The sequence below is a fragment of the Lissotriton vulgaris genome, chromosome 7 (assembly GCF_964263255.1).
Source record: "Lissotriton vulgaris chromosome 7, aLisVul1.2, whole genome shotgun sequence".
Lineage (NCBI taxonomy): Eukaryota > Metazoa > Chordata > Amphibia > Caudata > Salamandridae > Lissotriton > Lissotriton vulgaris.
The window spans coordinates 48,347,780-48,491,958 of NC_141695.1; the positions used below are offsets into that span (position 1 = coordinate 48,347,780).

At 45.7% G+C, this 144,179-nt stretch overlaps 1 pseudogene across 6 annotated transcripts; it reads right to left on the reverse strand.

Moving 5' to 3' along the window:
- Positions 1–12,292: 12,292 nt before the first annotated feature.
- LOC147700692 (epidermal differentiation-specific protein pseudogene) lies at positions 12,293–107,762 on the reverse strand (annotated as a pseudogene). 6 transcript variants are annotated; one of them, XR_015297402.1, is made up of 4 exons: positions 107,669–107,762; positions 19,168–19,581; positions 18,168–18,475; positions 12,293–15,918 (listed from the first exon to the last, which is right to left on the reverse strand). The product of XR_015297402.1 is annotated as an epidermal differentiation-specific protein pseudogene, transcript variant X3 (transcript). The 6 variants fall into 6 exon arrangements; XR_015297404.1 differs by lacking the exon at positions 18,168–18,475; XR_015297400.1 differs by lacking the exons at positions 18,168–18,475; positions 19,168–19,581.
- Between the last annotated feature and the right edge of the window lie 36,417 nt (positions 107,763–144,179).

The window sequence follows — 144,179 nt, forward strand, 5'->3', positions numbered from 1 at the left end:
CTGATCGAATTGGTAGTCTACAGTGTTTCTGGATGTTTCAGACTAAAGCTGGTGTCAGCATGAGAGCACCACCATCTCGTAGCTCCGTCGTGGCCATTCCACGAGCAATTATGGCAGCCGCTCCCCACCAGAAGCCTCCGGGAGTCGGGGGCGCCCAAGACTTTTGTAGAATCTTCAAGGCTGAGGGGACACTTTCAAGAATGGAGCCCAAGCCCTACCAGACAAGCGTCCGAGTTCCAAGGTGTCCCAGGGCATTTTTACTGGACCACGCCCAAATCTGAAGAGCCGGCCGCCATTTTGAGAGTCCTGTGGCAGTCGCCTATCGCTGCACCGCAAGAGTGGGAGCAACTCAACTACATGGTGAGCGAGACGCTGTAGCCGCAAGAGCGGGCGCAACTCAGCTGGTTGCGTAAAGCGCTGGGGTGTAGCTGAGAAACCTCCACCTTGGGAGGTGGGGGAGGCTCGTTCGCGCCGCCTCTCCCTTTCAGCGCACCCCACGCCGTTTCCTGGCGCAGGAATATGTGATGGATGGACTAGGGCACCGCAGGACGTGTCTTCAGGTCAAACGGATTGTGGGACAAGGTCCAGAATGGAAGAGTCACCAAAAGGCAAAAAGTTTCGCTTGACCCCGGGAGCCGGCCGCCTTTGTCGGGGGCGATCTCAGGCCACACCAGGGCAACAAGACTTGGGGAGGGGGCCGGAGCCAAGCGCCCCCTCCGAGTCCGCGCCATCACACCGCCCCTCGGGGGCCTCCGTCAAGCGGTTCAGGGAGGCACCGCATCACATTGTTTTCAAATGCAGTCAGGTCCAAAAACGGCCCCCACTTACTTTGAGAATAGTGAAGCTGCAGCAGGTGCAAATAAGCTTCAGACAGTGTTACAAGCGCTGCTCAAAACTCTGAACTATTGATGCTTGACTGAGGCCAAGGAGATCAGAGTGCATGAGTTTCATGCTCGATCGATTGAGCTAGCCGGATCGGGCAACAAAAAGTATAAAATAGTTATGTAAATAGTTATTTAATAAAATGTTTTACCCTGTTACTTTGCTGGTGTGTTGTATATTTTTATAATATTTGCATACAGTTTATCGTTATTTTGGGCGGGGTGGGTGGCGGAGCTTTGTTGTCTTGCAGCCATCATGGTGTGGAGCTCAGTTCATCTCACTAGTTTCGTATTTCTCATGAGGGGTTGTTTCTAATGTTTCTATTTTAGCGAGGTCAAAAAGAGATCCCATTTGTGGCCTACTGATTTTGCTCGATTTCTCTTGTTTTTTTAAACGATTTCTCACTATCTGCAAAGACTAAACAGAGTATTGCGACTCTGTGCTTGTTTGTAAATAGAGAATGAACCAAAGAGAACCAATTCTAAAACAGTAAATGCTTGGATAACAATCAATCAAATGGAGAGAGATGCAGGCACGATGGATTAGAGCGGGGGCAAAGGCCTGCGTTCCCTACCCTTCACTATCTGCAAAGAGAGAATACTCCTAAAAGAAAAGAATGGGGGGGGGGGGCCTTTCAAAGCACATCAGCGTGCATAAACACGAAAATGTTTTTACCTACCACGTACTTCACATTTTAAAGCTTTTAATTTTTGCTATTAAAAAACCATTGAAATTCACTGAAACAACCATAGGTTATAGACCATATATAGTTAGGAATTAGCATTTACAAAACCTTGAAAATTTACTGAAAAAACCATAGGTTATAGACCATATATAGTTAGGGATTAGCATTTACAAAACCTTATTTTACTCGCACAAAACCATTGAAATTCGCATATATAGTTAGTTGCGCTAACTATATATCGCGCACCCGCAATCCACTGCTGATGATGTCACATATTACATCATTCATGACATGGTCAGTGACATCACTGATGACATCACTGATGACAACTCAAATGATATCACTGACAACATCACTGATGACATCAATCATGTGATAATATGATTAACCTCTTCAGAGTCTAATATAACCTTAGATACACTCAGAGTAAACAGACACTCACAGACTGTCACTCATCCATGGAGTTACTCACACACCTAGTCAGTCATGCACTGAATCAATCACACCTCCATTTCCTCAACTATACAGTTATACACACCTTACTTATTCAAACATATTCTAACACATATTTACTCTCTTATACAATCACTGATACAAGTTTTCAATGATCCATGCAGCCACTCACACATTCACTGGCTCTCATACACATTAATTTACATATGTCAACTCTCACATGTACTGTGTTTTACATATGTACTTACTTTGACATGTCGCACTGACATATCCATTCACTCACCAATACACTCGTACACAGTCAACCACCCATACAGCTGTTTCCACATGCACTTTTGAACCCATAGATCTAGTGAATCAACTGTTCACACATGTATGCACAGAGTCACACACCTCCCAGCCACCCCCACACACACACTCACTCTCCCATACAAATACTTGGGCAACCAATCAATAACCCATATAGTTACTCATATAGCTACTGATCAACACATGCAGCAGTTTACAGAACAACAGACATAATGATGCACAAATTAAGACAATTTAGTCACTAACCCATGCACTCAGTGAGAGACATTTAATCACTCTCTCATACAGTCAGTCATGCACCTACTAAATCCTTCATCCAGACACTTATACATCCACTCATTCTTCATATTCCACATATTTTAACTTTACAGAAACATACAGTCACTGGATGATGTCATCAGTGATGTCATCAGTGATGTCACTGACCATGTCATGAATGATGTAATATGTGACATCATCAGCAGTGGATTGCGGGTGCGCGATATATAGTTAGCGCAACTAACTATATATGCGAATTTCAATGGTTTTGTGCGAGTAAAATAAGGTTTTGTAAATGCTAATCCCTAACTATATATGGTCTATAACCTATGGTTTTTTCAGTGAATATATATATATATACATATATATATATATATATCCACAAAAGAACGGCGTACCTTCGAGCACCCAGTTCGCGTACATAACACAGGGAGTCGGGTCCTTTAAGCCAAAATAGAGAGGTTTATTTCAGTCATAAACAGCCCCCGCTATCCTAGATTCTGTTCTACGCACTGGGTTCTTGAGCCTTAGGGTCACAGGCACTAACCAGCCATAATACGACCCATTTACCGTCCATACTTTAACATGATTATTATATAATCATGACTTCTCACTTGATTTAAGAAGGACATATGAATTCACGGTGACCGCCTACATGGGTATAATAACAAACGTGTAATTACTTATACCACAGTGATATTCGGGCTCAGAGAGTGTATAATAAACTACGAACCCCATAATGCACGTCTTAATGCTGAGCTTAAACTCTGCACAGACTTATACACAGGACAGTCCGATCTCGGAGGCAACCTAATTTATTATACAGGGACCTTGAGAAATGCTACATTGTATTGTACAGGTCAAGTAGTGACTTTTGAATGTAACTTGTACACATTGATTTTTACGAGCTGTTTGTACCATTATAAGATGGCGGAAAAACATAGTCCCCTTTCTATGAAGATGAACTGAAGGTTTTTTCTATGTTTCTTTATGAGCACGAACAAAAATATACAAACGTTGTGTGAACAAGCGCTCCGTGGAGCGCGAAACGCATCACAAGGTTTATGACTGAAATAAACCTCGCTATTTTGGCTTAAAGGACCCGACTCCCTGTGTTATTTACGCGAACTGAGTGCTCGAAGGTACGCTCTTCTTTTGTGGATATTTATTTCCGGCTGCTCCGCCGGTTACGAGCCACCCCTTGCAAGGCGAGGGATTTCCAGCAGGAGCAACGTTGTTGGGAAAAAAATAGAAAACAAACTATATATATATATATATATATATATATATATATATCCAGAATTCCGCGTCTCCACCCAGCGCGCAGAACCTCATAAAGGAAAGGACAGCACGGACACGGACCAAGTAAGTGCTGGAATTTTATTTGTGCAAATTCAGCCGCATGACGTTTCAGCTCCGAGGAGTCTTGCTCTCATGACAATATATATATATATCCACAACTCTCCTCCAAGAAGAAGAAGAAAAAGGCCTCTGCAGGGGAAACGTTAGGAAGCACTTTTATTTTGTTACAGATGGCAAACAAGTTCAAAACACCCTCTGTGACGAATGCATTTCGGCGTCTTTCACCTTCTTCAGCGCCGTGGGTGTGCCGATCAGGAAGCAGGTGTGTATCCCAGATTATATGTCCTGCCCCATCCTGCTTCATGAAGGACTGCTCCGCCCCCTAATGTGAGTACCAATCGCCTTTACCTCCTTACAGATGCCTCATGAACAGCGCATGCATCAATCAGTGCTAGTAGGTAATGGTGGATCAGTGCTGCAAAGAACCCCAATGTCCAGGAGTCCATGAAACAAAATACTTCCTCGATTCCCCAACTGCATCAACCACCATGCCGCAGGAATCCATTTAGCAGGGGCAAGGCTACAGTATTACCTCGCCCAGCGTGATGGCAATGACATCAACACCGCCCCATCTCCTCCAGGGCTTAGCGGTGGGCTTTGGTCATTCCTGTACCCAAGAATCGTAGAATACATATATATGTGTGTGTATTTATAACTTTTAGTATGTTTATAATATTTTATAATACAAAAATATTACTTATTAATATTAATAAGTTACAATATATGTAAAAACACTAAATATGCATGTTCAATTCATTTTATATAACATTTCTCATTTATCAGTTCTCAACATTTTTAAATAGTTCTAACAATGTTTTTATTAATTATATTAATTAATTAATTTATTTTAATATTATTTTTAAGACATTAAAAAAACAATATTTTAAACAACACTATTTTTGTTTTGATATTTTTGTACTTACTATTGAAGAGATAGGCTGTCGATATTTTGTCCATCGATATTGTAGACTTGATATTCCTGTAGCTCGATATTTTGTCCATCAATATTCTGTCAGTCATCCGTCTGAGCCGGCACATGTTACTTTAAACATGTGTTACCCCAGGTATCCCGATAAAAATGCTATCTCATTTGTGTGGGTGGGCCAAGTGTCCCTGACAAGGATGGGCTCAAATGGCATTGTGGAGACATCAAACTTATCTATTACAAAATTAACTGGTTTTGCAAGAGGAACATCTGTGTTTTTAGTCCCGGGCTTGGCCAGCATCTAAGAAAAACCCATCAAACCCAGACATTTCTGAAAGCTAGACCCCTGTGGGAGTCCAAGGTGGTGTGGCTTGCAAGGATCCCCCAACATTTTCTTACCCAGAATCTCACACAAATTTCAAATGTAGGGCTTCATTAGGATACCGGGAGCAGATGCTGCTGTAGGCAGCACCCACAGCAATACCAAAGAGGCAAGGTGTGCATTGCTGTGCACAACATGGCAGGCACCACGAGGTGCGTGCCACCTTGTGCATGGCAATGTAGGGGCTTACCATAGGTCCCCCCAGTGCAGCCCCTCACCCTTGCCCCCCGGGGCCAGCCACGGGCCCCCAAAGCAATTCCTGCCAGCCTTTCCATGTGGTCATCGCCGCCATGGAAAGGCCTTGCTCAAACCCAATCCTAATATGGATGGCGGTGCCTGCAAGGTACCACCACCATATTAGGGCCCAGTTCCACCCTGCCTGCAATTGGAAGGATTTTCAACCAGCGGAAAGGCGGCAGACCGACTTTCGGTCTGCTGCGGTACCCCCGCCATTGCAATATGACGGGGGTAAATTTAGTCGGTGTGGCGTGCGGATCGCCACCTTCGAGCTGGTGGTGGCGATCCGCCCACCGTCCTAATGACACCCCTTAGTGACCAGTCACATTTTTCTCACATTTCTTTGTGAGAAAGGTGTGGGATTATCAGGATAGTGGAAATTTGCTACAACCTAGCACTTCCCCAGGTCACCCGAAAAAATTGCTATCTCATATGTGTGTGTGGGCCAAGTGAACACGACAGAAAAAGACCTAGAACGTATGGTGGCTTTATCAAAATTATATAACACAAACAACCTGGTTTTGCAAGGGGTCTCCTTTGTTTTTGGTCCCGGGCCAGCGGAAACCGAGGGAAACCTACCAAACCCAGACAATTATGAAAACTAGACACCTGGAGGAGTCCAAGGAGGTATGGCTTTCATGGATCCCCAATGTTTTCTCACCCAGAATCCCCTGCAAAATTTCAATTGAGCTAAAAGGTCACATTTTCCTCACATTTCAGTGTGGTAAAGTTTTGGGATCACTGAGCCAGCGCATATTTTCTACCACCCAGTGTTCCGACCTGTCATGCAAAAAAATGCTACCTTACTTGTGTGTATGGCCCAAACAGGGAAGGGTCCAAAACATTCTCTGGTGGTAATAATAAGTATGGAAGGTCCACTTATGCATCCTGGGGTTGGTAACCATGTTGAGAACCTATCAAACCCAGATATTACTGAAAAGAAGACATCAAGTGTAGTTCAGGGAGGTGTTGCTTGTGTGGATCTCCCAGATACAGTGCAAAGTTGAAACTTCAAAAAAAATCAGTAATTTTCCTTGCATTTCTGTTACGGAAACAACAGGAATGTGCAGGGATCCTCAAACTGTCTACCTCCCTCTGTTCCTCCACCTGTCATGATAAAAACACTACCTCACTTGTGTGCCTGGATCTAGTGCCTGTGACAGGAATGGATCACATAAATGTCCCTGGTAGTCCTTGCATGTATTTGTAGGTGTGTACTTGTGTGTGCGTTCTTATATGTAAGCACACAAGGGCTTTTTGGAAGTGGGGGTTTGTGTATCTTTATCAAGAACGCCATGTTGTCTGAAAAGCAAGTTTGGTGGTATGCAGAAACTGGAAACTAAAGAGCATATTTACAATGAAATGGTGCGGCATTGCAACCAGTTTAGCTTTGCAGAGCTGCCTCACTTAAAAAACACAGGGATGCGCCGTATTCATTCACGATAATACAGCACACCCCTGTACTCTCTCCTGCGCCAAAAAAGCTGCCTAGCAGCAGTGCATGCTCTCTTGCACCATGGTGCAAAGGAGCCTGTGTTGCAGGAAAGATTGTGTTTGTGCAGAAAGGGACACATTCCTGCACAAAAACAAGCATTAATAACATTTTGCCCCGTCTATGTGTGTTGCAGAATAAAATTATTTCTCTTCATTGTGCACATTAATACCTCCTTTTGATAGGTGTTAGGATTTGACTCTGTCTACAATGTACAGCTCCTTGTAAATATAAGAAATGCCCACAGCAACATCCATTGCACTCCCCTTTGCTGCAAAAAACTGCATCAACAAGGTCCATATTTACAAGGGGGCATTAAGCCATGCCAAGTGGCTGAGCACCTACGTGTAACTATGGAAGAGGGCATGCACCACCAGAGCATCAGAAAAAGTGATGATATGATGGTGCAATGCCCTTGTAAGTATGCCCCTAAGTGTGGGATAAGTATTCTTGAAGACAGGGGCCTTTTACCTTCTCTTACACTCTATCTGTCTTCTGGAAGCCTCGGTCCCTGAAAGTCAGCAGGAGCCTGTGCTGCTCAAACCATCCTTGCCAACACATCAGAGCTGTGATATTGACAATTTAGGACTCCAAAGTGAATGAAAAGTGCATTACAAGACGAGGCCTGAGCTGCTTTCAATTCACTTTTATTAGTCATAACAAAAATAATCAGACGTAGAACCAAACCATGATCAATGAATCGCTAAAATGAATTTTTAATTACTACATGAGTTATCTTTCTTAACTTCATATTAATGGTAGGCCTATTACATATTTGTTACAGTCTTAAAATGAGAACATAGAACCCCTAAATACACTAGCTTAAAATGCATTATATAAAAGCCAACATTAAAAGAGAAAAAACGATAAGAACCTAAAATTCAGCACAAACAGCAGAGATGTCATAAATGTTTCTGAAAGAATGGATGCTGCAACTCATTGATGATGTAATTTAGGCCTGCAGCTTCTGTTCACTCATTACAACCTTGTGGTATAAATGCGTTTTATAGGGATTATCCAGTCTGCTTCATTTAGTGCATGTATTTACCTAAAACAACCAAAACCATATGAAACCAGCCAACCTATATTTATTTTTACTAATGTTCACTGTCTTGCCCCACACGTCAATACAACAAAATGTTAACAGCTTTGGTGTCTTAGCCATTGTATTTCAGGAAGGTGAACATCACTTTCAAGACTTTTTAACTGTTCCATCTGTTATGAAAGGCTAGTACATTTCATGAAAAATAAATCATAAAAAAAAAATATGAAATGTTCTGTCAGTTATGAAGAACTGGCACAATGCAGTAGGTCAGTCTTTGTCATAAACGTGTTTTGCGCCCACCATACATCTTTGTGTATTCACTAAATAAAAATGTATGGCGTTGCTCAGTCGTGCGTCATTGGCCCTACAGCTTCTGTACCAATTATTTCTACTGAATGTCTCCTATATGAGCATGTTATGGTATATTCTATGTGGGTGTTTAGAAGTAAAATCATAAAAAGAGCCAAGTTTGCTAACTACTCTAACAACACTTTGCCCGCTCTACCGCTACACTACCCGGGGCACCTTAACTTAGTTAGTCATTTGTGTATTTTTTATTGCATGATTGATTAGAACTCGATGATTGGGATATTGGAAGCACAAGTCATGTCTGTGTTGCTTACACTTTCTCCAACAGTGTAACATTTCTCCAGGAGTGAAACCTTTTGGTGTCCACAGGTGTTTGGTGCAGAGACTCTTGTTGGATTTTCATGATGTTACATTGTCTAATGCTTTGCATATACACATATTGCTGCAGCATTGACACCTTGTAGACAGAGTATGACATTGGCAGGTATCGGGCACAGCAATACACAGAAGCTGAGCAGCAGCAATCCTCAGGGTCACAAAGTTGAAGCATGGCCAGTATGTGACCTGTATCAGGAAGGACCGGAGGAGAGCAACAGGCAGAACCCTAGCCAATCACAGTACAGGTTTGGTGTAGGTTATGCAGGGTACATTAACACTTTGGAACTCTGTTACATCCGATTGTTAATCAGAGACTGGTACTGGTTTCCTGCTTTGAGGGGGTGGTATGTAATCAATCAAGCAATCAATCAAAGCATTTGTATAGCGCGCTACTCACCCAGAGGATCTCAAGGCACTTTGGGGGTGGGGGGGTCCTGTACTGTTCGAATAGCCAGGTCTTTACTTGCTTCCTGAAGGAGAGGTGGTCTTGGGTCAGGCGGAGGTGGATGGGGAGGGAGTTCCACGTCTTGGAAGCCAGACAGGAGAAGGATCTTCATCCCGTTTTGGCTCTTCGGATGTGGGGAACGACGGCGAGGGTGTGGCTGGTGGATCGTAGCTGGCGGGTGGGAGTGTAGAAGGTCAGGCGGTCGTTGAGGTATCTGGGGCCTTGGTTGTGGGGAGCTATGTGTGCGTGGGTGAGGAGTCAGAACGGGATTCTCTTGCTGACGGGGAGCCAGTGCAGGTCTATCAGGTGTTCGGTGATGTGGCTGTGTCGGGGGATGTCCATGATGTGCCGTGCTGAGGCGTTCTGAATGCGCTGGAGTCTTTTCTGGAGTTTGGTTGTGGTTCCGGCGTAGAGGGAGTTGCCGTTATCCAGTCGGCTGGTGACGAGGGCCTGGGTGACCGTCTTCCTGGTTGCGGTGGGGGTCCATGGGAAGATCTTGCGTAGCATGCGTAGGATGTTTAAGCATGACGAGGAGACGGCGTTGACTTGTCTGGTCATCGAGAGGGAGGAGTCCAGGATGAAGCCCAGGTTGCGTGTGCGGTCAGTTGGTTTGGGTGCGCTGCCCAGGGCAGTGGGCCACCAGGAGTCGTCCCAGGCAGAGTGTGATCATCCCAAGATGAGGACTTGCGTCTTATCTGAGTTCAGTTTCAGGCGGCTGTTCCTCATCCACTCGGCTACGTCTTTCATCCCTCCGTGTAGGTTGGTTCTGGCGGTTGCGGGGTCATTGGTGAGGGAGGGGATCAGCTGGGTGTCGTCGGCATAGGAGAGGATGTTGAGGTTGTGTTGGCGTGCGATGGCCGCGAGGGGGCTCATGTAGACGTTGAACAGCGTGGGGCTCAGTGATGAACCTTGCGATACACCGCAGATGACTTCGGTGGCCTCGGATCTGAACGGGGGGAGGCGGACTCTCTGTGTTTTTCCGGCGAGGAAGGAAATGATCCACTCCAGTGCTTTCTCCTGGTTTCCGATGTTGTTCAGGTGCTGCACTAGGGTGCTGTGGCAGACAGTGTTGAACGCTGCGGATAGGTCCAGGAGGATGAGGGCCGCTGTTTTCCCGTTGTCGAGCAGGGCTCGGAGGTCGTCGGTGGCTGCGATGAGGGTGGTCTCGGTGCTGTGGTTGGCCCGGAAACCGGATTGTGAGTGGTCGAGGGATCCATTTGTCTCGAGGAAGGCGGCCAGCTGTCTGTTGAAGGTCTTCTCGATGACTTTGGCAGGGAAAGAAAGGAGCAAGATGGGGCAGTAGTTTTTGAGGTCGGTGGGGTCTGCTGATGGTTTCTTCAGTAGGGCGCTGAGTTCGTCGGTGTGCTTCCAGCTCTCTGGGAAGGTGGTGGTGTCGAAGGAGGTGTTGATGATGTTCCGGAGATGGGGTGCGATGACGGAGTCGGCCTTGTTGAAGATGTGGTGAGGGCAGGGGTTGGTGATCCGGAGTGGATGGAGTTCATCGTGCGGATGGTGTCTTCAGTGTTGACCGGGGTCCAGGCGCGGAGGGTGGTGGTGGGTGGCGTTGGTACGGTCGTAGCGTGCGTCGGCTGTGTGCTGAAACTGTTGTGCATGTCAGCAATCTTGCTGTTGGAGAACGAGGCAAGTGGGATGCAGAGGTCTTGCGAGGGAGTGATGTCGTTGTTTCCGGCGCTGGGGTTCGAGAGCTCTTTGACGATGTTGAAGAGTTCCTTGCTGTTGCTGTTGTGGGCGTTGTTGTCCATTCGTTCCTTGAAAGCAGTTTTCTTGGTGGTGTGAATCGGCTGGTGGTGTTTTCGGGTGGCGTGCTTGAGGGTGGTCATGTTGTCTGAAGTCGGATCTCTGCGCCAGGCTTTCTCGAGGGCCCAGCAGTTCTTCTTGGAGCTCTTGAGTTCGTCGGTGAACCAGGATGCTTTCTTGCTGACGGGGGGGGGGTCTTCAGTGGAGCGAGGTCGTCTGTGCAGTTGGTGATCCATCTTGTGAGGTTGTCGGCGGCTTGGTTGGGGTTCTTTAAGCTGGCGGGAGGGTTCTGGCTCAGGGATGAGGTGAGTTGGTCGGTGGTGATCATGTTCCAGCTTCTGCGGGAACCTGTTGCGGGTGGTGGTGAGTGGTGGTCCTACTGAAGCTGAAGTGGACGCAGCTGTGGTCTGTCCAGTGGAGTCCGGTGGTGTGGCTGAAGGAGATGTCCTTGCTGGAGGAGAAGACGGGGTCAAGCGTGTGGCCGGCGTAGTGGGTGGGAGTGGTCACTCGTTGTTTGAGTCCGAGGTTGGCGAGGTTGTCCCGTAGGGTGGTGGTGTTGCGGTCGTTGTTGTTCTCCAGGCGGAAGTTGAGGTCTCCTAGGAGGATGTATTCAGCGGAGGGGAGGGCGTGCGGGCTGATGAAGTCAGCGATGTCTTCGCTGAATTGTGTGCGGGGTCCTGGGGGTCTGTAGATGAGGGTGCCTCTGAGAGTGGTCTTGGGGTCGGTGTGTATCTGGAAGTGAAGATGTTCGGCGGTTGTGAGGGTGTCGTCGGAGTTGGTCGTGATGCGGATGGTGTTCTTGTGGATGATGGCGATGCCTCCTCCGGTCTGGTTGACGCTGTCCCTCCGGATGATCTTTTTCCGTCCGGGATGGAGATGGGGATGTCGGGCGCTGGGGAGGCGTTCATCCATGTTTCCGTGAGGAAGGCGACGTCTGGAGATGTGAAGTCGAGGAGGTTCCATAGTTCGATGGTGTGTCTGTGGACGGAGCGGCTGTTGAGCAGGATGCACTTCAGGTGGTTGCTGCTGGTGCTCGGCTTGGCGGGTGTGGTGCAGGTCAGGGTGCAGGATAACTTGCACGATTGGCAGGTGAAGGGTCTGTCCTGGGGTGGCTTGGTGGCAGCCGGGGATCCGGCCGGTGTTGAGTGCGTTGAGGGTGGTGGCGTCGTAAGTCCGGCGGGTGGGCTGGCAGCTGTGGGGGACAGGGTTCCTGGTGCTGGGCGTGGTCCAGACGGGGACGGGCGCAGACGGGCTTGCCTTTGGCGCACCTTCGGCGCGCAATGAGCGCGCCCACGGCGCGTACGCATGCACACTGCCATAAATGGAGAGTTGGGGGGCGGGGTGAGGGAGGAGCAGCTGGGAGGCGGGAGAGTTGGGGGGGAGCGGTGCAGTGATGCTGGAGGGAGCGTGGGTGGGGCCCGGGGGAGCAGCGGCAGGGAGCGGGTGGGGCAGGGAACAAGCAGTGACAACGGGACAAAATAAAGTACAATGCAAAAAACGACGAAGGAAACAAAATACAAAATACAGTACATTAACGAGGCAGGCACAGAGGACGACGGAACCAATGTAAAATACAATGCCGGAAGGACGGCGATACAGTTACCAGAACACGAAGCAGGCACAGAGGGCAGGTAGGGTCAGGGTGCCAAACTAGCAGGGGCAGAACTCTCTAGGCAGCAGGAGGAGGCCGGGCACACTCTGGGTGGGCCATGCGGCGGGAGGAGCGACCACGTCTGACCAGGTCAGGTCAGGTCAGGTCACAGCTCCTCGCCCGTGAGCCTCGCCTAATGAACCCTTGTGGGAGGGAGGAGCAGCTGGGAGGCGGGAGCGGCGTGGCGAGTGGGAGGGAGCGGTGCGGTGATGCTGGAGGGAGCGTGGGTGGGGCCGTGGGGAGCAGCGGCAGGGAGCGGGGTGGGTCAGGGAACAAGCAGTGACAACAGGACAAAAATAAAGTACAATGCAAAAAAACAACGAAGGAAACAAAATACAAAATACAGTACAGTAAACGAGGCAGGCACAGAGGACGACAGAGCCAATGTAAAATACAATGCGGGAAGGACGGCGATACAGTTACCAGAAGACGAAACAGGCACAGAGGGCAGGCAGGGTCAGGGGGCCAAACCAGCAGGGGCAGAACTCTCTAGGCAGCAGGAGGAGGCCTGGCACACTCGGGTTGGGCCACGTGGCGGGAGGAGCGACCGGGTCTGACCAGGTCAGGTCAGGTCACAGCTCCTTGCCCGTGAGCCTCGCCTAATGAACCCTTGTGGGAGGGAGGAGCAGCTGGGAGGCGGGAGCGGGGTGGCGAGTGGGGGGGGAGCGGTGCGGTGATGCTGGAGGGAGCGTGGGTGGGGCCGCGGGAGAGCAGCGGCAGGGAGCGGGGTGGGGCAGGGAACAAGCAGTTACAACGGGACAAAAGAAAGTACAATGCAAAAAATGACAAAGGAAACAAAATACAAAATACAGTACAGTAAATGAGGCAGGCACAGAGGACGATGGAGCCAATGTGAAACACAATGCGGGACGGACGGCGATACAGTTACCAGAACACGAAGCAGGCACAGACGGCAGGCAGGGTCAGGGGGCCAAACCAGCAGGAGCAGAACTCTCTAGGCAGCAGGAGGAGGCCGGGCACACTCGGGGTGGGCCACGTGGCGGGAGGAGCGACCGGGTCTGACCAGGTCAGGTCAGGTCAGTCGGGCTTGTTTAGATAATGTTCAGCAATTATCTCTAAAAGAAATTGTGTGTAATCTTCTCAACACTTGAATAGAGCAAAAAATGTCGGGAAGCAGTCCTGTAATACCTGTTGAAATTTTTCTAACAGATAATAGTCTTTAGGTAATTGCCTCTGCGGCAGCAACTTAATTTGTGACTGAGGTTTTTTTCAAATCTATTCGTATAGGTTCTTAGCAATGCAGTAATAAGGTGTTAGCCTGATATTTAATGATTAAACTGATAAGTACCTTTTTTGCGCTGGTGTAATGGCAGTACCTGAGGGCGTTAGAACGTGCAGAGTACTATTGTGGATCATTAGTCGCAGAAAATCAGTTCCTTATACCCTTTCTATGTTTGGGGTAAGGTTAAGGTTTGTAGTTCAGAGGATGAGGATTTATTTACATTAGATATAGCGCAACGGTGCTCCTTTAATCCATTTTTATATTTAACAGTTTTACATATCACTCCTGCACAACAGATAATGTTGAGGCGATTTACATAGAATTACAGAACAGTACAGAATAAAAACGAAACAATCTGAGATGGTCATTAAAACAATAAAGTGGTGATTTTTTAAGGTTTTCGCAAGAGTGAGCCGAGTGGGTCAAGGTGTTATATCCCGTACACTAATTACCAACGACAACCAGACCCCAATTCAAATATTGCATTGTTGGATATTCTGGTAGGGAATTATAGCTTGTCAGTACTCTACAGAAGGAACACTTTTAACAGCTTTTAATAAGAGTTGGGTTAGCGGATAGTACATTCTGTTTCAGGCTGACGTCTGGGAAAATGGCATCTTTAAAGGAAAGGGTCATTCGCAGATTTCTCCATTTTGAGCAAAATCCTATCACAATCACCCAAAGAAAAGCAGATCAATGTTTACATGTGGCTACTAAGGAGAAAATGTGTGGCTCCCACTAAGATTAACGTATGGGAAGGGTCCAGGGGTGTAACGAAGGCCCCGCAAGACCCCAATGTGGGGTGGGCCCAGGGGTCCTTGTTATGGTGCTATGGGGGTCCCCTCACCTCCAAAAGCCATTCCATTGCATGCCTTGCAGAATGTGTGCAATGGCATAGACTGATACATAGAGGACAGTCACTATGCTTTCCAGAGCAGGCCACCCGCCCTTCAGTGAGATCCCATTGAGCCCAATACTAATGAACATATGTGCCATCTAGTGAGACGATGGGCCCCATTTTAAGGGGGGCTCCATCATTTTGTGTTACGCCACTGGCAGAGATTGCAAATCGATGCTGATTTCTGTGCCAGACTCACATCGATATGTGCCAGTTTCGATATAAGTTTTATTGGCCCGGATGATTTTCAGCTCCACCGGCACAGAGATTGTGACCTCCTTGTACATGAAATTCACAATCACTTTTGTGCGTGGCGGAGCCTTCACCGGCAAGCTCAACTCTGACTTCTTCCTGGTGGTGAATGACTCAGACTCTCCTTTCTTCACTGTGAAGGTGTGGGACACCCCAGCCTCCATAGTGACTATTCCAAACAAATTAAAGGAGACACCAGCCCTTATTGTGGTCTCATTGCTGAATTCAAAGCTGTGGGAGGCGTATTTTTCAAACTCTTTGGTAGAAGTGGCCGTGAGCTGCTGCTCAATATCTGAGCTGTTCTTGTATGAATACTGGTCTATCTGAATGTTTCTTTCACTCTCTACCTTTTTCTTGTCCCACAGAATTGTGGCTGTCACAGAGCATTGCCCAGGGCGCAGAGGATACACAGATGAGATTTTGTCATTGAAACCGATATCGCAGTAATCTGCCAAATATTCACCAGCCCTGGCTAGAATGCTCAGTCCACGTCTGTCTTCAAGATCGTACAGAAGCCATGCCCCACTCTGGACTCTGTGGGAGCTTATCTTTTTATCCATGCCCCCATACACCAGATTGGACTCTTGAGTCAGCACTAACGCCTTACCCCCCTCATTGATATGTTCATAGACTGTGATCTTGGGATTGCTCAAGTCGTCAGTGATCAGCTTCAGAGAAGATATCTGGTCCCACAATTCAGTCATGTTAATCATTGTGTGTTCTCCCTCCTCTAAGGCTCTGTACTGTCCCTGATAGTAGGGATGCTCGTACAGGACCCAGGGCTGCCCGACAATCTTCACAGACATGATGCAGTCATTGAAGCATTCATTCGTCAGATCTGGAACATCTGCTGTAAAAGTCTTATGGAGTCCATTGAACTCCCACCCTCGATAGACAGTGATTGAGTCCATGGTCATCAGCTGTGGAGGCGTCAATATGGTCCCTTATTTGACCCTGTAACAAAACAAAAGCCAGTCAGTGGAGGTAAAGCAGGGCTTTGTGCAAATTTGCAGCACTGCTATTCTCTTCTGTAAAGAAATATTTTAATGAATGCTAGATGCTGCTGTGTATTTTGAACAATGGTTTTCAAGAATACGAGCATCATTTCCCAATAATCGAGGGGCATCACAGACAAAGCATTTTGCAGCTGCATTTCCTCGGGGTTCATTAACAGTGAAGATGAGAAGAAGCCAGAAGGAACAGTGAGAGGAAGTCACTGGATGAACCAGAGTCCTTTTCTTTTTCACTCTAGCAACAGAGATGCTGCCCCTACTCATAACATCATCACAGTCGATTTCAATAGAAGTTTCGCCTGCAGTAAATGTAATCTTGCAAATTACATCAATCAGAATTAGTTCAAATAAACATAACATGTCTCTACTTTCTCCACTCTCACTCAGCACAGAAGTAAATGTGAAGTGACGCTGGAACACCAACATAGTAAATTGTACAAGTTAATAAAAGTATGTGAGAAAAACAAATGTTGCATTTTGAAAGTACAGTAACTCAACCTCAAGTTGACAACATGGAATACAACAGCAATGCAAAGAAAACAGTTAGCAGATCAAAAGCACATTCTGAGTAGAATCTAGTCAAAGCAGGGCCAACACCTGATTCGAGTATGTTAGTCAGATGGTACCTGGTTCAATCTGACCAAAGTTATTCTTTCAAAACTGGAGAGATGCCAAACATCATTGGCACCCATGCTTCCCATAAAATGTGTAGGGCCACCTGTGACTGGTGCAGTACCGATCTACCATCCTTTTGATCACACCTATGTTTTGTGAAATGGGGTTGTAGCAATGTGCACTCATTTAGTTAAGTATCTTGGGCCAGATGTAGATAAAAGTTATTTACCGATTTTGAAATACCGAATTTTACCGATTCGGTAATCAAAAATCGGTAAATGAGATGTAGGAAAAAAATCGGTAAAAAATACTGATTCGGAAAAATTCGGTATCGCACTTTCGGTATTTACCGAATCGGTCTTTACCGATTCTGCAATTACCGAATCGGTAATTGCCATACAGCCCTATGGGCCTAAAGGCCCATAGGAATGCATTGGAAATACCGAATCGGTAAATACCGAATCTGTAAATACCGAATCAGTAACTACGGAATCGGCAAGCAAGTAAAAGTGAAACTAATGAAAACAGCCAATCAGGTGGTATCACCCTCCCCCACCCTACCAGGGAGTGGCAACCCAGGCAGCTGCAACTCATTATAAGTTTCTGGAGAGGCAGTCAGAGCTGAGCAGAGAGGCAGAGCAGCAGGGAGAGTTTTTTGTGAAGTGGAAGACTGTGAAAATGGCAAGCAGCACAGAGAGCCAGAAGGCTGAAAGGAAACGAAAAATTAAGTTTAGCAGCATGGAGCTGCAAGTACTGGTGGAGGGAGTGGTGAGGGTCCACAGACAGCTCTTTGGGAGGCAGTCCCTCACAGTTCCAGAGTCTGCGAAAAGAAAACTGTGGACTGCCATATGAGAGAAGGTGAATGCTGTGGGTGTGACCCCCAGGAGCATAGAGGACCTAAAGAAAAGGTTCTACGACATCAGGAGCCTCACCAAAAAAAAAATGGCAGAGATCCACAAGCAGGGTGGTGTCACTGGCTGGAGGCAGGAACCCTGCGCCCCCCCCTGACTGACCTGGAGGAACTGGTGGCCTCAACCATCGAGACGGACAGTGTTGTGGGAGTAGGAGATGTGGACAGCTCAGCCAGAGCTACTACAAAAGGTAAGAGGCTTGCGCAGCATGACACACCCAAGCAAACAGCTCCCCTTTAGCCTTTGTGTACAGGCCAACCCCAGTCCAGTACTGCTAGCACCATACATGAGCAATGCATTAGGGGAAATGTAGTCAGCTAATGTAGGACCAGTTGTCAGTGCATATAAATCAGCAAGACTCTGAAAGCAAATTAGAGTAATGAAAGTAAAATGTGCAATGCTTTTATTCAAGTGACTGTAAGACATTTGCACTCAGTTTACACACGCTTCTTTATACCTAGGGGCAACATCAGGCAGTGGAGCAACAGCTTCACAAGGGACAGCACCAGCGAGGGAGGAGAGTGTGGTGGCAGGGCCAAGCAGCATAGATGCCTCACAGGAGGAGGAAGACATCACTGCCATGTTCCATGAGGACGACCCTGTTCATCCCCTCTTGTTTCCCCACTCCCCACAACTATCTCAATCCCCCCATTGGTGTTCTCACCTGAGAACTCCCCGTCACGGTCCCTGCCAGCACCTGCTACCTCACCAGCCAGGAGGAGAATTGTGGCCCCAATGAGAGTCATGGCGGGAGCTGAGGGTGAGGCACCAGCACCCACACCAGTCACTCCTGCTGCACAGCAGTCCACCCAGCAGCCCAGCACCACTCGCCGCCACCAACGCACTCCCAGCAGTTCAGGTCCAACTGGAGAGGGCACTGTGTTCCGTGGCCATGAGGGGAGCATGGTGCACATCCAGCGCATGCAGGGTAAATCGATTCAGGGATGCCACCACCAATTCCGGACCCTCAATCTGCAAATGGGAGAAATGGGCAAGGGCATATGTGAGTTGGAGGAAAGAAACAGGAAGGTAGCTAAAACCAACAGTGACATTGCATCTGGAATGGTACACATGACCACCGCCATCAACCAGCTGTGTGCAAAAATGGAAACCATCGAGCACACAAGGCGCAGGGATGCGCGTGTGCACAACAGGGCAATAAACCGGCTGGCCACGGCAACTTCCCAGCTATGCCGCAGAGGCATGAACATGCAGGAGAGCCTAACTCAAAACACCGCGGAGGTGACCAGGGGCATGGCCAGGATCACCAGTGCCCTGGAGGCCATGATCATCTCTAATACTGCTGTCAATTCTGCCCTGGACGTGGCTGAGGCAGAGGACAGCAGTAGCTGCAGCAGCCTGGCTAGCGCTGTTGTAGAGCCACACAGGAGCACCAGGCGCTCAGCAGAGCCTGCAGGCCATGCTGAAGGGAGTGAGCAGCATCCCAGTGGCACTGGGAAGCGCAGCCGAAAATGACATTGACAGTGTGGGTGAGGTAACCCGGGGCATTACCAGTCCCCTCCTTTAAATTAATGGGTTTTTTTTGTTGCACATCAGTGCATGAACGTTGTGGCAACATTAAATTTAGTTTTTCACATTCATAACCTGTCTGTGTATCTGTACTCACTCAGAAATAGTTGTCTATAATCTCCTCAAGTCTGTACCTGCCATCACTTTGTGTTGACACTCCAGAAGGTTGTGTTTCTGGCACAGCAATGTCGTCGTCATGGTCCTCGTAGTCTGACAACTCCACCTCAGTGCCCTTCTTCACCGCAAGGTTGTGCAACATGGCACAAGCAGCAATGATCTTACAGCAGGTGATGGGGGTATACTGCCTTGCACCTCCACTCTTGTGCAAGCATCTGAATCTGCTTTTCCATATGCCAAAGGTCCATTCTACTACATTCCTTGTGCTTTTATGGGCCCGGTTATACCTCCTCTGGCTGGGTGTTGAGGGGTTGAGGTAGGGGGTGAGTATGAATGAGCGGAGGGCATATGCACTGTCTCCTAGAAGGAAAAGGGGTAACATTACTCACATGCATACATGTACTTCACAGTGCTATTTTTATTATGGGGGTCTGACAATGTGTCTCACCTAGGAGGTATCCTTCACCAAATTCCCCTGCCGTCAGTCGTGCATAGATGCCGCTGTTTTGAAATATGTAGGAGTCGTGGGTACTCCCAGGGAATTTTGCCACCAGGTCAGTGATGGTGCACTTTGCATTGCAAATCACCAGCACATTGATGGTGTGCGTTGACTTCCAATTACGGTATATGTATTCTGTGTCAGCAGGGGGGTAAATGGGAATGTGCGTGCCATCAATGCAGCCAATGATATGGGGGAATCGTGCCATCTGGTAAAAGTCTGCTTTTGTTTGTACCAGTTCGAATGGGTTGCAGGGAAAGAAATGTATTGGTCCATCCTCTGTATCATGGCGTCAAGGAATTTGTGGAAAAACCTTGACAGGCTGCTCTGGGTCACCCCACCTACCGCAGAAACTACACTCTGATAGCTGCCAGACGCAAGCTGGTGTAGGCTGCATAGCACCTGCACGTGCGGTGGGATAGCGTGTGCCCTTGGGGTGGTGTGCTCCAAAAGTGGTTGGAGGTCCCTGATGAGGTCCAAAATGGTGTCTGAGTCCAGCCTGTACCTCTGGAGGATCTCTGCCTCTGTGAGCATGAACAGGGTGATCCTCTGTCTGTAGACCTGCTCCTCTCTCTGCCATTCCCTCTCTCCTTCCTGCTGTAGCCGTAGCCGTCTTGCAATGACATAAAATGCCGCCATACTGCAAGTTGAATTGCATTTTAGTTCCTTTTTTATGGGTTGCAGTTGGTTACCACCTGATTCCAATCCATGGTAAATACCGACTCTTAAATACCGATTTTGAGGCTAATTCGGTATTTCTGTGCTTCCCTACATCTCAATCAACGTTTTTGCCACTTCTTATTTTCCGAATCGGTATTTTACCGAATCGGTAACTCTTCCGAATCGGTAAATATACCGATTCGGTATATTTACCGATTCGGTATGTTAGCGAATCTTCTGTATTTTTTCCGATTCGGTATTTTACCGATTCGGTAACTTTACTGATTCAGTAAATTTACCGATTCGGATGGATTGCGGAATCCTACATCCAGATGGCTCGATACCGGTCGGTAATGGCCGAGAATCGGTATTTTCGGCCATTACCGACCGGTATTGGGCCACCTACATCTGGCCCCTTGTTCCCAGCAGAGTACTTATCTAGAGCTGGAGGTCTAACCTAAGTTGTTAACTTACAAGAGAGACTACCATCCTCCCTGCTGGCCCATGAAGAAAATGTAGCCTATGACACCTGACTGCTTTCATTGTGTTTTGGATTAATCCATGTAACTCTATGGGGAGGATGCACATTGGTTCTGCTAGGGGTATGTGAAGCCTGTCATTATGCAAATGTCTCACTTACCTCAAAGTGTTAGATGTATATGTTCAGCATGAATGTGTGAGATTTAGTTTACTGGATGCCACATACCAGGGTCCTCCATACACATGCATTGACCCAGGATGGAGGGTTCTCATTTGAGGTAGTTGGAGGCCGTGTCTACCTCATCACCTGCCTCTCCCCTGCATGTCTATCAACTGCTCGTTCTTTCACCATTTCCCTACACATTCCATTGTATCAGTTAACATGTTATCTGCTTTGAATCAACTAAGTATAAGAACAACAATGTCCCAACTGGTATTAGTTAAAGACAATTAGTAAAGATATGTAAATACATTATCTGAAAGGAAACAAGGAGACTCTATATTATTCTGACATGTGCTAAAAGCATGATTTTATGTATAAAGGATTTTTGAGAAAAGGAACAGAAATATAGTTAACAGTTATAGCAGCACTGCAGTATATAAATCACAGCAACTGAAAAAACAACCCACATTGTACGTGGTGCTCTAGGTGTGACAGTGAAAACCAATATAGCGAAGCAGGTGACAATGTGAAACAGCGTGAGTGGTGCAAGGTGACTGGTGAGTAAATATACAGTGTATTCCTTAATATACGGCGGTTCAAGATGGATTAGAAGTTCATTTTAAAAATATTCAAATGTTCAACCGCTTTGTATTTCATGCCAATATTTGCGCTGAAAGGTCGACGGCGATTCGATCCAGGTTACTAGAGGATCTTCAGCAGGACTGGGTCGTGGGCAGTGCTGCAAGGGGACAAAGAGAGGAGTGTTGGACAGAGGGAGGGTAACGCGGGTAAGGAAAGTAGGGGAAGGGGTCCATTGGTACTGGTGGAATGCCGTACTAGTGAGGGCAAAGCAGGATAGCTCAGTGAGGTGGAGAATGGGTGCCCATTAGAGGCAAAGAGCTGATGAACAGGCGCAAGTCAGGGGTGAACAAGCAGGGATCACAGGTGGGGGCAAGAATATGGACACTATGCCTGTGACCCAGTGTATTTGCAACTGGGCACATAACTAGTGCAGCTGCGCAAAGGAGAGCCAGGGAACACAATTAGCCTCAGGCAGGCATAGAGAAAAAAGAGAAATTGGCCCGGCGTTGGTTGGTTAAGGGGCGGTAGCGTTTACCTGGGGGCCGATTTAATGGCAATCAATCGCTGAAGGTCCACGGCTGCCGGGTTGTGTGTTGAGCTTCTGATTATGTAGATTGCAAGAGCTAAGTTTGGAGCTGTGTTTGGCTTAGTTCGCTTAGAGAACAAAAAGTGATGGGGAAGGGAGAAAGGGGGTTTGGGGGGGAACCACGGAGTGGGGGGGGGTGGGAAAAAGAAGGGAAAAAGGTAGGGGTAAGTCAAGAGTGGCCAGGTACGGTTCAGTGGTGGGTAAGGTGATCGCTAAGTAAGATGGTCTTACCCGGGTATGAGTAGTTGGGTCCCGTGGCAATCCCGGGTGCGGACGTGGCTGCAGTGTGACCAACCACATGCGATCTCAATTGGTTGTGAAGACCTGGAGGTGAAGGAGAGTCAGGTCAGTATTGTATTGGAACCGCAGAGCTACGGTATGCAATCGACTATTCCTGGAGTAAAAATAGGGATATAGAGGTGGCTGGTGGGCACACGCTACCGCAATCTTACCGAGGTCAAAAATGTGGGAGTCGCTCCCGATCGCGGAACAAGTCAGTTTCCAGGTCGCCGATCTCTAACGTGGTTGGCTTGTTGAGAGTCAATCTGGGGAGCAAGATAGACGGAGGAATCTGTAAATATACCGTTCTGTTTCATAAAAAGGTAATTGATTAGCTACATAGAGCACCCCGAGGGACCTGCCTCATCTAAAGACACCCTCACTGTCTGTCCGGGGGATCAAAAGTCTCTGTGTCGGGACGAGCCTGAGCCTCGTCTGATAGGTAGCGTCTGATAGGTAAGGGGGCATGGCTAACACGGACGGCGGCGGCTGTCTGTGTCAGAGAGCAAGAGGTGGGCCAGGTTGATTGAAGGTGGGAGGAACCCAGGAGGGTGGGTGTGAGGGCGAGGGAAGGGAGGTGAACTGAGGGGAATAAAGGCCCCGGGTTAAGGCGCAAGGTTTAAAGGTGTTAAAGGGGCTGTAGTATTGCACGACCAGGTCAGTGAACGAGGCGCAGGCAATTGGTATTAATACCGGCATGCATTTGTTAGTGTCCCAACAATGGTGCTGAAATACTGCCGTTACCTATGATACAGGAAACAATTGTATTCGGCACATGGACAGTATATACGCATTGTATTAATAGCGGCATGCATTTCTGAGTATTCCAACATTGGTGCTGAAATATTGCTGTTACCTATAACACAGGAAACAATTGTATTCTGCAATCACACAGTATACATAGACTGTATCATTACATGTGATGTCAAACATGTATTAGTGGTTACAAACATTTTAACTCAAATCAATTGATAACGAAAAGGGATATACCGCAACAGTTGGTCTGTATGTTTAAACCTCTACTCTAGAGTATAAGACTAGCCGTAACTACGGGTTTAGATAAGTCCTGTGTAGTTTCTAGGTATATTAATGGCCTTGACGGTAGTTGTTCAGGCAGGATGGATGTGAGAGGACTACCTGTCTAGCAACCTTATAGTAACAGTGTTGAAAGGGACAGCGATAGATCAAGACCAGGGGGAGGATCGAGGCAACGAGAGCAGTCAGATAGATATAGTGCATTTCCACTCGTCAATGGTGCTTAATCCATTATTGACCGTGTCACAAAAGGTCATCCATTTGCACTCACATTTATTGAGAAGAATTCTGATGTCTCCACCTCTCTGTGGTAGTGTGACTTGCTCAATGATCAACCACCTGATGTCATTGTCACGGTGGCCTTTTTCCAGAAAATGCGTGACCAAGGGTGCCGTAATAACCTTGCAATTGATCCTGCTTCTGTGTTGGATGATTCGGTTCTTGGCGATCTGTGTGGTTTGTCCGATGTAGAGTAAGTCACATGGACATCTGATGGCATATATCACATTGGATGACCGATAGTTGGTATCATTTCTGAGAGTGTATGATTTGTCTTTATGGGTGAATACTTTGGTATTGGTGTTGAGTTCACATACCGAACAGTTCCGGCATTTGAAGTGACCGAGCACTGGTGGGAGCCCCCAAGCAGCCGTTATCTTGTGTCTGTCAAAGGTCTTTTGAGGCCAGGTAATGGCATCGACCAAATGGGATGCTAAGTTGTCTCCTCGTTGGTAGGAGAACAGTGGTTCTTCCTTAAATGGTTCAAAGGGTCGTAACACACTCCAGTTCATTTTGATGATTTTGGCCATTTTATTATGTTGAGGCTGAATCTCGATACGAAGGGTATCCTTTTGACTTGTTTCTTTGTTTGAATTGTGAGGAGATTGTCCCTGTGGCAATACCATGCGCTCCTTCATGCTCTTGAAATCAGCTGTTTGGGATAACCTCTAACTGCCAATTTATTGGCTAGAACCTCCGCCTCTCTGAAGTAGTCCTTTCGCCACTTGCAATTTCTCCTAATACGGAGAAATTGTCCGTATGGTAATCCGTCCCTCAAGCCTCGTGGGTGATAACTGCTGTATTGATGGAGGGTGTTCCTCTCCGTAGGTTTCCTGAAGAGGCTGGTACCCAGTTTTCCATCCTCCTCGTGTATCGTTACGTCCTGAAACGGGAGGTCGTTGGATCTGCAGTCACAAGTAAAGCGTAGGTGTTCCTGAGAGCGATTGAGCCAGTCCATGAATGATGTTAGCAATTCTTTGGTCCCAATCCATATCAACAGGACATCGTCAATATATCGATGCCATAAATTGATGTTGTTTGAAAATGGATTGTGAGTAAGGGTGGGCGTAAAATCCGTTTCGCGGGCGAATTTGCAGATTTTCCGCGATTTCGCGATCCGCGAATCTCGCGGTAAAATGCGCGAATAAGCGGGGACAAATTATTTTTTTTTTTTTACAAAAGGGTTACAAACAAATTAACTTCAACTTGGACACCTGCTGCTAATTGCTTCCTGGCTCCTCGTGGCCTACTTGCAACTATTCTCTGACCCTGCTCTGACCCTTGAAGCAGGGTCAGAGAATAGTTACAAGTAGGCAACGAGGCACCTGTCCAAGGAATTAAACCTCATCAGGAAGCACTTACAGATATAAAAAACAGGAAGAAGGGAGAGGATGGCAAATACACCCATTTTGAGTTGTCAGGAGGGGTTAAACTAAAAGAGACCTTTTCAGCACAATTTTCATATGCATTTTGCTAAAAATAAAAAGCTGTATGTTCTGTAGGGGCAACTCAGGAATCTGGCCCTTCAGAGATCCGGCCTCTCTTTCTTTCTCTCGTTCTCTCTCTCCCTCTCTCTTTCCCTCTCTTTTTCTCTCTATCTATCTATCTATCTATCTATCTATCTATCTATCTATCTATCTATCTATCTATCTATCTATCTATCTATCTATCTATCTATTTATCTATCTATCTATCTATCTCTCTTTCCCTCTCCCATAAACGACTGCATGGGTAACTTCGCTATGCAAGCGGCTCGCGAAGATGCAAAAATCCCCGTGAACACGCAAAAACCCAGCGAACACGCAAAAAAACAAAAATCTGCAAATTGGCACAAATTCGCAAATTTTGCGGATCGCGAATTCGCAAATCCGCAAATTCGCGGATCGCTTAATTGTGAGGGTGCAGAATGAGAGTTTTTTTCTAAGTGGTGGACAAAGAGGATCACAAAGTTTGGGGCAAAGCAAGCCCGCATTGATACGCCCTTGATCTGTAGGAAAAATGTCTCTTGGTAAAGAAAATAATTGTTTTGGAGGGCAATTCTCAGGAGATCTTTTTTATGGTCTGCACAGTTATTTTATTCAAGTATTTTTCTCAGTTCTATATTTCATATTTTATACCTCATATATTTTTCGTTGCTGCTCACTAATGTCACTTGTTGGTTCATATAATTTGTGTGTGCAATGGTATTCTGTCACGGACTCCTGTACCTTACATATTTTTGACTACTCACTATTGTCACCTTCGATTAGATATTTTTATGGTTTGCACAGTGTTTTATTCCAGTATTTTGTCAGTATTATACTGCTACGTGTTCTGCACTTGTTTATAACCTACATCGAATTCACTCCTATTCCTAAAATGTACTGTTGAATATCTCGCATAGACTTGTCACTGATATAACCTGCACTTACATTGTCCCTTCCCGTATACACTGATTACTACCGCATATGTGTTAACTGCTCGCAGTATTCTGCTCCCTTATATCCTTATTGCGCACCCTACACTTGTGCAACTCGCACACATCTCAAGTGTTAATCTTGTATGCACCGATTACTACCTCAAATACCTTGGCAGCTCACTAGTGTCAGTTAATCTTGTATGCACCGATTACTACCTCAAATACCTTGGCAGCTCACTAGTGTCACTTCCCATTATCTCACTATTATTGTCTGCATTTGCACTCTGCGTATAGCATTACTGTGCACTCACTAGTGTCACTTTAGGCCCACGCAACTGTTTAGGACAGTGCACCCTTCCCTCCTACACCCTCCCTCCTACACCTACCTAGACTGTCCTCCCATCATGGAACCCGTCGGCAAACACACATATAGAATCAACTACCCACCCTCACTCACTAAAAAAGCTGCTAAACGCTTTAAACACAACTTCCTGAGGTCCCACCCTGAAACTCCTTGTGCAGACACCTACTTCTCACCAGTCAATGGTTCACTGAACATTGATATTATCTTCCACACCACACGCAGAGCCCAATGGAGAAACACGTTCCGCACCTTACTCACCGTCTCCACCTCCAGGAATTTCGCGCATGGCCTAAAACTCTCCATCACTCCATCCCAACTCTTCCCGGGCAGAACAACCATCACTATATACAATAACGGGATTATCCTAATTCAATCCACAGACAAGAACCTGGAACTACTAGACAACCTGTTCCCCACGTTCAAACAACACCTCGCCAGTCATCGGACCCCCACTCATAGCACCCGCAGGCCTATCACCCCTGAATTCACAGCCCCCAATCACAACCCTTCTAACCTAGCTCAACCCCAAAACGACACGCACCTTCCCTCCACCCCCGGCACCTTAGACATTCACCCACCTAATGTAGCTACCTCGCACTCCACATTTGCAGACATAGATCCCTCACCCACACATTCCAGCGGCACCCCCTCCCCCCCTACAACCTCACCTTGTCATCCTCTCATACCACACCCATTCCTGTCACCCCTGACACCACAGCCTCAAACCACATTCATTCTAACCTAGCCCAGCCCCAAAACGACATGCACCTCTCCTTTACTCCCGACACCCTAGTCACTCACCCACCTACCGTAACTACCCCACTCCCGTTGAGCACAGACATAGATCTCTCCCCCTCTTACACCAACCACCTCACCCCTTCCCCTCACACACCAGCCCTCATCCCCTTTCCCACCCCTGATACCACAGCTCCCACCCAAAACGACATGCACCACCCCTTTACTCCCGGCACCTTTGTCATTCACCCACCTACCGTAGCTACCCCACATCCCTCAAGCACAGACATAGATCTCTCTCCCGCTTACAACAACCACCCCACCCCTTCCCCCTACACACCAGCCATCATCCCCGTTCCTCTCATCCCCGTTCCTCTCATCCCCGTTCCTCTCACCCCTGATACCACAGCTCCCACCCGCAACCCGCCTAACCTAGATCAACATCAAACCGACACACACAAAGGCAAACCCCACCTTTTATCCCCCCCATTCTCAGCCCCCACTTCCTCCCATTAACTAATCACACAGAACACACCACCTCCATCAACTCAACGCCACCCTCTCAAAAAAGAACCATCTACAATCCCACTACCCCCCGTCTCACCCCCCACTACCCAACCTCCACCCCCTTCACCACTAATAAACGCCCATCCTCCACCCTGCACTCTACGCCTACCACCAATACTCTCATCCACACCACCAACCTCTCCCCTATGTCATCCACGCCCGACCCTCCCATCCCCACCTCCCACACATTTCCCACAGTGGACCACATTACGGCCTCCCTCCTCCAGCTCAAAGAAGACATGTACATCATCAAACAACAACTACTCTGTCTATCACACTCCAGTCACCCCTCACCCAACACCCTCCACCAGATCAAACAAGACATTCACATCATCAAACAAATACTCAGCACACACCCCAGACACCACTCACGCGCCTCCACCATCACCTCCCCTCCCAACTGGTCCTCCACCCGGGCGGCAAACTCTCGCACTCGACTCCCACCGCACTGGACCTCAATCCCTGTTCACAATCGTGAAAACTGCCCCCATCGCTCCTGCAACCCTCTCTAGGACCTAGACACAATCACCCTCCTCCGCTCCTATGACTCAGCTCCCCATAGCAACACATCCGACACTCTCACTGCCATTCCTACGGTTCATTCCAATCCCCTTAGACCACCAACACTGAACAACAAAATCGCTATCCATAGTAACCTGAGTAAAGTCCCACTCGCTCTAGAACACCCTTCCACCCTCGACACACCCCGTCTCAAATGCACTCTCCTCAACTGCAGATCAGCCGCTAGACACTCCGCCGCTATCGCCGATCTCATCCTAAAATTGGATCATGACTTAATCATCATGACTGAAACATGGCTAACAGAATCTTCTACACCTATAATGGACATTCTGGTTCCCCCCAACTACCACATCACTAGACTTGACAGGTCTGGCAATAAAAAAGGTGGTGGAATCGCATGTATATACAGGAGCAACCTCTCTGTCTTGAAAGTAACTTCCCCTTCCCTCCCCTCCCCAACGTCCTGTGAATACATCTGCCTCGATATTATCAGTGAGGGCAAACCGATCTGCACTCTTCACAGCATTAACCACCCACCCGGTGACAACCTTACCTTCTCCCAACAAATCATGGACATAATCTCAACCAACTCCGGGCAACAACTCACACAAATATACCTTGGTGACTTCAACCTCCACTGGAACGATCATAATGATGCGGTGGTAAAAGGTCTGAAGAATTTCCTTAACGCCCTTGACCTTACTCAAATTTGCAACAGTCCAACACACGAGAAAGGCTCTATCCTCGACCTTATCATCTCCAAAGAGGCCTCTATCCAACTCGAATCTATCCAACCCTGTGACTGGTCGGACCATCATATTATCACGTTCTTCATCAATGAAAACGTTAAATTTAACCCTGTTCAATCCGCCAGGCCCAAAGTCTGGAAAAGAGACATGAAAAAACTAAACTCAAACTCTCTGCCCCCCAACAGCTGCAACTTACTACTTCCTCCTGCTGGCGTTAAGGACGTCCAATCCTTGACTGATCACTATCTTAACACTATGACCTCAATAATTAATGAAGTCGCACCCTTGCAGCTAAAAAAAGCCACCACAAAAATCTCCAATCCCTGGTACGACGGGAGTCTCAATGACGATAGACGCGCCATGCGAATGGCAGAGCGCACCTGGAGATCAGCTCCCTCTGCACTGAACCTAAAAAACCTGAAGAAAAAGAGAAATGCCTACTTCAGGAAAATAAAACGATCAAAATCAGACTTCTTCAGCCGTCAGCTCGACCAAGCCAAAAATCGTCCGAGAAAGCTGTTTGAGCTTATCCGAACACAATCCAAAGAACAACCCCAACCTCTCAACACTATGTGTGAAGCTCCCTCCTGCGAAGACTTCGCCTCTTTCTTTAACCAAAAAACTGACAACATAAAGAATGATCTCCTCATGGATGCAAGCCTCTATCCCAAACCCCACCGCATAGCACCCACTAAACCAAAAAACAATGCCACCTGGTCAACCTTTGTCACCTACACGGAAGAAGAAATTGGCAAACTGCTCAGCACTCTGAAACCATCCAATCACCTCACGGACCCCCTTCCTGCTAATGCTGTCAAAGTCCTTACCCCGTCGCTCCTTCCACTCTGGACCAAAATCAATAACAGCTCACTTCAACAAGGGATCATTCCCGACTCCCTCAAAGTTGGACAAGTCACACCTTTGCTAAAGAAACCTACAGCCGACCCCTCTGACCTAAACAACTACCGTCCCATTACCAACATTCCGACTCTTGCCAAACTGCTGGAAAAATGTGCACAAATACAGTTGACTAAACACATTACTCAGTTTGATCTCCTCAACTCTCATCAATCAGGCTTCCGAGCAAATCACAGTACTGAAACTGCTATGACTCACATAATCGACGACACCCTCCAAATCCTAGATCATAACGATACCTGCCTCCTCATCCTCCTTGATCTCTCCTCCGCATTTGACACCGTCAAACATGAGAACTTACTCGAACTATTAAACACAAGAATGGGCCTATCTGGAACTGTGCTCAAATGGTTCACGTCCTTTCTGCATAACAGGTCGCAGAAATTCAAGAGCAACAACTTGATGTCCGCGCCAAGACCTGTATCGCTAGGCGTACCACAAGGATCCTCCCTATCCCCAACTTTGTTCAACCTAGTTATGGAACCTCTCACCACCTTGCTGCAAGAATCCAATTTGCACTTCCACATGTATGCTGATGACACCCAACTTTATCTCAAACTACAATCACCCAAAGAAATCACACTCTTGAACTCAACGATCAGAAGCACCCAATCTTGGTTGGCCGCTAATCATCTCAAGCTCAATGCCCTTAAAACAGAGTTCCTTCTGATCTCACCACCCGCGAATATCACTACCGCACAAATGTGGCTTAAAGGCCTAACGGCACTCAATGTTCAACCCACCATCGTGGACTCTGCGAAATCTTTGGGCATAACACTTGACACCAATCTCAGCATGCAGGAACACATCAACAAAGCAACTAAGGGAGGGAACTACCAAATCAACACCCTTAGGAAACTTAAACCTTTCCTTCCAGCCAAAGACTTCCAAACTGCGGTACAATCACTAGTCATACCTCGAATAGAATACGGCAGCACCGCCCTCTGCGGTCTCCCCCTAGCTACTACGGCACCCATAAGAGCCTCTTTAAACGCCGCAGCGAAACTTATCACTGGATCAAAAAAACACTCACACATTTCCGCTGACTTCAAATCCCTGAACTGGCTGCCGTTTGAAGCCAGAATACACCTGAAAATCGCTTGTTTGACGCACAAGGCTGTCCACCTGAGCTCACCTAGATACCTCGCTCAGAAGCTGACGATTTCTGGAGGCTCCAGAAACACTAGAGGCACAAACAATCTTTTGCTAAAGCCTAAAAGATTCCGCAAGGAAAAAACCTATAAACGCTCTTTCTCAGGAATGGCTCCCAGGATTTGGAACTCGCTACCCCCTGAAACCAGGCTCATCACCTCTACCATACTTTTCAAGAAAGAAGTAAAAGCGATCCTCAGGGCTAAATACACTTGAACCACTACTGGGGAAAAACTACAAAGACTCAATATTCATCTGTACTACTTGTTCGAACCCTTTGTATTTTTATTTTGACTTTGAAATTGACTTACTTGATTGTTTTATGATATCACTTCAATGTACTTTTAACATGATTGATGTATCTGCGTATACATGCTCCCCTCCTCTGTAAAGCGCTCTGATATCTGCGAAGATCTTGTTCGCGCTATATAAAACTTTCAAAATAAAAAATAAATAAATAAATAAATAAATAAATAAATAAATAATCCATGATGAAAACCGTCGGTATCCTGTGAGGCATGGTTCGTTCTTCAAGGAGGGATTTAATCACTTGTAGTCCCTCTGCATGCGGAATGTTGGTATACAGAAACTCGATGTCTAACCCGGCCATCAGGTCGGTCTCTGTATTATAGGGTCTGTCATCAATTGTGTTGATCAAGTCGGTGGTATCCCTAATAAAGGTGCCCGTGATGGGGACAAATTCTTTAAGAATGGCGTCCAGGAATTTACCAATTGGCTCAAGGATTGATCCACAGCCCGAGACGATCGGTCTTCCGGGTGGGTTGTTGAGATCCTTGTGGATCTTAGGGAGAACATAGATAACAGGAGTGCTGGGATGCGGATTGTTAAGAAAAAGGTATTCCTTGTGGGTAATAATGTCCCTTGATTCAGCCTGTGCAGTTACGTCCTGTATCTTTAACCTGATGTCTTGCAGTGGGTCTTTTTGCAATGGGCGGTAATGGTCCATATTGCTTAGTTGGCGTTTTATTTCCAAGTCATATTTGTCAATTTTCATGACCACAATCCCTCCGCCCTTGTCTGCTGGCTTGATTACGATATCGGGATTGTTCTTCAGATTGACTAGGGCTTGTTTCTCTTTCAGAGAGATGTTATATGGAATATATTGGAATTGGTTTTGCCATTCTGCAATGCCGCGAAGAACCAATCTTTCAAATGCAAGGATCTCAGGCGGCATCGTGGCGGAGGGTGGATTGAAGGTAGAGGGGGGATGAAACCGTTGTGGGACTGGCTCAAGAGCTTCTGGTTCATTTATGAAGAACTGTCGTAGTCTTATTCTTCGAAAGAACTTGAGTAGACTGGATTGAAGCTCCAGGAAGTTGGTGCTTTCTGTAGGAACAAAGCTTAGACCCCGTGAGAGGATCTGTGTCTCATCTTCCGTTAAAATTTGGTCAGACAAATTAAAGATGGGGATCGAGTCAATGCGATGTTCTACATTGGTGGAAGAAGTTGGCAAGGCTGGCATGTTATCTATTGTGGGCCTCATTGGTAGAAGCAGTTGCGTGTTTGCCTCTCCCCTGGTAGTTGTGGCTGATATTGGCGTGTCCGTGTTGGGCGCGTAGTCGGTTTGCCGCGTCTGCGGCCTCTCCCTAAAAAACCTTGAGGGAGCAAGGGTGGTGGCCTGTTAGCCTGACGTGTGGAGCTAGATCCTTCCCCTGGGTCAGATTCATCAGCTGAGGTGTTCGATGAATCAGAGAAGGTAACCCGTTGGTTGTTTCTGAATCTACCCCAGTTTCTGGTTCTAGGTGGCATGTATGGGGTGTTATAGAATTCTTCGTTAAGGTACGGGTATGTGTGTTCCAATTTGTAAAATGTAATGTCTTTTTGTATTTTTGTAGTTTTCTTATTTAGCTCAAAGGTTCCAAAGGTTGCAATAGTGTTGTTGACTTTTTCTAAAAGAGCCTTAGCATCAGGGATGGTAGAGTCAGCTAAGATCAGTTGCTCAAGTTCCTCTATCTCCTTTAGTTCCTGTTTGCTGTGTTCAATTGCTGTATCGATCCCCAAGACCATCCAGTGCCTTGAGCAAGTTGTGGCAAGATGGCTAAAACTGGTCCGGAATTTAGGATCTTGGATGAAAATGGCTGGGGTATTGCGGATTTGTAGACCTACTGGAATGACGCCCGATCTGAGATAGTTCGTGAGCATACGGGCATGAAGGTCGGTACGGATTTGTTTTTTCATTAGTTTTTCAAGTTTCTCGAGGAGAATACGGGAGAATCCTGTTTTATCTACAAGATTGAATCAACTAATGGCAAACTCATTGTTTACCCAATTAGTTTTACTAAGGCTCTGCAGGTAAGCTAGCTTCATGAAGGAAGCAATGTTGGACCAGATTTTCAGGCCTTAGCCACTTGCTCTCATCTGAGGCAAAAAGATATGGTCTGCATCCATCTCCCACTTTCTGTGCTCATTCCTGAAAGGTATGCTCCAGCAATAGTCTCTGACTGACTGAGATTGTCTGGGATGAATTCACGTACCTTACTGTTGTAGTACTGTAGCTATAGGCCTCAATGGTATGTTTGCCCACTAGTACCACAAAAGGTCTGCCTGTGTCTGGTGCATTGTGTGTGATTTGATTCAACAAATGATGAAATGAAAAAGCCAGGAAAGCTTTTTTTACTTCACTAATTTCAGCAAGCTGCTGCAGGTCATCGTGTCATGTGCAAGAAGCTATTGATGGACCAATTAAGGTTCAAACTTAAGACTCTAACCTCAGATAAAAGGATGTGGTCTGTGCTAATCCTTCACATCCTGTGTTCATTTCAGGAACATATGCTGCAAAACCACTCTCTGATTAGCTGAGACCTTTTGAAAAATCGTTTTGCTGCTTCACAACGCCAGCCAAGCTCCTAGTCCCAGACCATAACTTCTACCCTCCAACAATTCACATGACCAAGGGGATGATCACAATGGCTGGTAGACCACCACAACATGCTGTTGGTGGCAGTCTTCCTGCCATTTTAAACATGTTTACCGCCTGCCACATTTTGATGGGTAGGGGCTGTGTGGTGGTCAGAAAGACTGACAGCCACGGATCCGAGAGGACCATCGGATTGATTTGTAGTCCATGATGCTGGTGCTGCCTCCCAGGCACCAACTTAAAGATTACAATGTCCCTTATCCGCCATAAGGGCAGCAACTGGGCCACGTAGGGGGTCCTCCTTTCCCCTGGCCCTCAGACACAGGACATGGGGGGGCACCTATGGTTCCCTCCTACATATCCCTGTACCATGTGGCAGGCACCGCATGGTGCATGTTATGGAGTTTAAGGATATGTGTGTGGTCTCTATTTTATATTGCGGCAGGTGCTGCAGAGTGCAGCACCTGACACAATACAAAACATGGCAAATGTGGCCGCTACAGTGGCAGTCGCATGGTAATTGGCCCTGTGGGACTGCCACCTTGTAGATAGGCTGTCCCAATCCCAGAGAGGATTAAGCATGGGCGAATTTTGCGAATCTCGCGTTCGCGAATTATGCGGATTTGCGAACTCGCAATCCGCAAAATCCGTGAATTCTCGCGAATTTGCAGATTTTTTTTTGTGTGTTCGCGCGGGTTTCTGCCAGTTTGCGAGGGTTTTGTACAATTTCGCAAACGCAAACTTACCTGTCGGGTCGCAAGTTTTGCGAACTTGTTGTTTCTACGTGTCCAGCCTGTTTGGGACACTCTTCTTCATCACTGCCACTCTCTGTCACCACTGCCACTCTCTGACTACTCATGCCACCCTCTGGCCCACCCATGCCACCCTCTGTTTCATCACAGCACCCTCTGGTTGTCCAGTGTACATTATTGTGGCAAAGCAAAGCACACCTTCCCTGCCTCAAGTGACCTGAATTAATTTGGGGCTGATTAATGTGTCACAGAATATTTTTTTAGCTGGCACCTGCTTCCTTAGTGCTTCCTGATTAGTGATCTTTTGCACTTGCTAAGTGCTTTCATTGTTGCAAAATTAGTTACAACACCTGCCCTGCCCCAACTGACAATAATGAATTAGGGGCTGATTAATGGATTTGAACTTCCAGCCTGGCTCCTGCTTGTCTCCCTTAGCTGTAATTCAGGACCTTTGTGGCATATGTGTAACTATTCTGAGGTTCAGAACAGGGTCACATAATAGTTGCAAGTAGGCAACTGAACTCTGGAGGGGCCCCTCAGGAAGCACTACAGGAAATGGCTACTAATGATGAGCCTGAACTTTTGAACCTGGTAAGTAGTTTCAGTTTTGCTAAGATCGTATTTCTGCAATTTAGCGCTTATTCGCGGGGCGCAAAGTTGTACTGGGAAGCCGCGAACTCACGCGAACAGTGCGAGCAAGCCATAAAATCCGCTGCTCGCGGATTTGCGGATTTTGCGGGAGATTCGCGAGTCTCGTGGATTGCGAATTTTCTGAAAATCCGCAAAATTCGCGAGCGAATCGGATTTTACGCCCATACTTAGAGAGGATGGCTGGTAGACTGAAGTCAGTCCGCCATCTTAATCAGCCCCTACGTTGTCTTCGACTTCTTTCCACTTTATCTACAACTTTAATTAGAGTGAAGGAAAGGGAAAAATACATCACTTGAACCACAACCAGAGTGCAGAGCCCATCCTAGACCTTGAGGCACACATAAACCTGAAAAAATAAACACATTCCCCTCATATGCTATTGCAATGTCTTTAATCATTCCACTTCTTTTTGCTACACAACTGTAGGATACTGATCTCAATTCACAGTTTCATTTTATTTGTAGTGGGTTGCACCTAAGTTCCTGGCTTTAGAACGCTGTACCTTGCAGTTTGTTGGACCTACACCACTGCTTTTGGAACCCAAAAATTCTTATTAATTGGTGGTTTGGAGATGTTCTCTGCTGCAGTTGACCAATAATAACAACTGTTTTGAGAAGTTGTGCCTTCTTGAGTGATGTATCTAAACCCTCCCTGCTTGGACCTGTAGACTGTTAGTATCTTATAAATTTGCAAAAAGATTTATTCCAGGGGATAATCCCCTGGAATAAAACTTGTGTCTCAATATTTTCGAAATAATGGGTGTTCTTTCCTGCTGAATGATATTGCAGATATGGATTGTTGATACAGGATAATCAATCAATGATTGAGAACCCGCAAGAGCTGAGAGATGCAAGATGCGCTCTTCTCTACCTGTCACAATATAAAGACAGTTGGAAACTTCAGGGTCTCCCATTCTGAACTGTGCTGAAAACTTCTTGGGCTCTCACCCTGAACTGTGCTGAAAACTCCAGGGGCGCTCACCCTGAACTGTGCTGAAAACTCCAGGGGCTCTCACCCTGAACTGTGCTGAAAACTCCAGGGGCTCTCACCCTGAACTGTGCTGAAAACTCCAGGGGCGCTCACCCTGAACTGTGCTGAAAACTCCTTGGGCTCTCACCCTGAACTGTGCTGAAAACTCCAGGGGCGCTCACCCTGAACTGTGCTGAAAACTCCTTGGGCTCTCACCCTGAACTGTGCTGAAAACTCCAGGGGCGCTCAGCCTGAACTGTGCTGAAAACTCCAGGGGCTCTCACCCTGAACTGTGCTGGAAACTTCAGGGGCTCTCACCCTGAACTGTGCTGGAAACTCCAGGGGCTCTCACCCTGAACTGTGCTGGAAACTCCAGGGGCTCTCACCCTGAACTGTGCTGAAAACTCCAGTGGCTCTCACCCTGAACTGTGCTGGAAACTCCTGGGGCTCTCACCCTCAACTGTGCTGGAAACTCCAGGGGCTCTCACCCTAAACTGTGCTGGAAACTCCTTGGGCTCTCACCCTAAACTGTGCTGGAAACTCCTTGGGCTCTCACCCTGAACTGTGCTGAAAACTCCAGGGCCTCTCACCCTGAACTGTACTGGAAACTCCAGGGCCTCTCACCCTAAACTGTGCTGGAAACTCCAGGGCCTCTCACCCTGAACTGTACTGGAAACTCCAGGGGCTCTCACCCTGAACTGTGCTGAAAACTCCAGGGGCGCTCACCCTGAACTGTGCTGCAACTCCAGGGGCGCTCACCCTGAACTCTGCTGAAAACTCCTTGGGCTCTCACCCTGAACTGTGCTAGAAACTCCAGGGTCTCTCACCCTGAACTGTGCTGGAAACTCCTTGGGCTCTCACCCTGAACTGTGCTGAAAACTCCAGGGCCTCTCACCCTGAACTGTGCTGGAAACTCCAGGGGCTCTCACCCTGAACTGTGCTGAAAACTCCAGGGGCGCTCACCCTGAACTGTGCTGAAAACTCCAGGGGCGCTCACCCTGAACATTGCTGGAAACTCCAGGGGCTCTAACCCTGAACTTTGCTGAAAACTCCAGGGGCTCTCACCCTGAACTGTGCTGAAAGCTCCTTGGGCTCTCACCCTGAACTGTGCTGAAAACTCCTGGGGCGCTCACCCTGAACTGTGCTGAAAACTCCTTGGGCTCTCACCCTGAACTGTGGTGAAAACTCCAGGGGCTCTCACCCTGAACTGTGCTGGAAACTCCAGGGGCTCTCACCCTGAACTGTGCTGAAAACTCCTTGGGCTCTCACCCTGAACTGTGATGAAAACTCCAGGGGCTCTCACCCTGAACTGTGCTGAAAACTCCTTGGGCTCTCACCCTGAACTGTGCTGAAAACTCCAGGGGCTCTCACCCTGAACTGTGCTGGAAACTCCAGGGGCTCTCACCCTGAACTGTGCTGGAAACTCCAGGGGCTCTCACCCTGAACTGTGCTGAAAACTCCAGTGGCTCTCACCCTGAACTGTGCTGAAAACTCCAGGGGCGCTCACCCTGAACTGTGCTGAAAACTCCTTGGGCTCTCACCCTGAACTGTGCTGGAAACTCCAGGGGCTCTCACCCTGAACTGTGCTGGAAACTCCTTGGGCTCTCACCCTGAACTGTGCTGAAAACTCCAGGGCCTCTCACCCTGAACTGTGCTGGAAACTCCAGGGGCTCTCACCCTGAACTGTGCTGAAAACTCCAGGGGCGCTCACCCTGAACTGTGCTGAAAACTCCAGGGGCGCTCACCCTGAACATTGCTGGAAACTCCAGGGGCTCTCACCCTGAACTGTGCTGAAAATTCCAGGGGCTCTCACCCTGAACTGTGCTGAAAGCTCCTTGGGCTCTCACCCTGAACTGTGCTGAAAACTCCAGGGGCGCTCACCCTGAACTGTGCTGAAAACTCCTTGGGCTCTCACCCTGAACTGTGATGAAAACTCCAGGGGCTCTCACCCTGAACTGTGCTGAAAACTCCTTGGGCTCTCACCCTGAACTGTGCTGAAAACGTCGGAGGTGCCAGACGCACTCTCCTCTATCTGTCATAATAGGAAAATACACAATATTAAAAAAATGAGAACGAGAAACCCAGAAACCACAACTTGAATTTCAAAATCTAACAATACATCCTGGCTCAGTGCCGGCTCACGTGTGACACTTTAAAAAAGGGTTGTTTTTTCGTGGCAAGACACCAGTTCAGCAAGGAACTGTGGCTTTGGGCAGCATTACACCTACAAGTTCTCAACATACCAGAGCCGTACACTACACCTGGTCAAGGCAAATAGGAAAACACAAAAGCTCTTGACCACGTGTGTGCTTGGTTGTTCAGTCAGGAAGAGGCACAGACGGGCAATCCCCGTACGCTACAGGAGAATCTTTTGTCTCCTTGCAGGCTGTAAATGCTTTGCACGGTTCTTTTTTCATGGTCACCAGCTTTTGGAGGGTGATTTTAGGGTGGTCTTTTACCATCTTAATTTGTGTGATGGTGTGCTATCTAAAATAATAAGACACACTTGTGAGATCCAGGAACTGAGTCAGAGTGGCACAATTTATTTAAACGATTTATACAATAAATGGTAAAAAACCTTCATTAATCAAAAGTAACACTGCAGTGTAGCAAGTAACAAGTGTCAAAGATACATCGCAAATTATGACCAGAAAGATGCAATGTAGTAAGCTTCAAAATCACGTCAATGCAAAGGAAAGAGAGAAAGAGATAGAGAGAAAATTTCAAAGTAAAAAAAAGCCTTACAACCTCAAACAAAAATGCTAAAAAAATGGTTAACTGGTAGCACCCACACAAGTCATGACCCAAGAGTTCACTGTGCGAGGTGCTTGATGAATGGACTGGGGCAGTTCTTTTATATTATTTTAACGAGGAACCGCTGACCACAAGTCCTGATTCTGACCGGTGTTTGACCGTAGATCATAACAACAAATTTAACATTGATCAAAAACGATTTGCGTCACTTCTCTGAAACATATAAGAAAGCAGAAGTTTATAAAAGGTTATAGGTTATTTGTTCGCCCATGTCGCTGTCATCATTTCTAAAGCTAGCAGAAAAACATCAGATGTGAAGCAATGAAATGTTCCAGATGGTCCCCACCTGGGGCCTCATTTATGAAAAGTGACGCATCGCTGCGTGAAAACAGCGATGCGTCACTTTTCACTGCGCACTCCTTGCGACACCAATGATGCGTCATATTTAATGTATGACTCATCATGTCGCAAGGACTTACAGATACGTCAGTATTTCTGACGCATCTGTAAGCGCAAAAGTGACGCATTGCTGGAGTGTGTCACAAAAGTGACGCACCTCCAGCAATGCGTCCTTTCACATGGGGAAAGCCCCATGTGAAAGGGCTTGCGTCAGTCGTACGCCTGCTGTGAGGCAGGCGCAAGATTTTGACGCAACAGCATCCTAAAAGTGACGCAGTGAAATCTCATAGATTTCACTGCTTCACTATTACGAGGCTTTTTGCGGGGGAACGCCCCGTCTGCATACATTATACCTGACGCAGGTATAATGTGGCGCAGGGGTTTAAAAAGTGACGCATCTACCTAGATGCGTCACTTTTTAAATATGGCGCAACAAGGCGCATTTTGTATGCCGCTGGTGCGTCACAAAAAGTGGCGCACCGGCGGCGCAAAACTGACGCAAGGCCTCATAAATAAGGGCCCTGATTCTTACCCTATAGTGTTCTTCTAACTACGGGATGTTTCTTGTGTTTGCTAGATCATCGTGATGTGCAGGAAAGATGTGTACATCGGAGACAGCGGCGGGCAGTGGGGGCATGGTGACTTTGTTTACCAAGATGACGGTGAGTTGAGGTTTGTGACTTTTGCAAAAGAAATATCTGTACTCGGATTAGGGAGGCAGAAGGCCTACCGTCTTCAGTGAATGTTTGGGGGCAGTACGGGAAATTTAGCAAACCCCTACATGTTAGCTGGCAGAAATAGCTAAGGCATTATATGGCAAAATTAGACCCTGCTTCAGAAGGTAAGTATCTGCAGTGCAAATGTCTATCTCATGTATGTCTTTGTAACCTCGGGGCACGGTGCAACCACAAGTTCACTGTCATATGACTGAAGTACCTCACTGAACTACACTCATGAAACTCAACTCTTCTTTAACAGGTCACACTATAACGTAGCATTATATCAGCCATGCCAGTCAAAAGAAGCAGGCAATCCATTTCAAGTTACTAAAGATTCTGGTCTATAAATAAATTTAGTCTGTACTGGAAAAACGTTCTGAGAATGAAAATGGAAGCCTTTCCTTAGATGGACTTATGGGGAAGGATAAAGCCCTTGATCTGCACACAAATTGTCACCAGAAGCCAAATGTCAATATTTAACAAGCTATGTGGAATGCTCCAACCTGCTAGTAGCCATCAAAAGGCAGCAGCAGCATTATGAACAGTGTAAATGTTCCTTTAATTACTTAGGAAAGTTGAGCCTAGGTACAACAAAGGATTAATGTTCTTGTGTGGTGCAGCCGCTGTATGTAGACAAATCAGTAATGCCTTTGTATCTTGCCATATATTCTAAACAGTTTTTTGGTTCTAAAATGGCTCTACGGAAACAATTTCTTTGCTTCCAGGTAAGTGTTTTAATGGCCATTTCCTACTTGGCATTACATTTTTGCAAGAAGTGATCCCGCCATATCAGCTAAGCCATTTCATGAAAAAAATGCATCAACAGGGGAACAAAACTATGGCAATATAATAGCTAAAGCACCACAGTAGAAGGATAGACCACTCACCATATTTTAAATTAGCCCCTACAACTCCAAAATCATTGCTTTTACTCGAAAAATGTGGAGTGAGAACAGCATGATCATAAATTATGATCTCCTCTAATGTATTTATTTTGGGTAACTAATAATGTATAGAAGTTAAAAATAAGTCTATTCTGGAATTTTACTCAATTAATGTTTTTCCTTAATGCTCCTGCACAAACTAAATATCATGACACCTTACCTTTACACAACAGTAACATGCATTAATGATAAAGGAACAGTACATTATACATTTGCATTGTTTTAGACCTATCAACTTTAGGATGGTCTTCGCCCAAACCTTTTGCCTAGCTATCTCCATTTTTGAAATTTGTGTTTGTTGACCTTAGGAGACTGTGCACTTTACCACTGCTAACCAGTGCTAATGTGCTTTTCTCGCTCCCCTAAACATGTTATGATTGGCTTGTACCTAATTGACGTATTTAATTTACGTGTCTGTCCCTTATAGAGAGGGGTGCCTGCAAATGAAATACTATCAGTGGACCTGCAACACTTACTGTGCCATCCACTTAAGTATCACGTTAAACATGTCCCCGGCCTGCAACTGCAGTCTGAATGCAGTTTTAAATGTCAATTTATTTTGGCAAGATATCCGTTTTGGCAACTCCAATCTTATCCTATTGGAAAGGTAGGCTTGCAGTAGTGAAGAACTAATTTAAGAGTTCTTCACTACCAGGATATGTAAAACTTAAAATAACATGTCCAACTTTTTAAATGTGTAGAACCCTGCCCTCTGGATGGCCCAGGGTTTACTCTAGAGGTGACATATGTATTGAAAAGGAAGGTTTGAGCCTGACAAAATATTTATTTTGGCAGGTTGAAATGGCAGTTTAAAATTGCACACACAGGCTCTGCAATCGCAGAGACCTGAGACATTTCTAAAGTGTTACCTCCACAAGCCATGGCAGTAGCAGGCATGTGCTCTTATCACCTCCCAGCTTGACTTTTGTAATAGCTTATATGCTGGAGCCTCGAAAGACATTTTGATAAATTGCAGATTGTGCAAAATGCAGCCACCGGAGAGGAAGATGGCGGCCGACTAGAAGGTCCGGTCGGGAGCTCCATGAACATCCTCATGACCGAAGGCGAAATTTAAACATATCTGTTCAGCTGTTGCGTTTAATGGAAACCGTAGCAGATACCTGCAGGGCTCAGCGGGTCTCAGCTTGAAATAGCGGAAAAAAAAAAATCTCTGTAAAATTAAACAAGAGAGGCAGCTACGAGCGGCATCAACTTTGTTATTTCTGGCTCCAGCCCCGACTCTGATAGCGGCGTGGCTTCTGACCTCGGAACGTCTGGAGGTACAGGGGATGAAAGACCGTGACCCGCTGGAATCCAGAGACTTCGAGGTAATTGGAATCCTCACAACGGTCGTTCTGCACAGATGGGCAGCTGCTTCAAACGCACACCGAGACTGCCGGAGAGCGCAAAGCAGAGTGTGCTTCTACTTCCGGGGCAAGAGTGGCAGCAGCATAGGAGACGGTAGCGGCTGGCCGAGGGCTCAAGGATCCCAGCAGGTTCGGAAGTGGCAGTGGCACGGACAGAGCGGGTCCCGGGGGAAACTGGGAAGCGTCAGCGAGCAGAGAGACGGGGAGCCCCAAAGGAGAAGTGTAGAACAGCACCTGCCCAGCACTTGGTGTTTTTGGCATTTTTGCTCTGAAATAAGGCAGACTGAATCGTGGAGTCTGGGCAACACGAGGACCACTGGAGACAAAGTTTTAAGCCCATACTGCAACCCCATGAGCCAGGTACGAGGGGAGGGAAAAAACCAGGGGGGAATTGCCCTTGATTTAATTGAAGGGTGCAAGGAGGGGGAACAGGGGGACGCTCAAATAGCAGAAGTTGAAAAAGCTGGCTGCATAAGGGAGGGTGGATCAGAAGCATTGTTTTTTTTTTTTCAAATAAGACAAGAAATAAGGTTGAGTGGAAGAATCCAACAGAAATACTAGAATCTGAGGAAGGGGGGAGAGTAAAATCGAGTTACTGCCTTAGAAATAGGCAATTCCCTAAACAAAGTTTTTCACAGCCATCTAAACAAGTGACCCTGCCAGTACAAAAAAAACCAAAAAAAGGTACCACTAATCGGGAGCGTCAGCCCAAACCAAGATCAGACAAGGCAGCAGTCCCCCCTGAGCATAAACTCAAAATTACACCCTCGCTGAGATCTTTTTTTAAAGTGCAACAACCCCAGCGGGTAGCAGAAAGAAGTCCCCTCACCCTAGTACCCGGTTCCAAAGAAACTCTTGAAAGTCAGGCCAATAAATCTCCGAAAATGAGCACAGAAACACCAAGTAACATGAGCCCGCTGAGTGAAAGTTCAGAAGCTCCTGAGGTTTCACCACTCCAATCCGTAAGTGAACCAGGTACAAGCGCCGCTAACTGCCCTCCTCCGCAGACCGTCCTCGAGCAGACGGGAAAACTCATGGAAAGTCTAATGGAGAAGGTTATGGGAGAGATGAGAGAGAAATTTCTGATATCTGAGTCCAACCAGGCCAAGATTCAAGAAGTCTGTGAGACCCTAGACCAAAAGTTGAGTGCTTTAGGGGACAGAGTGTCTGCAGTAGAGTCAGAGGTGGTGTCCCTCAACAAAAAAGTAGACTCTAACCAATCCGAAATCAGGAAATTAAGAGCCGCGGACAAAGCTACCAGGGAAAAACTAGAGTCGCTTGAAAATCAAGCAAGAAAAAATAATCTTAGGATTCTAAATGTGCCAGAAAATCTGGAAGGGCAAGACATAAGGAAATTTACCATATCTCTGCTTGAGGAATACTTTCCATGGACCAAAGACATAAATTTGAGTGATGACATCCAAAGGGTGCACCGAGATCCATTCAGAAAGAGCGGAGATAGGAAGACGCCAAGAAAGATTTTAATAAATTTCAAAACGTACACACTAAAAGAAAGAATTCTAAGTGAAGGATTAAAGAGCAGCTCACTAAAGAAAGATAATTGGACCTTCAGGATTCGATCAGATATGTCGAAAGCCACCCAGGACAGACAGTGGGAATTAGGGAAATATATGGCTGAACTAAAAACCTTAGGCGCCACGGTCCAGATGAAAAGATGAATTATGGAGCTCGAAAGGGCGAACAATACCGCCCAAGAGAGTGAAAGGAGGCTTCCTCGGGGAGGGGAAAGACAAGCACAGAAAAAATACAAAACCAAATAAAAAAGACACCGTGGACGTGGGGCAAATTAGGGAAAAAATTGAAAAAATTATCCTCAAAAGTGAAGCAACAAGGAGTGCAAGAGAACGACAAGGAAAAATGGAACGGGAACTAAACCTACAAAAAAAGAAAAAAGCATAACTAAAATAGCGAAGGAATTTAAAATCCTATCATGGAACGTAAATGGTCTCAGAACATCTAGCAGGCGTAGGAGGATCTTTGAATATTTAAAGTCAGCGGATAACGAAGTTATCATTCTTCAAGAAACTCATCTCCTAAACAATGAATGGGAACAAATAATAAAATCTCTGAACTGGGTGGATATCTACGTTTGCACAAATCAAAATTGCAATGTTAAGGGTATCGCAATACTTTTTAAAAAATCGCTCAATGTAAAAGTCATAAATAAAGTAGTAGACAACAAGGGCAGATGGGCCGTAGCAAGAGTAAAAATTTATGACAACAACTTTATTATAGCGGGATACTACGGACCAAATACGGATGATCCAAATCCCTTACAGAAATTATATACAGAACTTTTGACTACATCTGATCCAATAATTTTGGGAGGCGATTTTAACATTATGATAGATCCTAATTTAGATAGATCCCCCCCAGGAAGACAATCTAACTTGCCAAAAATGAGAGAATGGCTAAGCATTTACAAAAACGACCTAGAACTGATTGACATGTGGAGAGAGAAAGGAAACAAGGAACACCCATTTACTCTACACAACAAAAAACTAGGTCATAAGTCTAGAATAGACTATTTTCTGATTAGTAAAATACTTCACAAGAACATCAAAGTGCTGGACCATCTGCCAGAGCATCTGTCCGACCACTCGGCGGTACAACTAACCATACAATCGGAAATAAATAAACCTCAGCCTAGATGGACAGTTGACCGCACTCTTTTTTTGGACCCAAAAATAAGGGAAGATCTGAGTATAACCTCAGCTAATTTCTTTGAAGATAATAGAATAGGCACCTCAGACCAAATAACCTGGGATACCTATAAGTCATCAGAGGTAAACTCATAAACCTGGGGGCTTACAGATCAAAACTCACTAAACAAGAGATCAGAGATAAGGAAGAAACTATAAGTCAACTAGATGTGCAGATTAATACAGAACAAAATTTGGAAATAAGAAATGCGCTGGAGATGGAGAGGAAAGATCTAAAAGGAAAACTGGCAGATTATCTTGAAGATAGAGTGAAAATGAAGTGGGAAGCAAGTAAACTAGCCGTCCATGAGTATGGAGAGGGTTGCGGAAAACTTCTGGCCTGGAAAACCAAAACGGAACAGACCAGAAACAAAATAGCCAGTATTCAATTTAGCAATCAAACAGGTGTAACCGCTGATGAATCTGAAATCAAGCAGGAATTTGAAAACTTCTTCTCTAAACTGTATATGGAGGACTCCTCCCCCTCTGCTGAGCAATTAGGAAAGTATCTTGACTCTTTAAATCTACCGAAATTGTCGGACTTGGAGAGCGAAGAGCTGAACGCAGAAATAACAACGGAAGAAGTAGAAACGGCCTTGAAATCCTTGAAAAAAGGGAAAGCAGCTGGACCTGACGCCTTACCAAACGAACTTTATTTAGCTCTAAGGGAAATTATAGCCCCTCCACTAACGAGATTACTAAACAAAATCTATTGGGAAAAGGATAAAACCCCAGACTCCTGGAACGACGCTATTATCAGCATTATTTTAAAACCAGGAAAAAATCCCACAGTTTGTGAGTCATATAGACCCATATCTCTGCTAAATTGTGACTACAAAATTTTCACACAAATAATAGCAGGGAGATTGGCTTTGGTAATGCCAAATCTGATACACTCGGACCAAAAGGGGTTCATAAAAGGGAGGCAAATATCAGAAATCACCCACGAACTTTTTGCAGCAGTTGATATAGCAACTATTGAAAAAATCCCCCTTACAATAGTAACATTTGATGCTGCCAAAGCATTTGACCGGGTCAATTGGTCCTTTTTAAAGAGTTATTAGCAAATATAACCTCGGTCTAAATTTTAGTCATCTGATAACAGAGACTTACAGAAACCCAAGAGCAAAGATCTTAATTAACGGGAGTCTCACCAATAACTTCGCTATACAAAGAGGAACGAGACAAGGGTGTCCGCTGTCTCCCCTGCTTTTTAATCTGTACATAGAACCTTTGGCAGACACAATAAGAAATAATGAATCAATAACTCCCTTTAAACATCAGGAGTGGGTCAAAAAGGTGGCGCTTTATGCGGACGACCTAATGATCTTTACAGAAAACTATCAAAGTTCCTCTCCAGCAATAAACAAGGCAATCACAGAGTTCGGGAAAGTATCCGGTTACTTGACCAATGAAGCAAAAACGGAGTCAATGAGTTGGAATACACAACAGAACAACCCATACACAAAAGATAAAATAAAATATTTGGGTTTAACAATAGTGAAAGATCTCGAGAAAATACCCCAATTAAATCTCAACAGGATTTCACTGGAGACAAAAAAACTTCTCAAGGTATGGGACAAGCTACCTCTCAACATGATAGGAAGAACAAATCTGGTAAAAATGTCGATCCTCCCCAAATTTACCTACCTTTTTAATGTTATACCTTTGGAGTTTAAAAGAGACTACCTGAAGAAAATTCAGGGAGACATAACGAACTTCATTTGGGCTTCAAAAGGTTCAAGGATTGCCTGGAGTAAAATACGAAGAAAAAAACAACAAGGAGGAATAGCTAGCCCAGATATTCTGGAATATTGTAGAGCATTCCAATTCAAGAATGTGAGATCACTTATGAAAACCTATGAACTTTACCCCCAATTCCTCCAAATATTAACAAACAAAACTGACCACTTCCTGTTTAAATTTGGACACCCCAAATTCTTTAAAAAGATAAAACTAAAGATACTAAAAAATTCGGCGTAACTCTGGTATCAAGTAAGAAGCTCATTAAATATCCCTTACTACAGCTCCCTGGCCCCTATATGGGATTCTCCAGGCACCCCTGAGTGCTTAAAAGATGCCCTAGCAACCCCTTTAAGAATGGCGGGAATTTACAAATGGGGCCAACTGATGACAGAGAACTGTATAGTGCCCTGGGAACAACTTACAGAAATAACTAACGGAACTTTGTCAAAATTTAAATATTACCAACTCACAAGCTGGGCAGGTTCTCTGACGGAGAAAAAAACAGGAAATATGGAAATAGAGAAAGAGATTGTCAAAATCTCCCCAAAAAAAAAGGAAATTTCAAAATGGTACTGGGCTATGATCGCTGCAGGAGACGAGAATATCTCAATATCGGAATCAATTTGGAGTAAAAACATCACAGAGCCGGAACTTGAAAACTTATGGCAGAAATCATGGGAAAAATGTTGGACTTTTATTAAACCAGCACGTCTAAAGAGAAATCACTTGTTTACACTGCATAGGGCATACTGGACACCTAAAAAATTGTCTAAATTCAAAGGAGCAAGCACAAAATCCTGCCCTAAGTGTGGGCTTGAAAGTGCAGACGATATACACATGTTTCATAGATGCCCGCAACTGGATCTCTTCTGGCAGGAAGTAGGTAACACTCTATGTCGGATATTGGGAACAAACCTAAAAGTGAGTACAACTTTCATTATTTTTGGGATATGTACCGAATTTAATGTAAGTAACGTTAACTAGAAAACAAGAAAACTTGTTATTTGTTTTGATACTTCTTGCTAGAAGAGATATATGCCTGAATTGGACTAAACCAGTACCACCTTTACCTGAGGGCTGGCTAAACTCCATTATAACAACTCATAAACTTGTTAGGAAGGGAAAACCTTCCAAAAGGTTTAACTTCTGGGAAATTTGGGAAAATTACTGTACTAGTAATATGTAAGGGAAATCTGACAACACATTAATAAGTCCAATGATTAATGCGGTGACAATAATTCAGACGGGAATAATTCCCCGCCGAGTGGCCATGATGGCTAGCTCTCACCCCCTCCGCTATGAATTATTGAATATGGTAAAGGATAAGGAGGACTAAACATGACAGATCCACCAAAGGGGTACTCTATGTAATCGGTAAAGTAAAGAATAAGAGTGAAGGAACAAAAGTGGAAGTCCTAAAGTTCTCCGCTGCACTTCCTTATACATTTCATGCGCAAATGAGGACAAAAAAAAAAAAAAAAAAAAAAAATGCAGCCACCAGACTTGTGCTAAAACTCCCTACACAGAGCTCTGCCACCACCACCTTGAAAAGTCTACACTGGCTACCAGTACATAAAAGGATCCATGTTAATATCCTCCTACTGGTGTTCTGATCACTCAGAGCTACTGGACCAAAATACCTTACTGCTAGCTACATTTCTGCACTATACCCCTACATGAGCTCTAAGATCTTCCCATGCCAATCTTCAAGTTCTTAGGCCCCCTTCTTTCAGACTAAAAACTAGGGGCACTAAATCCTTCTCAGTGATAAGATCCAAGGCATGTAATTTTCTTCCTAAGTATCTGCATTTCACAGAATCAGAAGCCCTCTTCCAAAAAGCTCTTGAAGACCTGTTGTTTTCCAGGCCCTGCACACACTCTGTTATTCTCCTATTTTATGATTCCATCCTGAATTCAATCATTTGCAACCCCAGCACGAGGATGCTCATTTGGAAATGACAGAGTGATTTATAACAATTTTCTTACAATTACAAAGACACCAAACATGACATAGCTACCTGCTCCCAATCGGAAATTATAGCATATAAAATCTAATAGGAATATCCAATGTTAGGGTAGGCCTCGCAGTAGCAACATTTTATTTCGTTTTTCATTACCATGACATGTAATACATGTCCAACCCTTTCAATACAATGCATCCTGCCCTACAAGCTACCTAGGTTCCACCTTAGGGTTGACTTATACGCGATAAAAGGGGGCGGGGTTTAAGGCTTGGCCAGAGGGATAACTTGCCAAATTAAATTGGCAGTTTAAGATTTGGACTGCACAGGCTGGGGACGTGTTTTAAAGGGCTACTTAAGTGGGGGGCACATTAATGGAATTTAATGTACAAGCCACAGGTACATGTTGTACCACTTTACTAGGGACTTACAAGCAAATTAAATATGTCAATTAGGTACAAGCCTGCGCTACCATGTTTTAAGGAGGGAGCTAATGCACTTAAGCACTGTCTAACAGTGGTAAAGTGTGCTGAGTCCTAAGACCTGCAAAAGCGAGATAAACAAAAAAAATAGATGAGGAAGGCAAAATATATGATAGAAGAACACCCCAAGGCTGATAGGTCTAACAATAACATATCATAACATAGAATATCCTAGCATTACATAAACGTGGTCTCAGCATGGTACCAGCTAAGATCTGGACAGTGCTAGATTGGATGAAGCCCACTCTTTTAAGTATAAGTTCCTAGGCTTTGCAAGCTCTATTGTTGTTTTATGTTTGAAACATATCCTTAAATATAGCTGAGCAATACATTTTATCAGTCTGTATGAAAAGTGAACTCCGAGGGCAATAATAATTTTTCACAGAATACAAACAGGAGGATATATTGCACTGCAAACCATTATCCACACCCAAGTTGTGGGTAGTTCATCCAATATCTATTATGATTGGCTGCCAGGCACCATTCAGAATGAGTCTCACAAGGGCCCTCTTCTGATTGGTGAAAAGGGTGACCCATCAGATTGCTGAAACATCAGAAATCTGACGCCCTGTCCTTTGAAGATTATATTTCTGTGCTTATAATATTCCGATTGACTGAGGGCAGCCAAGCAGAAAATCTGTTGGTATACCTGTCTTCATGAACTACATTTTATGGAGCTACCAGCCCAAACACTGGTGGCTTAGGTACAAAGAACAATCTTTACACTATTCACCCTGCAGAGCGCATTTTGCTCTGCAGGCTGATTACAAACGAGACCCGAATGTGCTAATATTGATGACTGTTAGACCTGGCATCATTGGCGTGAGTCTCCCTTCTATTTTGTTGGATTGCCTACTCTGTTTTTTTATATGTTTTTGCTGGTTATATGCTTTGGGCACAGTGCCACTGCTATTCAGTGCCCCAGTGCAAGTGCTCTCCATGTTAAATTGATGTACCTATTAGGGATTCCATAATAGGGTTATTTCATTTACTTGTCAGACCCTAGTACAGTGCACCATGCGTTCCAAGGGCTTGTAAATCAAATGCTGCTGGTGGGCTTCCAGTACTGGTTGTGCCACCCACAGAAGCAGCCTGTGTGCAGTCTGTGACTGCCTTGTCGACTTGGCCAGTGCACCGACTTGCCAGTCGCTAAACCTTCCCTTTGCTTCATATCAGATACCCCTATGGTAGGCCTAAGGGAAGCGTGTATTGTAAGTATAAGTTAGGACATGCCCTGGTGTGGGTAGCATGTTGAGGAAATATAAATTTTTGGTCAAGTTGTGTTCCCTAGCGTGTACCCCACCGTCTCCATGTACCAGCTTAAAGTGCATGTAACTTCCCTCCTGTGCCAGCTATGAAGACGCAAATACATTTGCGTCCAACGTCAACATGTCCTCTTTCAGACCCACCCTTAATGGGTTGAATAGTCCGTTTCTAAGTATGCTATGCCAACGTCTTTTTGTGGTGTACTTTACACGTTTTTCAGCTCTGGCTAAGTAGGCCCTGAATTCTGCCATCGAGCCTCTTTTTCTGCTTTCTGACTCCGAGAGCCTCAGCCCAGGCAGCCTCTGTACCCGTGACCTCTGACTTACTTTCTGTGCGGCCCACCGCGCTTAGCTCAGCCTGCTGCCTGCCAAGACTGACTTCAACCTTCGAATTATCTGTTCCGCTCCTCGAAAATACATTCCTGCCTACTAGCTTAAGTAAACATCCCCCCAGCTGCAGAGCAAAAGGGCCCGGCCTCACTGTCTCCATGCAAGTAATTCATAGCCTCTGTTACCATGCTCCCATGGAAGGCCCATGCCCCCACGCTTCTCATGCAGACACTTAGGCGCTTATACACGCACTCACAGTCAGTATAGAATAGCTTCTGCCCCAGAGACCTTTTCCGTTCAGATAATGTGGTTCCCAAACATCAGATATCAGATATGATAGAAGCACAAGTTGATCTGACATGCCAGACTTCTGTCTCTTTCCGTCAGTGTAAATGTCAAGTTCCCTGCACCCTCCAGTCTCACGTCAGTCACATGTCATGCAGCTGCGCGCGCATCCAGGCCTCAGATTTCTGCTGACATTACAAAATTCTGCTTTGTTGCCACCCCCTTGTGACACCTACCTGTGACGTTTCTAGCACACACCTCTATGTTCACGCCCAGTTCATGCCTCCTAATTACGTATCACTACCACGTGGATGCTGTTATCTTGTTTCTCTCAGCTGTTACGCCTACTGTATTGGTTTCTATTGTACGATTTAAGTATATAAGCTATGTATTGTCAATAAAATAATGCTCTATCCCTTCCTGAACCCCTTGTGGTTGCAGGAACATGATATCCAGTTCCGGAACGATTCCTTTTTAAGGAATAAAACCCCTAAGAACTCCAACACCACGGACTCTGTTTTTTTCTTTCCGATTGAGTTATTATTGATTAAGTACTTACCTGCATAGAAATTAAGACGGTAAATCAAATATTTACCACAATATTTTGGCGCCCGAACAGGGACGCCTCCCCCACCCCACGCGCCGGTTGGTGCGTTGCAAACTCTGTCCCCTGCCATCAGTTAGACGGAAACTACGCGTACCGGCAGGATTTCCTGTATCTCCCTCTGGCCCACGGAGGTGACGAAGACTGCAATCAGCACCCAGACGAGGCGGTGAGGAGTGCGGAGGATCCCGACCAGAGCCTAGCCGAAAGAAGCAAGGTCCGAGGTGTCAAGAGGCCCACCAGTTTCCGAAGTATCCACGAGTCGAGTCGAGTCCGGTCCAGTCCAGTCGAGTTTTCTGAGGCCTTCTGTTTCCGTGCTTCCCGGTGAGTACCATTGCTGGGACGTATCAAGACGGGTTTGGGTACACAAATTCGGTCTGCACTGTTTTAGACAGTGTATCTGTACTGTTTAGCAGTACATCGGACATCAGTTATTCAAGTTTTTGCATTGTCTCTGACAGTGTATCTGTGCTGTTTAGCAGTACATCCGGTATAGGGGGTAGTCATATATGTCTCAAATGTCTTTTCATGTGATTAATGTCGTGGTATGAGTGTGACTGTTTTTAATGTGCATTATTGTGTTCTTGTGTAACTAGCTGTATTCAGTATTAAGTAGCAAGGATTGAGCATTCAGTATTAAGCAAACAAGATGCCGTTTTTCAACAAGTTAAAGCAGATAGGAACTAGGAAAGGGATACTAGAGGAAGAAATTCCTATCCCCCCTAGGGACACTCCTGGAAATTTTATGTACCACAAGCATGGCTTAGATGCCATATTGTATCTAGATTTATGGGCCGATTATACTAAGCATCTAGACGAAAGACACAGATGGCCTGTTACCGGAACATGGGATGCCGAGTGCATCATGAAGGTAGAAGAAGCGCTATGGAAAAAGAAAGCCAGACAATCTCAGAAGGACGCCATAGAATTTTGGCGTAAGGAATCACATAAGCGTGCTGAAAAAGCACTCCGTAGAGAAGACAGACTTAAAGAATCAGATAAAGCCCAAGAAAATGAATTAGTTACTGAAGGGATCCGAGTAAAATCAGAGCAAATAGACCGCGCACGAAACAATCTTGTAAATGGTATGTATCTCGTGGCCGAGGGTTTGCCTGAAGCCACTTCAGAAATACCGAAAAATCTGCCGCCACCATTGGTGCCAACTAAAGTAACTCACAGGACCACTAAAGACATATTTCTGAATTCCTATCTAGAGGATGTAGCACCCGCTTACACTAATCTGCCTGTCCGCGTCCCGCCTACTGACGGTGACGGGGGTGTCAACCCGCCTCCAGACCAAATTCCGCCACAACTGCAATCAGGTTTCCCCGTTCGACAGCCCATCATTCCTCCACCTCCACCACTTCCCGCACTTAAAATTGATCTACCAAAACCGCTTCTACCTGACCCTACTAAAAGACAAGTTCAAGTACAGATACAGACTCCGCAGAGAGGTAATGTCCAAGCTTCCGCTTCAGGAGGTGCGACACGGGGTCACCAGACCCCGCCCCCAACACACAGATTACAGCTTAGGGATATGCAGAATCCTTTTTTGTTCCAATCACCCCGTCTCGACATACTCAAAGAACCGCTCCAAGTTTGCAGATACGATCCAGTACCCGGTAAAGACGATAGGATGTTTTTAGCATCACTACGCTTACGACATGCTGCAGATTACCTATTATTATTATCAGGAATGAAAGAGCACCTAGATAGAATCTATCACTTTGTCCAGACTGGGCAAGACCCTGAAAGTATTAAGGATGCCATGGCGCATCAGAAAGTTGACATTCAAGCATATATACTACGCTTTTTTATAAATTGCCTAATCAGAGAACGAGACAGGCCTGGGACAGAACAGGATGAAATGGAGGCACTCAACAAGTGGGGCCAAAATATATCTGAAGGAAAACATGATAAAGGGAGTTGCATAGCCAGTATGTACAAGAAAATAAGAAAAACAGTGATAGAAATACACGAAAAAGAGAAAGAAAACGCCTCCTCCGAGGAGGAGGAAGAACCTGAAGAACCAGAAAAGACTACAGATACGATAGCGTATGTAGGTAAGGGAACTTACCTTAGGAAAGGCATTCGTCCGGAAAGCAAGAGAGTTTTTCTCTCTGGCAAAACAAAACCGAATTCTCCTGAACATCAGTTCCAGGAGACTGATAAAAGGCTTCGAGACCGAATAGGGTACCACGTACTCAATTCTATGGATGAACAAGAACTAGCCCGGTCAGCAGTATTATGGGCTGACAATCCGAACATATACAATGATGACACAGTAGCGCAGACATTTCTGAACCTTTCCCCAGACGAGCAGAAATTAGCAGGTGTATACATGATTCAGCACCTCCTCACGTTATACAGAAACCAGCATTCTGATCCAGGTCTCTTACACGATACATTAGAAGCACTACTCATGGATAGATGGAGAGGCCTAAGTACCAAGTTAATACAAATAATTCTAGAACAACGACACAGATATAATACCTTCATAAGCTCCGAATATGTTCCCGCTCCGCCCCCAGAAAGAAAAATGTATCATATGGAGCGTCTGCATGGCATTGAAAGTCAGAACCCCTTACGAGAAGTACATCCAGTTATGGGTGACGATCATACCTTGAAACGTGTGTATGTACACACGCCTCTGACCAAGTTAGAACTGTTAGAAATGAAGAAACTAGTACCGTGCCATGATAAAGACCCTGCAGGTTTTCACAGAGAACTTAAAGACATGTTACTAATGGGGGATTACACATATGAAGATATCATGAAAATGTTAAAGGTACTGCTGCCCACGGGCATCTACGAGAAACTCAAGGAAAAAGAATGGGAAGTGGGAGAAAAAAAGATTGTATGGGCAGAAATAGAAGACGAGGAGGAAAAACGTATCCCAGGGCTAGGCCTGGGGGAGAAAACTAAAGCATTACCAGGTTTGATAGTACAGGTTCTGCCAAGATTACTGACAACTAGAAAGGAAGACTGGGACGCAATCTCAGCATGTAAACAGAAACCAGATGAAGATACTAGTGACTTCTATTCAAGATTCGAGAAATGTTTTATTATTAATAGTGGTCTAAAACCAAGTAGCGAGTCGTACCCGCATCTTTTTGTATCAAAGTTAGTAGAGAATTCCCTGTTAGCAGTTAAAAACCGTGTATACAAGGTTGAGAGTACATGGCAAGCAAATACGCCATCACAGATGTTACAAATGTTACAATACCATCAGAACAGAATTAGAGAAGAACAGGATCAGGAACAGAAACGTATGAAAGACACGAAAATGAAAATGCTAGTAGCCCAGTCGGTTCCAACCGACGGCCACAGAAAGGGTACGACCCAGACAGGTCACGCCGCAGCTCCCGTTAAAGGGACATGCAACTATTGCAAGCAGCCAGGTCACTATGTACATGAATGCCCAGTTCTGAAACATAACATAGCAACAGGTAAAACTAAAGAGAGACCGCATCCACCAAGACAAGACCAGGCCCAGCATCAGACCTCACAGAACGTACAGCCCATGCAGAATACGCAGCCTATGCATGCTTCATCACATGCAGCACAGACAGTAGCGGTACCACAGCCACAGCCCATTGCCGCGACTCAGCAAGTTTCACAACAGATGTACCAGTATGCCCAGTCCGCTTACCCCGATTATCAACGATACACATGAAACAGCCTAGAGAGGGAGGTTGGCTTGCCTCTTATTGAGATTCCTGTAGATCAAGAGGGTCCTTATGTACACAGTCAAGTATTGGGAAAAGACAGAAAGTTTTTAATTGACACAGGGGCAAGCCGCACTACAATCTGCCATGATGAAGTCCCAGGGGCACCCCTCTCAGGCTCACAGAATGTTTCCCTTGGTTTTTCAGGACAGCCTATTGTAAATGAGGTATCGAAACCCGTTCCCCTGGCTGTGGGTCCATTATCCCGAGTTACAGACCTGTTATTGACGAAATCATGTCCAGAAAATCTGTTAGGTATCAAAACATTGAAGGCTCTAGGAGCTGTTATATGTTGTTCCCCGGAGGGAGTTAGACTCTTTCTGCGGGATTTCAAGGGTCACTATGTATTACGAGAGTTTGATGTCAGATTGAAAAATGTACCAGATCACTTGTGGGCAAAAGGCCCAACTGATGTAGGTTGTATGCACATTACACCATACCGTGTTACACTGAAACCAGGTGTTGTTTTACCCCGAATCAGACAATACAAGTTACCACCCGATGCTGTAGTGGCTTTACTGGAAATCATTGAAGAGCTCATTGCCCAAGGAGTAGTCGTAGAGACCGACTCCAATATCTGCAATTCCCCTATCATTCCGATTCTTAAACGTACTGATCCCAATGCACCGCCAGTATATCGGCTGGTGATTGATTTAAGAGAACTGAATAAATGCATTGTTCCACAGTACCCTGTGATCCCCGATATCTCTTCCTTACTCACCGCTATTGATTCTGAAGCAACGTTCTTTACTGTAATTGACCTCAAGAACGCCTTCTTTAGTGTACCGATTGATCCAGAGAGCCAATACCTCTTCGGATTCAGTTTAAATGGACGAAGTTTCAAATTTTCCCGCCGCACCTCAAGGATTCACAGAAAGCCCCAGCATCTATAGTCAAGCACTGAAAAGACAACTAGATTGTATTCAAATGCCAGTTAACACCGCTTTACTGCAATACGTCGATGATCTGCTGATCACCGCACGAAGTGAGCCCGAATGTGAACAAGCATCACTGACAGTGTTACATTTTCTGGCCGACAAGGGACACAAGGTGTCTCCTTCGAAGCTACAATTCTGTGCTCAGCAAGTTGTGTACTTGGGTCACTTGCTGTCCAAAGTGGGGAGACAGCTCACTCCTGATCGCATACAGTTAATTGTAAATATGCCGCAACCCCAGACACAAAAGGAAGTGCGGGCCTTTATAGGCCTCACCTCGTACTGCAGACAATGGATCCCTCAGTATGCATTTCTAGCTAAACCCCTCATCCAGTTAACGACACAAGAGGCAGCGACTTCGACTGCCCTTCCTTGGACTCAGGAACACACACAAGCCTTTGAGGAATTAAAGAAAGCCTTATGCCAAGCACCAGTTTTAGCGACACCATGTTACAGCAAACCGTTTACACTTTTTGTTACAGAACGTGATGGTACAGCGTTGTCTGTCCTCACTCAAGATCAAGCAGGTTCACATAAGCCTTGCGCTTATTTTTCAAGTACATTGGATTCAGTAGCCCAGGCACTCCCTGCGTGCTTAAAGTCAGTAGCAGCAACAGCTTTAGCAATTAGACAGAGCGACTCAATTGTTTTAGGACATCAATTAACAGTACAAGTTCCACATTCTGTAGAGGTTCTTTTAAACAGAACCCAGACTCAACACTTGACCATAGCACGACTGACAGGTTATGAATTGACGCTATTTCAGCCACACATAGAAATCAGACGCTGCAGCATTCTGAACCCCGCAACATTGTTACCTTCAATTATGACAGATCCAGCCCCGCATGATTGTATAGAGATCATTAATGCAGTTACAAAGCCCCGACGAGACTTAACAGATGTTCCATTGACAAATCCAGACCTGACACTTTACGTGGATGGTTCATGTATGAGAACAAGTACAGGAGAATTAGTGGCCGCGTATGCAGTGACCACTGAAACCGAAGTTAAAGAAACACATCGTATTGACACACTGTCCGCTCAAGCGGCAGAGCTTATTGCTCTGACCCGAGCCTGTATACTAGCCAAGAACAGAAATGTCAACATATACACTGATTCCCGTTATGCCTTCGGAGTTGTACACGACTTCGGCATGTTATGGCAAGAACGAGGTTTTTTGACCTCTCACGGTGCCAAGATTCAGCACGGTCCCCTTATTCAAGCACTGTTAGAAGCAATACATCTGCCTTCAGGCATATCCGTCATGAAGTGTAAAGCACATACCAAAGTTACAGATTCTGTTTCCCAGGGTAACGACCTGGCAGACCAAACAGCAAAACATACAGCATTGACTCACACTCAGACCACTGACGTTACAAAGACAATAGTACCGACACATTGTATGACAGTCAGGGATCCCACACTAGATGTAATCGATATTCAGACACATGCTACTGCAGATGAAATAAAGAAATGGACTGAACTAGGAGGGATCCAGACAGATCAAGGTTGGATGACGAAGGGAAAATCTACATGGTTTCTCCCCGACTCTATGGTTCAAGTCATAATCAATACAGCACATAGTCCAGCACATCTAGGAGAGAAAGCGATGTTAGACAGTTTACAGAATCTCTGGAGCAACAAACACTTACGAGCAGCAGCAAAACAGAAAGTGCGTACTTGCATGATCTGTTGTCAGTTCAATCCAGGTAAAAGCGTCCCTGTAGAGCAAGGTGGATTCCATCCTCCCGATCACCCTTTTGAAGTCCTCCAGATGGATTATATCCAGATGGATCGTTGTCGAGGATTCAAATATGTCCTTGTAATTGTTTGTGCACTTTCCCGTTGGACCGAAGCATATCCAGTCCCAGACTACACTGCTCCGACCACTGCCAGGCAGCTGGTTCGAGAATTCTTCCCACGGTACGGCTTGCCTCGTGTCGTGTACTCAGATAACGGACAGCCATTCTCATCTGAATTAATGAAACAAGTTTCCTTGCTGCTAGGATATCAGTGGAAATTCCATTGTGTCCGACATCCCGAAGCCGCAGGCCTTGTAGAGAGGCATAACCAGACATTAAAGACCCGCCTTGCTAAAGTTTGTAAAGAGAAAGGGGTCGACTGGATAGTCGCCCTGCCAGTTGCATTATTCTATATGAGGATGGTCGCCCACTCGAGATCAGGACTATCCCCGTACGAGGTGGTCTTTGGCAGACCACCGAATATGTGGGGGACGCCCATTCCTAAGAAAATTACTGATGTTGATTGTAACATGTTGACAGATTACCTTGCCTCCTTGATGTCTGCACTCCAATCATGTCGTTCACAGGTCGCCGCAGCCTTCCCTGACAACACTGATGTAAAGCCGCATGATGTCCGTCCTGGTGACACAGTCTTGATTAGGAACTTTGACAGGAAAAGTCCGCTGGAGCCCCGCTGGAAAGAGCCGAAGACCGTCCTTCTTACAACGAGGACCGCCATCAAAGTGGAAGGCAGAAAGGGGTGGATACATACGAGTCATGTTAAAAAGTGCAATGAACTGAAACCAGACCCAGACTCGTCCACCCCCCCTAAAGACTGTATCGGACCTAGTGACTTTAAAGTTCCCGAACGAGAGAAAACTCCCCAAGAGGAGTATAAACTGAAACTCCGATCTAGCAAGTCAGACAGTTTAATTGTTTAAGTCCTCCCCTAGGTGAATCGGTTAAATAGTTTCTGACATGTATCCCCTAGATCGAGATAGAGAGAGAGAGAGAGACAACTCAAGAAACGTACATATTGCAAATCACTCCGTAGTCACTGTATAGTGACATTATTGATTATGTTTTTTCTAAGTCTTCTGATTATTGTTGCAAGTATATTGCTCCCTATCTATTACCCTATTTTCAAGCGTGAACAATCTGCTTACAATGTTTCTGCTGAACATTCTTTTAGTGAATTACCTCCACATGAACTTTCTTACAGACTTGCGCTGCGCAACAACACATTCATTAGTATGTTACATCATTCCCATCAGACTAACAATGCTACAAACTGCTGGATATGTGGCCGACTCCCTCCCTACCAGAAATACAAGGGAGCTCTGCCCCTCTTTCCGTACCCGTTCACTCACAATGGCTCCTGTGGTGCATGGTTTAAAATAATTAATTCCTTAGATCCTGATATCGCTGTTTTCAAAGGGAGCTGGGTTTGGGGAAACTTGAACTTAGTTCTGCTCAATGTCTGTTACCCTGATAAGAAGGGACTCCCCACTAGAATAGGAACTGATCTAGAAAATGAAGTATATGGATTAGGTAATTATACAATTAACCTTATGATTCTTACTGTCGAATCCGAAGCCGCACCAGTTCTCCCCGCTATGTCAGTATTACCAGTCACTGGTGAATTATGTGTTAGTAAGAAAGGTTCAGTACACTTAGGTCATAGTAAATGTACTACTGTGGTCGAATTCAGTGACCAAGGCAAATCTTCCTTTAGAGCTACCCGCCATTCCTATTTTGTTTGTGGCCATACCGCATACATACGCTTACCTCCAGATTGGGATGGTACCTGTTACATTGCATTCCTTCTGCCACCTGTTTTCCTAGCTCCTCCTGATTATCACAGGAATACAAATCTAGTAAAGAATAGGCTCCGAAGAGATCTCCCGATTGTCGACTACACAGAAACGGCATGGGAGCAGTACACAGATTTTAATAAAGGATTCTTTTTCTTCCTTGGCCCCGTTCAAAATAGTAAATTAATACGCAGATTAACTAGAACACTTGAAGCAGTAGTGAATGAAACTGCCTCCGCCCTAGGTAACCTAACAGAGGAACAGTCCGCCATGCGGGTTGTTGTTCTTCAGAATCGTCTTGTTATTGACGTCATCCTGGCAGATAGAGGCGGAGCTTGTAAGGTCATCGGGTCAAGTTGCTGTGTTTTCATTCCAGAAAACGCGCCATCTGTACACAAAGCGATTACACGTCTTCATAAAATTGCAGATCAGATACATCAGAATCCAGGCACCTGGACTTGGTCCGGTTGGTTCTGGACAACGTTAACCGCTTGGGGATGGAAGATCCTATCCTTCCTAGGTATTGGCCTTGTCATAGTATTCAGTTGCTGCCTGTGCCTACAGTGTGGGCCAGCGATTTGTGGGCTGTGTGCCACATCATGTATTGAACATTCCAGTTTTCTCTCAAAACGTGAGAGGAAGAAAGAAGAGCAAATGATGTTACAAGAACAAACTGATCGATTCATGAGGATCGACATATCATGAAGGGTCCGTAGGGAACAAGGAGGGAATGAGGAAATATAAATTTTTGGTCAAGTTGTGTTCCCTAGCGTGTACCCCACCGTCTCCATGTACCAGCTTAAAGTGCATGTAACTTCCCTCCTGTGCCAGCTATGAAGACGCAAATACATTTGCGTCCAACGTCAACATGTCCTCTTTCAGACCCACCCTGAATGGGTTGAATAGTCCGTTTCTAAGTATGCTATGCCAACGTCTTTTTGTGGTGTACTTTACACGTTTTTCAGCTCTGGCTAAGTAGGCCCTGAATTCTGCCATTGAGCCTCTTTTTCTGCTTTCTGACTCCGAGAGCCTCAGCCCAGGCAGCCTCTGTACCCGTGACCTCTGACTTACTTTTGTGCGGCCCACCGCGCTTAGCTCAGCCTGCTGCCTGCCAAGACTGACTTCAACCTTCGAATTATCTGTTCCGCACCTCGAAAATACATTCCTGCCTACTAGCTTAAGTAAACATCCCCCCAGCTGCAGAGCAAAAGGGCCCGGCCTCACTGTCTCCATGCAAGTAATTCATAGCCTCTGTTACCATGCTCCCATGGAAGGCCCATGCCCCCACGCTTCTCATGCAGACACTTAGGCGCTTATACACGCACTCACTGTCAGTATAGAATAGCTTCTGCCCCAGAGACCTTTTCCGTTCAGATAATGTGGTTCCCAAACATCAGATATCAGATATGATAGAAGCACAAGTTGATCTGACATGCCAGACTTCTGTCTCTTTCCGTCAGTGTAAATGTCAAGTCCCCTGCACCCTCCAGTCTCACGTCAGTCACACGTCATGCAGCTGCGCGCGCATCCAGGCCTCAGATTTCTGCTGACATTACAAAATTCTGCTTTGTTGCCACCCCCTTGTGACACCTACCTGTGACGTTTCTAGCACACACCTCTATGTTCACGCCCAGTTCACGCCTCCTAATTACGTATCACTACCACGTGGATGCTGTTATCTTGTTTCTCTCAGCTGTTACGCCTACTGTATTGGTTTCTATTGTACGATTTAAGTATATAAGCTATGTATTGTCAATAAAATAATGCTCTATCCCTTCCTGAACCCCTTGTGGTTGCAGGAACATGATATCCAGTTCCGGAACGATTCCTTTTTAAGGAATAAAACCCCTAAGAACTCTAACACCACGGACTCTGTTTTTTTCTTTCCGATTGAGTTATTATTGATTAAGTACTTACCTGCATAGAAATTAAGACGGTAAATCAAATATTTACCACAATGTCCTAATAGTGAATTACAGCTATTTTTGTTTTTCACTATTGCAAGGTTACTTGTTCTCTTTAGGCCAGAATGGGCAGTTAGAATATTACATCTTATAATCCTAACTGACTCAGGGTTCATGGTAGACATTCGAATTTAGTATGCCTGAACTCAGAATGATGAAATACATCTTTTAGTAAAGAAAGTAGGTGTTTTCTTGCCTAACTATCCAAAGCCTGCCTCTACTAGGTTGTGTATTCCTTGTCTGGAGGTTGAGTGAAAGGGCTGGGAAATTCCATCAGACAGAATGAGTCAGTCCAGTGGTGAATAGGAAGATCTGCATCTAGATGGGAGGGAGGGGTTGCGCCTGGGACCTGAATAGGGCTGGGCCTTCACTCCACAATGCTGGCTCCACATCCTGGGGTGTGACTGATGTCTCTGCCCTGCACTGTGAACGAAGAGAAGGAATCATGTCAACAAAGTGCTCCAGGGCTGTGCTTTCCCTCCACAATGCCGGCTTCACCTCCTGTGGGGAGTCTGATGTTTCTGTCCTGCAATGTGAAACGAAAGAAGGAGTCTTGTAAACAGAGTGCTCCAGAACTGGTTTTGACTGGGCAAAGGCCCCTATGCCTTCAGATAACAAAGACAAATGTAGTGTAAATATTGGGACTCAGACCCAAGAACTTTAGATCACTTCTGGGAACAAGAAACCTTTTGCCAAGGAGAAGAACCAAGGAAACTGCAGAAGTTTGGACTGCCCCTCTGCCAATGTGCTGTTTACTGGGTTGGCCTGCAGTGCATTCTTTATTGCCAAGGGAAAGTAGAAGGAACTTTTGAAGGACTTTCGCAATCTACAGAATATTCTCCAAGGGCTTGAATTTGTTCTTGCCTCCTGCTGAAGTCTCAGGGACAAACTACTTCATCTCCAGCTCCCCTCTGCATTTCCTTGCTAGGAATTCTAACAGCCAAAGCCAACGTGTCGCTGGGAGCTGTAAGTGCGTCGCAACGAGAAGCGTGATGCGACCACAGCAGAAATCGTTGCGCCGCCGGAGAAGCATGCCGCCGCCACATTTACAAGAAAGCATGTCTTCTTCGAACCTGTCTGCTGTTGCATCACCGGAGAAGCGTGACGCCATCGAGAGAGTCGCCATTGCATCACCGGAGAAGCGCATCCAGGGTCTGTCACAGCTCCAAAGAACTGAGTCGTCGCAAGGCTGCCAGGGGTCTACGCATCACCATTGCCCCGTCTTCTCGCATCGCACCAGGATTATCGCATTGCATCGAGGCACCATCTTGCGCATTGCAACCGACCCACAAGCCGAGAATCTACGCATTATCCCCTCACTGGTAAGGATCACAACGCATCCCCTACTCTGCGCAAGCATTGAGGCACGACGCATCATTTCCCCCTGGTTACGGAACCAATGCATCTCCACTTTCGCGAGCCTTTTGTTCAAATTGCGTTACTCATCCAGGTACTTTGTTGAGAACATTGTCGCATTAATCACCAACTTGAACTAAGTAACTTTTACCATTTTTTTTTTTTTTAAACCTTTATTTAACATTTGCAATCAAATACAAACAAGGGCCTACAACCCCCAGGGCTGGCCGCTAATCATAGGATCTTAATTCACAATACGCATCGGTTGCAAAGGTAATTCAAGTTAGACACAGGATAAGAGGTTTTTATTTTAAAATAATAAGTAGAGAGAGTCAGGTATGGCACAGCGTCTTGGATCACAAAGTGGGGGCGAGCAAAAAAACAACATATCCAAGAGAGACTCGCTATCAACTAAGTCAACGGAGGTAAGACGTAAGTCATCAGGATAAACTAGTGCATTGTGATCGTCGACTCCATCAGCAATGTCCGCCCCAGAACGCCAAAACCTCGAACAATCAAGGTACAAATATAGAGATCAGGATGTGTGAAACCGAACCCGCTATACTAACCCGGGAGAAGAAAAGAGAGGAAAACAAGGGGAAGAGAAGGAAGAAAGAGGCCATAGAACAAAATAAAAACGAACACCCATCCCTACACCACCCCACCCTGCACCCCTGCTGATGACTACGGCCTCCCCCCTCGCAGCGTGCCTGTCGCCCAGTAAGAGAACCCAAAATATAGAAGATGAGAAAGAAAGAAAAGACAAAGAGCCCCACCCAGTGAGGGGAATCGGAGGAGGGCATGTTGTACGGACTCCCGGTCTCCTTCCTCCGTCAAGACCAACCCCGCCCCGGACTCCGTTAGATCAGATAAACAATCCCGGTAAACCTATACGACATTGAGAGACCCAGATAGCAGTATCAACCCTGGCCCCGCCTATCAAATGCACAGAAATCATTAATTAAAGAAAGTCTTTTCCACGAAGCACTGCAAGAGTCCAAAGAACAGGGGCAAACAGAGAAGAAAAGTGCGGCAGTTCTCGATGTGGAAAGTCGGTGCCAAAGATGCCCCTCCCCGCCTCCGAAGCCAAGCATTACCCCATCCGCCATCTTGTAAGCCCGACAGGGGAGGGGAGTCGACAAAATCCAAAACAACAAAGGATAAGGAATGGAAAGTTCCAGAATGGGGATATCTTGCAAGTGTCCCACAGGATACACAGTCGGGGGTTCCAACGGCTCCACAGGGTAATCGGGCACAGTACAGTCGGATAGGTCAAATATAGTAGGAGCAAACCCTGCTTCCAGCGCCGGGTCAATACAAGTCTCCGAGGCATAAATTGAAATGCAAGCTGGTTGCCGGGACGCGGGTGTCGAGTCAGGATCCGCTCTCAGGTCTATGAGTCCATCCGTCTCAGACAGCAAGCTGCAAGTCCGGGCTGCAATGGTCCCCTTGAGTGCCATAAGTGCCTCCAGCACTGTTCGCAGTGACTGGCCAGTTCGAGCCTGCTCCGCTAGCTGCTTTTCTTCCTCCAACATGGTAGTACCCACGGAGTGGCGCCTTCTCCGGGGCAAAATTAGACGGAGCAGGAGTAAGCCATGAGGGACTGATGTGTAACAAGCAATAATACGCAGCGAGGTACCGACCCGGGGGGATCGACTATGCGAATGTCGTACCCCCGGTCAGGGACCCCCGCGACACATCGCCGTGCGTCACTCGTCGCCTCACCTATTGTAGAGCACCAGGAAATTGATGGTAGCAGACCAATCAAAAGTCCGAATGCTCCAGAGAGCGGACCCGACCACGTTCAGCAGTCCGTTGTTGTTCAACCCGGATCCGGCAGAGCCCGCACTCGAGACCCCGGCTTCCCCGCTGGGTTAGGCCTCGGACGACCATCGATGTATCTCCGCTCCACAACGGCGGAGAAACTCCGGGATTGCACCACTGGAAAGCAGGTCAATTCACACACACGGATCCGGTGTGGGTAACCAGGATAGTCGACAGGATAATAGGCCAAAAGACGGAGGTCGGCGGAGCCGGGAGACTATGCGGCCATCTTGGTTGGTGTTGTAGCTCCTCCTCAACTTTTACCATCTTTAAGTGAATCTTAAGTAGAGTATTGTGGATTTTTGTCATTCGTGGTCCTATGTTAAGTCTATATAAAGAATACTTATTTTTATAAAATCTGTGTTGTGTCCATCCGTAGTGTTTTCACTGTATTACTGTGTATATTCACAAATGCTTAACACACTGCCTCTGAGATAAGAATGTCTGCTCGTGCCAAGCTACCAAGGGGGTGAGCAGGGGTCCTTTAGGAGTGTAATCCCCTTATCCTGGCTTAGAAGTAAGGGTCCCTATTTGGACAAAGGTGAATGCCATTGCCAACTAGAGACCCTCGGATCTAACATTGGTGGTCAGCGGTAAGGATTTGGACCTACATTTGTGTTTCATATACAGTAGTTAGTGTACACTAATAGTGAGTGTAGACCAAACGCTACCACATACTTTTTTTAGTAGAATTTTTATCCTTGGACTTATATTTTCTTCCTGAAAACTCCCAATTCTTACTACCATGAATAAGCCAGCATCTGTTGCATCTATGGGTCATGATTTTGAGGAAGAGAGGTTGAAAACTTACACATTGAAAAAGCTCAAACATCTCTGCAAGAAATTAAAAGTTGCTACACCAGGCATTTCTAAAAAGGATGTCTACCAAAAGGCGCTGAGGGCCTGGGTAGAAGCAATAAATGCCCCTGATCTTGTTGGGAGCCAGTTGGGGATGCAGACTGGGCAACTGGATAGGCCAGTGTTTCCAGCCAGGGGAGGGGTACCGTCCCCACCTGGCTGCAGTATCTATTCTAATGACCTGTCCCCCAGAGTGTTGGAAGACAGGGCACACAAGCTGGAGATGGCTAAGCTTAAGATGGAGAGTCAGAGGGAAGCAGAGAATAACAGATTGTCATTGGCGAGAGAGGGAATGAGAATGGAGCATTAGAGGATGTTGAGGGAGTTAGAGTTCAAGGCGAAGGGCTTAGAGATCAATCCCTCTGGTGACACAGCGCACCATCTGGGCCTTCAGAAGGCAGGGGTATATCTTCCCAAGGATGTCATCAAAGATTTCTATAAGCATGAAGATATTGGGCAGTGGTTTGCAGCTTATGAAATAGCAATGTTAGCCCACCGGGTCCCTTGGAAGGATTGGGGAGCGGGGTTGTGGGGCCGCTTTGTGAGTGAGGGGAGGGATACTTTGTTAGACCTACCCAGTAAGAATAGGATGTTTTATGCCAACATGAAGGAAGCCCTGATGACAAGGTATGGTTTGACCCCAGAACTCTATAGAGAGAGGTTCAAGAATTGTAAAAAGCTGGAGGGAACCACTTGGGTAGGATATGTATCTTACTTTTGCAGAGCTATGGATGGTTGGGTGAGGGGTAGTAATGTAGATAATTTTCAAGCGCTCTATGATTTGATTGCAAGGGAGCACTTGTCTGTTAATTGATTTCCAGAGCTACGTCAGCACCTTATTGATAGCAAGTTGTCTAACCCTAGGAAGCTTGCTGAGGAGGCGGACCGCTGGGTCAGTACCAGGGTCCATAAGGGTCTTGTGGGAGACTTTGCAAAAGGTGGGCAGGGTCTCCAGCAGAAGAGTGGGGGACAAGGGTAAACCGAGGGAGTTCCAGAAAGGGCCCCAAAGTAATTCCCAAGGGAACCAACCAAGGCAAGGGTTCCCAGCCTTCTCCTGAGAAGAAGTCAGGATCCCTGACAGATAAACTTCTTCAAATACGGGGCCTGTTACCAGCATTCCGTGTAAGCAGGCGGTACACCGTTGAAAGGATCCCCAGTGTCCCCAAAAGGGTCAGTATGTGCCACCCCATGCACGATCCCATCAGATGGCCAGGGTAGCCCTGGGTGGGGAGAAGATGGGTGCCCAATGTGGGTGGGGTCCTGCAGAAATGTCCCTTGTCTCATTAGGAGACTTTGAGATGGTCCCTAAAACTCAGCTGCCTGATAACACTAAAAAGCACAGGCAGTGAGTGAACATCAATGGCCATAGAGTGGAGGCTCTTAGAGACACCGGAGCCAGTGCGACAGCTGTCAAGTGTCACTTGGTGTCTGAAGAGCAGGTGGCCCCCAATGAATTCTTCCTAGTTGTTGCTGCTGACAACACAGAGTGCTATTGCAAAGTGGCTCAAGTTCCCTTTGAGTGAGGGGGTCTCTGGCACTCTTCAAGGAGCTGTGAGGCCAGCCATGGCTGTTGATTGTCTTTTAGGCAATGATTTGGAAAGCTCCCTTTGGGCTAAGGTGGAGATGAAGGCTCATTTGGAGATGTTGGGTCTGCCTGAGTGGGCGTGTGTGACCTCTTCGTCCATGGCAGCAAAGGGTGTGCAAGAGGAATGTCTGACAAAATATCGAAATCAAAAATATCGAAATACAAAAATATCGGAACAAAAATATCGAAGTCAAAAATATAGGAATCCTATCCCTAACAAGGTAAGTACAAAAATATCGAAAAAATAATATCGTAGTACAAAAATATCGAAATTAAAAATATCTTTTTTTAAATGTATTAATAATAATGTAAAAATAATTATAAAATACATATAATGTTACAAATATTAAATAAAAATATTAAAACATAATTAAAAAATTAAAACAAATACATATACATTTAAAATAAATTAAAAACTTAATACTTTAATGTAATTTTATATTTTTTTAATTTCATTTAATTGATTTAATTTACATTTATTTTATTTTTACCCTGTACGACTGTACCCCAAAAACCCAAAACTGACCCTGAACCCTAAAAATACCCCTATACCCAAAAACCCAAAACTGACCCTGAACCCTAAAAATATCCCTGTACCCCAAAAACCCAAAACTGACCCTAAACCCTAAAAATACCCCTTTACCCAAAAACTGAAAACTGACCCTGAACCCTAAAAATACCCCTTTACCCAAAAACTGAAAACTGACCCTGAACCCTAAAAATACCCCTTTACCCATGAACTGAAAACTGACCCTGAACCCTAAAAATACCCCTGTACCCATGTACTGAAAACTGACCCTGAACCCTAAAAAGACCCCTTTACCCAAAAACTGAAAACTGACCCTGAACCCTAAAAATACCCCTTTACCCATGAACTGAAAACTGACCCTGAACCCTAAAAATACCCCTGTACCCATGAACTGAAAACTGACCCTGAACCCTAAAAATACCCCTGTACCCAAAATTAATTAATATTATTTAATTACCAATTACTTATTAATTAACAATAACAATAAAGTAAATATATTAGCACATTTGCTGTAATTAATTTAATTTAATAATTAATATTATTTTGCACAATTAATTAATTAAGAATAACAATAAATTATATAAAAAAATTAATACAATTAATGTAATTAAATAATTAATAATAATTAATTACCAACTAATTAATAATTATAAATATGTAAAAAATTATAATAATTAATTAACTAATTAATAGAAATTAATTACCAATTAATTAATAATTAAAATATGTACAAACATATATCAATTAATTAATTATTATTAAATTACGTCCCACCTTATTCCCCATAAACCCATAACCCGCTACAGAACATATTTATCAATTAATAAATTAATTAAAAATAATTAAAAATTAATTCTCAATTAATTAATTAATAATTCCTACTAATTCATAATTAATTTAACATAATTAAATTACTTCCCACCCTATTCCCCTATAAACCCACAACCCGCTACAGTAGTAAAAGACAATATTTAATAAAATAACATTAAAAATAAATAATAAAACATAATAAATACAATATAATATACACTAAATATATTTAAAAATTGATATTAGTAACATCAAAGTTATTAATTTCGATATTATTAATATCGATATTTACAACTTCGATATTACTGATATCATACCAATATCGATATTTAGACTGTCGATATTACTTACCTCCGATATTTTTGTATTTCGATATTTAAACTTCGATATTTTTGCATATCGATATTTAAAAATCGATATTTTGTCTGTGTACCGTTCAAGAGATCCTGGAGCCTGAAACTATAGCCCAGGAATCTGCCTTAAAGAGAAGAGGTAGGGGGCATCGGAAACCAGCCCCCATTGTACCCATGGTCTAGGAGGAGGCATACCTTGAGGGGCATGCCCTGGAGCCTACCGGAGAGCAAGTTTCTGACCTCGGGAACCTACCTGACCTGACCCATTGGCAGCAAGAAGGGGGGCCCTTCAGGGAGGAATTTTGTGCAGAGCAGCAGAAGTGCCCTTCTCTTGAGGGTTTGAGGCAATAGGCCACAAAACAGGCAGCAGGTGATCAGTCAGGGTCACATTGGATATCCTGTACAGCGAGCCTAAGGTTGCTGAGCCTGGGTCAGTCCGTGTGCTGGTGGTAGCCCGGAGCTTCTGAGCCTTCCTACTGGGGCTGGATATTTATGTTCCTTTAGCTAGACATCTGGGGCAGAACAAGACCTTTGAAAGGCTTTTCTCACATCTGTATTGGCCCCAGATGCAGAAGAGTTCAGATACTAATTGTAGGACTTGTCAAACTTGCCAGGCAAGTGGGAAAAGTGGAAGTAAGCACAAGGCTCTTCTCCAACCTTTTCCTGTTGTCAGTACCCCCTTAGAACGGGTTGGCATTGACATTGTGGGGCCACTGGATCCCAAGACAACCATGGGAAACAGGTTTATCCTGATCCTGGTGGACCATGCTCAGGACAGTGATGGCAACAGTGGTGGGACGTGCACTGATGGGGATTTTCTCTCGTTTGGGGGTCCCCGAGAGGTGGTGTCTGACCTAGGTACAAACTTCATTTCCACTTTTATGAAGTCTCTGTGGAAGGAGTGTGGTGTTACCTATAAGTTCACCACTCCACAAGGTAATGGGCTGGTTGAGAGTTTCAACCGGACCCTTAAAGGCATGATCATGGGTCTTGAGGAACCAATGAGGCATAAGTAGGACGTCCTCTTGCCGTGCCTTCTGTTTGCTTACCTTGAGGTGCAACAAAAGTCCCTAGGGTTCAGTCCCTTTGAGCTGTTGTATGGACACCCGGTAAGAGGACCTTTGAGTCTGGTCAAGGAAGGCTGGGAGCAATCTCCCAGGAAACCGCCCTGGATGTATACAGTTACATGCTGGCCTTCAGGAACCAGACTCAGCGATTCAGAGATCTTGCTCAAGAGAATCTGGAAGCCAGCCCCGAAAAGATGAAGTGGTGGTACGATCAGAATGCATCTCTGATTGAGCTTCAGCCTGGACAGAAAATTTGAGTCATGGCCCCTGTAGAGCCTTGTGCGCTCCAAGACAGGTGGACCGGTTCATTTGAGGTGGTGGAGCGCATGAGTGATGTCACCTACTTGGTGAACATGCGGTCTCAAGGAACCCTTTGCAAGTCCTGCATGTTACCCGCCTGAAGCCCCATTTAGCAATACTCATTGTAGGACCTGTCAAACTTGCCAGGCAAGTGGGAAAAGTGGAAGGAAGCACAAGGCTCCTCTCCAACCTTTTCCTGTTGTCAGTACCCCCTTAGAACGGGTGGGCATTGACATTGTGGGGCCACTGGACCCCAAGACAGCCGTGGGCAACAGGTTTATCCTGGTCTTGGTGGACCATGCTCAGGACAGTGACGGCCCCGGTGGTGGGACGTGCACTGATGGGGATTTTCTCTTGTGTGGGGGTCCCCGAGAGGTGGTGACTGACCTAGGTACAAACTTAATTTCCACTTTTATGAAGTCTCTGTGGAAGGAGTGTGGTGTTACCTATAAGTTCACCACTCCTTAAGGTAATGGGCTGGTTGAGAGATTCAGCCGGACCCTTAAAGGCATGATCATGGGTCTTGAGGAACAATGAGGCATAAGTGGGACGTCCTCTTGCCATGCCTTCTGTTTACTTACCTTGAGGTGCCACAAAAGTCCTAGGGTTCAGTCCCTTTGAGCTGTTGTATGGACACTCGGTAAGAGGACCTTTAAGTCTGGTCAAGGAAGGCTGGGAGCAATCTCCCAGGAAACCTCCCCAGGATGTATACAGTTACATGCTGGCCTTCAGGAACCAGACTCAGAGATTCAGAGATGTTAGACGGAGACCCGGAGGGTCGGCCGAGTACAGGGGGGAGAGGCCTCCGGTGAGGGCCGTCTCCGGTGATCGTACAGACAAGTAACTTCCCCCCCACAGATGGACACCACACAAGCATGAGTTCCACACACTTTATATACGAATCTTGAGGCAAGGTGATAACGATACAGCGGAACCAGGGTACGAGGATCCTGCCAATTTTAGTCTCTCTAGGGAAAAGGGGTAGCGGGACAGTCTTAGTACCGGGCCGGTACTGGAACGGCAAGAGATGGAGCTCACAATCCTCGAGCTGGAGGGTTCGCAAAAGATGGGCCGCGGCAGCGCCAGCAGGCTACGAAGATGGTTCGAGGTGGTGAGGGCCGCGGCAGCGCCAGCAGGCTCTGAAGGTGGTTCACGACGAAGAGGGCCGCGGCAGCGCCAGCAGGCCTGGACAATGGTTCACAATGGTTAGGGCCGCGGCAGCGCCAGCAGGCTTCGACGATGGTTCCCGATGGGTAGGACCGCGGCAGCGCCAGCAGGCTTCGAAGGTGGTTCACAAGAAAGGGGCCACGGCAGCGCTAGCAGGCCTTCAAGGTGGTTCACAAGAAAGGGGCCGCGGCAGCGCCAGCAGGCCTTCAAGGATGAGTTCGTCTCGGGTCTCTCGACTCCAGGATACAACTACCTTCCTGCTCTGGAGCTGCCCCAGTTATAGGTCTGGCATCCTTTTATGTCCGGACCCTCGCACTTGGAGGTCGGGAGGTCTGGGATGAGGGAGTCCAGACACCCAGCAGGGGGGTGGTGCCAGCGCCCGGGGAGGCCGGGGGCGATCGACACCTGGCGGAGGGGAGCCATCGACACTCCTTCTCCAATTGACCTGCCAAGTGGTCTCTTCACCTCCTGGGTGGATGGTGGTGCCTCGATGTCGGGGCCTGGCCTGGCCCAGGTTTGGGGTCGATCTGAGGCCACGCGGCCTTGTCGTGTCTCAAAATGGCGGCTGGGCCGGGCAGTGGTACTGACGTGGGCCAGGGCCAGCCGATATCGTGGTGTTCAGGAGTTGGGGTCCCGTTGGGGACGAGTCGGGGGTTGCCCCGGCGGGTTGCCGGGATGGTTCTTGTCTTGGATGCAGGGGAGCAAGGGTCTGGGCCCCGCCATGCGGGGAGGGAGCGGGCCGTCCACGAGGCCTGTCCAACAAGAGATCTCGCTCAAGAGAATCTGGAAGCCAACCAGGAAAAGATGAAGTGGCGGTACAATCAGGATGCCACTCTGATTGATCTTCAGCCTGGACAGAAAATTTGAGTCATGGCCCCTGTAGAGCCTTGTGCGCTCCAGGACAGGTGGACCGGTTCATTTGAGGTGGTGGAGCGCAAGAGTGATGTCACCTACTTGGTGAACTTGCGGTCTCAAGGAACCCTTTGCAGGTCCTTCATGTTAACCGCCTGAAGCCCCATTTAGAAAGGTCCGAAGTGGGCAAGCTCCTAGCGACGGATGATGGAATGGAGGAGACCAAGCCTCTTCCTGACCTCCTGTCTTCAACAGAGCAATATGGGTCAGTGGATGGTGTGGACGTATGTCAGTACAACGCGTTCTAAAAGATTGCGGTACTTGACAACGTGGGCATTACAACGCAAGTCGTTACAACGACTTGCGTTGCAGGGCGCGGATTTTGGAATATCATAATTTTATATTCCAACACCAGTCCACGTAACAGTAGGGAAGGTGTTGGAATATAAAATTACAACATTCCTTGCCCAACAGCGCCATTCAGCGCAAGTCGTAGTAACGACTTGCGTTGTAATGGCATCGTTGTTAAAGCACTGCGGTGTAAACACCTCGTTATAAACAATGTTTACCGGATGGTGTCAGCCTCTCTGCTACACTGACCCCTGATCAGCAGCAAGATTGTCGCCAACTGTTGGTGCAATTCTCTGATCTATTTTCCATGATTCCTGGTGTCACAGAATGGTGCGTCCATGATGTGGACACTGGGGACAGTCCTCCTGTAAAGCACAAGGCTTACAGAGTGACTGAAAAGTTCAGGGCTTACATCAAGGAGGAAGTCTCCAAGATATTTGCTATAGGGGTGGTTGAGTCCTCAAACAGTCCTTGGGCCAGCCCAGTGGTTTTGGTCCCAAAGGCTGCTGCGCTTGGTGCCACACCCGCACTCTGGTTCTGTGTGGACTACCGAGGACTCAATTCAGTTACCAGGACTGACACATACCCCTTCCCCAGAGCTGATGAGCTCATTGATCGGTTAGGGGCTGCACGGTACCTCAGCATGTTTGATTTGACGTCTGGGTACTGGCAGATCGCCTTGACTGATGGGACCAAAGAGAGGTCAGCATTCTCCACACCAGATGGGTACTACCAATTCCGGGTTATGCCCTTTCAGATGAAGAATGCTCCTGCGACCTTTCAGAGTTTGGTCAACCAGGTGTTGGCTGGGCTGGAGGATTTCAGTGCAGCCTACCTGGATGGGATTGCAGTGTTCAGCGCCAGTTAGGAAGAACATCTGCACCACCTCTTGGAAGTGTTGATGGCACTGCGCAAGGCAGGCCTCACAATCAAGGTGAGTAAGTGCCAGATCGGGCAGGGTTTCGTGGTGTACTTGGGTCATCAGGTAGGGAACAGCCAGGTGGCACCTCTACAACCCAAGATTGATACCACCCTGTCATGGGAACCCCCAAAGACTCAGACACAGGTGAGAGTGGTTTTAGTATTCACCGGGTACTACAGAAGTTTTGTCAAGGGGTGTGGCAACATTGTTGTACCGTTGACTTAGCTGAATTCCAGGTAGCAGCCCAAGTAAGTGAACTGTTGGCCTGCAGTGGTTTCTTTATTGCCAAGAGAAAGGAGAAGGAACTTTTTAAGTACTTTCATCATCTACAGAACATTCCTCAAGGGCTTGCATTTGGGCTTGCCTCCTGCTGAAGTCTCAGAGACAAAATACCTACTGTGTGGTCACTATATTGCATACAATGTTAATTCAATTGATCGTAATATGCGGTCTCCAGGGGTACGAGTAGGTGAATTACTGCTGAGGCAAGCTCCACTCAAAGTATGAATATGGGCCCCTCAACCCCTCCAGGCCATTGGGCTATTCTGAACCTCATTTGAAATAACACATGTTGATGTTTTCAGGCCCATCGGTCCCCAAGGTGGGCAGAAGTCACTAGACAACTGTTTTAAATGCTGTTGAGGGCGGCCCTTTGGGCAAGGGCTGCTCACCTTTGACAGGGTGAATATTTTGGCTATTTCTGATCCACTTGGGGGTAGATCGGCCTTGTGCACTTAGGCCACCTACCCCCAGCTTGGATGGTGGATTGTGTGTGGACTGGTGCATTATTTGCATATATGATTGTAATGTTTTATTTCACCTTTTTATTCTAGTGCAAAGATTTTGGTTCTTGTTTGCAGTTTCAGCAGTGGTTGATCTGCAGTTTTGCGTATTTGCATTTATTTGGTAAGAAAAACTTTTTTTGTTGTGTTTACTCCAAATGAGTATTGCTGTCATGCATGAGTGAATTTTTTGTAAGTGGTTTCATAACAGCAGCATATTTAGCTTGCGTTCTGTGCGTGAAATTCTTTTCTATGTCTTCTGCATTGTCTTATGTGTAATTTTCGATTTTTTTTTTGTTGGATATTGTTGGTCCTTACTGTGTCTGTGCAGAGTAGGTGGTGGTGAGTCTAGCTGCTTCTGTCAAGTGAGTGGAATAATTTTGAAGCATAATGGTCTTTGTGATAAAGCCACATTTTCTTTATTACTTATTGTACAAAGTGTTTGTTGTTGTTGACTCATTTGACAAGTTATCTTTGTTAGTAAGTATTATGGCTAGCTGCAGAATTACTGCTCAGCAGGGATTTAGAATGCTTTTTGAATCTTCCTTTGACCATAATTATGAGACTGACAGTGCGTCTGAGGGAGAGGAGGGAGTGCAAGATTCTGGCAGTGAGTTTTCTGTCCACGAGGAATATCAGATGATAAAGCTACTCTCAGTGAGGATGAAGGGCCTGTTTTAGAGGAGGACACTGATGTGTTGATGGTGCAGCAAGAGGCATCTGGATTGCTGTATGGGGCTGCAAGGCATTCTATTGTAAGTGCTGGCCTCTGGGTTGATCCACACATTGTGCAGCCGGTGTTCCCTGCCTTTAGTGGTGATGCGGGGTGTAGTGTGAATTGTGAACAATTTTTGCCTATACAGTTTTTTCTGTTGTTTATGGATTATATACTTTTGGCTGAGATTGTTGAGCAGACTAATTTGTATGCACAACAGTATTTGAGGGACAACAGTGGCATATGTAGGCCCCACTCTAGAGCTACCAGGTGGACGCCCACAAATCTGGATGAGATGAAGCAGTTTTTGGAGTTTATATTTTTTATGGGATTGATGAAAAGCCGCCCATGGCTTCATATTGGTCTACCAGTCCATTGATAGCAACGGCCATATTTCCTGCAATTAGTCATGATCAGTATTTACTTGTGTTTATGATACTGCATTTTGTGGATACTGCTTCGGCGTTGCCACAAGATCACCCTGACTGTGTCCATCGTTTTAAGATTCGGCCTGTCCTTCATCAATTTGTAGATCGATTTTCAGACATCTATATTCAAGGCAAAGAAATAGCTGTGGATGAGTCTTTGGTCCTGTTCAAGGGTCGTTTGGATTTTAGACAGTACATTCCTAGCAAGAGGGCACATTATAGATTGAAGATGTATAGGTTGTCTGAGAGTTGGACAGGATATGTCTATTCTTTCCGGGTGTACACAGGCAGGGATTCCACTATTGTCCTCCCTGGTTGTTCATCCACTTTCGGAGTTTCAGAGAAAATTGTGTGGGAACTTGTTAGAGGACTTTTTAACAAAGGTAACCATTTGTACCTAGATAACTTCTACACTGCTGTGCAATTGTTTTAAGAAAAGTTCAAAGTGGACAATCTTGCTTGTGGCACAATCTGCTCTAACTGTAAATGTTACCCAGAAGAGCTTTTTTGCAAAAAGCTTCAGAGCGGACAGTGCAGTGCCTTGTGCTACCTGGGGAATTTGCGGACAGGTGGGATGTGCTCATGCTGATTACCATCCATGATGAAAGTACTTCACCTGTTGCTGTTTGGGGCCAGGTTGCTGAAGTACGTAAACCTATGTGCATTGTAGACTACAATAAGCACATGGGTGGTGTCAATATAGTAGATCAGAGATTGGAACCTTACACAGCTATTTTTAAGGCTTACATTTGGGATAAGAAGTTGGCCATCCATTTTTAGGTCTTGCCTATGGAGCACGTATGTGCTGCATAGGAAAGAGACCATTAGCCATGGGCACAGCTTTGGGGGCAAAAACGTTCAGGTGTTGCATTGCTTGCAATGGCAACGCATGAATGTCTGGTGATTTGCTTGCCTGAGCACGTGGCGCCATATAGTGGCACCATATGGTCGCAATCATTGTGCCTTGCTTCTCGCTCCGGCAAGTGAATCACGCAGGCTCCCTTCCCCTGCTGCCGCACGAGGCACCCTTGTGCTTGTTTTCCATCCCTTCGATGTATTAATAAATCACCACTTCCGCCCTGGAGTTAATCCAATTCGCTCTGATTCTCTTACCTGCCATTGCCTTACGCCACCGTTACTCATGAATGGTGGTATCAGTTGCTGAAAGAGATATTTTACCATGGTAGCTCTCCGTGGCAACTTGATAACAAACTCTTCTATCAGAAAATCCCCGTCGCCGACTTGGGCCTGAGTGCCTGACCTCGGCCTGTGCAAGCTTTACCATGGCGATGAACCCGGCGTTCCCAGTGTGACTGTGACTAGTAGGAGGGAGGGGACCCCTCGAAGCTCCGCACAAGCTCAGACTTTGCTGGGCATTGTCAGGCGGCCCGAGGGCAGACGCATGTTTGGCAGGCACACCCTTTACCATTAGTGACTGGAAGCGTCCGAGCAGCACAAGAACCGGGGAGTATTAGAATGGATGGCAAAGACATGGCGGGGCTGAGGCCCAGGGAGTACTAAAACTAGGTCAAAGCTGGTAAGTGCTGCTACACTACAAAAGGGAGCATAATTACCATCCTCCCCTCCAAATTTGGGCTCAAATGTCCTAGGATATTTCATAGCCTACCTCGCCACAGTTTTCTGCCACATGAGGTGCACAGCTTTACCATGCACTTCTTCTGTGTAGATTTTCAGTCCGGACACTCCTAATTCTCTCAAAGTTCATGTTTGTAAAGTTGAATTAAATGGAACCTTATATGGAAGTAAAACCATTATTTAGTTCAGGCTAAAATGGAATACATGGTTTGAAAGATGAAATGGATGTCAGGAACACCTTAGAAGTGGCTGGCGTGTGTTGCAATGAGTTAATGTATGAACTCCAGAAACCTGTGTTTCCCTGACGGGTTACTCAACCTTTCAACATTCTGAAATTGTCCGCCCCCCTCTCTGTACATGTGGTAGCAGCATGCCAGGGGGTGTCCTTCAATGCACGAACAGCAGTATGTTTAGTCTTTCTGCTGTGTCCTGGGCTGTGCAATGAACAGCAACTACCCAGACGTGGGTACACCCACTCTCTCCTCTCGGAACAGAGGCGGTAGTAGGGTTCGTAGTAACCCTGCTAATCCCAGGATGGCGAAATTCAAAGGGCTTGAGCTTTAAATCGCCACCCTGATTGTTTCAGTCCCGGGACTGTGGCACGGTACAGAATTCTGTACCGTGCATTCTCCATTATGTCAGCACAGAGAAATGCAAAGCAATGCTATGTTCTTCCATCCGTATTTAGGTTAGTACAGTCAGGGTCTCCGGAAGCACGTCTGTCCTGAGTTACGTCGCCCTCTAGTCTACAAGTAAAGAAACCGCTGCCAGGATCCTGTAATGCATCCCTGTTCGAACCGGCTGCAGGCTCTACTGTGGTGGTGCAGCAATATCAAACGCAGGTCTCCTAAAGCCCCTCTGGCTTTGACTAAACACCTTAAACTACTAACACCTTCAACTGGAAAGAGTCCTGTGAAATTGCATGCCCTGATTATCTGAACTGCCTGTCACATTCTGTCAAGTTTTCTTGGGTTTTCTCCCAGCACTACTCGGGAGCATCATATTTGTTTTGGCGTTATTGGAGTGTTCATGAGAGCCATCAGAGTGGTCTGTAAAATGTATGGGCTTTTAAACATTTAATTTTAAAATACAGCTTGGCCACGTGTTTTAACGTGTCCTAAGGAGTGCTCACTCACCCCTTAATGTACCCACCGGGTGATGCCTGTTTTGGGGATGCTCGAGTCGGCAGGGGGCACCGGCACGTAGTTTTTGCATTAGATATTCAAGGAGTAAAAGAGGGTGAAAAACACGCCCAACGGATAGGCGTAGGAAGAAAAGAAAGACTGAAAATACACCAAAACTGAACCTTCCTGAAAAAAAAAGGAGCAGGGAGTGTCTGATAGTGGAATAAAGAGGCCTAAGGTGGACTATAGACGACCAGCCTTGGTATATGGCACCAGCAATTTTTTTTTTTACAAATTAAGCACTGGGAGTCTGGGACTATTCACCATCTGACAAGGCTGATGTTCTAGGATTGCATTCCAGAAGCGGCAATTTAATTGATCAATGCATTCAGTCATTGATCAATGCCCTGGTTACTTACCGGTAATCTTCATTACTCCGAGTCCTAGTCTTCCTCGCCACAGTAATTACTAATGAGCATTCTGCTCCTGCAGAAACTCCATGCAAAAGTTAACATACTAGTCTCCCTATCCCTCCAATAGGCCCCCAGTGGCAACCACCGATCACATAAAAGGATACAATTTCCACACCACAACCTGTAAACCAAAGCCGTATACATAGAGGCACAACAGAGGGCAGGAAGGGAAGGGAAACTATACTGTGGCAAGGAAGACTAGGTCTCAGAGTAATGAAGATTACTGGTAAGTAACCGGGGCATTACCTCCTTGTCCGTCTTCCTCACCACAGTAATGACTAATGAGCAGATACCAAATCAATATCAGCTTCATGGATAGGAAACACAGCCTACACACGGAAGGCAGTACAACAAAGAATGCCAGTGACAACAATGAAGAGAGACACACATCTCAAGAAACCACTGAGTACGGAACCAAAGAGGCAAAGGCAACAGAAGCACCAACCCCAAGCTCGTAATGTGAAAAGAAGGCATGAGGGAAAAACCAAGCGGCCGTCCCGCAAAATCCCCCATGGAAACAACCCGAAAGGTGGTCCAAGAAACAGCAACAAAACGAGTAGAACGCCCCCAAAATCGGACGAGAGGGAACCACCGACAGAAACAGACACCAAAAGGAGGGCCATCCAAATCCACCGATTAAGAGCGGAAGAGAAGGCAACAGCAAAAATTACAAACAATAGGCTACCACAGTAAAGTTAGCCGTGGGAGAAAAATAACACACCAAGGCACGCTACACAACCAAAATTGTGCAAAGGAGTCAACAGGAAGCATCACCTCAGTCGATCGACTAAATAAAGAGCACAAGTAGGCACAAAAGAAGGAAGAGCATGCAAGGGCACCCAAATCTACACAACGTTAAAAACAGCAAGTCCCCCAACTCCCACTGACCATAGGGAACTCTGTGCAATGCACTAAACACCAACGGAAAGTCCACACAGGGAGGAAATAACACAGGACAAGGGAGTAGAAGTGCCAGAGACACAAAAAGATGAGTCTTCAAAGGCCCCACAGACACAAAAGGGAAACCAAGAAAAAAACTCTAAAGGTAGCCCCCCCGGACAGGAATGGTAGAAAGGGCCAAGCCCAACCAACATCCATAAAAAATATCCAGGACCCAATCAGGAGCTGAAAATAGTACAGACACCAAATAGCAAAGGAGACCCAATGGGTAGTGAAATATAACAAAAGCAGAGGCGCGCCCGCACAGCAGGAAAAGACCCGCACCCAAAATGAACAATCATCATTCAGGAACAGGTAACACTGCACTAGAGCCAACCCAGAAGGAACACGGACCGGAACACCAGAAGAGAAACCAGAGGGCCCATCAAATGGAAACAAAAGGAATGGCAACGGCCAACGTGGATGCAACCCTGCCACCAACAACAGAAGGAACCATGGGGGGCGAAGCCAACCTGGATCCACCAGAGGCACCAATGCCCCATAACACCCATACCTCAGCACAATCGCCGGAATCAGGGGAACCAGAGGAAGGCATACAACAGGCCCCTCGGCCACCGGAAGGATATCACATCCAACCACTAAGCCTATGGAAAAGGCACAAATGCGTAGAAAGAATGGAACGTGGCATGGACCGAAGAGGCAAACAAGTCCACCATCGGACACTCAAAACACCACTTCAATGGTTGGAATATCATCGGGCACAGATAAAAAGACCCCAAGGAGGGACACAGCCTGTACAGACAGTCCGCCATCACAATCTCCCTGGTCGGGAGAGAAACCGCAGACAGGGAGGCCAACCATGAGCCCGTCCTGGAACAATGGAGTCGACAGAGGAAACTGAGGGAACAAACATCGTAAACCCCCCCAAAAGAGAGAAGCAGAACATGACAACATGAGAGTCCACCCGAACACCAACACGTCGAACCTCCAGTATGGCAGTAAACGTCAAGCGACCCAATTGAACAGCCTTCCGCTCCCTGCAAATGGAGAAACAAGAAAGCAGAGCCACCGACCACCAGCTCGCATCAAAGATTTGTCCAGAATAGCCCCCCCCAGGGTAACAGACAGGCACTCGCTGAAACCATCCGAGAGGGAACAAACACAAACGGACGACATCAGAACAGATGACTGACACTCAGCCACCAACACAGAACTACCACCACTAGGGCAGGCACAGGAACCCCCAAATCGAAATCCATACCATAGGAGTGTCAATGAGAAAAACAATATACCTCACCATAAGAGACAAAGAGAGAGAAGCCCAAGGCACCATCAACAAGTAGGAGGACAGCATGTGAATGTGAATTTGAATGTGAATGTGAATGTGAATGGGTTCTTATATAGCGCACTACCACCCCAAGGAGTATCTTGGAGCATACCTGGACCCCCAACCAAAGTCACACTGGAGGTACAAGTCCTCAACACCAGGAACCGGAAACTGACGACAGAGGTAATGTCAGTGCATGAGGCATTAACACAAGACCAACAGCGTCCCAAGTGAGCCCCAATGTATATATGAACCAGAGAAGGAACCAGGAATCAAGAGAAGCTGCGACCCACAAGGACTAGGCAATTTCCATGGACATGGAGCATAGCCCCGGAGAAAAAAGAAGCATATCCAACCAAACAACCAGGAGAGGAAGAACACAATCCCCCTCCCATGTAAAAGCCCAACCACAGGTGCCAGAATCCACAGCAAACTCAAAGTAGCAGACCTAAGCTGCCTTAGGCTGTCTCCCGGGGCACTGGTGTGCTGCTGGATATCCAGCCTCTGTTCATCCAATATGTTCAAAAAAATATACGGGGCTTTATACAATGTTTTTATTCACATCTTTTCATCTATTTTGAAATCTTCAACATTTTCCAATATATATGATACATCATATTGTCAAAAAATAGTAGCTACAGTCCAATCATTCGATGCATTCCCAATGCTTTCGGCTAGTACAGCCTTTTATTCAAGGGAATATCGGCGTGACTGGCGCGATGAATGCTTCCTCCGCTACAGTAGTAGTATATATTGGAACATTTTGAAGATTTCAAAATAGATGAAAAGATGTGAATAAAAACACCGAGTCCAACATCCACCTTAACAGAGGTAGGAAAACTAACTGCAAAGTCCAGCAAGGGATAAAGGTTACTCAAAAACTGGGGAAAATATTTTAACAACTCCAGTCCGTTCAGCCTCCAACACCCTCAAAACAGATGAGTAGAGAGGCAACGACACCGGCTCCTTATGTCGAAATTGCACAAAGAAATGAGAAACCTCCTCATCCACTACGGACTCAGGTATATAACAGGTTGGAACAAAGGTGCGGAAGAATATTTCTAAGACCTGACCCCCCCACAAAAGGACCCATAAATACCACATACGCTCCCTTCTAAGTCAAGGGAGAAGCCAAGGTCGCATCCGGCCGTAGTAGAGGGAGGAACCCAGGCCATAAGCCAGAGCAAGGCAAGCGAAGGGGCCGCATCCAGAGACCTAGAAGACCCTTGTGCTGCAGCAGAGTCCAACGCAGCATCTGCCACCATCAATGCACACACAAAAAATGACATGCAATACACCCACGGAAAGCAAGAGTGCTTAAAATTTGCTTTATGGCCAGGGAATCCGGGAAAAATAATGCCTCAGGCCGGCCATCGGCACGCTCATAGCAATCACGCCACATCTTTAAAATAAGGAACACGAGGGATGGGTATGCAATGACTCAATTAAGACTTCTTTACAAGATTTGTAACAGAACTACACATTCATTGGATCCTGAAATGAGAATGCAATTAGAGTACATTTTCTTTAACTAAGCTGCCTGAACTGGGACCCCAGATTAAAGGTCTGATGCTCAACCGACTGAGGCTATCCAGGCTCTTCCATGAAAAAAACAGGTTGTGGTGTGAATCTTTTATCCTTTTATGTGATTGGTGGTTGCCACTGGGGGCCATATTTGAGGGATAGGGAGACTAGTATGTTAACTTTTGCTTGGAGTTTCTGTAGCAGCAGAATGCTCATTAGTAATTACTGTGGTGAAGAAAACGGACGAGGAGGTAATGCATTCTGTCAATAGTAATTTTAGAATAGAAGTAGTTTAAAAATTGGTCAGCCTTTTGGAATATGAGAACTATGCCTGGAAAGTCATTTGGAATTAGAGTTCTCCTGTAAGAAAGTTACATATTTATGTTGGGACTCAAGCTACTCTTCAGAAAATAAACAAGTACTTTTCTAAAATGGTAAAAAGTGTGGGACGTAAGCGGAATTGGTCTGAAAAAATACATTTCTCTTGTAACCTGTGTGCTGCAGGGTCCTTTTCAATGGTCGACAATATTCCCTAAATTGTACAGACTTCCGCAGGTTCATGAATGTAAGTCAGACATAAAGTTTGAGGTAGTGTGCTCCCTTTGTCATTCTGTTCCACTACAGCCTGGTGTATGTCTTTCCCTAGGTGTGAGCCTCATGCACCACTTGAGTGGCATTAAGTGTTGTGCACTTCAAGTGGCAAAGATTAAGGTAGGAGTTGTGAAGCCATTGCCTCCAGTAGAGGTGGAGTGCTCTAGCAGTGCCTTGGCCTGAGTGCTCCTCCCAGCAGTTCAAAGGCTGCCCTCAGCCTTCCAGCAGTTCCAGTATTTGCACAAATATCTCCGGTGTCGTTTGTGCTAGACCGGCCCACGCCCCAGGTCACGTTTCTTTAATCTTCCTCTCTCTGATCGAAGCACTGCAGCAAACTAGCTCTTCCATTAGTAATATTGCCTCTGCTACCATGTGCATGTGTAGTTGAGGAAAGGCTAAATGGAGCAAGAGGTGCCTTAGCATGCAATGCTTTTTGCCTGCAGTACTGATGGCCACATCTGTCTCCTGATGCAGGTTGAGTTGAGCCTTCTTGCGCTGTAAGATCAGTTAGTTGAAAGTTTGTCTGAAAACTCAGGCCCGGTCTCTACCTCTTTCACAGGTTCACGTCTATCTCCCCTTTAATCTGGGATCATGCCTTCAAATAAAGTTTAACTTTTACTGTACCCAGATGATATGCTCTCTAAATTGGATCTATTTCCACTTTTCGTTCTTTAATCCCCTCCTCAAATCCTTCAGGCATCCAGACCTACCAATCCATGTAAAAAGCAGAGTTGGCTATCTGGGTAGGCATGTAGAAAGCTAAGAGCCCAATTCTATATAACGCAAATGGAAGATGCAGTTGGAGGTCAAGATGTGCTATATGTAAAGCTCATCTCTAGAAAAATATTATCCGTGATTGATCAGCACACATCTGATTTTGGAACCATGTTTGCTTGACGTACCCTGATCCATCTTCTGCTCATTCATAAAATTCATACTTCTCTACTATAGTTTTTGGACGGGCTAAGATCGCTTAAAATGTTATCATTTCAAATGAAATACAACCCAAAATTTGAAATCATACAAATGGTAGGAGGTGCAGCCGAATGTAACTCGGTTTGAAACTATGCTACAATATTGGTACCAGAGAAGTAATAACAGCATGATTTGGTAAATGTTGAGCCAGTGTTTGGGCTTTCTCAGGGGCAGATCCGCGAAGTGGTCCAAGGTGACCTGAATAGCAGTGACTTGCCGGGTCACAAGGGAATCAATTCTAGCATAGTTTCCCGGATGCCCTGTTCCTCAGGATCGCCAGGTCACATAATAGGACAGGCTTACTACAAAAATAAGTGGATGAATTGAACGCAGCAAAACTGATTTGGAAAACTTAGTTCCACTGGACAGAAATGAGAAGGGAAACCTAGTAGTTGCTCAGAGGTCCATGTGTACAAGCTCAAAACTGATAAAGACGAGGAACACAAAATTCATTTTTGTTTTATTTAATTTTATCACTATTTCCAAATAACTAACATGCACCCTATCGTGCAAATTGTAATAATAGCACAGATGTACACGTATTCAGTGAAAAGCGGCAACACAACAAGAATAGTAAAGCATCTGATAGCGGTGAATGCAAAATTAGCATTTTCTCGGATATAAGTGACCGTCAAGGCTATTGGCTTAGAAGCTTAAGATGCCATACATTGTCATTTGCAAAAATGGACAACTGTATGTTTAGAACATACAGTTGAAAGCAACAGGAAGCCCTCGTAGCCCCACCAAAATTCCAGTAATGTATTGGGCTATATCCAAGTCTAGAAAAAGGGGGGAAACAGAGAGTGACATGTTCCTTGGGGGCTGATTGTAATACTTTTGAGTGTTGGTCTGTGTCACAGGAGTCTAGTCTGTGCCATTCGAAAGGGTGAGTTCCTTCACTGGGTGTGTTTATGCTCATTATAGAAGTGTGCTCCATTGAGCTGAATTCTCCATATGCCTCCTTTGAAGTTTGGGAAGGTATAGCCGAGGCCACTTACATCCTTGTGGCTTTAGGGATGTGAAGGCCTGACCTGATGTCTTTTGCAAGAGGTTAAAGAACAGACTACGGATAATAGAGCAACCTGTATTTAGGTCTCGCCAACGCAGAGCGTTCGGGCTGCATAGGAGGGGACCTTTTGGAATTGATCACCACTTTTGCCTAAACGCGTGCACGTTGTGCATTGCTTTGTATTGTAACACGTGCACGTTTGACAGTTCCCTTGCAGGCGCAAGCAGCGGTGCCATCTGTTAGCTAATATCGCATCTTGCTGCTCCCTCCTGCAAAGGAAACAACAGATATGCCTCAGCATCTACAGGCAGGCTCGCAGGTGCCATATGTTTCCGACTTGTTTTAAAATGTAGCTTTTTACCCATGCGCGCTTTTCCACCTACCGCTGCTTCTTTTTGAAGAATAGGGCTCTTCAGCGGACGTAGGGCCATGGTTGAGGCCTTACTCGTCCAGGGTGTCCATTGGTGTGCCGAGTTAACCTTGCCCTGCAGGAGTGAGCCGGCATTGTGCTGATAGAGGGGGTTGTCAGAGGCCTGATGACACATTTTCTCCAAAAAGACAACCTCCAATCGTGGCACACAATTAGCAGTGCAAAGTGTTTCAAATGCCTTCCTAAATCTAGTGAATGTTGTTAGACAGTTAATCATCAATTAACTGACCAGGTGGGGGGTTCTGGAGAACAGGTGATGGGGCCAGCTCCACAACAGAGAACATGCTCTTAAATTCGATCTCGGAGATAAGAGAAAATTTCACAATATCTGAAAACAATCAACAAAAGATTCAGGGGACTTGCGAGACATTGGAACTAAAAATACATGATATAATGGGTGGAGTGTAAGCAGTAGAAGCCACTGTAGAAGACCTCTCGAAACAGGTCACGGAAATCATGGTAGAGATCAAGAAACTGAAAGATAAATTCCTGGCGGACAAACTGGAGAGTTTGGAAAATAGCATCAGAAGAAATAACATCCAGATTTTAAACATTCCAGAAGACCTTGAGGGGGGGATATTAAAAGCTTTATAATTGATCTCCTAAATGATTTCCACCCAGGAACCGAGAGGTTGACCCTAGAAAATGACACTCAAAGAATCCACAGAGACCCCTTTAATAGATGGGCAGGAAAGAAAAACCCCAGGAAAATATTAGTGCATTTCAAAACAAACTCCATAAAATAAGCTCTCCTCTCACAGGGGCTGAAAACGGGGGTATACAACAAGGTAGACTGGTCTTTCTGTAGTAGATCAGATATTTCATGCACCACACAGGATAGGCAGTGGGAATTGGGAAACAGATACAGGATTGGAAGAGCTTAGGGGCCACCGGAAAAACTCTGATTCCCCGCCTCCCTGAAGGTGATGTGGAACAAAATGTACAATTTTAGAGACACGGAGGTTAGCTCTTGGATTTAGCAGGCCAAAAGCTTGTCCAATTAACATTAATTAGCAGCGAAGGTGTTAATGTAAACTCAGCAGCCAATCCTATTGTCTGGAACTCATACAACGCCTTCTTAAGAGGGCTACTAACCTTCCTCACTATTAAACATCATACAAAAGAAAAGGAAGATATTAAAATAATGGAAGCACAAATTGCTAAAAAATCTTTAACATTAGAACAAACATCAACTGATCCAGTTAATATACAACAACTATCCATAGCTAAAAATGAGTTAATAGACCACCTAAAGGCAATAAACCAAAAAAAATGGGAGGCAAGTAGACTTGCCCATCATGAGTACGGAGATGGGTGTAGAACATTCCTGGCGTGGAAAACAAAATCTGGCCATGTCAGAAATATTGTGAAAAGCCTTAAATGCTCAAACACAAGGAGGATTATTGAAGTGGACTCAGAGATCAAAGAAGTCTTTGCTCTATTTTTTCAGATCTATTCTCTGAAGATTTAACTCCATCTGAAGAAATGCTGGAAGCCTTTTTCTGAGACCTCCAACTTCCTACCCGATCAGTTGCTGACAGGGACAACCTGAGTGCCCATATCACATTAGAATAAGTGTTGCAATTTATCAAAGCGTTAAAAAATGGGAAAGCTGCAGGCCTGACGCCATCCCAAATGAAGTATGCATCATTTTGAAAGATGAAGTAGCACCACTCTTACTTCAACTTTTTAACTCAGTGTACCTAAGTGCGCAGGAGGTAACGGCATCCTGGAACGAGGCCACAATTACAATAATTTCGAAGCCAAATAAAAGCCTACAAATCTGCAAATCATATAGTCCTATTTCGCTTTTAAATAGTGATCATAAAATCTATACCCAAATTCTCATTAAAAGACTAGATGAAGTTGCAGGCTCTATAATACACTCTGATCAAAGGTGCTTTTTGAATGGGAAGCAATTGAAAGAATTAACTCACCATCTTATTAGAGTGATGGATCTTGCCAATCTATATCAGATCCCACTGGCAATCTTAACATTCGACGCTGCCAAAGCTTTTGACAGGGTCAGTTGGCCCTTCTTAATAGAAGTAATCCATCGCTTCAATTTGGGAGAAACATTCATAGCAGCAGTAAAGGCTCTCTTTAAAAACCCCTCTGCTAGGATTCTTGTTAATGGAAACTTAACAAAACAACTTAAAATTTCTCGAGGGACCGGACAAGGCTGCCCTCTTCTCTTTAATTTTTACATCGAGCCCATGGCATGCAAACTAAGATCGTGTCAAACTATCTCCCCTTTTAGTTGTAAGGGTTAGGAAAAAAATAGGTCTGTACACTGATGACCTTATGGTCCTGACAGGGGACCTTGAACAAGCGCTTCCAGAGATTTGGGATCAGTTGGAGAATTTTGGGAAAATATCCGGATACTCTATCCCCCACATGCATCAATGTAGGATTTTGCATTTCTGAAATAGCGAAAATTAAGGAATCGCTATTTAGGAAATGCAAAATGCTATGCATCATTTTTTTCGGTATTTCTTTGTGATTCGGTAAAAATCGCATTTTTTACCGAATCCCAAAGAAATACCGAATTCTTAAGTTAATTTTCGCAATTTCCATTGATTCCTATGGGCCAAAAGGCCCATAGGAGTCAATGCAAATTGCGAGTGGCACTTAGAAAATTTCATGGGTGCAGGGGGGGTCCAAAGGACCCCCCCCTGCACCCCTGAAATGTATTTTTCGCATCATGTTGCACACACACATGTCCTAAGGACATGTGTGTCCGTAACATGAATGTTGAAAAAAAAAAATTTAAAGCATTTTAAACACTTTTTCCAAATTTACCGAGTGGTTCAACCACTCGGTAAATTTGGAACCCTAAGTGCGAATTTTCACTTGTCAAAGTGATGATCCATTGCTTTTAAGAAGTCGCACATCTGCGACTTCTTAAAAGCACCCGCAATTTTAGAACTCGCAACAATGTTGCGAATTCTAAAATTGCTTCATGCATCCCAAAAAGCACTTTTGCATTCGCAAACGGCCGATTTTAAGGAATCGCACCGTTTGCGAATGAAAAAGTGCTTGATGCATGTGGGGGTAAAAACCAGCAGAAAACTGCGCTGATGCTATGGAACTCCCCTTACAAAAGCGAGCTTGAAAAACAGCAAATAAGATATTTTGGGGTACAAATCACTAAGAACATAGATAAGATAGCCCAACTAAACTTTTATAAAACTATGATCAGTGTGCGACAGCAGTTACAGGCATGGGAGCTTCTCCCTCCTTCTATCATGGTTGGATCTTACCTGCTGGAAATGTTTCTCTTACCTAAGTTCACTTTTTCTTTGTTACTATCCCCTTGGAATTTTCCAAAAGCTGGTTCAAGAAAGCACAAGGGCTATTCTCCTCATTTATATGGGGTAGAAAAAATCCCAGAATTTCTCAGAAAAAACTCAGGAGGAAAAAACTTAATGACGGTATAGCCACCGCTGATCTATACCTGTATTATTGTGCTTTCCATCTTAAAAACTAACGCCAACTCTTAAATGATAGCCAGGTTTACCTACCTCTTTTTAAAGTCCTAACAGAGGCACATAACACACAAGCTGACTCCTTCCTTTTAAAATGTGGTCACCCCAAATTCTTTAAAAAGGTCAGGCTGAAGATCCTTAAAGCTGTCATTAGAGTTTGGGTTCAAGTGAGGGCACTATTACACCGGCATGTCTGCAAGATGCCTTGGCCCTCCCTCTACGCCGAGCCAGGATAGTAAGATGGGGAGAGCTGATAGTAGAAAATGAGTTAATCCAATGGCAGTGCTTCTCTGATTTAACCAACAACTCGGTATCAAAATTAAAGTACCTGCAAATCCTCTGTTGCACAAAATCAATTGGCAACAAACTAGTTGGGAACGTGGACTTGGTAAAAGCAATCTGTTCAAGAACAACATGAAAGGAAGTAGCAGCATGGTACTGGCAAATGATTGAGATTGGAGACAAAAAATTGAACCTATTCAAAGAGAGCTGGAAAAAGTACATGCAGGGTGATGCATGCCATAAGGCATACTGGACACCATTGAAACTTTCCAAACTGAGGAATGGAGTGACAAAGAAGTGCCCGAAGTGTGATGATATCAACGTAAATGAGGTACACATGTTCTGGCAATGTCTTTTGATCGAGCTCTTCTGGGATGACGTGAGTAATTTCATCTCTGAAATCCTGGGTAGAAAGGTTGGGCAAACAGCATCTACAATTATCTTCAGGATAATTGCAAGTGAGACAAAAAATCTGTCTCTCTCAAGAAACCAGAAGGTATTACTTTTTGTCTTTATTCTTCTGGCATGAAGGGAGATCAGCATTAAATGGATCTTACCCGTTCCACCCACTAAATCAGAATGGATAAGCCCAGTCCAAAGCATTTCAACTCTCAATCAAGCAAGCAAAAGGGTTAAAAAAAAAATTCTGGTATTTATGGGATAGCTTGTTCGCAGTTTTTGCCTCCACTTAATTTGATTCAACTTCACTCTATCACTCTGGAATTAACACAACTAGAGCCATCTTTGAGGTTATATGCTTTCTCTCTTTCTTTTTTCGTCTTTCACTCCTTTCTCTTTTGGATACACTTGGTTCCTCAGTAATATACATTTATTATACTTAGTGGTCGACTGATTACAAATCTGCTTGCATGGCCGAAACGTTGTGAAACTAGCTAAGGCTAGGTGTGAATGGCCTACAGAAGAGGAAGAGCCTTGGGTATTACCTACAAGCCCTGCTCAAAATAGTGCACCGGGGTCTAATCTTCCCATCCTTCAATGAGAAGAGACCAGGTTTTTTCTCTTTTCACACTGGGCTACAGTTTTCAGTTTGACCGGCTTTACATTCTTGAATTAGGAGCATATTTTGTTGAATGAGGACAAAATAAAAATAAAAAAATAAATCATCAATATGTGCCCTCCCTGCTGTAGCGCTCGCTGTCTGTCGTACTGTGTGCCTCCGTGAGCTTGGCAGACTGTCTTGCTTTGTGGCTGCTAGTGTCCTCACAGAAGCTTTGGTGATGGTGGAGTAGCATTGAAATAATGGTATTCGGCGCAAGGTTCGTGTTAAACTAGTGACGTCTGAATATGATTGGAGTGAGTGCGTCACATCGGTTCGCTTTAACAAAATAGACTCTTTGCCCCTGGTAACGTCTCGTGATTTGTCCGCGCTTGGGACTGGCTGGTTTGAGCCCTTCTGATACCCCTGGCTGAAGGCAGGCTCCCACATATGCTGATCGCCTAGCCTGTGGCTGGTCTTTTCCCAGTGTCTTTCCATTTCATAACCAGAGTGTGAAACTCTGGCGGTGCCTTTGAGTGTGTAACTGGGCGCCTGCTTGACGGCCCTGGCTATGATTATTCTCCTGCCTAATAGCTAGTCAATCTGTAAACCATGTTTGGGGTCAGTTCTCTGCTATTAATGAGGGGAGCCTGCGAGATCTGCACAGATAATGACCTGTAATCTTTCAGGTAGCCCGACCTCGAGCCCAAGGTATCCGAACGCTTTACATGAACACCTGTTGCATTACAGACGGATTTTAGGCATGGAGAGATTAAGGGCCTCACTAGGATGCCCGCCCGCCATCCCATCGGTAAACGGGACCGCCCGCCATAAGGGCGGGGGTCCTGTGGGGGGCATTAGGATGTGCCTGCCACAGTGGCGGGCACATCCTGTATTTTTAGTATTGTGGCGGGCGGAGCTCTCTGCTCCGCCCGCCACAATACGAAAATTGCTTGGCAGCATTTACTTAAACAAAGAGCTAAGCACTGTGCAGTGCCTGCCGCTTTGTTTATGCAAATGTGGGGGGGGGTACCACAGGTACCCCCGTGTGCATGCCCCTACCCTCCTTCACTCTGGGGGCCCGCAGGGGGCCCCCAGAGTGAAGACTGCCTGCCTTTCCATGGCAACACTGCTGCCACGGAAAGGCTAGCCAAAATGCCTTTCATATTATGGCTGGCGAGACACCGCCACCGTATTAATCAGTTTCTGCTCCGGCCGCAAGGCGACCGGGCGTAAAACAGGCGGGCTGTGTTTTCTCCCGCTGCGGTCCCCCCGCCTTTGTAGTATGGCGGAGGGAATTTAGGGAAGGATGTCTGGCGGATTGCCTCCGCCAGGCTGGCGGTGGCCACCGCCAGCCTGGCGGAGGCAATCCGCCAGACATCCTAATGACCCCCTAAGTGTTTTGCCCAGAATCAAAGGATGCTTGAGCCTCCCGCCAGACTTGAGCCTGGTTCCCTAGCTTCAAAGTCGGCCGCTCTAGCCTTTAAGCAACATGATGACTGCGTTAAGCTGGTTGGCACTGAACATGCAAATGGAGCGCAGCTTTCTAGTGATGCTTTCTGAGGATAAAGAGTCTCACTGTACAGCTCATCACTTGCTTAGACTTTGTTGCTCATAATTAAGTTGTGTTTGTGCTGGTGGCAGCAATTAAAAATCGAGCGAAGGTAGTTTCATGCTCATCGGTCTACTTTATTAATTGAACGACCGGAGATGTTTTTAGGGGGGAACATCCTTTACAACGCAACTTTTACAACAAAGTACCTTTTTGACGCAACCATTACAACGCAACTTTTACAACGTCTTGCGCTGGGGGGCGCTCTAGGATAGGGAATAGTTTCCAGCACCTTCCCTACTATCCACAGGGACTGGAGTTGGAATAGCGCCCCCAACGCAAGTCATTGTAACGACTAGCGTTGTAAAACTTGCTTCATAAAGGCATGCCTTGTAATAGCATGCGTTGTAATGTCATACATCCGTTTTTAGGTCTAGGTCTAGGTTTTAGGTTTAGTACTAGAAATGTCCCGCTCTTATAATTGCACTACACTCTGAGCTTGGAAGGGTTCTATTGATGTCATTTTTTCAATACTCTCATGCTCTTTCTAGGCACAGGCTTTGTTTCTAAAGTGACACTATTTCGGGTAGTTTTCTTATACAATCACAATTTCTCCTTTACAACGTCTTCCTTTCTATTGACTAATATGTCTTTCAGTCCCTCCCTTTTCTTATTTCTTATCGCCCACAGAGCAGTGCCTAAATTCTATTAACTTCCGCCCAGTGTGTTGAAGTGTTTGGTCTTGGGACCATTTTCTTCTGTATTGCTTCCGTTTGTTGAACATAGTCGATTTGTGGCAGTGCCTTTGGAACCTTAGGAGTGTTAAGTTATCCAGAACAATATCCTTGGTGCAACAACATTAACTGTTGCATGGCTAAACACTTATACAATCCCAAAGGCGATACCTATTGGCTATGCCAATGCTTGTTGAATTTAGCAACTATTAATGCTTCTGTTCAAGTGGTGTTCTCCAACATCATAGATGACTTTTGTTCAGTTTGAGGAGTCTGTGACAGGCAGCCTTGTTGTAGTGGAACAGGCAAGTGTTCCTAGAGTTGGAGTGGTGGAGGGTGTGGCTAGATTGAAAGATTGCCACTTTCCCAATTGAATTCCTTCCACACTCCATTAGTAGAATCCCAGTAAGAGATGATGACTTTAGTTACAGTTGTTTTGTTTGTAGTTATAGTTTTGTATCTAGTTCCAATTAGTTTGTGTTATCTTTATTGTTAAAAAGAAAATTGATGACGGTGTGTGTGGACTGGTGCTTGGCTGGTGGTGTGCATGGACTGGCGCTTGGTTGGCGGTGTGCTTGGGCTGGCATTTGGCTGGTGATGTGCGTGGGCTGGCACTTGACTGGCAGTGTAAGTGGGATGGTGCTTGCCTGGCAGTGTGCATGGACTGGCGGTGTGCCTGGGCTGGCATTTGGCTTACGGTGCGTAACTAGTGACTTGCTGCTGGTCATTACACACAATGCTAACCAAACGCCACTGAACACACTGTGTCAACCACCAGCCGGTGTGATTGCTGTGTCAGCCATGTGGCCGTATGAAAGTGATGTACTCTTGAATGGAGCTGTCTGTTGATGTGATTGTTGTAATGTGCTGGGCCAGTGGCTGGCGGTGTGAATGGTCTTGTGTGTCATGTATGAAAGGTGTTTGGGGGCAGAGCTTGCCGGCAACCGCGAGGGCGCCTGAGCCTTTAGCTCCGTCACGCTGAAGTAGCTATCCAACATATATCCTGCATCGGTAGACTTCTGAGACGGGCTCTGAGCTTCCCCTGTGTCTAAGAAATGACAGAGCAGGCAGCGGTGATCTTGCGCCCGAGTTTGGGAGCCGCATGGACGGAGAGAAACACTGCAGCGGATCGGCGGTGAAAAGGCCCGGCAGCCGCGTCCTGCAGTAGGAAACGCGCCTGCGATGCATCACAGGGTTTGCGGACAGGGAGCACGCTGACCCGGGGAGAGGCCTTGCCATGCGGCTGAGGGCCCCGGAGTAACTTGGCGTTTCCTGGCAATACCACTGAGCGGGGAGCTGAGGTGCAGGGGGCGGTGACCCCTCTTGCCCCTCCCCCCCCACCTCAACAGTCCACAGCGCCGGCAATAGTGCAGTGGCAGTGAAGATGATTGGAGGCAGCGGTTTGCCCGGGCTAGTCTGCCAAGTGTGGAGCCTGATCTTTATAGCCAGGCGAATCTGGAGCAGAGACACCTGTGGTTAGCAGACAGGGGAGAAGTAGCACAGAGCCCACTGCCACAGTCCCCCAACACCAGGATCTCACGGCAAATGTGAGGGAGACCTAGGGAGCCATTAGCTGTCGATCGGAGCAGTGACCTGGAGGAGGGAGTTGGAGAGGGGTGAGCGCTCACCTCACCCACGCTTGGAGCCCACGGATTGAGACCAGCTGCGGTGCTTGACGACAATTGGAGCTGAGAAATTGCCTCGAGGTGACAAGTAAGGGGGATGTTGTAGGTCCCATGCAGCAATTCGGCGTTACAGGATTGGGGCCTCACGACTAGGACACTGGTCGGAGTGGACCCTTGGTGTTGCTGCACAGCTGCCCACTCCCACGGAGTGCTTTGGTTTCTGGTCTGAATTGACTTTAGCCATGGCGTCTGTGCCTCCCCCCCCAATGCTCACGGCACTAGCATGGACTGCTTTGGAGTGTTTGTGGAGGCCTGAAAGACACCTCTCATAGAAGCGAACGCAATGGAAGAGTGCAAGAGACGCCGCAACAGCCTGCAGGTGCCCTAAGAGGAACAACGTCCGTGACGGGGTACGGAAGGAGAGCTCATCAAGCCAGATAAATCTCCTACAAGTGTCTGGGGTTTAGCGAAGCGCAACACGCAGCGGACTACTATTATCCCTCAAGATTCCCCGATAGCACGACGGCCACGGTGCTTGATAAACACTGACAGGATGGGCAAGGGAGATAAAACACAGAGCAAGTTGTCCTTTGCGCAGAGACACTCACAGTTGCAGGGGGACACGACAGAAGAGAGCGTACACACACAGACGGTGGACGACCAAGTAGCTGGCACAGATATAAAGAATATGCTGCTGTCCATGGAAAAAGGCCTCCAAACCAGTATGTCCTTCCTGGGCACAAAGATTGATGCACTCACTTATAGGATGGATCGCATGGCAGGGCGCCTCGACAAACATGCTGAACGGCTTGATATGTCGGAAAGGAGGATAACGGGAGTGGAGGAGGCCCAAACGGAGCTGGACTCGGACCACAAGAAGCTGGAAAAAATCATGCAAGCCCTTCAAGACAACATGGAGGATTTGGAGGCACGCTCACAACGCTGTAACCTCCGCATCACGGGCCTGCCAGAAACTACTCCGACGGGCAACCACACGCAGCCACCAGGCAGGGGCAACTGACGCCCTAAACGATCTACTAAAATCTTATAAGCGGGCCTTGAATGTATCATTCTTGGTGACTTTAACATTCATAATATAGGGGTTTCAACCACACGCAGCCACCAGGCAGGGGCAACTGACGCCCTAAATGATCTACTAAAATCTTATAACCTGGCGACGGCCCATTCAATCTTTACAAAGATCAGACCGGGGCAGACGGTCGGCCCCACATACAATAACCAAACCACGGTCGATTACATAATATTAAGCGGCAAACTTCAACACTTGATGTCAAATTTTCTGTCCATCCGCGAGATGATAGCGATCATGCTGCATTAACTGTCATTCTGAACCTCATCGTGGAACAACGCCACAAGCTTGAATACATCGGAGTGGCCGATGGAGAAGAATTAATAAAGCTACCCAGAAGGATCAAATGGGAACAAACCACCATTAATAGATTTAATAGCTGGGCAAATCAGTGGACAGGCTGGCCGTGGAGTGGTCAGAAAAATGGCGCAATAGACAGCTGGAATGCCACATCAGAGTCCCTGGCGGTGATTCTTCGTGGGAATCAGACTAGTGTGTCGCATAGGCGTCCCTCCCCTAACTATGGTTTTAACATAGAAATCAAAGCAAGTGCCAAAATACTAAACACGGAACGCAAACGGTTCCATAAAAGCGGTTCAATACAAAACAAGAATCAATTACATGAAGCTAAAAAAAGTCATGCTAAAAAGGTATGGGCTGCCAAACGTGCCCATTGTGAAGCACAATGGTTAATCATATTTGATCTGCTGAGCCCGGGAAAATCACAGGAGTTTTGGAACTATATATGCAACATGGGACGAGGCCCAAATCACAGAGAAAATGCTCTTGAAGCTTCCATTTGGGTCGCCCATGTCAAAGCATTATACACTAACGATGGTCCCGCAAACATGCAAAATGTCACACCTATGGAGACCACCTTGATCCCACCATCCAGATGACGCCCCCACCGGGAAAATCGTTGGTCTCCAAAATCTTAAAAAACATTCGACAAAACGCCGCACCGGGCCCTAATGGGCTTCCTGGGCATCTATTCAAGGCAAACATTGACTTTTGGACAAAAAACTTGACTCCTCTGTACTCTGAATGTTGGCTTTGGGGGACGTCCCAGATTCGTGGAGAGGCTCGCTTTTGCAGCCTATTCATAAAAAAGGCCCAAAATCAGATCCCGCCAATTACCGCATGATTGCTTTGTTGGATATTGAGGGTAAAGCTTATGCTAGCGCCATCTTGAGGGACTTCGAAGACTGGTCAAGTGCAGCTGGCATTCTCCCATTCTGTCAAACCGGATTTAGACCTGGGTCAGCGACAGTTGATAACATCATCGCTCTCTCTTTCCTGGCGCATCGCGCACGGTCAGGCAAAAGTCTCCCCCTCTTGGCCTGCTTTATTGATTACTCGGCGGCGTTTGATGGGGTTGACCAGGCGATTCTGTGGCACAAGCTGGCCCAATGGAACATTAACCCGGGGCTGCTAAGAGCGATACAGTCCCTGTATCAAAAAACTTGGGTGCGCATCAAACTCTCAAGGGACCACGCTTCTGCTAAGATCAACACAGATAGAGGCCTAAAACAAGGGTGTGTGCTAGCCCCATTACTATTCAACCTATACACTGCGGACATGGAGAGGGCCTTGACTGGCGCTGCCCTAGCCACCCCAAAGATTGGCGGGCGAAAAATACACTTTATGCAATATGCTGATGACCTGGTCCTATTGGACCATACGAGAATGGGGCTGCAAAAGGTGTTGACGGCACTTGCCGTATACAACGACAAAAACAGGCTTGTAGCTAATCGAACAAAATCAAAGGTAATTATATTCGGGCATTACCCAAGGAAAAAATCTTTAAAATGGAGGCTAGGCAATCTTGTGCTGGAAACTACACAGCGTTACATCTATTTGGGCATCTGTTTTCAGGAATCAGGGCTCCCAAGTGCTCATCTTAAGTCAATCCAGGCCAAAGGTAAATCCATCACCTATGCCATCTGCAAGCTGCAAGCCTCCTTATACAGTCCGTCTACCACGGCCATCAATAGAGTACTTAAAGCTAAGCTCATGCCGGCACTCAACTACGCCCTCCAGGCATTCCCGGGTAAACTGAGCCATGAATTAGAAAAAATTCATTGCAGGGCATACAAGAGACTTTTCCATCTCCCAAGCTGCACTAGAAACATCCTCGTTCGCTTGGAGTTCTCACTCAACCAGCAAAACCTGGAAGAACTGGCCGCCTTAAGCAAATACTACTTTCTAACAACGGCGGCTCAGGAGAACACACTGAAGGCAGTCCTGAAATGCATTTTCAGAGAGCCAGGGAATCCTTGGTCAGCCGCCCTCGAAGTGGCCAAGGCCCCTCTCAATCTCGCCACGGACTCCTGGAACCCTGAATATGTTACATACTCTGCCATCAAATACGTGATTAAAAAACAAGTGCGTGCACGGTCACGGGAATTGGACCTGGAATCCCTGAGGAGAAGAAAAGACCTGCATGAGACCCTGTGTTTCCCGCATATCCTGCATACTCCTAAACAGCATCTGACGCAGGCAGTGGGAAGTGCAGCCCTTCACAAAATCTTGGCTTACAGATTACATCCTTTGCCCCTTAAAGAATTGTACCCGTGTGGTAAGGCCAGCCCAGGTGCACATGAATGCAGGCTCTGCAGCTATAAACGGGAGTCATTGGCACATCTTCTCTTCTGTTGCCCAGCCCTGCGGTTGCCCCGTAGTCTCTATCTTAGGCCGCTACTTAGATTTTCTGGGTTACGCTCTGCAAAGGATGGGATCTTTCATCTTTATTCCCTGTCCACGGTAATGCACATGGCCACCTTTGGGAAATTTATCTTCCAAGCACGGGCAATGCTGATGTCTTCTACTGGTCGGACTAAAGAGTCTTTAGCCGGCTCATGAACCTTTTCCTTGGCATCTTGGCATTCTTGGAGTAACTATACAACTTGATCTGTTTGAAATTTTCTTGATTTTAACTTTCGTAATGTGATGACGTTTGTATTTTTGGTTTTATGTAATGGTTTTCAGTAACCAACAATAAATATCATTCATACTCTGACGGGCAATATGGGTGAGGGGTTATTCTCGTCGATGTTCGTGGTGGAGCGAGCTCACCGCTAGCTGGGCCCTCGTCAACGCCCCGGAGCACCACCGCGCCCTATCATTGCAAAGATGCTTAAATACCGGGACAGGGACACAGCGCTCCGGATGGCAAGGGACAAAAAAACGCTGCAATACAAAGGCTCGGATATCTCGCTCTACCCTGACTTCAATGCTAGCGTTCAGGAAGCGTGCAAACATTTTGCTCCCTTTAAGAGACAACTCAGGGGCCTCGGACTGAACTACGCAATGCTATACCCGGCCAAACTACGGGTCTACCTGCAGGGCCATTCCCACCTCTTCACGGACCCGAGGGCCTTACAACAAGCGCTGAAAGGTTGGTCGAGGGAGCAACCCAGAGGTGTGAACGGATCATCAGAAGGAGATGAGAGGAGCAGTCAACTTGACAAACAGGAGTGACCCAGCGGGACGCAAAGTGTGGTATGGTCTGCCCCTAGTGGTGGTGATGTTATTTATATAGTTTATTGATACCAAGAGATGGGGAAGGAGCAGAAGTTCTAGCTGCTTAAGTGTAGGCTGCCCATGGATTGTCGCAGAGACACTATCACTGCTGGGACTCGGCAGAGTGGGAGGGGCCTAATATATGGAGAGATTCGGGTGGTCCGATAAGCATTAATTCATCTTCGTGTTGAAGTGGAGGGGGGGAATATTGGCTGAGGGCGGGGAGGTTCGGAGTAAGACTGAAAAAGCATAATTACTAGTAATGTCTTGTGTTCTACTGTTGCATACAGCATTGCGTGGCGAGGGCGAGGCTCAGCTTGACAAGTGCAATTTGCGTCTATAACAGATATAGGACGCATGGAAACCTCAGCCCATGCGCGCAATGCACCCCTTTAGGCCCTGCGAAGGCCAGGATGTTCTCAGTTGGTATTGGGGTAAGGGCGATGGGTGGAGAGATCTGCAAGGCCAGGTTGGGGGCGGTCTTTTGTGGGTGGGGGGTGTTTCTGGGGTAGCTTTGGCTGAGGGGAGGGGGGGAAATGTTTTTGGCTTTGAACATGCAACCGATCACAGGTACACACTGGACACACGTGCACAGTAAATTCAGAGTTAACTGTCATGGAGCACACAGCTGACCTTGGCAGCTCCACACCAGCACCCTTGATTAAGGCACTCACATGGAACATTTGTGGTCTAAACAACCACAGAAAAGTTAGGAATGTGCTAAGCTACCTGCAGCGGCAACACATTGACCTAGCGCTCCTGCAGGAGACCCATCTGCCATTAACGAGCAGAATGCTACACAGTAGGGGCCTTGAGGGTAATATTAACGGGTCGGGATTCACATAGCATGCTAGAGCTGTGCTCACTTGGGTGAACCCCAAATCGAAATTTGCTCTCAAGCTCCTGGCGGGTGGATTCATCATCTCCAAGTGCACGGGGCAGGGGATGGAATTTGTGATAATTAAAGTATATGGCCCGAATTATGACTCCCCAGAATTTTACCAGTCTCTGGTTGCGATAGCTAGAGAATATGACTCGAAGCACCTGCTGTGGGGTGATGACTTCAACTTAGTACTTGACCCCGCCCTGGACAGGTCCGCAGGTCGCCCCTGTAGGCCAATGGCTGCAGTGCTAACCCTACAAAGTGTGATCACCAGTTTGAACCTTGACGATGTGTGGAGGTCGCATCATTCCGGACAGGGAGGATACACACACTACTCAGCTTACTATGATATCCACACCAGAATAGACTATTGGCTGGCATCCTCCTCTGAGCTGGGGCAAGTGAGAGACTGTAAGGTTCTCCCTCGAACTCTGTCAGACCACTCACCTGTGCTGTTACTACTAGCTGCCCCCAGGAGGACCATACCACAGTTCATATGGTGGTTCCCTCCATATTCCCTATTAGACCCTCTGTTCCGAGGGGAACTAGCTGAGGCTATGCACACCTTATTCGAGACTAACATAGGTTCCGTTGGCAGCTTCCAAGTGGTATGGGAGGCTTTCAAAGTCTACATAAGGGGTATAGCGATATCAACACACTTGGGGGTACTTAGGGCCATCAGGCAGAGAATGGCTGAACTGGAGTGCCAATTGGTGCTCTTGGAGGAGCGACAGCGGAGACACTCAGACACTGCTATAGAGGCCGAGATAAAGTTACTACTGACTGAGTACCATGAGGAAGCTGACAGAGAAATGAAACACTTGGGGAAATATGCTACCACCCGGACATATGGTGAGGGTGAGAGACCAGGCGCTGTCCTGGCTCGAATTCTGCGCGGGAAAAGGGGATGACAACAAGTGATGGAAATAAAATACAGGGAGGGTACGGTACTCACGGACGAGACTGACATCACCCGGACCTTTAGAGACTACTATGCTGAGATGTACGCGTCCAAAAGTGGTGATCTGGATGATGACAAACTCGAATACCTGGACCACATTAACTTACCTTCCCTTTTTAACACGCACAGGGAATTCCTGATGCTCCCAATAGATAAAGATGAAATAATTGAAGCCCTTGCGGGGATGCGCACGGGCAGTGCTCCGGGAGCTGATGGTCTCACAGTAGGCTTTTATAAAGCATTTCAGGATAAACTTCTCCCGCACCTCTCTAGGCTGCTGGATGACATCTGCGTTGAAGGTAGCATGCCTCAAACAATGAGAGAGGCTCTCCTTGTAACAATACTGAAGCCAGGTAAGGCGCAGGACGAATGCAGTTCATACAGATCACTCTCACTGCTCAATGTTGACAGTAAAATATTTTCTAAGGTATTGGCTAACTGCCTGGCGCTTTTAGCGCCTTGGCTGGTCACACCGGAACAAGCGGGTTTCATCCCCAGCAGAAATCTAACACATAACATCTGCAAAGTTCTGGGCACCATGCAGCATGTCAAGCAAGATCGGAAGGCACTTGTAGTGTTTTTTGGGCATGGAGAAGACCTTCGACTCTGTGGAGTGGTCGTTTATGCGCCCGGTGTTGCAGAGGATGGGCCTAGGGATGCTATTCCTATAAATGGTGGGGGCTCTGTACCATAACCCACGAGCCAGAGTACGCCTTGGTGACTGGGTCACTGACTCCTTCCCGATAAGCAGAGGGACATGACAGGGCTGCCCGCTTTCCCCTCTGCTATATGCCCTAGTGGCTGAGCCATTGGCGTGCGCGCTATGAGAGTACCATGGCAGCGAGGGCATCGGGTTCCCCACATACAAAATACTGGTCTCGATGTATGCGGACAATACATTGCTATAGGTCCAGGACCCGGAAACTAATTTATCCTTGGTGTTAAGAGAGGTAGTGCTTTTTGGCGCCCTCTCGGGCCTCACGGTAAACTGGACGAAGAAGTCCTTGGCCTTCCCACTCTCCCCGGTAACTCAGAATATGGACATGGAATACCCACTGCGGTGGACCACGGACTCAGTCCGATATTTAGGTGTGCAACTTCATACAGACTCAGAGATCTTGTTCAGTGAAAATGATGGTGTTAATTATAGCAACTTAGAGGAAGACGAGGATTCCTGGTGCAAGCTCCCTCTCACGCTACTCGGTAGAATTTCAATTATGAAAATGGTTGTGCTGCCTAGACTATTGTTCCTATTCATAACCATCCCAATAGTGCTGCCCAAAATCTTTTTTCAGAGACTGACACAACTCATGATCAAATTGGCATGGGCCGGCAAGCAGCCTCGAGCTAAGTGGTCACTCCTCATGCTCCCTTATAGTATGGGCGGACCAGGTGCCCCAGACTTAGAGCTTTATTACAGAGTTGCCCAAGCATCTCATTTACACACCTGGCTGCATGGTGATAGACGCATCCCTCATGTCTTCATGGAAAAAATATTTGCTAGTCCACTTTCGCTCCCGGCAACTCTTTTTACCCCAGTGGATCGCAGGCCTGTAATCCTTGATTCCATCGCAGCGACAAACCATGCGTGGCGCAGTCTTGTACAACTGCAGGGAGGAGCATTACTCTACTCGACAACAATGCCAGTTGAATGGGCCCAGTGGTTATCCCCTATCAAAGAGAGGGGAGTGGTACATGCACTACACAAGCTTAACATTAAATCGGCAGGTGATCTATTCCAGGATGGTACAGCAAAAACCTGGGAACAGATACATGAAAGCGTTGGGGACGCCCCACTGCTGCCTAGATTTCAATTCCACAGAGTGCACTGTGCCCTCGCGAAGCTATTAGGAGACGACTTGGCGGAACCGCCGGAAGTTCCTGACCTCACGTATGTAATAAAGACTGACTCCCCCAGAAGTTATTGTCTACCCTAAATAAGTTATCACTGGCACATAGGGAACACCACTACACGAAGACCCGCTTGGCCTGGCAGAGAGATTTGCAGATGGTAATTGATGATGACATGTGGCGGTACTGCTGCGTTAATACTAGAAGGATATCTCTGAACGGTAGGCACAGATTAGTGCATTTTAAGTTCCTTAACAGAGTGTACTATACCCCAGAAAGGCTCCACAGGTATGGCCTTCGTAACTCTGCAGAATGCGAAGGTGTCACGCTCCCGACGCAGACTTCCTACATCTAGCACTGGCAATGCCCAGGTGTGCAGGTTTTATGGGAGAAGATCTTTGCTGATATCAGTAACATGGTAGAGACTGAGCTGGTACTGGAACCTGCACTGGCCCTACTAGGACACTCTAGACAGCTGCCTTATGCAGTCAGTCGACTGGTAGACATGGGGATGCTTATGGCGAGGCGAGTAGTTGCATATTGTTGGATATGGGGTCCTGCGCCTATACCTAAATGATGGGCACATGATATGCTCTACTGCTGCACGCAGTCTGAGAATTACAGTGAGTTACTGCCCCCCACCAGTTGCCCTAAGAACTTTTGGGGACTGTACCACACTTATCTCAGCGGCAGGATCGAGGCTGACACCCCTGAGGAGGGCTAGAGACAGGGGGGAGTCTCCAAGATCAACACACCAGGGGGGCTGCACAGCAGTTCTAATGTTGGAAATCGAGCTCCACACTGGAAGGAGGGAGTTTGCCAAAGTCAAGGAGTTGATTGCTCTTTAGAAGTATGGTTAAGATGTTAGGTGTAGATCCGCCTCCTGCCCTATAAAGGGTTGTTGGCTGAATGGCTGTGTACAGGCTAATGATTGGGATCTTTCTTTGTTGACCTGCAATGATTAGTCACATGTACCTGATTGGTGGGAGGGGGTGTAATTGATTGTAATGTTCTTGATTGCCAAACTCAATAAAACATCGGGTAATCCACGCAAGCCATACTCCTGTGAACCCCCCGGTTTTCAGAAATGTCTGGGTTTGGTAGATTAATGCAAGGCACTGGTGCCATGCTGGGACCCACAAGTCTTAAGACAAACTTAAGACAAAATCCTAACTTCTGTGAATACCAAAAGTAGTAAGTTTAGGATTTTGTCTTAAGTTAGTTCTGTGAATCGGGCCCTATATGTCTTGAATGGTGCGTGCATCCCCTGCTGAGACCTCTCAATGCTCCCGTGCCGTCCTCCCTGTGATATGACTTAGTTTATTGCACCCTTTGTTCTCAACAATGTGCAGCCCTGGGCAGCTCCCGAGCATATGTTGCAAGCTGGCGGTTTGGCTTCTGCTCTCAGGGCAGGCCAATGGTATTGTGGGTATCTTGTATGGTATAAGGTACACCCTGTGCAAAATATTAAGCATGATATTACAAAATCTAGTGGTTCGGGGTACTTTCTTAAAGTGTTCATGCGCTTTATATGAGCACCATGTTACACAAGGACACATTCATTTTGTTTTGGTAAGCACAGGGAGATTAAGGGATGTATGACGGTACAACGCGTACCGTTACAACGCGTCCCTTTACGACGCAGTTTAAACAACGCAAGTAGTTACAACGACTTGCGTTGGGGAGGCGCTGATAGTGAATAGTTTAATTTACTATTCCAACACCAGTCCCCGTGGATAGTAGGGAAGGTGTTGGATAGTAAATTAAACTATCCCCTATCCTAGAGCTCCCTCCAGCGAAAGTCGTTGTAACGACTTTCGTTGTTAAAGCTGCATTGTAACGGTACCGCGTTGTACCAGTTACGTTGTAAAGGATGTCTCTCGAGATTAAGTGTTTTGCCAAGAAACATAGGATGTGGACGCGACCCCGAGGCTCGAACATTGGTTTCCCAGCTCCAAAGCCTTTACATAGCCATATAGAGAAATAAATAACACACAACTAACAAAACAATGTATTTGATTTTAAAAAGCTTACAAAATACATTAACTGCATCACACCACACACATCATTAATATCATTACAATTGTCTTTTGGAGCGGTGTAAACTTACATATGCCATCAACATACACACAAGCAAAAACACTACACACATACATACCACTAACACATATCATATCACAACTCACCACTACATTCCACACCATACCACTGCACTGTCACTACAGTAAGCACAACTAGCACACAACATTTACAGTATTGAACACAACAGCTATATTGCTCTACAACATACCTTAAAAACATTACCAATATCTCTGGCTAAACACTTATAAGGTCCCAAAGGCAAGACCTATTGGCTATTCCAATGTGCATGGAGGTGCACTCATTAGTAATCTATCAGCTATATTCTTTCCTTATTAAGATTTGAGACCCAAATTATAAGAGGGGTTTTTACAAAGATAATTAACGTTGGATATTACCCCCAAAAGACCTGAGTCACGAGTAAAGGAAGCCTTGCATTGATCAGCATACCACTACTGCACCTTGCAATGGTAAAACACTAGGGGGCTTATTCACAAGCCCCTTGCAACACTTTTGCATCATTTTTAACATGAGAAAAGGGGCTTGTAAATCTGCCACTCGATATGTTCTGTCTCTTACCCTATACAAACCACATATGTGTTTAACTTCTACTAATTACATGTTATTTGCAGGGGCATTAATGTAGGTATTACATCGTGGCTGTTTGAATACCACATACATTGGTTTTCTGTAAATCACCAGAAACCCACCTGGGTACATAGGATTTAATAAACTGAAGGTGAGGTTCTCATTGCCCGGTTGTGATTCTAGTTAATAGTAGGAATGCTTTGTAGGCACAAGCATATACTGACTTTCCCTTCATGTGCTTATAGATAGATTGCAGGATAATCCTAAGTGACTCCAGGAATCTCTTTTGTGACAAACAGGATAACTGCTTGATTGGATTACAAATCGCGTGATCCACCACCAAAAATTGGTGAGGTGTATGTATTTTTGGCAATATGAAAGTTTGTTAGTATGAGTACCATCGGAAAGAGACTAGATAACGACTGAACAGGGGTATCTTATGCCAGCTCGTATGTATAGAGAGAGGATTGTGCCATATAGAGCGGGCGACTCCATCAAGATGATTCTGACATGGAAGACCCAATATAAGGTCCATGTATTAGCTTCTCTCCTTTGTCTTTATGTAGAGAAAAAAGAATAGAAATGTGTAGATAGGTTGTATGTATAGCTAATAGCATGCTTTATACTGTATATTAAACTAGTAGTAAAGCCGGGAAATTCTTGAGTGAGTTTTAACTTAACAAAATGATTCTAGTCTGTTTTTGAGCCTTTAAATCTTCAATTGTGGTTTAGGACAAGAATAATTTGCCAATGTTATGTCTCACTATACAGGTTTTTATGGGTCACCTTCCAATTTTTTAATTAAAGAGATTCAATCGTCTGGTCTTGAAAAAGATGGAAACATAATTTACCCATCGAAACGCGTCGACCGCAAATCTAGTTCACAATCAGTCAATACAGGCGTGGTTTATGAGTAATAATTAGAATAAATTAGGTTCCATGCCTCAGGCATTTTTATGACGGATGTGTAAAATGTAAAAGACATAATTTGTTTGTCTATGTAAGTTTTACCCTCTTTTTTTACTGTGTTCGTTTTGTAACAGGATTGAACAAAAGCTGTTTGTCTGTATTTATTGTGAGAGATCATGGCAATGAATTGTTTGTTTTATTTTTATGTGACTTTTATGATCAATAAATTTGAAATAAAATGTTTATCAACTTGTTTATATTGTATATCTCCCGGCTGTATATGGTTCAATCCTTCTCAGTACTGGTGAGTAAGTAAGGAATGTGTGATACCAGACCTGTATGTAATGTGCTGATTGAGTGATGAGTGGATAATATTATTTCATCCAAAGGATCTTACTTTGCATTCGCTGCCCCACAGCATGCTTCCCATCCATTCATTTTTCAAAGTTCTTTATTAATACCTTTGGAACCTGGAAAACAGTTAGCATGCCCATGCCTGCTAGTATGGTGTCTGACCTGCCCTATGAGGTACGTTCCATGTAGGATTTTAGGGTTATCCTGATCTAATATACTGGAAAAGATGTGGTTTAGAGGAACAATGTTGCAACTGGCAGTGTAGATTCAGCTTACACAGCACTTCCACCAGTTGCGTCCCAGAAAATGGGGTAAAGTCCAGAACGACCTCCTCCAATGCCAACTGGGTACAGTAGCGCTTGGCACCTGACCCAGCATGCATAGATGTGAACAGCACTGTGGTGTTAGCACAAACACAAAATCCATTTCCAATGGTTAGTTCATCTTTACTATAAAGTAAAGCTGGGCACCTGGTAAGCTGCCAAAACATGCAAAAACAAAACAGGGAACAATGCCACTGGAACATAAAATAAATCAACCATCCAGTGGCAATCCTCTAAAAAAAGAGTGGAGTTGTTGCAGTGCATCAACATACTCTCAGTGGAGGTCTATCAGATTCCACAACTCTTTCTCTCAAGTATCTCAAGAGCATGTCCTCTCGTGAAACTTCAGCAGTCAACATGGATGCCATAGCTCTTTAATTTCTTATGCCTCCTGTGCATTTGCTTCTTAATTGGAAACCTATGACATAGGTACCTAAAGCTACCAAACTTACCTTCAAATTGCTTACCCAAAGACCTAGGTGGATTCGAGTTGATTCCTGCTGGCTCTGAACAACTCTCCCACCAGGCAGTAATTATGGATGGCTCTACAAAGAGAAGAGAAACAATGTTGAAAACATAAAATGTAATTTAATTGAAGTAGAAATAGTCAAATCAACAGCCCTGCAGCAGTAGCCACCATGTCTTGCTACCATTGTGGAATCTTCATGAGTGAACAAGTAACATATCTACTTGACACCAGTGTAACTTCTGTGCTTCAGAACTATGTTGAGAGAACTGGTCATATCTAATGGACACAGTGTGACAAGCAGGTAACAACTGGCCTAGTGTGCTACGTGGAAGTGTTAAAGAAAAAACCTTGATGTTGAGAGATGAGATCCATATCCAAATAGAGAAGCAAACACACAAAAATCTCCTAAAGTGCCAGAAATGGGAAATGCAGAGGCCATGACTGACATAAAGATGATGAGAATCACGCTGAACACCACCTCATGCTCATCACCCCCATTCAGTGAAAATAGACTCACCCACCACTGCTGCCTCCTGCAGGAGGGTGTGAATAATTACCTTAAAGCCACCTATGAAACTGGCGGAGCAGTAGAGATCCCTTCTGCTGTGTTACACCACAGAAAAAAATTGACATACTCATTAAAAACTGACCTCCAGCATGAAAAAACAAGAGACGCCCTCTTTAACTTCATCAACACATCAAGCCCTATGCTTTATAATGTTTATATGTCCTCTCTGGCCCCCCTGATCAAATCCTTTGGATTTGCTCTGACATCGTATGCAGACAACACTCAAATTGTGGTGTCTCTGCTACCAGGGCAAGAGATGGGGGCAGTAAAATGATTTCACAATTGTATGGAAGCAGCGGGTAAAAGGATGTCCAAAAATTGTTTAAAACTCAACTCTGGTAAAACGGAAGTAATTCTGTTTGGTAATGACCCCAAGCTCTGGACCCCTAGTTGGTGGCCAGATTCTATGCGCTTGCTTCCGATCCCCACTAGGAAAGTAAAAAACCTGGAAGTCCTGATTGATGACCAACTCAATTTTGAGGACCAAGGTAATTCAGTTGTCTCAGCTACCACATTTGCTCTTAGAACATGCAAGAAAATCTAACAGTTTCAACCTAAGGAGAATCAACGTACAGTGGTCACAGCATTAACTTTGTCGAGGCTGGACTATTGTAACAGCCTTTACCTAAATATTCTGGAGCGGTTACTGCATAGACTCCAACTCCTGCAGAACTCAGCCGCCAGACTGCTCACAGGGACTACTAAATTTGCCTCTGTCTCCGGTGATATCAGAAGACTACACTGGCCACCCAATAAGAAACAGGTGCAGTTTAAATCACTCTGTACTGTTTACAAAGCTCTTCAGGGTATCGGTCCAGATAATCTGGACCGATAATCAGTCCCTAGCTCTAAAAAAGTCAGCTGGGGAGGTAGGAGATTTTTGGCAGGAGCAGCCAAGGCATGGAATGCCCTCCCATTGCATCTTAGAAATAGTACTGATCCACTGGCATTCAGGAAAGCCTTAAAAACCTGGGGGCATATTATTAAGGAATAGCAATATTTATTACAAATTGCGCTTAGCGCGTTTTTTTAATGTCTTCCAATCGCTGGATATGTTAGCGGTGAAAACATGCTATTAGCAACATTTTTCTCCATTGTGCTAAAATATCCAGCGATAGTGGCGAATTGTCTGAATATCGCTGGAGATCCAGCCATATTCATGCATTAAAAACAATGGGGACTTAACCTGACAATCCACCTCCCATTGGATAAACAGGTTAGTCATGTTAGATTATAGCGATGATTGCGCTTAGTGCAATTTTTTTAATCGCTATGCCTGCCTTGCTAATAGGCGATAGCTGTGTTAGCGACTGCTTTCAGTCACTAACAGTTTGGGTGCGCCCACTTTGCATGTCATTAGCGATAAATATCACTGACATGCAAAGCGGCCCCAAACCGGTCGCTATCACTTAAAAGCTGTCGCTAACTGCTGTTAGTGACAGCTTGCTCATAGGGCGATAAAAATATTGCCGCTTTAGCAGCAAAAAGTGCAGCTAAAGCGGCAAAATGATCCTTGCTAATATTCCCCTAGCGATTTTGCCTTTAATTCCTTGTCCTCATATTTATGTATCACTGGGAGGGTTGTAGACAGCGCCAGGACACCTTCGGTTAACAGTTTGCGCTTTAAAAATACTGATACCATAACACAACTTTCCTCCCTCTTACCATCAGAAACCTCCCCTCCTTAACACTGTTCAAGAAGGACATTAAGTCCATTAAGTCCTGGCAGTTCATTGGATAGTGATAGTGAATAAGGATCCGGCGTGCTCCTCTGATTCTGCTAATGCCAAGACACCATCTGGTATTCTCGCTATGTACAAATGTGTTAACAAAACATAACGTTATAGATACAGGCTGAGTGATTATAGCATTCTGAAGAGCCTGCTGCAGTGCAGTGCTTAGGTTGAGCAGGGTTTGCCCAGGATTCAGGTCTGGAACACATTTAAGAGGCCCAGGGCTTACTCGAGGTGCATGTGTTCATGACTGGATCAACTGTACAGTTGCCACATAGTTGTGATCTTCAAATGATACAAATTGTGGTAAGTGTGCACACATTTTTATTTTAAGATTGCCACTGTTACAGTGGTAGAACAGGTCTCTCGTAGTGCCTTTTAAATGTTAACACATGCAAGTATTCATCGAGCAAAGGGCAATCTTTCGGGAATGGGGCATCAAAATTTATCCGTACAATCCCCCAGGTTACCCTCCATTACTGGTAAACCATCAGGAGACCCAGCAAAAAGTTGAAAGCACCGCACCAGGAATCAAAAGTAGGACCTACTCCATTCTAAAAAACGCCTTAGGCACAACAGAGGGGAATCTAATCCCCCTGAACTGAAATTTTAATCCGGATAATTTTCAAGATTGGGGGTGGCTTCCAGCTGCGTTGGCTTGCAATAAAATGGCCTGACCCCTGGAGCTCCATCCTCGGGATCCAAATGTCAAGGTTTCTGTTCAAACGGCATATCAAGCACTTCCATCCACAGAACTCTCAATTCTTGAACGAGTCTCTTCATTCACTTTGTGCTCATGGAACATTAGTGGCCTCCACAATAAAATCACCAACTTGGATACACACTCTTTTATATTCAGGAACATCGTAATAGTCCTACAAGACACATGGGCCACACAAGCCATCCCAGTGACCGGCTTTATTGAACTTCGGAAACCGGCGGTCAGAGACTGTCTCTACGGCCACCCAAAAGGGGGCCTGTCGATTTATGTCTCTAACAATTTAAAAGGCCCAATTGTGCCATTGAACATCGACGAAGACTGGGTCCTGGGAGTCAAAATCAACTCATGGAGTAACCAACGTCCCCTTCTACTGCTTAATATTTACATCAATCCCAGTACCCACTCCAAAAAGATACATCTAACACGTTTAATGAAAATTGTGAGGGCCTTGGCCGTGGACCAACAGTATGCCGATTGTATAATCACAGGGGAGTTTAATACCAACCTCTTCCAGGACAATATGGAAGATTTTGAAGGGCTAACCCCACTTGCATCTGCAGAAGTTGAGGCGCAATCCAAACCGCTAAACCAAGCCTACTGCAGTTTGGGGGAACTTTGTGTGTTGCAACTACACAGTGCAGGATTTTTGGTAATAAATGGAAGGTCCATTAATGATACACCACCAAACTGGTCTTGGACGAATGGCCGCAAGTGTTCCTACTTAGATTACACTATTTGCAACTTGGCTCTGCTGAAGCATTTGGGCAACTTCAGTATTCTACCGCGAACTGAAAGCGACCATCGTCCCCAGTTCTTAACTCTTAAAATAAAGCCAGAGTTCCATAGATCTGCTCCAACTACATTTACAGGAATGCACTGTGACAACCTGAAATGCCTAAGATGGAATGACGAAATAATACCCCTTGTCATGAAGGCAAGCTTGGCCCTTATTTCAGCCGGCTCCGATCTGGAGCTTCTTCCAGTTGCTGCATGGTCAACGTTTTGTTTAAAACTTATAACGCTATTTCCAACCAAACAGTTCTCTCGGACCGATTCCGTTACCTGCCAGGGCGTAATTTCACGAGAGACAAGGGCACTGAAGACACTTAGAAATAGCACCTTGCGGTCCCTGAAGAAATCTCCAGGAGATAACGAGCTTCTTAAGGTGTATAAACTCGCCCAAAAAACGTTTAGGCAGGCAGTACAAAAAGAAAAGCAACTCCAACAAGATGAATTCTGGAGCAAACTAATATGGGAGAGCAAAAACCACAATGCAAGGAAATTCTGGGCCTTAATTAACCTTCAAAATTCTGGTAAGTCCAGCTCCGGCTCAGCAAATATACAGGAAGCCAGCTGGTCTGCTTTTTTGGTGGATCACTTTAAGTCCCCAGAAGGAACTGTGCCAATAGACGCATGTACGCCAAGGTTGGCGTCGACAAGCCCGAGCAAAAGTGGGAGCAGGTCTACTGGTAGCTTGGATTCCAGCACCGACGATTTTCAGACAACTCAAGAAAGGGTCACCAAAGTTCTGTTGAAAGCAAGAGCGGACGGAGCACCGGGTCCCAATGGACTACCTCAGAACTTATTTAAATCTAATTTACCCCTCTGGTCCGGCTGTCTAACCAACCTTTTTAATTATTCCCTTAGAACCTCGAATATACCGGATTCTTGGGGGGGAGCGATAATCCACCCAATCTACAAATCAGGTCTCCATTCATCACCAAACAATTACAGACTGATAGCCCTCTTGGATATTGAGGCCAAACACTACGCGAGCATTCTCTTGAACTAGCTGAGAGCGTGGGCGGAGGAGAAGAATCTGATACCAATGAACCAAACCGGCTTCATTGCCAAATCCGGAACTATGACTAACTTATTGACATTAGCCATCATTGTTGATAAAGCATGCTTAACATCTAGGGCTGTTTTTTGCTGCTTTGTTGATTTTAAAGCCGCTTTCCACAGGGTTCCCAGGGCAGCCCTATGGGAAAAGCTAAGGAGATGGGGAATCCCTCGAAAACTTCTGGAGGCAATAATTCAGTTACATTCAGGTACATGGGTTTAGGTGAAGTTGGGGTCTGGCACACATCTCTCTCGGAAAATCATGACAACTAGAGGTGTCAAACAGGGCTGTGTGCTGGCCCCACTTCTTTTTAATCTGTTTATTGCTGACTTGACGACAACTTTAGATGAAACTAATAGTCACCCCCCAAAGGTAGGTAGTGTTCCCATAAGCAACCTGCTTTACGCTGATGACCTAGTGCTTCTCAGTCTAACACGTGTTGGTTTACAAAGGCTCCTGGTAAAATTATACAATTACACCACTGCAAACCTGTTAGAGGTTAACCTAAAGAAAACTCAAGTGGTTACCTTTGGAAAAAAAAGGAAAGTCGGGGGAGGATGGTCATATAACAACATGACCATTGCAGTAAGAAGTGTATACAAATACCTAGGGGTCAATCTCGACTCAAGGGGCAATTTTGCAAAACTGCGCAAGGAGATATCTGCTAAAGCTGTGACCCTACAGGTGACCCTCTCCAAGCTCTCAAAAAAATTGTCTGGCCCAAGTTTAACTCCTCTACTAGAGGTCATGAGAGCAAAAATAGGCCCGACACTGTCATATGGTAATGAGATTTTCAGGGGTAAACTGAACATGAATTTAAACCAACACGTGACCAAAATTTATAAAAAAGTCCTTTGTTTGCCCAAAAATGCCTCTGCTGCCCAGATTAGGCTAGAATGTGGTTTATTAAACTATGAAGCCTCCAGCAATGGCGCATTTCTAAACCTCTGCCACAAATTCAGACAAGCAGACACAGGCTCATTGGAGTCACTAGTTTGGCAAGACATCTTTGTGAAAAACCCAGGGGGCACGTATGGACGCCTCTTTAAGGAGTACATTCGAGAACTCTCTGTGGGTGACCTATGGGATCTCAACCCCAGTATGACAGTATTTAAATCCACCATTAAGAAAAGCGTCCGGATAAGTTCCCTCATTATGGATAAAAATCACTTTGCCAAACGTAGACACGCCTGGGCCATTATGAACTCGTACGGGCGTTTAGCTCCTGCAATCTATCTGTCCTGCACCTACTCCCTGCACCTAAAACTCAGTTTTATGGCTATCAGACTTGGCGACTGGCAATTTTTAAAAGACCTGCCAGGCTGGCGTTGCACATCAGATGAAATATGGTGCAGAGGGTGCGGCAGGACGGCTGAGACTCTGGAGCACGTGGTTTGTCTTTGCCCAGCACTCATGGCACAGCGTAGACGTAAATTGAAAGTGGAGTGGATTAGGTTGGGAATCCGGTCCTGCAGACAGGCAATCATTGCGGCCTTATGCCCAGAAAACACAGCTTTAAATATCGGCCTTATACTGTTGATACGCTTTGCATACCGCAACTTTTTGCATGCTCCCCTCATGTTGGGAGCAGCCTAAACCAAGTTGTATCGTCTGTAATTTTATTTTATTTGCCTTTGCACTATCATGATTTGCTGCTATTGACCTGCTGTTGCTATTCTATCTGATCTCTTTTTTAACATTTGTAATTATTTATTAACGGCGGGTGGGCCTACAAGTTCAACACGGTAAATCACTGTATAACAAACTCCGTATCTTTTATCCTCTTTTAAAAAAAAAAAAAAGTCATTTTTAAACGTCACTTGGATTGTTCAATAGGGAACTGCACAATGCAATGTGGGAACCTTTATCCACTTAAGTCAATCATTGATGCTAGTTTTGCTTTTACAATGTGTATTGCTGTTGGCACTTCTTTTAAGGATGTTATTTTATATCCAAATAAAGATTATTATTAACATGATAAGTAATTGGCTTTTGTAACATTGGCTAATTAGAGCTAGGATAAGCCAGGACTGCAAAAGAATGATATCTCGCCTCACTTTGAACCATTCAGCAATGTGGCCCCTGCTGGCTCTGGAGGCAGACACATCGCCACACACTTTTTGAACAAAGGAAACCTGACACTTTTTTGAACCCGGCACTTTCTTTTACAAGAAAATCTTCGAGACAAATAACTTTCTGGCTCAGTGCGTTAAGCAAACATGTATGTTTAAGCATCTATGAACCAGATGTTTAAAGTTTCTATTCGAATACAGAAGATGCAAACTGCTTTGCAAGTTTCCACGAATGGAAAATAATTTTGCAATCTGACCTATGTAAGAAAAATTAAGATTTGTAGCCGGTGGCAAACTGACCCATCTCATCAATATTTGAGAGGTAGGTCGCAAACTGTGACTCATCTCGATTGAATGCCTTCAGGGGAAATCGAGCTGCAGTTAAAAAAAAAATGTTTTCTTAATTTTGTTTAAGAGTTGAGAGTTTTTTAAAGTCTTCAAAGGAAAGGGGTCTGAAGAGGTCAAATCCGTTTTTGCGAATGGGTTGCCCCCAAACTAAAGTCTCTATTGTTTCAACTAATTGACTTTTTAATTTATTGCCACCAGATTTAAGTCAACCAAGGGGCATATTTACGAGGCCCCTGCACCACCAAAGTATCACTTTTTGTGACGTTTAATAACAGCAGATTACTAAACCATATCCATGAAGCCACGCACAGCCACAGTCGGTGCTCTTGGATGGGGCCATAGATATGGAGTGAGGTCAGACAGTGTTGCCTTACTCTGAGCTCGGGAGGAGTCCCATGGGCGTTGTGACGAGTTCGACCATGAAACACCCATGGATTTTTATGCTAGATTTACAAGATCATGTAAACCTGGGGAGACACCACACCCTTAAGCCTCCAGAGGTGAGTTATAACGAGGAGACAGTTCTTTAATTCTCCTTGTTTTTGCCTCCTTTGTTCTGCAGCACGCATGGAATGAGGTGAACGCCTCTTTGGATTGCTTTTGTACAGGAAGAGGGAAACAATCTTGACGACAACCCATGCACGCTTGCACCATGGTGCAAGAGTGCCTGCGTTAGCACCAGCAGCCGGAACAGCACCAGCACAGGGAGAAAGGACAAGGATGCACCTTACTGCATAAATAAGGCGCATCCGGTCCTTTTACTTTAGCATAGAGCAGACTCACTGCACTGCCCTACGCCAAATCCCCATAAATAAGAGCCCAACTATTGAAATGGAACACAGCAAAATCCTATTTATAGCGAACACCCTAGACAAACCCCTTCCAAGTAATGATTGATTGTGCCCTTCTAAACCTATTGTGCAATTCGGTAACCTGTGGACGATTTGGATAAATGGGTTCAGCACGCGCACAGAGGCTGCAAATCACGAAAGCAATGACATTTTGGAATCCATTTGCCCTCCAACTTCCCCTGTAAATATCTCCCTATGAGAATATCAGAGTAAATCAAACTGCAGTCAAGCATGCGCAGTACTCACCAGCAGACAACTGCCTCTTGCACCCCTCGCATGTTTCTGTGAGGCACCCGCTTTATATACGACTGGCTCAAGCACCCTCTGTGCCCCTGCACCCCAGTTTCTGGGAAATACACCCCCTCTGCAGTCATTCCACCCGTACAGTGATTAGCAGTTCTCTCGCAAGTCCTGGAAACACCTTTATTTACTTGGAAACTAGATACTGACACCCGCAGGCACACTTCAGACAATCTACCGTTTGTTGAATGCATGTGTTAAATGGCTGCTGGGTTCAGACAGATGTGTCTCAGCAGGAACTGGTTGGACAACTCCTTTCAGGTGTAACTACACAGGTTCTAAAGCTGACTGCTGTTGCATGCATGCATGTATGGATGTAAGTCTGCATGCATGCATGTACGTATGTATGCATGTATGCATGTGTGTATGTGTGTATGCATGCATGTATGTATACATGCCTGTACGTATGCATGTATGTATGCATGCATGTATGCATGTATGTATGTATGTATGTATGTATGTATGTATGTATGCATGCATGCATGTAGTTTTAGTATTTGTAAAGCCAACACCTAGCTGGTTAGCAACGGAGCACTGTGGAGGGGACACACGCCAGTGGTGATGCATAGGGGAGTTTGAAATCAATGTTAGGTGGAACTTTTAAGCTGGGAAGGCACAGAGAGGAGGATTCAGAATTTGGCAGATGTGGGACACTGGCCAGAATGCACCAGATGTTTGTGCCACACTATTTAGGCTTCATTCTAATGGGGAGGCCGGGACTTGCAGTGGTTTTAGGTGGATGTGCAACACAGAGGCAAAGCGTAGCCAGTAAGGTTAGGGTGGTGTGAACCTGAGATTTCCCATGGAGCAATGGGGTTATCCCAAATAAAAAGGACAGGGCTGCCCGGGGCCACGTGATGGAGGTAATGGAGAGGGTTAGGGGCATTTATTAGTTATTTGGCGAAGTAAAGCCATTCAGCGTAGGGCCTCAGTGTGACAGTGTGAACAGTGTTATTCCCTTGACTCCAGTTTGCTCTCTCAGTAATGTAGGGCAGAGATGCCTGGGAGGCAGGAGAGCAGGTCCATAAGCCCTCTGCTAATATCAGCAGGCCAGGCTTAGGATGCGCAGCAAGGCTAAGCCTTTTAGTAGCCAAGGTCCTTTGATGCCATTATGGGTGTGTTTGGAGGTGTTAACTTGCATCTAAGTTTCACACCAAGGGTTTGCAGGTTGATGAAAGGATATCTCTTGTCACTGTAACTCCAAAATGATTTACCAATTCAGAAGCAAAGATTTGTATGGCTTTGATCACTATTTAATCTGTAACGGTGAAGCAGTTGTGTCTAAAGGCACTACTGAATTAATCAGCACTCTAAGCCATATGGGGGCTTGAAGTTGATTGATGGGCCAAGGAGCTGTCTCCTCCCCAACTGGTGTGTGATTGGGCTCTTGATGCAGTGTCAGTCAGTCAAAATATCTTTATTCGGCTTATTAAAAACCATACAAAGAGGTGAACAGTAAAATACATTTCATACAAAATTTATCATAATACACGTGATACAGAAATCTAACAACAATTTTAAGATTTATGGTAAACAGTATAAAAAGGAAAATATGTTTAACATTTATAATTAATCTTGACAGGCAGCTTTTGTCCTTGAGGCAGCTACCAAAAATTTAGCAACGCAATAAGTAATGTGAGGGTTAGGTAGTAGTTGTAAATAGAGTAAAGCCGGTCTCACCTGTGTGAAGCCGGCCTCCTTGAGGATTGGCAACAGGAATTTTTTCCTAGGCTCTATATATAAACCGCAAAACATAACAAAGTGCATTGTGTCCTGCACTGAGAACTGGTCACAGCTGCAGGGCGGAGCTAATTCTGGTTTCTGCCAATTATTAAAGGAGCCTAAATGATAATGCAACAAATTAAATCTAAATTTTGTTAAAAGAAACCTGTGAAAAGGAAGTGTAACATAACCAAGATATGGTGCAAGTGAAGGTGAAGTAAGCAGCAGGCAATGATCCCTCACTGCCAGCTTTGCTAGTTCACTCTCTTCACGGCACATCTCCATCCTTCCTATAAAAGACTTTTTAACCGAATCAAGATCTTGAATCCTAATGGACTCCGGAGAGGTAAAAAGCTCCGGGCGACCTATGTCGGAAAAAGCTTTTGCTAGATAGGCCAGCCATGGGATTTTGTTAAATCTGTCAAGGGACAGGACATCGGTCAAGATCCTGCGGTTTAATGGGAGTTCTTCATTCATCCATATTTTTAACCATAGGATCAGAGGGGCCATGCGCAACTTATCCGAGAGAAACTGAAGGCCAACTTCTTTGTGTATGGAGTACGTTGGAGTGGACTGAGGTACAGAGAGCAGGGCTCTGATGAATCCATTCTCTGCTCTCTGTATCGGTTCCACATTTGCGTAGCCCCACAGTGCGGAGCCATATAGTGCAATAGCCACGGATTTACTATTATAGATTTTTAAGATGGCTTCCATAGGCCTGGCTCCTAGCCTAGCAGCAAAACTCAGGATTGCTGAGGATGATCGTGTAACGGCCAATCTCTTAGCTCTGACCTGTGGTCCCCAGGTCCCTTTCTGATCAAACAAAATGCCTAAATAGGGAAATGTGGATACCCTGGTGACCAGGTCCCCCCTGCAAGTGAATGTTTTGGTTCTCTTCCTGCGACACTCTGAGCCCACCACCATAGTATGTGACTTGGCTACGTTTGTTTTAAGGTCTAGTTGGTCCATAAACGTGCCAAAAGCATTCAATAGGCGCTGGAGGCCAACTCCCGTACGGGCGATCAGCACTGTGTCATCCGCGTATAGGAGTGCCGGGATCTTTGTTGCTCCTACACGCGGGACGTCGGCTTCCTGCCCCTCCAGGTGTGCCCCCAAGCCATTGATGTAGATGGTAAAAAGTAAGGGGGCCAAAATGCAACCCTGCCGCACTCCCCTTAAGGATCTAAAGAGAGCGGTACACCTGCCCTCATTAGTCACGCGTACACTCGAGAAGAGTTCTTGGTGCAGGGAGGACATAAAGGTGACCAGTGCTTCATCTATGCCGATCTCCAACAGGATGGACCACAACTTGGTCCTATTGACCAAGTCAAAGGCCGAGGAGAGGTCCATGAATGCAAGATACAAAGACCCCTCCTTGGCTATAGTATATTTGGAAATGAGCAGGTGTAAATTGATGCACTGTTCGATGGTACCCTTTTTTTCCCTAAATCCATATTGGATTTCGGACAATCCACCACAGCCCTCAACATTCTCCCTTAGCCTGGATAGAAGGACTCTGCCTAAGATTTTTACCGATGAATCTAGGAGGGATATAGGCCTATAACAGCCTGGGTTGTCCCGTTGGCCTTTTTTAAAGATGGGAACAATGGTAGAAATGTTCCATGATGCAGGTATGGGGTTAGCGTTCACTGCATTAAACACATTTGTCAAAACTTCAGCCCAGAGTTTTGGGGAATACATGAAGAAGTCGGCAGGCACACCGTCAGGGCCAGGTGCCTTGTGCTTTGTGGTGGACATAATGGCTTTCTCCACCTCATCTTGATTAAAGATAATGGAGCAGGTGGCTGTTCTTATTGACTGGGCGTCTGTTGTTACGTCAGCAGTATCCCCATAGACATTTTTAAAGTGGGATAACCATTTTTCGTCAGGAATGACGCAGTCCATAATATCGTTATCGTCATCTGAGAAGAAAGGCTGTTTAATGATCTCCCAGAACTTTTTGCTATTCTTCAGGACTGCCGCCAAAAGGAGATCTTCCCATGCTTCTTGTTTGATGGTGTCTTCGTTTTTTTATTGCTAATTTGTAGATTTTCCTGAGTCTAGTAATCTCATCATTTGCCCTGGGGATACTTTTTAAAGCTACCAATAATGATCTATGTGCTTTTGAGCATGCTGAATCAAACCAGCGCTTAATTCCTGGAGTTACGTTTTTGGTCTTTGCCAAGAGGTCCTGTGACACCTGCACACATATGGCCTCAAAGGCCTCTACGATTTCTTGACCCTGTGTGCAAGGATTTTTACAGACCTCAACCTGCCCCTTTATCTTTGGAAAATTTTCAGCATAAAATTTTTCTGGGACCACCTTTGCCCATTTCAGGCGTCTTCCTTGTCCAGTTGTCCTTAATGGATGGGTGGTAACTTTCAGTGGGGATGGTCCAATATTACCTCCCCAAGCCACTTCTAGCTCTACAGGGTTATGATCACTGAAATGAGATTGTGTGGTGCAATAGGCATTGACCCGTGTAAGAGTGCTTAGGGATACAAATATATAGTCAATAATAGTGCCATGTGGGATCCCAGTGAAAGCTGGCTGTCTAATGCCACCATCTGGTTCATAGAGGTCAAAATTGGCAAGAAAATCCTCCAGTTCCTCTCCCTCAATAGAATGTTCAAAATGGGGTCCCTCAGGCCCATCGTCCCCATCAGGGCTACTTCTCCTGCAATTTAGATTGCACGGATGGATGTTAAAATCGCCAAATAAAATATAATCTGTATCAAGCGTTTTATTCTGACTGACCGTGTTTAAAATCCTATCCAAATCCATAATATTACGGCCTCTGTGCTCACTGTTCCCTGAGTTATAAAAATTAATAAAAATAGTCCTATTAGTGTTTTTGATCACTCTTTCGACCAACAAGATATTAGGGGAATCAGTGTCAATCTGCCTGCAGCTACCCTTTAAATCTAAAGAAAACAAAAATAAAAGGCCTCCCTTGGCCCTCCCCATGCGACTATGGACAGCGGCTTTGGTAAAACTGATAAACCCATCCCACCACAGATTATCAGAAGTGTCCCACGTTTCTTGAAGGGCAATAATGTGATGGCCTAGGACGAAGCTTGACCAGGATTTATCCTCACGTTTACCATTTAACCCCGCAATATTCCAACTCAATAGCCTACAAAAATCCCTGGGAGTCTCAGGTACTAGGCATGGAGCTGGTGCCACGTCCAATTGTTGAGCTGTGACATCTATTCCCTGGTTTGTTACCTCTGTGTGTCAGTCGCAATCGTTTAGGCCTGACAAAACCCCGTATCTGTTTCCCATTCCCAATCCCCAATCAAACGGAGTGGGCACCTGGCCCCATCCGTTTGCTGCAGGATTCCACATAGGCTGGGGGGTGTTAGGTCGCATAGAAAAATGTTCATTCCCTTGCCTAGACATAAACCCAATGCCCTGGCCTCTGTTATCATAACCTGGAGTATGTGGGCCCCACCTATTTATATTGGGCCAAAATGGCCCTGGTGTTCCGGCCATTGGCCCGTACGGAAAATTGTGTTGCCCTAGCCCACGGCTGCTTGGGGGGCGAGAGTGGTTGTTGTTAAATCTGGACCTAGTTTCCCCTCCCCAGTGAGAAATCCTATCATTTCTTCTGGGCCTGGAGATATTGGAAGAAGTCGCCATCTGGGTCTCAGTGTAGAAGAATTTCAGGGTAAGGGGGATTATGGAACCAGTTCTGCGTTGCGGTGGGAGGATATTAGCAAGAATGTTAGGGAGTACTTCTGCGCTAACAAAATTTAATATAACGCAGTCCCCATTACATTTCTTGATCTTGTTCCCAATCCATGGTACCCTCCTTGCCATAACAATTTCACCGGCTAGCTGATCAGCCCCCTGGTCTGCCATACACATATTATTGGTAAGCCAATATAAAGCTTTGTCCTTAAGGCCTTGGGCGGATTCCCTTTGTTCCTGAGATAAAACAGGGACATTCGCCAAAACCAGGACTAATGGTGAGGCTTCCAAAATGAATTGTGGTGAGTCATCCCCTAAGTGCGAAGGGGTAGGTGCCATAGGTTGTGACACGGGAGCCTCTCTAATTGCATCATTGGTGGGCACAGATGGTAACGATTGGCCATCCAGGGTGGGCTGTTGTTGTATATCCGTAGTGCCTGGGACTACACCCTGATCTTCCTCTATGGCAACTACAGGTTTGCAAACTTCATTGGCTAAGTTCTCCAAGTCATTCGCCAACTTACTTTGCAACCCTCCCATCTTTTTTATTTCAGAACTTAATTTATCGATCTTCCCAATAAGAGGCTTGATGATGGTTTTGATTTTGATGTCTATCATATCTGCAATCCTATTAAATAGGTCATCATCAATAATTTGTCTAAGCTCATCCACGTCATCACGCTCCACATTTATCCCTTTATGTCTAGGGGGTGAATTAATCTTCTTCTTTCCTGACTGTTTTCCTCCCCTTTTGGCTTGAGCTTTTCTACAATATCTCACAGGACGCGTAACAGGGGAAGAAGATGAGGGGATCTCCGCAACAGTGTTTTGCTGCTGCTCTGAGTCAGACACGACGTTAGTTGACTGATCAGCTAACAAATCAGAGTTTCCGTCATCTACTTCCAAGTTGATTAAGTTAGCGTCAGGTATGGAGGTAGAAGGGTCGGGCAATGGGGTATCGGAAATTTGTGTACTTGGGTCAGGGCTCAATGCGAGCAAAATTGGCGATTGACTCAGGCCCAAGGATTCCCTTCTGTCATTGTTTATTTTTTTAACCACTTGTACAAGAAAGGAGTCAAGGGTTTTAAGTGGTGCTGGGGTGACTGAGGCCGATTTTTTAGACATGATTATCGGATCAAAAGTCACAGAATGCACAGGTAGATGCTGTAGAGTAATAAAAACAGGCTACAAGTCTAGCAAAACAATAAAAATAGTGTCGTACAGCATATACAGTTTATAAACTCAGAACCTGGGTCAATTACAAGAAACTAGAGTTCAAATGAGTGGAAATCTTAGAGGTAGCTTAAGATCAATCCCAAGCGGGCTTAATGGGCCACCTATGAGACAGGATCAATCAGCAGTAAGAACATCTAGTAAAGACCATGTATTCTAGGTTTTGGTCCTATTATGTGGCGTTTACTCCCCCTACTAGACCTTATACCTGGGCGATTCAGTGAGTGCTCATAAAAACCCCACTGACCCCCGTCTGGCAACAAGGAGAAGAATGGAGGAACGCTATAGATGATGGACCAAGCAACAGTGTTCAGGGGCACAGAGTATCAGAAGTCTTAAAATTGTGTCATTAACAGTACCTTGGCTATGCCGTAGTGTAGGATGTAGGATGTTAGGGGGTGGGCCCAGCCCGGCCTCCTTGGGCCCCGGACGGCCACAGACGGTCCCGCCCTTGTCCCGGGCTTCTCCCGGGACGCTCCCGCGCAGCGGTAGATGGTGTTTAAGTTATAAGGGAAGTGACACGCTGGGGGTGCGGGGCTTGCAGGGAGAGCGGGCCAGGTGTAGACTATTGGCTGTGCAGGGACTCCTGGTGGTTGGAGTCCCTGCTGTTGCTCGCAGCCCTGCAGCTCTTCCCCTTTGCTCCTCACCAGCGCCCAAAGCAGACACCAGTTCAGCCCAGCGCTCCTCGCTGCGCAGCGGGACCCGAGTCAGGCACAGCAACAGGCTCTCAGCACAGGAATCCGCAGTCCACACGGAATGAAGGGCAGTGCAGATCCAGAAAGCGTCCCACCAGTGCAGGAAACAGGTAAGGATTTGAAGGTCCGTTCGTTGGGGGGCGGGGCTTGCAGGGAGAGCGGGTCAGGTGTAGACTATTGGCCGTGCAGGGACTCCTGGTAGTTGGAGTCCCTGCTGTTGCTCGCAGCCCTGCAGCTCTTCCCCTTTGCTCCTCACCAGCGCCCAAAGCAGACACCAGTTAGCCCAGCGCTCCTCGCTGCGCACCGGGACCCGAGTCAGGCACAGCAACAGGCTCTCAGCGCAGGAATCCGCAGTCCACACGGAATGAAGGGCAGTGCAGATCCAGAAAGCGTCCCCTTGATGCAGTGACTTGAAGAGAGATGGCAAAAGAAAGCTGATGAACTTGGCCCAGTCTGCAGGATCATCCCCAAGCATTTTGCCGTAACCCTCTTATTTGCTGAACCAGTTTTGCTGGCCCTTAGGACTCTCTGCACTTCATGTCTAATCAGTACTAAAGTGCTTGTGCTCTCTTCTTTAAACATGGTAAAATTGGCTAACACCTATTTGACACATTTCATTCACTTGTAAGTCAGTGATCAATCCTGCACAACAGACCAGTTTTGCTCATGATAGGGACAAGGAATAACCATTCACACTGTACGTAGCGCTAGGACATTTTCTACACATGCTGCGTATCATGTGCATGTTTGCTATATGTGCCCTGTAGTTTCAGCCCCCGAGCACTGTGTCATCAGATATATTGTACTCCGTATTCTCAGCCCCTTGCATAGTGCTTCAAGTTCCATGAGTGTACATTCAGGTTTGGTGTGCCAAGCATGTGATCTCAGCCCCCCAAGGGAAAAGCAAGTATTGTGTTCATTTTTAGGTTGAGCCTGAAGGCACAGCGCAAGCGCTGTCACTATGGAGATGATCTATTGTGTTTAACAGAAATTTCAGAAGGGGCATTAGCCCACCCACACTCACCATTGGTTAAGAGCATAATCACTCTCCTTTGTTGCCTTGCAATTCGAGAGAAGTCGAGATACGTCACGTCCGGTGGCTTGTGTGGAGCACAATTAGGCTACATTTTTCCCAGTTGTGCACTAAAATATTAGTTTGTGCGGGTTGAAAAATTTTGGGCTATTTTATAAATTATTTTGTGCTATTTTTTGCGTATTGGGCTAGATATTTGTTGGTAAAAGGATCAGTCTTTTATCCATTCTAACCAACATGTCTGCACTAACTGTGAGCTCAGAGCTGCCCTATACAACATATGAAAGTATTTCATGAATGAAGCAATGTTACAATGGAGAAATAATGTTCTGAACAGGCTATTGTTGACTGTCATGGCGGAAATGTTGGCTTACATTTGAGGGTATGTAATTCTAATTTCTTTTAAGGGGGAAAGTGCAATCAACACAGGACCACTTGAACATTAATGTGATTTACTCAAATCCTGCATAAATAATTGCATTTAAAATACCTTAATATTGATGCACTTTATTTGCTGAGTTTGCACAGCTCTGTTGTATAATGGATATATAGAAAATGGTGATTGTAGAAATTTCGTAAGAAACTGTAAAAAACAATTTCTTTTAAAAAAATGGCACCTTAGTGTATTTTGCACCTATTCAGGGGAATATTTAACAAGATTTCACGCAGTGTTAGTGACACAAAAGCATTGCAAATTGGCACTTTTTTTTTCCAATCTGCTTTCCACTGCTAAACTTGTTAAGTGCTGGAAATAACATGAATTTAATGCAAAGCAGCACATTGCGCTGCTTTGCATTTCTTTGCGCCAAGGGGGCGTTCCATGAGTGGAGCATGGGCATTCCCATGCAACCACCAAGGTTTCTGACGCTAAAATCAATTTACTAAAGAAAGGAGAGAGGGTTTAGCACCAGAAAACTGTGCCCTTTTGAAGTAGGCATAAGGAAGGAGAAATACCTTCATTTCTCTTTCCTTTTCCAACTTTCTATGTGTGCTGCACTGTACAGCACACGTACAAAGAGGGAAAAGGACTTACAACAGCCTATGCATAGTATTTTGTGCTAGAAGGGGAATCATAAGAGTCCTAGTTGAACAATACAGTATTAAGTGGTTGTGAAATCATGCAAGTGTGTGTGTGTATATATATATATATATATATATACATATATATATATCACTCCAGAATGCCCCCGAGCTCAGAGACGTCACTCCACAGAGAATCAGGAAACCTCCTTTTATTAATTAGAAACCAGTTCACTTTCCCAGCTGAATTCAATGTCCCTTACGCGTTTCATTGCACCTGCATCTTATTCATAGGGAGGGGAAAGGTCGAAAAACACGAAACAGACTGCAATCATTTTCACCCTTCAATTATAACCACACCCTTCAATCCGTGGTATGCTGGGTATTGCAGTCCCAATTACTGCCCTCCAGTGGGATTCGTGTAGTTGTCCTCATTTTTAAGCCCCCCAAAGTTTATCATCAATGTTTGCAGCCATCCAGTGGGCTCCGGGGAAATGTTGTTGTTGAATAAACAAATGCGTATCATCTCCAATAACATGGAATTATGTTCTCTGAGTGTTGCATCTCTCGTGTCAAGAAAATATTGAATTGCTTTCAAACCGTGCAGGTGAATCATGCGAGTGTAAAGCGATATATATATATGTATTACCTACTGGCGGTAGTTATAGTTAAGACCATAGGAAATCTGCAACATTCTATTTGGAATAACTTTGGCGGCGGTAGACGCATCTTCGCAAAATTTTCCAAACTGGTGGGGAGCTCCAGTCTGATCCTAAGCTGAAAGTCTTGGGGTGAATTGTGAAGTGGGGGCTGAGAAAAAAGGGGGTCTCAAAACGTGTTTCCCCCATGCAATTTTTCCTAGGGACCGTTCATCGGGGGCTACAACCCGAATGGTTGAACAGAATTATACCAAATTTGGCAAAGAGGTAGTCCTCGGTTCAGACTCGTGCCTTTTGCTTAAATGGTGTAAATATGTTCAGAAGTATCTGAGAAAATTACAAGTCAAAGTATATATATATCAATGGCCTGGGTGGATGTGTTTATCACACGCTAAATGCTAATTGGCTGTCAAGTGGTTGTTAACATTGGAAACCAGGAATTGTTGGTAGCCATTTTGTGCCTCGGTAGAAGCGAGGATCTAGATAACAGTGGGACAAGTGTTTAAAAGGTATAAAGGGGCATGTAATAAATATTTTTATCATCTAGACCTGCTTATGGGGTCCCACTGGGAAGCCTAGGGTCCCCCAAAAAAGTTTTTTTGTGTTGAAAAAACAGAGAAATGTGCGTTGGTTGCATGGATCTGCCGCAATAAAAAGAAAAAACAAAACAAAGCAGGGGCTCCTGTACTTGTTTAAGCATTAGCTAACTGGGAGGGCCATATCCCGGGGTCTAAAATATTACATTTGATGGTTGTCCAGAGGGGTGATGTAACCCGGGGATAGCCATTCCTCTGTGCTACAAAATAAATGCGTGAGGGAGCTCAAAGGTCCATCTAAGCCCCGGGAAATAGCACCTTCCGGGGTTTTTAATATTTTGGGAGGGGGGGCCATATAGTCTGCATTCTGGAGCAGTCAAAAACATTTTGGAACACCACCCCCCTGGAGCAGTTCCTGCTGTATCTCGTGGTATCTACCACCGGGACATTGCTGTTTGCTATGGCAGGGCGGGAGTCGAGATTCCCGTTGTGTCATAGCAAACTTGAGGGTATGTTAACAAGTCCCATTTCACCGCAATTTTTATAAAAAAGCCAAAAATGTTGTGAAATTTATTTATGCAATTTGTTGAGCGCACGTTTCCCCAAGGGTGTCTTGGCGCTTTGACAGAAAAAAAATGAAGGTTGGGCCCGGTAATAAAGGAATTTAATAATTGAACAGCCATGTCCTCAACTACTTCCTGAATGATAATAATGTTGGAGCATTTTTTAGATGTCCTGGCATGCTGTTCCATAATTTAGCAGCAGCTACTGCAAAGGATCTATCTCCCCAAGTTGCTTTTTCAGTTTTAATTACTTTCAGAAGATTTGCATCAGCAGATCTAAGATTGCGTAGAGGTCGATAGGGATAGAGGGCATCTTTAAGAAAGGCAGGTGCTTTTTCATGAATGCTTTTGAAGGCAATGCAGGGGGCTTTGAATTTATTGCGTTGTCTGATTGGCAACCAGTGAAGCTTACGGATGGTATTGGAGATGGGCTTGAATTTTAGTATACCTGTGACGAGTCGTGCGGCCGCGTTTTGGACCAGCTGAAGTTTGTTGACTACTTGCTCTTGGGCGTTAAGCATGAGTGCATTGTAGTAGTCGACTCAGGACATTAGTAAGGTAGAAATCAAGGTATGTATGGTATTTAAAGGAAGATAGGGCTGGATTATTTAAATCATTTTAAGTATGAAAAAAGTGACAAAAAATATAGAGTTGGCTTGTTGAATAAATGAGAGTTTGTTATCAAAGATAACACCAAGATTTCTAACCTTGGTGACAGGATTGGGCGGGGGGCCAAGATCTTGCGGCCACCATATAGAGGACCATGCAGGGGTGAGTTTCCCAAACACCATCACCTCGGTTTTATCCGAGTTGAGTTTCAGACAGTTTGAATTCATCCAATTACATATGGCAATCATTCATTTTTGGAAGTTATTGGCAACCTCCATTCCATTGTTGTTAATAGCCAGGACAAGCTGTGTATCGTCTGCGTACGATGTAACTGCTAGACGATGAGCTTTGATTATCCTCGCTAAGTCCGTCACATAAATGTTAAAAAGTGTTGGGCTTAGCGAGGATCCCTGGGGGACTCCACAAGGTAGTGTGAAGGAGTCAGAAGAGAATGTGCCCATGGAGACTGATTGCTCCCGGTCTGCCAGGAAGGAAGCCAGGAGTGAGAGAGCATCAGATGATATTCCAGCTTTTCCGACACGGTCGATCAGAATGGAATGATCGACCGTGTCGAAAGCCGCAGACAAGAAAATTATATTGCCCTATTTACTAGGTGACGCTAAGATGCATTAATGCATGTTAGCAGCCGGTTTGCTATGGGCTCGCCTCGTATCTCCAATGAGTTGCAATGTAGGTGTTCGCCGTGGGAAGGTAGGTGTTTCTATGAGAATATAAAAAGGAAGAGGGAGGTATGACTATAGCATTGCATTAACAAGGCGGCCCTGGATTTGAGGACCAAAAGGAAAACTCTCGCTAATTGCAGTTTATGTCGGATCCTAACATCTGTTCTGAAGTAGACTTAAGCATGCTTAATATCGATGTGGCAGATTTACAATTTCCTTGCGTCACTATTGCATCACTTTTAACATGGGAAAAGTGACACAAAAGTTGTTCCAGGGGCTTGAAAATCTGCTACAAAGTGTTTTGTCCTAGTTGGATTTCCTTTCTGTCCTGTAGAGGATCCTGGGTAAATATAATGGTTTCTGTACATCCAGTACCTTCCAACCCTACCCCCAAACTGCATCCTGCTTGTTACCATAGTAACAGTTCAAAGAATACCTAAGTGAGCACACAGGTTACACATTCACCACACAATGTTGCTAATCTAAACAGTTACTGTAGTGGAGTTTTTTCAATTTTCAATTGGAACCGTTAATCTCAAGTACAGACTTTGGTAAAGAGCTGGTAAAGAGTTAGCCTCAGTGTTATACTTCTAGTTATAAACATCATTTCTATTTTAATTGCTAAATGTTTTGTAGGCATATGATTATTAACTTTAGTAAAACAACAATAAATAACTAAAAACAAAACTTTAAAATAACAATATAATAAATAACTAGAAACCTAACTTTAACATAACAATATAATAAACAAAATGTTCGATGGACTCCAATGCAAGAAGGGTAGGTAATTTGCAAAACAAAAATGAAAGTAAGGTAACACTTGGCAATATTTGTTAATTTTCACATCAGTAGTGTGTCTGATACATTACACCTCTCTTATAGCCTGCGTTGAAGAGGTGTCTGTACGGAGGTGCCTACTGCGTCAGATTTACAGTATGGACCAAAGGGTCTTTAAAATGATTTAGAGATGAGACAGAATTAGGTGATAGATAGCATAGAGTTAGTAATAGCATAGTACATACAACTGCACAAGTATATTTTTGCTTTATGTCTTTGTACACTCAGAATACTGTATTTCATCAACTCTCACTACACGGAGGTGTTTGTGCGATGTTTTTCTTCCAAAGTACTATACCCCATGTAATCCCACTGCATAGCGGCGAGTTCTCATTACTGTTTACCCAGACTGTTGCATCCCATTGATTCCCAGAGTCCGGAGGTCAGTGCTTCTTCTTGTGCACTCAGGGACAGATTTATAAGCTCCTTGTGCCACTTTTGCATCACTTTTCTCATGTTAAAAGTGATGCAAAAGTGGCGCAAGGGGCTTGTAAATCTGCCCCTCAGACTGTTGCAACCTATCCACTCACAGAGCCCATAGGTAATTGTACATTCGTACGCAGTCAAACTGCTGCACACTACCCAATCTCTCTGCACACAGGTGACTTCTCGTTGATTTGGAAACAAGCTTCTTTGCTCACCTAGTGCCTTTGGCGTGATTCAAAGAGGGTGCACCATGTGTTGAAGCAGCCTTCTCAGACGTTGTTACGAAGGCCAAGCATCATCGCAGAATCTTCAAACGTTGAGCTTTGGAGGTGTTGGGGGATGCCAATTTGTGAAACACAACTTGTAAGATAAAAAGAAAGTTAATATTTTGTGTCATTTCTTTATCAAATGAGAGAGGAATTGAAAGAGTGACTGAAAAGAATATTCGCAGCTCACCTTTCTGTCACCGGTGTGTCTTTCACCACGTGCTGGGACATAATGCACCCTGAAGCTTTACATCTAAAAGATAGTAAAAGAAAGATGTTATCATTGGTAATTGTTACTATCTTAATGTGGAGTAGAATTACATCGCCCTTTCACACACTTTCCCTCGCGCTTTGAAAAAACAACTATTTGTACAGTTCCAACTTGTTTAATAGGCTTCGATTTTTTTTAAATTACTATAGTAGTAATGTTTTTTATCCAGTTGTGAAAGCAAGTGAAGCGCAGTGATACACATGCTTTTGATCATCACAAGTGGTGGACATTTGACCAATCATAAAAGCTTTCCTGCTATTGAAAAAAAAATGCAATAAGATACAGTATGTAAGACTGCCTACACCTAAATTACTACATTGCCTTTTTGTATCCAGTCTGCTGCACCCCATGTACTCCTTCCGCTGTGCAATCAGGCTAGACTGCTCACCTTTTCGTGGACAGGGCACCTTCTAAATACTCGTGCTCCCATCATCATCGCAGGTTCCTCACCCGCTCAGTCCTTGCGGTACCACTAACTCAGTCACCAAAAAGGCCACAGACATAATGGTGGGCCCCAGCCTCTGTGGTTCGGACCTTTATGAGGTGTTGGAACCACTAGGACGGGCCTTCACAGTGCTTGCGAATAGAGCATCACTAAAATGGCGTAGAGCACTTGCGCCCCTTAATTTTTATTGGTAGGGTCACGTGTGTAGTGACTCATGTGCTGGATGGGTGTTGTGTGGGTTTTTACCAGCCATGAGGGAGTGTGTGTGTGTGCTGTTCTAACAACTAGACCTGGATTTAAGAATTCACTACAATGGAAATCTGGGCCACGTAGCCTTGATGTGTGGGCTGGACTGACGTATGCCAGTGCTGCGAAAGGCTGTGAACGATGACTCCAGAGCTATAGGCATGTTTCCGTTGTGAGCTATATGAAAAATCTACTGATTTGGGTGTCCATGTTGTAGGGCTTCTGTCACCCGGGTCTTACACGCAAATGTGTCATTATGTCTGTAAAGTTCTACAATATGGCTAACATGAAAGGTACGCGGTATCACTGACTCTATATTCATTCATAGATGCACACATAAAAGATGGTGGACATGACACATTTCTGCGAATATGAATGTGTGTTGTACATTCAGTGGAGTGTTGTAGCTGTAGTAATACATTGCTGTGAAAGGTTTAAGATGCAGTTTTTGCCACATGAAAAACAGATAATATATATACGTATGTGATCATTCAGGTATACTGTCGAACTTGGTGCTGGAAATCATTGTTCGAGGCTCAGAGTTGCGTTCACATCCTGTTATTGTGGAGTAATGACACAATCTACGCGTGCCTGAAAATGTACTGTAAATACAGTGCTCAAGTATATTGCTGATATAGTTTTGAGTTGACTTTGTGCTATAATAAATATGCTAAAAAAAATAAAATGAGGAAAAGCTCACACTTACTGTCAGAGGTAAGATGGTTTTATATGCTATTTATAGCACAATATAATGTGGTAAGGCGCAGGAGCAGCATTTTACAAACATAATAAAAACACAGACACAGATAGATAGTTGAAGTGGGTACAGGCACGTGTGCTCGTCTCCATTTTATTTCGTTGCTCTTGATAACAAGTAGAATAGTCATCATATTATCATACACAGATATTCAATCATAAACGGTTTATGACCTTTGCTGTACAAAGGTAGGAGCTCTGTATGTGAAATTATACACAGAAGATTCTATTGTAAAGGGTTCATGAGTTGTGGTACACTGTGGTAGGGGAGGTATATGTAGAGCCTGCGATGATGCGTGGTTCAAGCAGAACGCACTGGTAAGAATGTCTGTTGGCAAATGAATTTTGCCTTAATAAGGCCACGTGGCATTTATTAATGGGGCACTTAGTTAGTGGTACTTCTGGTGCTCAGTGTGTGCTCACCCTGCGATGATGCGTGGTTCAAGCGATCTGTACTCAAAGCATTGATTGTTGTATACTAGTCTGCATGAACTTTTAGGGGGAAAAAGACTACTATCAATGGTTATCAATTTGTAACGCCCAGAGGTTCCCGGGATTGGGGACAGCCCACAAATACTTTGACAACAGACAACCAATGATAGCTTTACCTATTTAATGTTCAAAGGTAAAGAGCAATGCTTATTATAGTTCCACACAATATAGTTAGTATCAAAGAGTGTCAGCGATACCCAATCACTGCTCCGTGATGATCTCACCGTCCTTCGCATGAACACCAGTCCCAGTGTTCTGCCAACAAAGGACACTGTGCTAAGTAGTGGCCGACAATGCCGTTCGACAGCTGTGATGGGTTCGATAGGCTGAGCCCAGGTCCTGATCTTCGGAAGGGCTCGGATAAAATTAACCAACGAGGGAAATGTCCAGTCGGCCCTTGTACCTTCCGTTTGATTAATGGCAATGAACAGCCGCTCGACCTGTACCACTTCGAGAGCCCTATCCTACTGTTTCTCAGGAAGCCCAAACAGTATAGCCCCGGCAGAGAGCAGCTGCTCGATCTTGCCTGACTTCGGAACAAGAGTTTTTTTGTTCCGATACACTGAGACGCAGAAAACACCTCCGTGGTGTGCGTCTCAGAGACGAGGATGTTACGTCTCTCCGGTAGGAGCAGGGAACGCCTGTTCCTGCACCCGGGTAAATGAGAGAGTTAAGCACAGCCGTGCTTCTCTGGCTTCTGTATCTCAGACGCGGCAAACACCTCTGTGGTGCGCGTCCAAGATACAATCTCTAAGCCGAGATCAAGATAAACCAGAGAGCGTCCGCTCAATCTGGTTTTGGCGTCCTATGGTGAATACCTACTTGGACACTAGGGAGGGAAATCCTATGACGCCAACAACAGTACGAATATCCGACGCAGCGTCCTTGCGTCTGCCGGCTTATGTAGGCGTGTTCGTTCCGCTCTGCCTCCCGCTATGCATGCTGGTAATCGTAGTTCCCGCGGCTCCGCTCCGTGCCTCGGGGTGGTTCGTGGGTCAGTGCGATCGTGACAGTACGGGGTGCGTGGATCCCAGCTGCCGGCTCCCAGGATTGTTCTTCAGGGCCATAGTCTTTCTAGTCTACCAGGTACCATAGTTTACCCCGTCGCCATTTGGAGCCCTTGATGCGAGCGACCTCGTATTCTTCCTCGGAATCAACCGCAGCTGGGGCTGGGACTGGTCTTGCCCTTTCACTTGCCGGTTTGAGCAAGGACACGTGAAAGACAGGATGGATACGCAAACTTGGCGGCAAACACATCTTCACGTTCATGGGGCCGATGCTCATGGCGATACGGTAGGGGCCAATATACTTGGGATGAAACAAGCTGCGATTGCGAAACCGCATGTTCCAAGTAGACACCCAAACGTAGTCCCCTATTCTGTACAGAGGCCCAGGCCTCCTCCTCCTGTCTGCCACTGCCTTATAGTCCGCTTTGGCCACGTCCAAAAACTGCCGGGATCGAATCAGGGCTTCCTTGATGTTAGCTACTCTCTTTGGTGTTTCAGGCATCTTGTCTTCTTTGAGAGGGTGAACAAAAGGGAGGAACCTGGGGTGATGACCGTTGTTGCCGTAGAAAGGAGACGCCTTGGTAGAGCTATGCATGGCATTGTTGTATGCTATCTCAGCGATCCATAGCAAATCCACCCACTCATCCTTTCCCTGCTCGACGAAACAGCGCAGGTATTGTTTGAGTGACTGATTCAGGCGTTCAGTCTGGCCATCAGTCTGCGGGTGGTAACTTGTGGACATGGCCGATTTGGCGTGCAGCGCCGAACACCATGTTCTCCAGAACTGTGCGGTGAACTGTGACCCCCTGTCGGACACTATCATGTTGGGCAGGCCGTGCAATCTCACCACGTTTGTCAACAACAAGGATGCCAACACACCCACAGATGGTACTTGTTTACAGGCGATAAAGTGACCCATCTTGGTGAGGTAGTCGATTACCACCAGGATAGCCGTTTTTCCTTGATCCGCAGCAAGCCCTACAATGAAGTCTAGAGAAATGTTCTCCCAAGGCCTGCTTGGCGTGGGAAGAGGTTGAAGGAGCCCTTGAGGCTTTCTGTGATCGACCTTCATGGAGGCACAGATGGAGCAGTCGGCTCCCCATCTCCTGACATCCGTTCACATGGCCGGCCACCAGAACTGTCTTCCCATGCTGGCCATCATTTTCTCAAAACCGAGATGTCCTGCACAGGGCGATATATGGCACCATTCGAATGCTTGCTTCCGGAGTCTGGAAGTTGGTAGCAACAGACAACGCCCCCTCATTGGAATCCTGTCCACGACTTGTGATTCCCTGTGACTGCGGAGCCATCTGTCCCAAGTGAATGAACGGATCCCCGTCTGGATGGCCTTAAGGAATGTATCTGGTTGAATGACTCCCAAATCCACCTTGGGATGAATAATGGACTGTTCCAGGGCCGGACTCTGGACCTTGGCCGCTGTCTGCCGTGACAGCGCGTCTGCCTTCCTGTTTTCCGACCCTGGCCGATATGTGATGTGGAAGTTAAACCCAGAAAAGAAAAGCATCCACCTCATCTGTCTGGGCGATAGGTGTCTCACCACCGTCATAAACTGTAGATTCCTGTGGTCCGTGTAGACCATGACCACATGACGTGCCCCCATCAACAAGTGACACCACTCGGTGAAGGCGTCCTTGATCGCTATCAGCTCCTTCTCCGCAATGTGATAGTTGCGCTCAGCATCGTTTAACTTCCTGGACATGAATGCCACAGGATGAACCTCTCCTGTCCCGGGATGACTTTGTGACAGTATGGCACCCAACGCAACCTCTGACGCATCGGCTTCCACCACATACGGTTGCTCTGGACCAGGGTGAGCCAATATTGGAGCTGAGCTGAAAGCTTTCTTCAGCGCCACGAATGCTCCCTGCGCTTCTTGATTCCATACGAACTCTTGAGATTTCCGTAGAAGTTGTGTGATCGGGGCTACCAATCCTGAGAACCCATCAATGAAGCGCCTATAAAAATTGGCGAACCCAATAAAGCTCTGTACATCCTTAACCCCTTGCGGGACTGGCCATTCTTCCACTGCCCGGATCTTATGTTCCGCCATCTCTTGCCCGTCTGGGCTCAGCATCACTCCGAGGAATTCGACAGACGTGACATGAAAGTCGCACTTGCTGAGCTTGCAGAACAGCATATTCTCTCGTAGCTTCCGAAGTACCGCCTGAACGTGAACGACATGGTCTACCTCTGTGTTTGAATAGATGAGAATATCATCGATGGATACCACCATGAATACATCTAGGACCTCGCGGAACACCTCGTTGAGGAAGTACTGAAAGGCCGCAGGGGCATTGCAGAGACCGAAGGGCATGACGAGATATTGGAAGAGGCCAAACCTGGTCTTAAACGCTTTCTTCCACTCGTCGCCCTGCCTCATGCGCACCAGATGGTAAGCCCCTTTGAGATCCAACTTGGTGTAGATCCTGGCCTTCTTCACCTGTTCAAGGATAACACTTATAAGAGGCAAAGGGTACTTGTTTTTTATGGTGAGATCGTTCAAGGCCTTAAAGTCCACGCATGCCCTCAACTCCCCATTGGCCTTCGGAATGAAGAAGAGGGGCGATGCAGCAGGCGACTTGGAGGGTCTGATAAACTCCAACCCCAAGAGCTTATCAAGATATGCACGAAGATGGATATTCTCCGGTTCGGTTAAGGCGTATAGTCTGCCGCTTGGGACGCTTGCCCCCGGTACCAAGTCTATTTGACAATCGTACTCTCTGTGCGGAGGGAGTACTTCAGCCCGTACTTCATCAAATACGTCCTCGTAGTCCAGGTATGCGTCTGGGAGCGCTACCTCCTTCTCAGCTGCAGTGGCGACCGTGTGTCCTTCGCCCTGATGGCTGTGGAGGGAATCTTGTCAGTTCACGCACTGCCTCGAGCAAAGGGGTGAGGTCATCCGGATGTCATGGGTTGCCCAATCTATGGATGGGTTATGTTTTTTGAGCCAGGGCAGACCAAGTATAACACCGTACTGTGGAGCTCGGATGATGTTAAAGTCAATGTATTCCTCATGCCACTTCCCATACCGCACAGGAATCTCCCCCGTGTGGTGTCCGATGGGTCCTGTGGCTAAACGTCTCCGATCCACGGCATACACTTCTTTGGGTATGGCCTTCGGAATAAGCAGGATACCTAATCTCTGGGCCTCATTCTGATCCATAAAGTGTCCGGTGGCTCTGGAGTCCACCATGGTCACCACTGGTATCCATTGTTCCTGAACCCCGACGTACACCGTAATGAACAAATGTTGCTGCCCTGCTTGATCCAAACGAGACATAGAAGGGATGGTTACGTGACTCCAGGAGGCCCCCTCGCTATTCTGGGAGTCCGTTAGTTTTCTGCCGGTGCATCCACCACCGCCATCACCGTTCGGTTGGACCGGTATCGGTTGGGTTTGTGTTTGGCAGGGCATTCGCTGACGTAATGTCCTTTCTTGCCGCAATACAAGCATAGACCTTGCTTGTGTCTCGACTCCTTCTCGATGGCAGTTAGGCTGGCCCTTATGGCTCCAATGTCCATTGGTTCGGCCTTTGCATGTGAGCTAGGTTCTTGCCCTCCCACCGCCCCATAGGGGTCACAGGTTTTCCTTTCCTCTTATGGTCGCCTTTCCTTTCGCTCAGCCTATGATCCAACCGCAACACCAAAATGATTAGACCTTCACATGTTTTGGGTTGGGGATCGATCTGTGCCACCACGTCCTTGAGCTCTTCGCTCAGACCTTGATGGAACAGCACAGTTTGTTTAGAGAGAGGCCACTTGGTTTTGGCCACTAATCGCCTAAAATAGTTCAGGTACTGTACCAAGTCACCACTGCCTTGTTTTAACTCTAACATTTCACGATCTGCGGTATATGAATCAGCCCTCCTTTCAAAGACCTTCAGGAATTCCTCCCGGAAAGCACCCCAATCGCACAGTAGTGGGTCGTCTCTGCCCACTAGCGGAACCGCCCATTGCGCATCGTTGCCTGCCAGGTAGGAAATCAGGAAGGCCACCCTGGCTTGACTGGTAGGAAACGCCTTAGGCTTGCAGGACAAATGCAACTCTATCTGCGTGAAGAAAACATGTACTGTATCTGGATCACCACTGTACCTCTCCGGTGTGTCCAGAGGGATAGAGACCGGCATTTCCACCATCACCGCAGTGGACGATGTCAGGGCGGTAGGACCTGGAGCGAAGGGGTCTGCCTGATAAGCGTCCATCCGGGCCTTGACGTCCACTGTCTCCTGTCTAGAGGTGGCAAGTTCCGCTTGTACCGCGGCTAGAATGGCCAACACGTCGTCTATTGTTGCCATGGCTGTGCCCACCGACCAGGGGATAGTTATGGTTGTAAAGGTCGGATATTTTGTAACGCCCTGAGGTTCCCGGGATCGGGGACAGCCCGCAAATACTTTGACAACAGACAACCAATGAATGCTTTACCGATTTAATGCTCAAAGGTAAAGAGCAATGCTTATTATAGTTACACACAATATAGTTAGTATCAAAGAGTATCAACGATACCCAATCACAGCTCCATGATGATCTCACCGTCCTTCGCATGAACACCAGTCCCAGTGTTCTGCCAACGAAGGACACTGTGCTAAGTAGCGGCCGACAATGCCGTTCGACAGCTGTGATGGGTTCGATAGGCTGAGCCCAGGCCCTGATCTTCGGGCTGCCATGCCAACATCTAAACCTGCCACGTTGCGCCAAATGATGGGGATGCCCCCCATCCTTGGACATCACAAATGTGGCACATGCCTCTGTTGTGAATCCTCGATTGAGGGCTCACTGTTTCAGCATAACGAAATTTTCTGGAAACATGAATCGTTCAGCAACTGCAAAAGCAAGTTTGTTGTCTACGGTATCATATGTCCTTGTCACCTATTGTATATAGGTAAAACCAATCAAGAAATCCGGCAACGGATCTCTCAGCATAAATCGAGAATTAAAAGGAAGGTTGAAAATGCCCCTTTGGTGCTCCACTGGACGCGGATGCAACACTCTGTAAGTGACCTGAAATGGACAGTAATTTCCAAAGTGGAAAAAAATCCACGAGGTGGCGATCAGAACTTAGCCTTGTCAAAACGAGAAGCTCTTTTAATAGTGAAATTCGACACTGCGGTGTCAGGCTTGAATGAACTAAGTGAGATATTCAAGTTATAATCATTCTCATCCTGACCCTCTATGCCTGCTGAATCCGGGCACATTATAAACCTTTACAAGTTACCATGGACCTCCCACTCCGGCCCTGGTTTTCTTGTTCTCTTTTCCAAAACCGGCCAGGTTAATTGGTGGGTGTGGACTTTTCCATGACCTGTATATAAGGGCGTGTGTATGGCAGCTCATTCAGCTAAGGTGCTCACCTGAGTGCAACCGCTTCGTTTCGCAGTCGCCAAAAGTTCCCTGATTGAAGCTTTTAAAGTGAGTATTCCAACAATGCTTGCCCTGCGTTAGCAGTTCGCCTAAGTCTATGGTTGCATAACTAATTACTATTCTCCTGCTTTTGTTGCAGTAACAAATCACTCCCCCGCAGCGTGCTTTACAGCGCTGACAGTAAAATCCACTTTGTTTGTTAAAAATCGTATTTGCTAAACCTGCCACTAACGGCCCGCTGACAATTTGTCATGTTATATTACTGCAGGACCGTCGAATTGTTTGAACGCTGGTAGCCGCGTTTGGCGGACTACGCCCTTCGTCACTAAACCACGGTAAGCCGCTGCGTATTCTCCAACGTGCACGCAATTAAACGGCCAGCAAGATTTTGAATAGCACTGACAGGCGCCCTGTTGGCTTTTTTGTAGGTACTTCAAAGTCTAGTGTTGGTTACATCATATTGCCGCACTACGTGTTCACCTCTGTTGGTAAGATATTCAAGCAGTTTGTTATTATGCTAAAAGTTTGAGGCAACCCTATACAACTGTAAATCGTGCTTACTCTTGTTTTGTAGGGCACGAAATTAATCTACTTCTACCCTAATGGCGACAGCGACCTAAAAGATAGAGGCTCTAGAATATTGGGTAAGGCCATTTGCTGCCTTTCCATTCCTTTCTCGTGCAGTAGCTGCAAGAAATCTGCCCTAATGCCTTGCATGTCCACTACTTTTTAGGTATCACCATTGCCCCTCCAAGCGATCACCGCCTCAGGTACAGCATCGTCTGTGTTTATCTCAGCAGGTAACATTAAAAGTTCTTGTCCCAGTTCTCTCAGTCACCTTGATCCAAGTCCTGTATATAATTTAGGTCTGCTTCGGTCATTTTCAGGTACAAATCATCCCCCAGCCTTGATGCTGTGAAAAGTTATATTTGGATGCATTTGCTCCTCTTCTTGGTAAGCTGTGTAGGAGGGGGTGTTAACTGAGTTTAGATTCTGATGTTGATCAGTCAAATGCACATTTGGAAAAACCACAATTTTTTTTTTTTTCTCACTATCTCTTTTCTTTCTGTAGAATCAAAGGCCCTGATGAGAATCCTCTTAGACCAGCAGGACTCGAAACGCGTAGGCCCATCACCACTCTCAAGTCTGCGTGGGTGATAAGTTTATCTGAATTGCTCCGCTGCTTATCACCCGTTGTACATTACCGTGTTCATTTTGTCACTTTATCCCACCAAAAAAACTGTGATTATTCAAATTTTGATTAGGAATGTACATTTTTATGTAAATAATTTTTCAGTTAAACTTTTCGAAATATATTGCAGACTGTGGCCTTTTCCAGCATCTTTGTGTTCACTGTAAATATCGTTCACTGTCAATATATCACCTCTTATTCTCCCCATTGTTCCTGAATGGTTGATTGTTGTATGCTTGTGATATGTCTGACATAATGAAAGATTGTTTCTTCCCTTAATTTTGTACCTAGCATGTAATATTGTTTACTTTTGAACCAATTCGTTTTTGATAACATTAAGCAAATAATAAAAGCTACTAAGCAGCTCCAAGCCTTGAATCTTACTTCAGGTTTAGCGTTTTAATAAGTATTCATGTGTATCAGTACTGGCATCCTCATTTTGTTGTTCTAGATACCGGCTCAGCCATACTGATTAGAGCCACCCCTTTGTAGTTTTCTGGTGTTAATAGCGGGCGCTGGCTCGCGAGGCTTTGTGGTTCATTCGTTTGAAGTAAGGATAGACCTTAGGCTACCCTTATATGTCACATTAATTGAGAAATTGCGTTTCATGTACATGCTAATTTTCCAACTTTTTCCTTATATAGGTTTTTAAACCTTTTCTTTTTTCCACTATTTTCCTCAGAGTAATGGCAGAAAAAGACACCTTTGCCTATACGGAGGATCACATCAGAAACTTCCTCAGTGACCCACCTGTCTTCTCCTCAGTTACCCTAAGTGAAACAGCCACAACATCTAATGAATCTGACAAACTAATCCGCCTTAAGAAGAAGCAGATAAGGACTGACCTCCATGGTTACTTCCTGTTGCAACACCTCCGGGAAGGCACCATTCCTGCCGGTTTGCAAATTAAAAACATACCTGTAATCTTCACAGAGGATCCGATATTCAAGAAAGGTTTCTCTATGATAGAAACCAAATGCAGTAGAGATTTGATGGTTTTAACAGTAGAGACAGCTGCTCGTATATCAAAGGAAGAATTGGCTGAAATCTCCAAACTAGAGTCAGATATTAGTATTAACCCCACCATAGCTGATGCTAAGGCTCTCTTGGACAAAGTTAATAAAGAAGTCCAAGAGTTTAAAGACTATACGATAACTCAAAAATCCAACCAATTTGAGAAGGATAAAAAGGGTTTCTCATTAGATCATATATACCCCTACTTGCAGGCTGACTTTTATTCCAAGGCAGAATCGAGACGTTTCCTTCAAGGAAACCAGGGGAGATCACGTAAGCAGTTTATTTCCTTCAGTGATACATCATCATCAGGAACTGACAGTGATTCCACCAGTAATTATAACCGTCCAAATAGGAACCGTAACTGGAACGCCAACCAACAACAATCAAATCAAACATCAAATCCTCATTTTTTAGGGAGAGGTCAATCACTACCCAGGGGTCAAGTGAGAATCAACACCCCTTGGGAAATGAAAACCAGACGACAGCATTACAAAAACTAGACATGTCGCCGATTTTCAATTTATCCAAGAGAGTATTGACAGCTGACGAGGAAAACGTGTTGGCTAAAGGCCTGTCATTTGTCCCTTCCAAAAAGACTGACTTCGTTAAAATGAAGTCAGAATTTATTGAATTCTGCAGGAAATTAAGACTGACCCTGTTTTTCAAAGATACCCCCAGTAACCAGTCCATGGAGGTAACTGGCCTTAGGAACAAATCCACTTTTTGTCCCCCGGCGAGCAAAGTCCCAAAAAACCTTCTGACATTTGAGAAGAGTGTATTGTCAGCGATATCAGCTATGGAAAAGGAAAGGAAATACGTTAAATTTAACACCTCTAAGGCACAGATGACAGCACTGAACAATCTTAAAACTGACAGTACTGTCATAATAAAACAGGCCGACAAAGGCGGAGCAATTGTAGTATGGGATATCAATGACTACACTACCGAAGTCATGAGACAGCTGGCTGACAGCAGCTGTTATCGTAAAATAAATAAAGACCCAACCTCTGAGCTTCAAAATCAACTTTTTACCATCATACAAGAAGGTTTTGACCTTGGCTTTGTCGGACCTAAAGAGCTAGAATACCTTAAAAATTTACATCCTAAGGTGCCGATGTTTTACGTATTGCCTAAGGTTCATAAGGATCCACATCACCCCCCTGGCAGACCCATCGTTGCCGGATGTGGCTCTTTATTGGAGCCGGCAGCTAAATATGTAGACTGTTTCTTAAAAGAATTCATGATCAGTGTTAAGTCCTACCTTCAGGACACCACTGATTTTATCAACAAACTCGAAAGCATTGCGTTTCGTGAAGACAGAGACAGACTAGTTACGCTGGACGTTACTGCGTTATACACCCAGATCCCTCAAGATGAGGCGATAGCAGTTCTGACACACTACCTTGATTCCCGACCAAGACCCATGCAGGTGCCCACCAAATTCATTGTTGACTTAGCAGCATTTGCCTTAAAGAAGAATTATTTCTGCTTTAATGGAGATTGTTACTATCAGACCAAAGGAGTAGCCATGGGCTGCCCCTTTGCGCCTGAATTGGCGGTACTATTTATGGCAATGTATGAAGAGGCGTACATCTATCATAACAACCCTTTCATTCAATACATCGGAGCATGGCTCCGGTTTATTGATGATGTTTTTATGACGTGGACGGGTGATAGTAACACCCTTGATCAGTTCTATCAATGGTTGAATGATAGAACTGCTGACATAAAGTTCAGCATTTCTAGCTCAACCACAAAGATTGCGTTTCTGGACGTGGAAGTCTTCCCTTCTGAGGGGAAATTGGCAACGACCCTATACAGCAAGCCGACTGATAGAAACAAGTCGCTCATGTTTTCAAGTAACCACCCTAGGAACCTCAAAGAGAACCTCCCATATGGGCAGTTCCTGCGAGTCCGTAGGAACTGCACATTTAAAGAGGACTTTCAAAATCACTCAGCCAAATTGACATCCAAATTGTGCGAGAGAGGTTATCCGAAGAAACTCGTGAAGAGCTGTATGAGGAGAGCACAATGGACACCATGTGAGACCACCTTAGAACGTAAGATTAAACCTGAATTAAAAAGACAGGTTTGTGTTACGACATATTGCCCCAATGCCAACCATCTGAAGAAAGTCATAAAACAGAACTGGCATCTAGTGAAAGATTTGGATAATAGCCTAGCAGATATCCCCTTATTTGCCTTCAAAAAGGAAAACAACATTGCGAACTATTTAGTTCGGGCTGCCATGCCAACATCTAAACCTGCCACGTTGCGCCAAATGATGGGGATGCCCCCCATCCTTGGACATCACAAATGTGGCACATGCCTCTGTTGTGAATCCTCGATTGAGGGCTCACTGTTTCAGCATAACGGAATTTTCTGGAAACATGAATCGTTCAGCAACTGCAAAAGCAAGTTTGTTGTCTACGGTATCATATGTCCTTGTCACCTATTGTATATAGGTAAAACCAATCAAGAAATCCGGCAACGGATCTCTCAGCATAAATCGAGAATTAAAAGGAAGGTTGAAAATGCCCCTTTGGTGCTCCACTGGACGCGGATGCAACACTCTGTAAGTGACCTGAAATGGACAGTAATTTCCAAAGTGGAAAAAAATCCACGAGGTGGCGATCAGAACTTAGCCTTGTCAAAACGGGAAGCTCTTTTAATAGTGAAATTCGACACTGCGGTGTCAGGCTTGAATGAACTAAGTGAGATATTCAAGTTATAATCATTCTCATCCTGACCCTCTATGCCTGCTGAATCCGGGCACATTATAAACCTTTACAAGTTACCATGGACCTCCCACTCCAGCCCTGGTTTTCCTGTTCTCTTTTCCAAAACCGGCCAGGTTAATTGGTGGGTATGGACTTTTCCATGACCTGTATATAAGGGCGTGTGTATGGCAGCTCATTCAGCTAAGGTGCTCACCTGAGTGCAACCGCTTCGTTTCGCTGTCGCCAAAAGTTCCCTGATTGAAGCTTTTAAAGTGAGTATTCCAACAATGCTTGCCCTGCGTTAGCAGTTCGCCTAAGTCCATGGTTGCATAACTAATTACTATTCTCCTGCTTTTGTTGCAGTAACAAATCACTCCCCCGCAGCGTGCTTTACAGCGCTGACGGTAAAATCCACTTTGTTTGTTAAAAATCGTATTTGCTAAACCTGCCAATAACGGCCCGCTGACAATTTGTCATGTTATATTACTGCAGGACCGCCAAATTGTTTGAACGCTGGTAGCCGCGTTTGGCGGACTACGCCCTTCGTCACTAAACCA